This window comes from Salmo salar, chromosome 16 (assembly GCF_965601325.2).
Source record: "Salmo salar chromosome 16, fSalSal1, whole genome shotgun sequence".
NCBI classification, from domain to species: Eukaryota; Metazoa; Chordata; class Actinopteri; order Salmoniformes; family Salmonidae; genus Salmo; species Salmo salar.
Genome location: NC_138306.1, coordinates 11,597,321 through 11,741,499, shown reverse-complemented (window position 1 = coordinate 11,741,499; position 144,179 = coordinate 11,597,321). Strand labels below are relative to the sequence as shown.

Genomic DNA, 144,179 nt, shown 5'->3' with positions numbered 1-144,179 from the left:
ATGTGGTATCGTGTGTAGGCCAGTGACAAATCTCAATTTAATACATTTTCATTTCAGGCTGTAACACAACAAAATGTGGAAAAGTCTATAAATATGCATGTACACAAATTAAGGCACTAATATCAAGTGTAATGTTTGGATTCAGCCTTGTGTCAGGGGAACTGTTCTGTCCCCACTTCTGGTCTGAATCTCCAGAAGTGTTCTCTTTCAATTGGTACCATGGTCATGCATACGCTTTGAATATTTATTCTGTTTGAAACGTTTCTAATCTGCCCTATCCAAATAGGCCAATTTCCATATCAATGACGTTAACAAACACAGAACACATTCCTGCTAACCTGTTTGTCACTGATGCGGAACAGCCAAAAGACAATGCACTGGATCACCTTTACAATTAGCATCAGGACACAGCAGGCTGTATTCATGAGCAGCATGACATATTGAACCGAAACGTTCATAATCAAATCATCAAATGGAACACAGCAAACGTACACGATCCCAAATCCATTATTTCAATATCAAGGTGAAAGTTTTCCTCAGGTTGTGAGGTGAAAGTCTCAAATGCAATGGCGTTGTTCTTATTCAACACAATTAAAAGACAAGTCAGTGCTATTCAAAGCCTGAAGATCAACAAACCGGAGGCTAAGTTTACACACGTACCCAAACCAGGTAGGCTACAATAGGACAGTGGCTGCACATCTCCAAGGCAGGTGAATTGACTGAATTGACAACATCACCACTTTCTACAGGAGTACTGCCATGTGTCTGAGACAGTAGAGTAGCTACTCAAGATTATCATGGCGAGCAATACAGTGCTCAAAGCCGTGTATGTCTGCAAACTGGGCCATGGGGATCTCTCCAAAAACAGCAAGGCCTGTTGATCTGTCGCGAGGTTTGCCAAAATCAACAAACCACTACTTTGGGGAGTTTTGGACTAGATTGAAAGGATCAGAGTGCACCCCCTACTATTTTGAAAGCTTTTTGTCAATCATGATTCAAACTAGCTAACGTTAACTTTATATTAGCTCGCTTGTAGGTAGTAAACTGGTAACGTTTGATATGTATCATCCTTGGATAGCTAAGTACAGTAGGTATGGACCACAGGTATATTAACATTTTAGCTAGCAACCCAAGACTAAGGGGCTAGCTAGCTACCAGGCAGAGGATTAAAAGCACGGAGTAATATGACAACTCATTCACGTTGATAACGTTATCGGCAAATAGCAGTGGTTCAATCTTCTCAGTGTAACAGTTGGGTTATGGGGCAATTTGGAGTACAACACATTTGTCATCCCTGGATTGAGGTACTTTTCGCGAGCCATATCTCACGCCGGCTCATCGATGTCTTAATATACACAGGACTGACGTCTGGTATCGACCATCCTCCCTTGCAAGTTTCTGTAACAATTTCTTTGAGTTTCCATCTTCCGGTACTGGAATGTTGACATACTTCCGGTTTTGGACCCTCTGGATCAGAGAGCACTCTAGTTAACATGTTGTCACAGGGGCCTCATTCAGGGTCATGCATGATACCTAAATGTTCTCCCATTCCTGTGTGTGGCAACATCGTGCATGTGTTGATCCAGTGGGAAAAATTGCTGAGAGAGTATGTACAGTTGAAGTCAGAAGTTTACATACATAGATTGGAGTCATTACAACTCGTTTTTCAACTACTCCACAAATTTCATGTTAACAAACTATAGTTTTGGCAGGTCGGTTAGAACTTCTACTTTGTGCATGACACAAGTAATTTTTCCAACAATTGTTTACAAATTATTTCACTTATAATTCACTGTATCACAATTCGTGGGTCAGAAGTTTACGTACACTAAGTTGACTGTGCCTTTTAAACAGCTTGGAAAATTCCAGAAAATTATGTCATGGCTTTAGAAGCTTCTGATAGGCTAATTGACATCATTTGAGTCAATTGGAGGTGTACCTGTGGATGTATTTCAAGGCCTACCTTCCAACTCTCTGCCACTTTCCTTGACATCATGGAAAAATCCAAATAAATCAGCCAAGAACTCCACAGGTCTGGTTCATCCTTGGAAGCAATATCCAAATGCCTGAAGGTACCACGTTCATCTGTACAAATAATAGTATGCAAGTATAAACACCATGGGACCACACAGCCGTCATACCACTCAGGAAAGAGACGCGTTCTGTCTCCTAGAGATGAATGTACTTGGGTGCGAAAAGTGCAAATCAATCCCAGAACAACAGCAAAGGACCTTGTGAAGATGCTGGAGGAAACAGGTACAAATTATCTACACTGCTCAAAAAAATAAAGGGAACACTAAAATAACACATCCTAGATCTGAATGAATGAAATAATCTTATTAAATACTTTTTTCTTTACATAGTTGAATGTGCTGACAACAAAATCACACAAAAATAATCAATGGAAATCCAATTTATCAACCCATGGAGGTCTGGATTTGGAGTCACAGTCAAATTTAAAGTGGAAAACCACACTACAGGCTGATCCAACTTTGATGTAATGTCCTTAAAACAAGTCAAAATGAGGCTCAGTAGTGTGTGTGGCCTCCACGTGCCTGTATGACCTCCCTACAATGCCTGGGCATGCTCCTGATGAGGTGGCGGATGGTCTCCTGAGGGATCTCCTCCCAGACCTGGACTAAAGCATCCGCCAACTCCTGGACAGTCTGTGGTGCAACGTGGCATTGGTGGATGGAGCGAGACATGATGTCCCAGATGTGCTCAATTGGATTCAGGTCTGGGGAACGGGCGGGCCAGTCCATAGCATCAATGCCTTCCTCTTGCAGGAACTGCTGACACACTCCAGCCACATGAGGTCTAGCACTGTCTTGCATTAGGAGGAACCCAGGGCCAACCGCACCAGCATAAGGGGTCTGAGGATCTCATCTCGGTACCTAATGGCAGTCAGGCTACCTCTGGCGAGCATATGGAAGGCTGTGCGGCCCCCCAAAGAAATGCCACCCCACACCATGACTGACCCACCGCCAAACTGGTCATGCTGGAGGATGTTGCAGGCAGCAGAACGTTCTCCACAGCGTCTCCAGACTCTGTCACGTCTGTCACATGTGCTCAGTGTGAACCTGCTTTCATCTGTGAAGAGCACAGGGCGCCAGTGGCGAATTTGCCAATCTTGGTGTTCTCTGGCAAATGCCAAACGTCCTGCACGGTGTTGGGCTGTAAGCACAACCCCCACCTGTGGACGTCGGGCCCTCATACCACCCTCATGGAGTCTGTTTCTGACCGTTTGAGCAGACACATGCACATTTGTGGCCTGCTGGAGGTCATTTTGCAGGGCTCTGGCAGTGCTCCTCCTGCTCCTCCTTGCACAAAGGCGGAGGTAGTGGTCCTGCTGCTGGGTTGTTGCCCTCCTACGGCCTCCTCCACGTCTCCTGATGTACTGGCCTGTCTCCTGGTAGCGCCTCCATGCTCTGGACACTACGCTGACAGACACAGCAAACCTTCTTGCCACAGCTCGCATTGATGTGCCATCCTGGATGAGCTGCACTACCTGAGCCACTTGTGTGGGTTGTAGACTCCGTCTCATGCTACCACTAGTGAAAGCACCGCCAGCATTCAAAAGTGACCAAAACATCAGCCAGGAAGCATAGGAACTGAGAAGTGGTCTGTGGTCACCACCTGCAGAACCACTCCTTTATTGGGGGTGTCTTGCTAATTGCCTATAATTTCCACCTGTTGTCTATTCCATTTGCACAACAGCATGTGAAATTTATTGTCAATCAGTGTTCCTTCCTAAGTGGACAGTTTGATTTCACAGAAGTGTGATTGACTTGGAGTTATATTGTGTTGTTTAAGTGTTCCCTTTATTTTTTTGAGCAGTGTATATCCACAGTAAAACATGTCCTATATCGACATAACCTGAAAGGCCTCTCAGCAAGGAAGAAGCCACTGCTCCAAAACCGCCATAAAAAAGCCAGACTATGGTTTGCAACTGCACATGGGACAAAGATCGTACTTTTTGGAGAAATGTCCTCTGGTCTGATGACACAAAAATAAAACTATTTGGCCATGATGACCATCGGTATGTTTGGAGGAAAATAAAATAAAATTTGTGAGCAGAACTGAAAAAGCGTGTGCGAGCAAGGAGGCCTACAAACCTGACTCAGTTACACCAGCTCTGTCAGGAGGAATGGGCCAAAATTCCCCCAACTTATTGTGGCAAGCTTGTGGAAGGCTACCTGAAACGTTTGACCCAAGTTAAAACCTCTTCAGCGTCTCGTCCCGTCAGCGGGATCAAAATCCAGGGAAAACTCCTAGCGACATTAGCATAACGAAATTTAATATATATATTTTTTTCAAATATAGGACTGTCTCATATCGTTTTATAGATACACCTCTCCTGAATCGACCGACGTCGTCCGATTTCAAAAAGGTTTTACAGGAAAGGCAAATCATTAGATTATGTTAGAGGAGTCCATCGTAAAAAGCAGCAACATAGCCATTTTCCGACCAACCACATGCATCACAAATAACCAAAAAACAGCTAAATGCAGCACTAACCTTTTACAAACTTCATCAGATGACACACCTAGGACATCATGTTACACAATGCATGCATTCTTTTGTTCAATAAAGTTCATATTTATATATGAAAACAGCATTTTACATCGGCGTCTGACGTTGACTAACTATTTTCCCGTCAAATGCAATCCGGGGAAACAGAGCTACAATTTACTGAATTACTATTCGAAAACATGTTTAAAATGTAATATTGTCATTCTAAGATTTATAGATGAATATCTCTTGAAAGCACCCGTCATACCAGATTTAAAAATAACTTTACTGGGTAATCACACTTAGCGATAAAAGGGGATGCGATACTCAGAAAATGAGCTAGTAAATACAGCTCGGCGCCATCTTGGAACAATCGCATATCACATCTAATGTTGTATAATATTGTCAATAATCCCTTACCTTTAGTTGTCTTCATCAGAAAGCACTTCCAGGAATCCCAGGTCCACAACAGATGTATTTTCGGTCGAAAAAGTCCATCCTTTATGTTCCATTAGCTTGCTGTTGTTAGCGCGTCTGAAGGCTGTATCCAAATGCTCCGTCGTGCGAGCCACAGCCGTTCCGAAATAAAACATTTTTTTCCCATTTAGGTTCGTTCAAACATGTCAAACGTTGTATAACATAAATCTTCAGGGCCTGTTTCAACAAGAGAGCCAATAAGATTCGAGGGGGATGATTTCATTGTGTTTCAAAACGTTTCCAAAGGTGGGGGTAGACAGGGCCGCCGGCGTAATGGTGATGGCCCTCCCCCTGTGACCAATTTCCAACGCGTCTCATTCACTGAGTTTCGACAGTAGAAGGCTCAAAACACTTTGTAAAGACTGGCGACATCTTGTGGAAGCAATAGGAAGTGCTCAATGAACGATATCTCACGGTGTGAATAATAGGCAACGACGTGAAGTTGAGTCCACAATTCAGAATTCCACTTCCTGGTTCAATCGGTCTCGGGGTTTTGACTGCCATATGAGTTCTGTTATACTCACAGACACCATTCAAACAGTTTTAGAAACTTTAGGGTGTTTTCTATCCACAGGTATTAATTATATGCATATCCTAGCTTCTGAGTCTGATTAGTAGGCCGTTGAAAATGGGCACGAATTATTTCCAAAATGCGCTGTGGCGCCCCCTATCGTAGGGTAACGTCAAGAGGTTAAACAATTTAAAGGCAATGCTACCAAATACTAATTGAGTGTATGTAAACTTCTGACCCTCTGAATGTGATGAAAGAAATAAAAGCTGAAATAAATCACTCTCTACTATTATTCTGACATTTCACATTCTTAAACTAAAGTGGTGATCTTAATTGACCTAAGACAGGGCATTTTTACTAGTATTAAATGTCAGGAATTGTGAAAAACGGAGTTTAAATGTATTTGGCTAAGGTGTTTGTAAACTTCCGACTTCAAATGTATAACCACACCTACCCCCACCTTTTGTATATGTTTTTGAAACCACTCACAGATACACAGAGAACAGGCTTATTAATTGCTTTTCTTTTAATTGAACAAAAACCTGATGAAATGCACTGAACAAAAATATAAACGCAACATGTAAAGTGTTGGTCCCATGTTTCATGAGCTGAAATAAAAGATCCCAGAAATGTTCGACACACAAAAATCTTATTTCTGTTAGTGAGCATCTCACCTTTGCCAAGATAAGCCTCCAATGTCCTTTTAGACAATTTGGCATTATGTCCAACCCACCACGTATGTGTATGGGCTCATGTGGGTAAGCGGTTTGCTGATGTCAACATTATGAACAAAGTGCTCCATGGTGGTGGTGTGGTTATGGTACGGGCAGGTATAAGCTACGGACAACAAACACAATTGCATTTTATCGATGACAATTTGAATGCACCAAAATGCCGGTACCAAATCCTGAGGCCCATTTTTTTAAGGTGTCTATGACCAACAAATGCATATCTGTATTCTCAGTCATTGAAATCCATAGATTAGGGCCTAATGAATTTATTTCAATTGACTGATTTCCTCATATGAACTGTAACTCAGTAAAATCAATGAAATTGTTGCATGTTGCGTTAATATTTTTGTTCATTATAACTTTGACTTTGATATAGCTACTTCACACCTAAGCATACTGCCAAAGTATCATATAATTCTTGATAATATACTGTACATTCTTTGCAAACTAAAATCTTAAAATAGAAAATAGGCATACAATACCAGGCATTAGAAGGTTATGAAAATGTATCATTATTCTAAAGAATCATACAACTGCAAGAGCTACAGTATCAAAAATAAATTTCAATCGAATGTATTTCACCAATAAATATTAAATTAACACAGCATTTGGTATTTGGCCTTTTTCAGCCTCTTCATTGACATCAATGTTCTTTCCACACCAAATACCTAATTTTCATGCATTTACAGACAATTAGTTATATTTCAGCTGTGCCTTAAGGGCAACAAATAAAAAATCTTTGGTATGAGAAGTATTTCCATCTTTATTCCTAAGCTATATTTTAGTTTGACTTGAAAATCCTGAACTGTTAGATAAGCAAACAAACAGGCATACCCACTGGGCACACTGGTCGAGCCAGTTGTTTCCACTTCATTTCAATGGAATTACATTGAACCAACGTGGAATAGATGTTGAATTGACATCTGTGCCCAGTGGGTACATTCTCTACAGTCTAACCACCTCCACAGGTGTATGCATTACCAGCAACTGGGTTAATTGCACCAGTTAAACCACCACAGCTTTGCCGTCAATATTGTGGTCAGTGTGTAATAGAACCGCCAAATGCATAGATAGCACAATTCAACTCCTGTTCTGAGTAATGATGATGATTAATAGAAAACGAATGAAGGCCACAGAATGGAAGAACAATATCACTGGAGTATCACAGTATCCCATCCATAAGTATCCTGTTCTGGTTGATTGGACTCTGCTGCCCCACCACCGCCACTGAGCTGAGATATGTCTCTATCGATGATCTCATTCACTGCAAAAGACAGACATACGGGGGGTTTAGTTTCGAGGCTCTTGTCGTTTCTTACTTTATAGTTGTTGAATCAACGTTGTTTCAACCAGTGTGTGTGCACAGTTTGTTGTAATGCTAAATGTATAATTGACTTATTTTGACGTGAACCGATGTGGAACGGACGTTGAATACCATGCATTGTTGATACACATTGCTTTCTTTTAGTTTTAACAGTCTCCCTCTGCAGATGTCACACATTATGAAAAACGGTCTAAAGGTTAGAGATGGCTGAATGGTGAGAACACATTTTGGAGCTTTATCAAAGGGTGGGATCCATGTCGAAGGCTGAGGTTCCAGTCTGTATTTGTGATGTCTATTTATACTCCCTACAGTGCAACAAAAACACATGGATCAAATGGTCACATATACACCGTACTCATAGCTTTTCCATGAAAAGGTGGTGTGTATGCAACCCGAGCTGTGTATGAGGGTAGATGATAGACAACACATGTAAACAAACAGGCTAGCACTGAGGGAACGGAAATAACCTGTCCCTGTTTTTTTCAACTCATAGACTAACAGGAACTCCGACAGCTTGACTGCACCTGCTCCCTTCCTCCAAGAACACTTAAGACATTGTAAGGGCCTAAAATTAGTAATTAAGAAAAACAAAATCATTGAAACTAAAATATCACACAACTGTACATCAATGAAATCACTTTAATTTGAAATTACAAATTGATTAAATCCTTTCAATTAAATAATTATCTAATCTCACCTAACGAGGCATAAACTCGCAGTTTCATAATTTAAGTATCAGAGTTGCAGAAACCCTGTAGGGTGAAAGTCAAGTTCAAAGAGGACCCTTCCACCCAGCTCAGGCCAGGGGTCCTATTTCCAAGCCGTATGTAGTGAGGGGGTTGTGGGGGTCTTATGAAAGCCTGTCTGTCATTACTGCCCTGTGACAGCTGTGCCACAGACGGTAACTGAAGCAGATTAGTGTGAAAGGTATCTTTAGCCTCCTCTATGTGACTATAGTTTGTAGACTATACTAACATACAGTTAAAAGTGTCATCTCCTTAGCTAGCAATCCGGGCCTCTGCCTATAATTAACCTACATCATAATGCACGCAAACACACATACACATACAGTATGTGCACAAGCGCACACACACACGTATGCATGCACGCACACACAAATGCACACACATGGGCTGGCAGCCATGCAGCCCTGTAGAGGAGCAAACAAAGACCTAGTGGGCATATGGTGACAAGAATACTGGGCCACAGTGACTGTGTTGTCGGGACAAACACAGTCCGGCCAGCGCGAGGTGATTAATTAAAAAATCAGGTCGGCATAGTGAGATCCTGAGAGCTTTATGGTTCATCGCCTAGCCCCTAAAGGCCTGTAATTACAGCCAGCCCTACTTTAAGCTGGGTAAATCCATATGAATTCAATCACTTTTTGACAGCACCTCTTTTGATTTGAATGAAACCTTCCATACATATTTGCCCATTGTAGAAGTGCTCAGAAAGTGACTTTTTGGAGATAAAGGTTCTCAAAGTTGACCTATTTTGTATACCACACCATACCACGAGGCATCCATGTCTACATCACTGGAAGAGATAAATGGTTCAGATTGATAGCTTACAAACAGAGTTGTCAAACTATTGAAGAAATGTTTTTGTGGTAATTTTTTTGACCTTAAACGTCAATTATCTAAAAACGCGTACTCAGATGTATTAATAATTCACACGTTGTAGTTTAGACCCTATTTTACATAATCTGAGGTTGTTCTGTTATGCCCGCCATCTGTGGAGACACAACATACTCTTGAATACAGGGTGGGTGTAGTGTTTTGGCTGATCAATGTACTAAAATGGTACCACAAAGCTGGTTGGAGGTCCACACATTAGAGAATGTTGACTTGAATGGGAATATCTGTTGTTTTAAATTATACTGTCAATCCTTCATAAGAAACCTACTAAAATCCTAGAAATATAAATAATAGAAAACACATGACCATTTAAGTTGACATTCGACAATGGGTGGACCGGCGGCCATCTTTGTGGTAGTAATTAGAAGTTAAAATGTTAATTCAATTACAATTTCAATGGTGTACCAGCTAAATTGCTGTGGTCTGAATGGATAGGTCCATTCTAAGAATTAGATTTCTATGATTGAAATGACATCAAACCTGTATTCAAGAGCAAGTGTCTCAACCGATGGCTGGCACAACAAAAACCTTAGGTGATGTAAAGTAGGGTCTAAGCTACAATATGAAACAAATGTGGGTTTTACTCGTTTTTAGATAATTGACAGTTGCCCTTTACATTCATACCCGTACACGGGTTGAAAATGGCAGATTGGGGCACTGATAAGCACCTAAATTAGACAGTGGCTGTACAGTAACATGCTATAAATGATGTCAGAGCTGTATGAACTTGAGCACAGCACATGACTAGAAGTTACCGCCATCTCTCCCGCTAATTGGACAACTTTAGCAAACTGTTGACAGAGTGAGGGAAATGCTGTAAACTAAGAGGACTCGATGTATTTTGAAAGATGTGACGTTGAGGATTATAATAAATACTGATTTGATGTCATACAAGCAAGCCAAACACCTGTGAGTCCCAATGTGCACTTCACATTTCCATATCATAAGACTCATGTCCTATACAGTGACAACGTTTATGATCACTATGTTTGATGTAGTTACAAGGTGACATGGCTTCATACCATGGGGTTGTTCTGAACAGAATGGGCTTATGTTTGTCTATTGTGACGAACATTTGCAGCAGAACACGCACCTGAATGCACGCATGACTCCTTTCTATGTGCACCAAAATTACCATCTGTTTCTCTGAATTGCCCTGTGAAAGCCTAACACTGTAAGATCATTATTTTATAACTTAGCTAGTCATGTTGGGAATAGAACAAGTGTTGAAGTGAAGCTCACCTGACCCAAATTGCGATTTATAATGGCCGTTTTTTGGATTGCGTAAACAACAACAGTAATTATGTGATTGCTGGGTTGTGTTCCAAACAAAACAAATACAAGTGTGCTCTAGTTCCTCAACCGCACAGCTAGAAAAAAAAGCTATCTTTGAGTCATAAAAGTGCATTGAAATGACTTAGGAACTGTGCACACTTTGGAGAGGGGTGTGGCCACTTGGAGACAGGTAAAATCAACAGTGTAATGTTTTGGATTCACTTGGATTCGATTTTGGTGAACACACGATGTCTGGCCGACCTCGCGGTTGTCCATGACAAACCAAAGTATAGATCAATTATCTCCCATAATAATCATTTTGTAGTCGCGAGCTGTCAGAGCTGTATGGCTCATCCGTGGTCGACATATGCCGCTCGTTTTGGTCAATACTGGGCAAGATTGAAATACACCGTCAATCTAGATCCACCAAGTTGTGACTATGTTGGAGAGACACTCTTATTCCAATCCAATTAGATTTGTGTAGTTGATGCTTACTGATTCGTTGCACTTCCGAACAGGAGAGATTTACAGCTCGTCTTTAAGGAAGAACCCCCATTACGCCGCTTCCTGGAGTCCATTTAGCCCAAGAGACAGCCACAAATTAGAAGGACTGGACAGTGGAGTCCTCCATTGTGCTGGACGTCAAGATGGTCTTTGTAAAGTTCTGGACGGGAAGAGTTCCAGATCATGACGTCGAACTGTTTCTAAATGGGTATTGCACTATTTTACAACCTGCAGTGAAACTGGTGGATAAGTTCGGGATATGGTGTGGAGTACGCAAGTACAAAGTGCACAAAACCACTAGTGGGCAGTCGACAACAATCCCTAACTCAATATCGCTTGACCCGTACAACGGGAAGATCTCCTACCCCGGAAAAAACCCTCGGTGTTACATCTGCCAGGGGCTGGACAACCATGTCAAGGATTGCCCAGAGGTGAAGTGTTGGAGATGTGGAGATCTTGGATACAAATCCAGGGACTGTGAGTCTCCAAGCAAGTGCACCTTGTGTGGAAAAGAGGGCCACAACTTCCCCAGAACATTATTCCTCCTCCACCAAACTTTACAGTTGGCACTATGCATTTGGGCAGGTAGCATTCTCCTGACATCCGCCAAACCCAGATTCATCCGTCGGACTGCCAATGGTGAAGAGTGATTCGGCACTCCAGAGAACGTGTTTCCACTGATCCACAGTCCAATGGGGGAGAGCTTTATACCACTTCAGCCGACGCTTGGCATTGCGCATGGTGATCTTAGGCTTGTATGTGGCTGCTTGACAATGGAAACCCATTTCATTAAGCTCCTAACGAACAGTTCTTGTGCTGACCTTGCTTCCAGAGGAAGTTTGGAACTCGGTAGAGAGGGTGGCACTACGCACTTCAGCGGTCCTGTTCTGTTAGCTTATGTGGCCTACCACTTCACGGCTGAGCCGTTGTTGCTCCTAGACATTTCCACTTCACAATAACAGGACTTACAGTTGACCGGGGCAGCTCTAGCAGGGCAGAAATTTGATGAGCTGTCTTGTCAGAAAGGTGGCAACCTATGACGGGGCCATGTTGAATGTCCCTGAGCTCTTCAAAAAAATTGTCAAATGATGCAGATGCTAAACTACAGGAATGTTTTGCTAGCACAGACTGGAATATGTTCCAGGATTCTTCTGATGGCATTGAGGAGTACACCGTATCAGTCACTGGCTTTCTCAATAAGTGCATCAAGGATGTTGTCCCCACAGTGACTGTACGTACATACACCGACCAGAAGCCATGGATTACAGGCAACATTCGCACCAAGCTAAAGGGCAGAGCTGCCGCTTTCAAGGAGCGGAACTCTAACCCAGAAGCTTATAAGAAATCCCGCTATGCCCTCTGACGAACCACCAAACAGCCAAAGCGTCAATACAGGACTCAGATTGAATCGTACTACACCGGCTCCGACGCTCGTCGGATGTGGCAGGGCTTGCAAACTATTACAGACTACAAAGGGAAGCACAACCGAGAGCTGCCCAGTTACATGAGCCTACAAGACTAGCTAAATAACTTCTATGCACGCTTTGAGGTAAGTAACACTGAAACAAGCAAGAGAGCATCAGTTGGTCCGGATAACTGTGTACGCAGCCACTGTCTACACAGCCGCTGTGAGTAAGACCTTTAAACAGATCAACATTCACAAGGCCGCTGGGCCAGACGGATTACCAGGACGTGTACTCCGAGCATGCGCTGACCAACTGGCAAGTGTCTTCAATTACATTTTCAACCTCTCCCAGTCTGAGTCTGTAATACCAACATGTTTCAAGCAGACCACCATAGTGCATGTGCCCAAGAACACTAAGGTAACCTGCCTAAATGACTACCGACCCTTAGCACTGACATCTGTAGCCATGAAATGCTTTGAAAGGCTGGTCATGGCTCACATCAACACCATTATCCCAGAAACCCTAGACCCACTCCAATTTGCATACCGCACCAACAGATCCACAGATGATGCACTCTCTATTGCACTCCACACTGCCCTTTCCAACCTGGACAAAAGGAACACCTATGTGAGAATGTTATTCATTGACTACAGCTCAGCGTTCAACACCATAGTGCCCTCAAAGCTCATCACTAAGCTAAGGTCCCTGAGACTAAACACCTCCCTCTGCAACTGGATCCTAGACTTCCTGACGGGCCGCCCCCAGGTGGTAAGGGTCAGTAACAACACATCCACCACGCTGATCCTCAACACGGGGGCCCCTCAGGTGGGCCAGATCATTGGTAGGCCTGATCACCGACAACAATGAGACTGCATGGCAACCGGTCCTCGAGCACCAAGTCTAGGTCCAAGAGGCTTCTAAACTGCTTCTACCCTCAAGCCATAAGACTCCTGAACAGCTAATCAAATGGCTACCCAGACTATTTACACCCCCACAACAAGCTGCTGCTACTCTGTGTTAACTATGCATAGCCACTTTATTAACTCTACCTGCATGTACATAATTACATCAATTACCTCGACACCGGTGCCACAGCATTGACACATTGACTCTGTACCGGTACCCCCTGTATATAGCCCCACTTTTTGTTATTTACTGCTGCTCTTTAATTATTTGTTTTTCTTATCTCTTAATGTTTTTTGGTATTTTCTTAAAACCGCATTGTTGGTTAAGGGCTTGTAAGTAAGCATTTCACTGTAAGGGCTACACCTGTTGTATTCGGCGCATGTGACAAATACAATTTGATTTGATTTAGTACGGGCCATTCTACTGCCAGTGTTTGTCTATGGAAATTGCATGGCTGTGTGCTTTGTTTTATACACCTGTCAGCAACGGGTGTGGCTGAAATAGCCGAATCCACTAATTTGAAAGGGGTGTCCACATACTTCTGGCCATGTAGTGTATCATATGAGCCTCTTACCATCATCTAGTGTGATCTCCTGGAGCCCCATGGAGCCAAGAGGCAGCTTCTCCTCTGGTTCCTGCTTGATGTTCACCCTCCCTCTGTCGTTTGAGAAGAGGGAATGGGGTGCCGGGGGACACTCCTGGGGGTCGATACCAGAGGCCAGCCCTTGAGCGCTGCTGGGGGACAGGTGCCTCAGGGGACCCCCAGAGGAGGCTGATGCTAACGGGGAGGTGGAGCAGGTTGCTGCTACTCCAGGGGTGGGGGAATACGAAGCAGGCAAGTTTTTGTCAGAATGGTAGCTCAGATTATACTCAGCCTGTAGAGCCGCTAGGTCAGAGTCTGAGTGGGAACAGTGGTATTTTAGAGACTGCAGCTGGGTTGCATTCTGGGTGTGGGTTCTGGCAGACTGGAGAGTGGCGATAGAGAGATCAGGTCCAATGAGGCTCTGGTACATCACACTTTCCCTATGAGGGCTGGAGACAGCTGGCCTGGGCTGGGCAGACTGAGGTCGAATGACCTGGAGTGCAGCAGGACCAGGTCTCATTGGAGAGCTGGCCTGGCCACTATAAGGCACATTATGTTGTGTGGCCTGGTAGACAGGCTTTGTCCGAGGGGGTGGCATTGAATCAGGTGTATGCATAGGGCTTATCCGCTGGTATCCCATACTGGGACTGTAGCTGTGGAGGTGAGGGGAGTGCTGAAGAGGCGAGGAGCCTGAGGGAGTGTATGCTGGCTGGGAGGGCGGACCACAAGGCACAGGGTGACCACCAGAGGAACCATACAAGGGCCTGTCCTGAGAGAAGGCTCCGTCAGAAGAATTCTGCTTGCTGCTGGTTGGATATAGGCCAGGGAGATTGTTGCAAGTAGACAGATAGGTTGAGTCGGTGAGCTCCTGCTTCACCCGAGGAGCCACAACTGCATGGTCACTGGCAGTGGGATAATGGTGTGGAGAAGCACCAGCCAAGTATGTGAAGTTTTGCCTTTGGCTTCTTCTCCTCTTCCCATTGCACACGTAGAACTGCACCTGGACTGCAGAGCTCACAGTGGTGTTGTGGTAGGTAGGAATCTCAACCACGATTCTGGACTGCAAAGAGAATGTTTCCAAATTATTTATCATCTATTCAAGGGATCCAGGGTTTGGGAGGTCGATTTCATGTAGGCTAAGTTTAATAATGTAATTTAGGTTTCTACTTACTCTTTTACTCTTGTCTCTAATAACTTTTCCGTCAACTTCCCACTGTGTGCGTCCATCTGGAGAGATAAAACATCACAATTAACACACTGTTGTGTTGTGTTAATGGAAAAATATTTTCCTTTTCTGGCATCGTTTTTATACCCTTTTCACACTACTGAGCCAAGTCACGTAAAGCTGCACTGTGCTGGCCTGGTTATGCACCACCATAGTTGTTGGCCCAACTCGGTGGACTCGTGGTTACAGTATCTGCCCTGAGATCATAGGAGCCTCGCACAAGGCAAGGCTACTTTACTATAGTTGCTGGAACGGTGCTGGAAAGAACATATCCAAGTGAGTACGGTTCGGGAAAAGGATAAACCAGGCTTCTCCCCTAGCCTTTCTATGAACTCTATAATGTCAAGGCAGCGTCAGCGTCTCTTACCAGGGCCTTTCTCCAGGAAGATGACCTTTGACTCGGGGGATATGTTGGAGCCAGTAATTACCATCTCCTCCCCCCCACTGACCAAGCAGCTGATGGGACTGCAGCTCTGCATCTGGGGAAGGTCTGTGGCCGAGCGCTGGGCTGCAAGCCAATTACATTTAACTATTACATATACTGAACAGTGAATGACATAGACATATCTGATATTGTCAGAAAACTTAAATTCTTGTTAATCTAACTGCACTGTCCAATTTGCAGTAGCTATTACAGTGAAATAATACCATGCTATTGTTTGAGGAGAGTGCACAGTTATGAACTTGAAAATGTATTAATAAACTAATTAGGCACATTTGGGCAGTTTTGATACAAAATTCTGAACAGAAATGCAATGGTTCATTGGATCAGTCTAAATCTTTGCACATACACTGCTGCCTTCTAGTGGCCAAAATCGAAATTGTGCCTGGGCTGGAATAATACATTATGGGCTTTCTCTTGTATTTCAAAAAACACGTTTTTTGCTTTGTATTATCTTTTACCAGATCGAATGTGTTATGTCCTCCTACATTAATTTCACATTTCCACAAACCTTAAATTGTTTCCTTTCAAATGGTATCAATAATATGCATATCCTTGCTTCAGGTCCTGAGTTACAGGCAGTTAGATTTGGGTATGTAATTTTAGGTGAAAATTGCAAAAAAGGGTCTGATCCTTAAGAGGAGCTCTGGCCACAAGTTATAGCCTTTAACTAATTATTATACCAATAACTTAATATAGATTATATAAATAAAGGTTATTTCTGGTGAAGTCCCATAATCGGGAAAAACTCAGGACTCTATTAATTATGTATGTGGATCTTTGAACGCATGTACAGTACCAGTCAAAAGTTTGGGAACACCTACTCATTCATTTACATTTTAGTCATTTAGCAGACGCTCTTATCCAGAGCGACTTACAGTAGTGAATGCATACATTTCATACATTTTTTTTTCTGTGCTGGCCCCCCGTGGGAATCGAAACCACAACCCTGGCATTGCAAACACCATGCTCTACCAACTGAGCTACAGGGAAGGCATTCAAGAGTTTTTCTTTATTTTTACTATTTTCTACATTGTAGAATAATAGAATAGAATAATAGAATAATAGAATAGTGAAGATAGTGAAGACATCAAAACTATGAAATGACACATATGGAATCATGTAGTAACAAAAAAGGTGTTAAACAAATCAAAGTATATTTTATATTTGAGATTCTTCAAAGTAGCCACCCTTTGCCTTGATGACAGCTTTGCACACTCTTGGCATTCTCTCAACCAGCTTCATGAGGTAGTCAAATGGAATGCATTTCAATTAACAGGTGTGCCTTGTTAAAAGTTAATTTGTGGATTTTCTTTCCTTCTTAATGCCTTTGAGCCAATCAGTTGTGTTGTGACAAGGTAGGGGTGGTATACAGAAGATAGCCCAATTTGGTAAAAGACCAAGTCCATATTATGGCAAGAACAGCTCAAATAAGCAAAGCGAAATGACAGTCCATCATTACTTTAAGACATGAAGGTCAGTCAATCCAGACAATTTCAAGAACTTTGAAAGTTTTTTCAAGTGCAGTCCCAAATAAAATATATTTTGATTTGTTTAACACTTTTTTGGTTACTACATGATTCCACATGTGTTATTTCATAGTTTTGATGACTTCACTATTATTCTACAATGTAGAAAATAGTCAAAATAAAGAAAAACCCTTGAATGAGTAGGTGTGTCCAAACTTTGGACTGGTACTATTATTACAGTATGTAGGCCGGCCTACTGAATAAAGGTACTCACAGCACTCCACAGGAATAGAGGCAGCTTGCAGACACAGGACCTTGCCGCTGGGCTGAGGGATATACACACGGAATGCCACTCGCACACGCGTGTTCTTCCTCCCGATGTCAGTCTCCCCCTTCCTGAGCTCAATGTCAGAGTTCCTCAGCTTCAGGATGCCTGCACAGTCAATACTGTAGAGGGAGAAATACAAGCATGAGACAACATTATATAAAGGCCAATATAAACATTTCCATTTTAATATTTACAGTAAGCTAATAATAATAATACTTTTGGGGGGGGCTCATATTTTTCCTATTACACACAAGTGTGTAATGGAAATGTGTTTTTTTTGCCTATCCCAACTCCCCCTGAGACACCAGCAGGATGTGGGGTCATGGCCAGGGTGCCATTGTACAGCCCCCCTGGAGCAATTAAGGTTAATTGCCTTGCTCACATTTCCGTGACAAAATAGTTATGCTCTGTCTATTTCTATTTGTTCTAGGTGTAGAAATATGCTTATTCATAGACCAAAATCCATTCCCATTTTTAACACGCTATCATCTGTTCTAAATCGTTCAAAAATGATGAGAACTCACAGTGGTAGCCATTTTACATTTTAGATCATAATACCAATAAATCACAAGCACAAATGTTCTATTTTTAGCCTTGTGATGCTTAGAAAACATAAATATGACATGGTTATGACCAGTACCTGGTGGACATATTGTTTTCGGGGAGGAGAGAGATTTCCAGAACCTTTGTACTGCTTATTACGCTTTCCTGGCAAGCAGTAGCCACCGTCTTTCCCGTTACTCTGTGCACCTGGTAGAAGACATGTGGTCTCAAGTACCGATCGTCTGCCGTTCCAATGAAAATCTGCAGGTTGACTGGCTTCTCGTTGTATCCAATGAGCTGTAAATGACACCAATCCGTAGAAATCATATATATGCATTCTACCGCATTTGATTTACAAATATATGAATACACCATGTTTCACTTCTTCTTATGAGCACTCTTGTTCTCTGCACTGTACATTTGAATAACTGTGTTTGGGTCTGTTTAGAAACAGTATGCCAAACCAATGCCAAAGCTCTGTACAGACAGCAATACACCCAGACAATGTCTAAAATGTGACCTGCACTATGCAATTTACATCCTGGATTGCTTGCAATGAAATTACCCAATTGAAACCATTTGAGGTCACCAAAAATAAGTCGTGCCCCTGAAGAGCCAGCATGAGGTTGAGGAATGTCCAACACGCCTACGTGATGTAATGTACGGGGAAACACTGCTTGTGGCATTACAGAGGACGAGAGTGTGAAGCTGTGTGGCTTTAACACTAGAGTAATGAAGCCACCCCAAAATAAACTAGCTGGTATATATTACATGAGAGCCAGGCCTTAATAAAGCTTTGCTTATCTCAGCCTGCATCTGTTCCAGCCTGGCTGCACCTTGATCCATAGATGGTAGTTCAGTCCCACTGCAGTCCTACTGGCAAATAGTGCTCTGCTAGACGGTACCCACTGGCAAATAGAGCTCTGCTAGACGGTACCCACTGGCAAATAGAGCTCTGCTAGACGGTACCCACTGGCAAATAGAGCTCTGCTAGACGGTACCCACTGGCAAATAGTGCTCTGCTAGACGGTACCCACTGGCAAATAGAGCTCTGCTAGACGGTACCCACTGGCAAATAGAGCTCTGCTAGACGGTACCCACTGGCAAATAGAGCTCTGCTAGACGGTACCCACTGGCAAATAGTGCTCTGCTCAATGTTAGGTGATACTCTGAGCCCTGATCCAGGGATTGTATTCCAGCCCCACTGGCAAGTAGTGCTCTGCTAAACGTTAGGTGATACGCTCTGGTGATATACAGTGTGATGCCCAGTGTGATACCCCAAGCACAGACTACTTAAAATGGTAAGAGATCAAAGGGTGTAGTTGTTGGTGTATGTGCAGCACTTTGGAGTAACTAGAGTACGAGCTGTGATCCATCCATGGGTTTAAATGCATACGCCTTGTATCCCTCCTCTCTCATGTAGCGAGTCACAGCACAGCCTAGTTGTTTACTAGAGTTATGGCTTCCAAGGCAATGCTTGATGTGGACTTGAATATACAGAACACAAAGCTCACATGTACACACACACACACACACGCTTGCACGCTCCTGTACTAAATGAAGAGCTGATGGGCTACAATAACAGGCTGTCTGTCTGAGGGTTACCATGTATCTGTCGTTTACAGAGAAGGAGAGCAAGAGAGCGAGAAACTACAGTATGAGATTTGGGCCGCCAGTGCTCTTGTGGTTGGTTGGGTTTGAATTAGCTACGTCACCCCCCATATTTACTGAGCCTAATATATGAACAAGTGTCACCAACCCCTGATAACATTGTTAAATAAATGTCTGATTCAAGTAATAACAAGGAGGGAGTAATTGCACAAAACGCCTACTCAAGACAGTTCATTGTAACAAGAACACTTTGATATCTCAGGATGTCACACGTTGATTGACACCTCGAGGTTGCAATTGCAAACAGCAGTTTATCAAAACACAACTTCTTATGTGAACCAGGCATAAAATTTAGCGCAATCATATTGATCTTCTTGGTCAGAGCCGACAATGACCCTCTATACATACAGTTAAAGTTGGAAGTTTACATACACTTAGGTTGGAGTCATTAAAACTCGTTTTTCAACCACTCCACAAATTTCTTGTTAACAAACTATAGTTGTGGCAAGTCGGTTAGGACATTACTTTGTGCATGACTCAAGTAATTTTTCCAACAATTGTTTACAGACAGCTTATTTCACTTATAATTCACTGTATCACAATTCCAGTGGGTCAGAAGTTTACATACACTAAGTTGACTGTGCCTTTAAACAGCTCGGAAAATTCCAGAAAATTATGTCATGGCTTTAGAAGCTTCTGATAGGCTAATTGTGTCAAGTGTGTGTGTACTGGTGGCGAAGTCAGGTGCATGAGAGCAGAGAGTTGTGAACAAGCGCACACTTTATTCAGGCTGGAGTGAACAAACAGACGGACGCAAACTGCGTCAAAACCTCCAGCAAAAAGGCAAAAGTGGAAAGCGCGAAAAACACTCACCAAAGCTAATGTACCAAATAAACATACAACGTGCACAAACACGGCACATGGAAACATAGCCTGGCGCGTCACAATAACCACATAACAACAAACAATTTCACACAAAAACATGGAGGGGAACAGAGGAATAAATACATGCAGTGTGATATGGGAATGAAAACCAGGTGTGCAGGGAACAAGACAAAACCAATGGAACAATGAAAAATGGAGTGGCGATGGCTAGAAAGCAGGTGACGTCGACCGCCGCCCGAACAAGGAGAGGAGCCGACTTCTGCGGATGTCATGACAAATTGACATCATTTGAGTCAATTGGAGGTGTACCTGTGGATGTATTTCAATGTCTACCTTAAAACGTAGTGCCTCTTCGCTTGACATCATGGACAAATCTAAAGAAATCAGCCAAGACCTCAGAAAAAAAATTGTAGACCTCTATAAGTCTGGTTCATCCTTGGGAGCAATTTCCAAAAGCCTGTGGATACCACGTTCATCTGTACAAGCAATAGCACGCAAGTATAAACACCATGGGACCACGCAGCCGTCCTACCACTCAGGAAGGAGACGCGTTCTGTCTCCTAGAGATGAACGTACTTTGGTGCGAAAAGTGCAAATTAATCCCAGAACAACAGCAAAGGACCTTGTGAAGATGCTGGAGGAAACAGGTACAAAAGTATCTATATCCACAGTAAAACGAGTCCTATATCGACATAACCTGAAAGGCCGCTCAGCAAGGAAGAAGCCACTGCTCCAAAACCGCCATAAAAAAGCCAGACTACAGTTTGCAACTGCACATGGGGACAAAGATCATACTTTTTGGAGAAATGTCCTCTGGTCTGATGAAATAAAAATATAACTTTTTGGCCATAATGACCATCGTTATGTTTGGAGGAAAAAGGGGGAAGCTTGCAAGCCGAAGAACACCATCCCAACCATGAAGCACGGGTGTGGCAACATCATGTTGTGGGGGTGCTTTGCTACAGGAGGGACTAGTGCACTTCACAAAGTAGATGGCACCATGAGGGAGGAAAATTATGTGGATATATTGAAGCAACACCTCAAGGCATCAGTCAGGAAGCTGAAGCTTGGTCGCAAATGGGTCTTCCAAATGGACAATGACCCCAAGCATACTTCCAAAGTTGTGGCAAAATGGCTTAAGGACAACAAAGTCAAGGTATTGGAGTGGCCATCACAAAGTCCTGACCTCAATCCCATAGAACATTTGTGGGCAGAACTGAAAAAGTGTGTGTGAGCAAGGAGGCCTAGAAACCTGACTCAGTTACACCAGTTCTGTCAGAAGGAATGGGCCAAAATTCACCCAACTTATTGTGGGAAGCTTGTGGAAGGCTACCCAAAACGTTTCACCCAAGTTAAACAATTTAAATGCAATGCTACCAAATACTAATTGAGTGCATGTAAACTTCTGACCCACTGGGAATGCGATGAAAGAAATAAAAGCTGAAATAAATCACTCTCTCAACTATTATTCTGACATTTCACATTCTTAAAATAAAGTGGTGATCCTAACTGACCTAAAACAGGGAATTTTTACTAGGATTAAATGTCAGGAATTGTGAAAACTGAGTTTAAATGTACTTGGCTAAGGTGTATGTAAACTTCGGACTTCAACTGTACATTTGTCATGCAGACCTGGATTCAAATAGTATGTGTTTAAATACTTTAGCTGAGCTAGATTGAGCTTTACACGTGCAAATACTATTTGGACCCAGGTCTGGTGTCATGAGGTTGGGGAAGACTTTCTCTTAACCTTGACTACAGGGTGTCCTCCTGAGGCAGCCTTGACGGCCCCCCGACTCCCCTCTGTCTCGTAGTGGGCCCTGTGGTGGCCCCGTGGCTGCACATCCACCTTCAACTCGCACTGGCCAAACTGGCTGGGCAGGGGCCAGTCCAGTGGGGGTAGGGATGAGGTCCTGGGTGGGAAGGCACAGGGTCATATTAATTAGACAGCAAATGAAAGAAAACAGACTGAAACAGGTAGGGATTACCCGAACTTGCCCAATAAGAAATGCTAATTTTCCATTGCAAGAATGTTTGCTACAGTGTGCGTTAACGACTACAACCCAGACATTATTGCTCATAAACATACAGTCATTCAGATTTGGTGTTAAAAAATTATAGGGGTCGGTATCTTGTTCTTCACCTCTAGTTATGATCTCCTGACCCTTGGCCTTGCTAGGGTTGCTATGGTAGTACAATGTCTGCACCATGCTGAGTGATTGCAGAAATGAGAGTGTTCAACTGGTGGTTAGCATGATGAAGCACACGTGAGAATTGATGCTTATGTAATTATGAATAACAAACCTGAAAAGGGGTGTGTTGCCAGGTTTGGGTTTGTTCCAGGAGAAGTGTGAGGGAACCGAGAGAAAAAGTTCTTCAAAAAGGCCATCCTGTTTTAGAGTAGACCCAGACTCATCTGCAGGTGAGTCCAGGTGAGGCAACACGACTCCTTGGTCTTCGGGCACCAGCCCTGAGTCTCCTTGTCCATGCAGTAGACCCATGTGAGCCTGCTGAGAGGTCCTCCTGGTTTTGGAGGGAATGTCTACCTCAGAGAGGTTGTACAGGAGGGCCCCCATGGCACCAGGGCTTCCAACCACCCAGGTGTCCTCTGTTACGCTGCCCCTGGGAGAGTGGCTGGGGGTGGGGCAGGGGGACTGATGAGGGGATGGGGAGGGGGAAGGTCCCTGTCCGTAGACGTCTGCGCTGGAGTGTCGTCTCTTCCCACAAGGTGATGTGGGCCTTGAGCCGGACCTGGAGGTGGGGCGCGGGTTAAGCCAGTTCTCGTCTGTGACGCTGTTGCGCGGAGAGTGACAGGGGGACTGACGGGGCGACTGGCGAGGGGACTGGTGAGGCGAGAGGGAGTGGGTGTTCATGAAGTACTGCTGCTGCCACAGCTCTACCCCGAATCCCCCCGCGGCCTGGCCTTGTGGGGAGCAGCCAGGGGAGGCCAGGGGAGAGGCCAGCGGGGAACCCATGGTGAATCGGGCGGCCGCCTCGTTCAGCTCAGCCTCCACGTCGTCGTAAACGTGAGAGAAGGACTCGCAGGAGGACACATCGGACAGCCAGCTCCTGGAGGACAGGCTGCTGCAAGGGCTGGGGTTCAGGGACGATGAGTCCCTGTAACAGGGGTCCAGGGGTAGGTAGAGGTGATCCCTGGACCAGGACCGTTCACGACCGCACTCCCCCCCGCCGTCTGCCCCGCTGATGGGCACGGCATCCTGGCTGGTTCCCAGCTCTTGGTGACTGTGACTGATAGATGTGATCTGGATGCTTGGGCAGTCGAACGCCTTGGGGAGGTGTCCCATGGGACAGTATCTGGAACTGTGAACTTCATAGCTGGAGCTGGGGTGGTAGTTACTATAGGTTTGGAGAGGAGCTTGTTGAGAAGCAGCCTGATGGTGCTGCTGGCTCTGTTGTAAGTCTTGGGCCTGGGCAATAGGCTGATTGACCATAGACTGGGTGGTACAGTATGGCGTGCTGTCACCAGGGTCTGGACCTGGGTATAAAAAAAGTACACTTAGAAAAAGGTGTTCCAAAAGGCTCCTGCGGCTGTCCCCATAGGAGAACCCTTTTTGGTTCCAGGTACAACTATTTTGGGTTCCACGTAGGACCCTCTGGAAAGGGAACCTGGTTCTACCTGGAACCAAATGTGGTGCGTCAAAGGGTTCTCCTATGGGGCCTGCCGAAGAACCCTTATTGGTTCTAGATAGGAGTGTAGGCAAATTGAGGGGGAGGTTCATTTGTAATGCAAAGTGTCTAGTCTTTAGGGCATACAGCAGCAGATAAAAATGGTGCCATTGCTCCCTGCATTACTCCAGAGAGGAGATAACAGACAAACAAATGATAATTCTCTGATCAACTACTCACTATAGCCTACTCTCTCTTTTGATCGACCCTTTAACACCGACAGCCTAGACTAGTCATCCCTAACCCACTGGGAATGTTGTCATAAATGCCATTTCAGAGTCTCTCCAGAAACTGTGGGGAAGATCAGACATAGAGATTGACCTGTTTGGCAGGGGCTCCTGTGGCTTGGCGATGGATAGATTAACAACAGCAGCACTCACCAGTCTAAATCACACAACTAACTAACTGTATGTTCTCACAGGTGTCAACTGAGCAACAGCAACAAAAGCGGCGGCCTTCTAGAGCTGGTCGGCAATATGGACAAAATTCCATATCATGAGAAATTGCCTGCATTTATTCCATAACAATAAATAGAATGATACATTTCTAACATTCATGTGCACCATGTTTTTCTAAATCATCCTACTACTACTCGTTTCATGATTGTAGCCATCAAATGGTCCAAATTACCCATATTAGCAAACTTATTTAATCTCAAACTTCACATTTCTCTAGTATAGGCTACCTATCTTCATGAACAATATCAGGAAAATGCTTGCGATAAGTGGTCGTGTCGATACTTTTAAACTCCACAGCCTACTGTCTACACTAGTTCACACAAGGACAAACATAACCACACACTGTCATGCTCTGGCCTGGTCTGCACACAAAATGCAAAGATGGTGAGATGTCCAAAGGGCTATGTGCCACGATATGGAGCACATAAAAGAACGGCCCTTCGCCTTGACTTATTTGCAAAATGAATGTAATGAATGTAAACGTTATCTGATGCAACACCAACTCGACGGCCCCTCGGGCTGGATGGTAGATTGTGTCAGCGCCTGACTGAGATGTGGGTGCTATTTACAGGAGTTGGAAATAAGGAAGGAAACAGACAAGAGAAATGGCTGATGGAGAACAGGTTGCTATCATGTTTTATTCTCTTCTATTACAATAGATATTAAAGATATAAAAAGTTAATTCTTATTCAACTTAATCTGTAGGCTACTCTAGGCTTATTCGGCCTCTCAATTGATAGCCTAGGTTATGAAGAGGGCTACAGATTGGTCAATGAATGCAGCCTACAGTCGTGGTTCGGCTCTATGACCAGATACCGCAATCTAGCCAAGGCGAAACAAACCCCAATGTCACTGACATTTGACCCTTTCCCCAGGCCTTTGTCCTGTAATGTCTGTGCAAGACATTGACAAAATGGGCAGTTGTCAATACAATAGTGATTACTCTACAAATTACACAGTGATACTGTATATTGAGACACTTAGATTTGGCATATATCGAAATTTAAACTGGACCAGGATCTGATTAGATATAATCAAATGCAACTGTGTAATAAACTCCATGTCATTCAAGATGTCTGGTGTGTTATTATCAGTGGCGATGCGTCATTCAGGGCTGTTTAGTTAATAAAAATAAATAAAAAAGATAATAATAATAATTATATATATTTTTATTCTGTTTTGCATGTTATTTTGGCATTAATACGTGTCACATATCATAAATATATAATTGAGTTAATAAAGCCGCATACAAACATGGTCTCTTTTTTGTTTTCTTGAGAAAGGCAGTTCCAAACTGCAGGTGTTTTAGCCTAGCTCAGTGCTTTCTGTGGTGGTTTGACATTGCTTCCTTTGACACATTGGTGTGGCTGGCTTCCGGGTTAAGCAAGCAGTGTGTCGCGAAGCAGTGCGGCTTCACTCTCGACCTTCGCCGAGTCCGTAGGGGAATTGCAGCGTTGAGACAAGATCGTAACTACCAATTGGATATCACGAAAAAAGGGGTTAACGCCATGGGCCAGAAAAGTTTGAATACATTGGCCATGCTGTCAATCCAGCATGACTTCTGCCACATTCAAAACTCGGAATTGGTCATCCAACTCTGAATTCCAAGTCGGGATTTTGGGCCTCTTTCTATAGCCCACAAGAAGGACCGCCGCGCCACCTTCCTGTTCAAGTCAGCACAGCACAACAAGGTGAGTCCAAAAACGTTTTGTTTGCTGCTGCATAAATTATGTAACATTCCAGGGAGATATGAAAACTGTAGCTAAAAAAGTAATACTAAGTGTATGTTGTGTAGTAAGCTGTTAGTAGCCCATGTGCCTCACCCTAATAATTTGTTCCCTTTTCACCTTATAACTGACTGTTCTGACTTGGTGGTGCACATTTAGCCTATAGCCTGTTTTAGAGAAATGTCATCATCGAATATTGTCATCATCGAATATTGTAAGAGCTTCCATTGTCTGCTTATATGCCCCCTTTATTTATCCTATGGTTGTGACTTGGTCTGAATTCTGTCACTGTACATTTCAAATGTGCTGAACAAACAGTTATATTGACTACGCCCGTGTAGTCAATCGATATTACGGATTGCCTCTTATCCGCTCATCGTCCCCTTATGCCATAGTTTGTTGATCTCAACTGTCAGTAGAAACCACATTTGTTTAAGCAAGTCATCCATATCAGCTATATTTTTTAAAAGGCAGTAAAAGAGGCTGAATGAACTGTTTCGCTGCCAGACAAGGCTCTGCTGATAGCCAAGTGTAGCAGTGGTAAGGTGTTGGGACAGCTTTATGAAGGCCCTAACCGTTTGGGGGCACTGTTTGTCACCGTTATAATGCAATGAATGTATTGTTTAGTGTTGTGGCATGCATTGCTGGCATGCATGTCAAAAAAAATTTGGGGGGGTTTGCCCCACCAAGATTGACATGCTAAAAGATTGACATGCTAAAATCGTACAGTACAATACTAAAAAAGAACTTAATCCTAACATTTAAAGATATAAAACGTACATTCTTATTGAACTTAATCTGTAGGCTACTCTAGGCTTATTTGGCTACTCAATTGATAGCCTAGGTTACGTAGACGGCTACAATAGCCGACACATGCTTCAAGATGGCCACCATGGTTTGTGTTCCCAAGAAAGCTAAAGTAACTGAACAAAATGACTATCGCCCCATTGCACTCACTTCTGTTATCATGAAGTGCTTTGAGAGACTAGTCAAGGAGCATATCACCTCCACCCTACCTGATACCCTAGACTCACTCCAATTTGCTTACCGCCCCAATAGGTCTACTGACGATGCAATCGCCATCACACTGCACACTACCCTATCCCATCTGGACAAGAGGTATACATATGTAAGAATGCTGTTCATTGACTACAGCTCAGCATTTAATACCATAGCACCCTCCAAACTCGTCATTAACCTGTTAGGGCTAGGGGGCAGTATTTACATGGCCGGATAAAAAAACGTACCCGATTTAATCTGGTTATTACTACTGCCCAGAAACTAGAATATGCATATAATTATTGGCTTTGGATAGAAAAACCCTAAAGTTTCTAAAACTGTTTGAATGGTGTCTGTGAGTATAACAGAACTCATATGGCAGGCAAAAACCTGAGAAGATTATGTACAGGAAGTGCCCTCTCTGACAATTCCTTGAGCTTCTTGGCTCTGTTTATTGAAAACTGAGGATCTTTTCTGTAACGTGACACTTCCTACGGCTCCCATAGGCTCTCAGAACCCGGGAAAAAGCTGAATGATGTAATTCCAGCCCCTGACTGAAAAACATTATCGCCTTTGGTAAGTGGCCGATCAGAGGACCATCAGACTGAGGCTCGTGCACGAGGGGATCCCATGTTTTTATTTTCTCTCTCTTTGAACGTAAACACGCTTTCCCAGTGGGAATATTATCGCTTTTTTACGAGAAAAATGGCATAAAAATTTATTTTAAACAGCGGTTGACATGCTTCGAAGTACGGTAATGGAATATCTAGAAATGTTTTGTCACGAAATGCGTCGTGCGCGTCACCCTTCTTTACACTTCGGATAGTGTCTTGAACGCACGAACAAAACAGAGGATATTTGAACATAACTATGGATTATTTTGAACCAAACCAACATTTGTTATTGAAGTAGAAGTCCTGGGAGTGCATTCTGACGAAGAACAGCAAAGGTAATAACATTTTTCTTATAGTAAATCTGACTTTGGTGAGGGCTAAACTTGGTGGGTGTCTAAATAGCTAGCCCTGTGATGCCGGGCTATCTACTCAGAATATTGCAAAATGTGCTTTCACCGAAAAGCTATTTTAAAATCGGACATAGCGAGTGCATAGAGGAGTTCTGTATCTATAATTCTTAAAATAATTGCTATGTTTTTTGTGAACGTTTATCGTGAGTAATTTAGTAAATTCACCGGAAGTTTGCGGGGGGTATGCTAGTTCTGAACGTCACATGCTAATGTAAAAAAGCTGGTTTTTGATATAAATATGAACTTGATTGAACAAAACATGCATGTATTGTATGACATAATGTCCTAAGATTGTCATCTGATGAAGATCATCAAAGGTTAGTGCTGCATTTAGCTGTGGTTTGGGTTTATGTGACATTATATGCTAGCTTGAAAAATGGGTGTCTGATTATTTCTGGCTGGGTACTCTGCTGACATAATCTAATGTTTTGCTTTCGTTGTAAAGCCTTTTTGAAATCAGACAGTGTGGTTAGATTAACGAGTCTTGTCTTTAAAATGGTGTAAAATAGTAATATGTTTGAGAAATTGAAGTAATAGCATTTCTAAGGTATTTGAATAACGCGCCACGGGATTCCACTGGCTGTTATGTAGATGGGACGAAATCGTCCCACTGGCCCTAGAGAAGTTAAGCTCAAGACCCTGGGTCTTGACCCCGCCCTGTGCAATTGGGTCCTGGACTTTCTGACGGGCCGTCCCCGGGTGGTGAAGGTAGGAAACAACATCTCCACCCCGCTGATCCTCAACACTGGGGCCCCACAAGGGTGCGTTCTCAGCCCTCTCCTGTACTCCCTGTTCACCCATGACTGCGTGACCATGCACGCCTCCAACTCAATCATCAATCACCAACAACGACGAGACAGCCTACAGGGAGGAGGTGAGGGCCCTCGGAGTGTGGTGTCAGGAAAATAACCTCACACTCAACGTCAACAAAACAAAGGAGATGATCGTGGACTTCAGGAAACAGCAGAGGGAGCACCTCCCGATCCACATCTATGGGACAGTAGTGGAGAATGTGGAAAGTTTTAAGTTCCTCGGCGTACACATCACGGACAAACTGAAATGGTCCACCCACACAGACAGCGTGGTGAAGAAGACGCAATAGCGCCTCTTCAACCTCAGGAGGCAGAAGAAATTTGGCTTGTCACCTAAAACACTCAAACTTTTACAGATGCACAATCGAGAGCATCCTGTCGGGCTGTATCACCGCCTGGTACGGCAACTGCACCGCCCTCAACCGCAAGGCTCTCCAGAGGGTGGTGCGGTCTGCACAACACATCAACGGGGGCAAACTACCTGCCCTCCAGGACACCTACAGAACCCGATGCCACAGGAAGGCCAAAAAAAACATCAAGGACAACAACCACCCGAGCCACTGCCTGTTCACCCCGCTATCATCCAGAAGGCGAGGTCAGTACAGGTGCATCAAAGCTGGGACTGAGAGACTGAAAAACAGCTTCTATCTCAAGGCCATCAGACTGTTAAACAGCCATCACTAACATAGAGAGGCTGCTGTCAACATACAGACTCAAATCTCTGGCCACTTTAATAAATTGACTTAATAAAGGTATCACTAGTCACCTTAAATAACGCCACTTTAATAATGTCTACATATCCTACATTACTCATCTCATATGTATATACTGCTCTATACCATCTACTGCATCTTGCCTATGCCTATCATTTGTCACTTTAAATTACGCTACTTTAATAATGTTTACATATCCTACATTACTCATCTCATATGTATATACTGCTCTATACCATCTACTGCATCTTGCCTAAGCCGCATGGCCATCGCTCATCCATATATTTATATGTACATATTCTTATTCATCCCTTACATTTGTGTGTATAAGGTAGTTGTTGAGAATTTGTTAGATTACTTGTTCGATGAATTTGTTAGATTACTAGATATTACTGCATTGTCGGAACTAGAAGCACAAACATTTCGCTACACTCGCATAAACATCTGCTAACCATGTGTATGTGACCAATAAAATATGATTTGATATTGGTCAATGAATGCAGCCTACAGTCGTGGTTCGGCTCTATGACCAGAACCCGCAATCTAGCCAAGGCGAAACAAACAGAACATTTGCACCAAATGGATAACTTTGTAACATTCTATTAAGGCTTTGTGGTATACGGATACATTGTAAAAAAATATATAATAATTAAAAAACTCACCTGTGGGGCCTAGCTGTTGTTGCACGTCCTCTCCGAAAATAAGTCTGAAGTCCAGTTCCTCATTGCCGCTACAATTTACAGTAGTCATTCGGTCTTACGAGTCGGTTCTTTACAGTTCTTTATTCCAGGGTTGTTTCAAAACTGGATTCAAAAGGTTAACGATACAACAGGAGGAAATTATTTTAGTTTACACTATAAACAGCGACAAGAAGCCTATCCGAAGTTGGGAATAACTAAAGCGAATCCTAAATGCGTGTTCCCTCCAGGCGACATTTATTACGATGATATTATATTCTCTTGATACTTCACCAGTTCAGTTCTCGCACTAAAAAAGACGCATAGACAATAGTTCGACCGTAGTTACTCTTGATGACCGATGAAGTAGGCTAGTAGTCTACTCTAAACTTCCACATTACAAACAAAGCATAACAGACAGCTCCGTTCATGACGTCAGCAAAATACTACAGCCGGCATCACCCCGCGTACAGTAGCTGGTGAGAGAGTACTGTAGGCCTACAAGCTACTAGACGATTTTAGACTATCAAATCACCTGGCAAGACAATGAATGTATTTCTGAGAGACTGCACTCAATCAATGATGCGAATGCTTATCTCCTTAGAAGCAAACAGTTTCAAAACAAAGAAACCATCCGTGATCAGACACACACACACCACTCATACTACAATCAAAACGTAAACCTTTATAGTTGAACAGTGATAGAGCAACAACTACTTTATAAGGATGAAAACTGCAAAAAAAAAGTACGTTTTCAACAATTGTGTAAGGCCCCATAGAAGACAATGGTACAATAAATACTGTCTGAAAATACTAAGTAGCTTTATACAGCTCCTGTACTGCCCTCCTCTGGCACCTTTTATAACACAGTACATACACTCCTGTCAATAGCAATAAAACAAAACCAATAATTACCTTGCTTCTGGTCAATATGATGTGGTGCTGAAAGTTGATAAGTGGTTTTCTATCGTGACTTTACAGCAGAAAACATTCAGTATGGCAAGCATAAGGAGAATGTGTGATTTCAAGTAGACTGCCATACTTGTCTTGTTACGTATTTGACCAGTTTTTTCATAAACAAATCAAATTAACAGTTTTGGTTATCAAATCAAAAAAAAAATATATATAAATATATATATATATAATAATAAAAAAAAAAAAATATATATATATATATATATATATATAGTTTTTTTTTTTAAAGAATAGGGCCGTTTCTTAATCCCCGTAGAGCATGCCTTCTTCACACAAACATGCTTGTTGTCTATGAACAAAATAATCCAGGAGAGAAAATGAATAGCATGGAACGCCTCATGCTGATTGATGTTTGACTATTGGGGCGGGAGCTGATAGAATATCTCAGTTACTCACTGTACGCTGCTCTTGTAGGCTCATGTCTCAAACTCACAACAATATGGCCGCTACTGTATCAATCACTCCCCCTGGCAAGAGCTGACCCCTGCTGCAAATCCGCCACCATTTAATATAAAAGGAGCATACTGTCTTATTGCGGTCGTAAAGCATTAGTCATTTTACACAGTGCAGTATCACTCTGTGCTTGTCTGGTGCTGTACACCATTTGGAATAGCTGGTGCCCTGTTGTCTTCCGCAGCTGTTGCTCCTTTGGATTTTTAGACAGGGGTCTTTTCCTGGCTCCATACTCTACAGTGGTGTCCTCGTCATCTGGCTTCTCATTCCTCTTCTCCTCCCTCTTTCTCTTGCCCACCAACCCAGAGTACTCTTCACCCGTCCACCCCTCTGGCAGTCCCAGAACACGTAGACATACTATAGCAGCAGCCTGTTCTGCACATTTCTTTCACTTCTCCCTGCATGTATATAAAAGAGAAAGTGTTGTGTTAAGTCATTTAGCATTATTATGAGTTAATAACACATCTGTTAAGTATTATTATAGCATTGTTACGTAATATGCATTATTATAACAGTGTTATCAAGCATTACATTCACAGGGTTTAACTTGGGTCACTCCCTGGGTGACTAACACATTCACTACAGTGCCTTCAGAAAGTATGCATACCCTTTGACTTATTCCACATTTTGTTGTTACAGCCTGAATTCAAAATGGATTCAATATGTTTCTCACCCACCTACAACGGCAATACCCCATAATAACAAAGTGAAAGCATGTTTTTAGAAATGTGTGCAAATTGATTGAAAATGGAATCTCATTTACATAAGTATTCAAACCCCTGATACTCTGTAGAAGCACTTTGGCGGTGATTACAGCTTTGAGTCGTCTTGGGTATGTTTCTATCAGCTTTGCACATCTGGATATGGGGATTTTTTCCCTCATTCTTCCTTGCAGATTTTCCCAAGCACTGTTAAATTTGATGGGGAGCGGCGTTGAACAGCATTCTTCCAGTCTTTCCACAGATTTTCAATGAGATTGAAGTCTGGGCTTTGTGTGGGCCATTCAAGGACTTTCACATTATTGTTCTGAAGCCATTCTAGCACTGCTTTGGCTGTATGCTTGGGGTTATTGTCCTGTTGGAACGTAAATCTTTGCCCCAAGCCTAAGGTCATTTGTACTTAGAAGCAGGTTTTCATTGAGGATTTGCCTGTATATGGCTCCATTCATTGTTCCCCCTGTCCTTACCTGTCTCCCAGTCCCTGCCGCTAAAAAGCATCCCCATAGCATGATGCGGCCAACACCACGCTGCCACCACCATGCTGACATTCCAAATATATTTTCAATACATTTTCTAAAAACATGTTTTCACTTTGTCATTATAGGGTATTGTGTGTAGATGGGTAAAAATATACATATATTTAATACATTTTCAATTCAGGCTGTAACACAACAAAATGTGGAATAAGTCAAGGGGTATGAATACTTTCTGAAGGCAGTGTATAAACTCACCGCAGAGTGGTGTGTACTTTTTCTTCGTCACTGTAACTATGGATTGGAACGCCTGGTCTTGAGAGCGCTTTACTTGAAAACATCATACACAATACATTTGTTAGAAACCAAACGCACATATCAACACTACACATAAATGGTTTTGACAGCTTGTATGTTGTAAGACCATGGCTAATATAAAGTGGTCAACTTACCATCTCATATCGTGGTTGCTCCAGTTTCTTCTTGCGGCTCCACTCTACCAGGAACATCTTAGGGCTAAACTCCCCAGGGTACTCCCTCCTAACACACAAACATCACACTACTGTCATAATATGTACAGTCATAATAATATGTACAATCATAATGTACAATATGTAATATTTACAGTCAAAAGTCATAAAGTACCAGTCAAAAGTTTGTACACAACTACTCATTCCAGGGTTTTTATTTATTTGTACTATTTTCTACAATGTAGAATAATAGTGAAGACATCAGAACTATGAAATAACACATATGGAATCATGTAGTAACCAAAAAAGAGTTTAACGATTCAAAATATATTTTATATTTGGGCATTCCAGGTGACTACCTCATGAAGCTGGTTGAGAGAATGCCAAGAGTGTGCAAAGCTGTCATCAAGGCAAAGGGTGGCTACTTTGAAGAATCTAAAATATATTTTGATTACTACATGATTCCATATGTGTTATTTCATAGTTTTGATGTCTTCACTATAATGCTACAATGTAGAAAATAGTAAAAATAAAGAAAAACCCTTGAATGAGTAGGTGTGTCCAAAATTTGACTGGTACTGTATATATTACTTACAGGAAATAACTGCCTACATAGATACTAACTGGTGACTTAACTAGGGACTTACTATAGCAGGGGTGGGCAATTATTTAGGCTCGAGGGCCACATGGGGATTTCAAAATTCAGCGGAGGGCTGCACAGATTTTTGTGTGGACTGATTTGTTAGTCAAAAGATTTTTGTGGGCCAGAAAAAGGGCAGTTATTTGAAAATATAGGACCATTATAATTTCTATACACTTTCTATTACGTTTTAGACGTTCAAGAGTGGCCTGCAAAAAACTCAACCAGGAAGTACCAGTGACACGCTCAATACAGAAGTGGTCAGATGAAGCGGATGCTAATCTACAGGAATGTTTTGCTAGCACAGACTGGAATATGTTCCGGGATTCATCCGATAACATTACCAAATCAGTCAACGGCTTCATTAATAAATGCATCGACGACGGCGTCCCCACAGTGATCGTATATACATATCCCAAACAGAAGCCATGGATTACAGGCAACATCCGCACTAGAGCTACCCGACCCGAGCCTGACGAGCCCCGACATTTTAAATCAGGTTAGGGCTGGGTAGGGTCCTGTTTTCTTCATCATAACTAGGGTACGGGCAGGGCTCAGGTATCACTAAACTGATCATTAACACTTTAAAGCTGAGCCATTTGCTCATGCTCTGCAGTGCAGTCATATCTAACACCATTACATTGTGTCAGAAGTGCTTCAACCTTGTCGAATATAAAACAGGAGAGATTATTTCACAGAAAATAAATGTGAATTGAGTTTTGTCGGAGTTTAGAGTGATAAAGTAGCTAACAGCTGACTGCTCTCTCATATCTCTCATTGAGCAGAAAACCCAAAGCGTAGCCGTTGCTATGGCTACACAGACTCAGAACCGCCATGAGCAGAGTGCATGCAGGGTGCAAGTGACAGACACTGAGGAGCAACTAATGGATTTACTAATGGAGGACGTTCTCTGATTTTGGGTTTCGGGCGGCCGGCCAGGCAGAGCAATTGGGTAGGGTACGGCCTGAACATCGCAGGCATGGGTAAAGTTTGGGCTTAAAATTCATGCCCGTGCAGGGCTCTAATCTGCACTGAGCTAAAGGCTAGAGCTGCTGCTTTCAAGGAGCGGGACACTAATCCAGACACTTATAAGAAATCCCTCTATGACCTCCGATGAGCCATCAAACAGGCAGTGTCAATACAGGACTAAGAACGAATCCTACTACGCCGGCTCTGGCGCGAGTGGGATGTGTCAGGGCTTGCAAACTATCACAGATTATAAAGGGAAATCCAGCCGCGACCTGCCCAGTGACGCTAACCTACCAGACGAGCTAGAGCTAAATGCCTGCTATGCTCACTTCGAGGCAAGCAACACTGAACCATGCATGAGAGCACCATCTGTTCTGGAAGACTGATCTCACTCTCTGTAGCTGAGACCTTTAAACAGGTTAATCTTCAAAAGGCAGCGGGGCCAGACAGATTACCAGGACACGTACTCAGAGCATGCGCTGACAAGCTGGCAAGTGTCTTCACTGACATTTTCAACCTCTCCCTGACCCAGTCTGTAATACCTACATGTTTCAACCAGACCCCCACGGCTGTCGAAAGGAGTGGACCAAAGTGCCATGTGTGTGTAGTTCCACATTTTATTTCATCTGTGAAACTTTGCAATACATAAATAAACTGAATCGACAAAACAACAAACCGTGACGCAGAGGAGAAACAAACACTACTCAAAAATAATCACCCACAAAACCCAGGAACAAAACCCCTACTTAAATATGATCTCCAATTAGAGACAACGAGGACCAGCTGCCTCCAATTGGAGATCATCCCAAACAAGCCAACATAGAAATACAAAAACTAGAACCAAAGAACATAGAAAACAGAAAAACACAAAACACACCCTGTCACGCCCTGACCAACTCTACCATAGAAAATAACATTTTACTATGGTCAGGACATGACAGTACCCCCCCCCCCCCCTCCCCAAAGGTGCAGACTCCGAATGCTACTAATAAACAAAAACAAAAAAGGGAGGGTAGGGTGGGTAACTACTGTTTATGGCGGCTCTAGTGCACTCCACATAACCATATTCTCCAGCAGAGGAAGCGGCTCCGGTTCAGGGCTCCACCCCCGCTCCACCCGCTGATCCCTCTGCTTTAGTACCACCGGACCGTGGATCGTCGTCGAAGGAACCGGACTGTAGATCATCGCAGGAGGTTCTGGGCTGCAGGCCGCCGCTGGAGGTCCCGGGCTGCAGGCCGCCGCTGGAGGGTCCGGGCTGCAGGCCGCCGCTGGAGGTTCCGGGCTTGTCATGTTGTCATGCTCTTGCTGCCTCCACCTGTTCCCCTGGGAGGTGCTCTTCTCCTGCCCCTAAATACTCCAAAGCCCTGGATATACTCCTCCTTATCTCCTCAAATGTCCACAGGTCCATATCACGCTGCTTGGTCCCTTGGTGGTGGGTGATTTTGTCACGGCTGTCGAAAGGAGTGGACCAAAGTGCAGCGTGTGTGTAGTTCCACATTTTATTTAATCTGTGAAACTTTGCAATACATAAATAAACTGAATCGACAAAAACAACAAACCGTGACACAGAGGAGAAACAAACACTACTCAAAAATAATCACCCACAAAACCCAGGAACAAAACCCCTACTTAAATATGATCTCCAATTAGAGACGAGGACCAGCTGCCTCCAATTGGAGATCATCCCAAACAAGCCAACATAGAAATACAAAAACTAGAACCAAAGAACATAGAAATAGAAAAACACAAAACACCCCCTGTCACGCCCTGACCCAACTCTACCATAGAAAATAACATCTTACTATGGTCAGGACGTGACACATAGTCCCTGTGCCCAAGAATGCCAAGGTAACCTGTCTAAATGACTATCGCCCTGAGGCACTCACATCTGTAGCCATGCAATGCTTTGAAAGGCTGGTCATGGCTCACATCAACACAATCATCCCAGACACCCTGAACCCACTCCAATTCACATACCGCCCAAACAGATCCACAGATTATGCAACTCAATTGCACTCCACAATGCCCTCTCCCACCTGGACAAGAGGGACACCTATGTGATAATGCTGTTCATTGACTACAGCTCAGCATTAAACACCATAGTGCCCTCAGGACCCTGGGACTAAACACTTCCCTAAGCAACTGGATCCTGGACTTCCTGATGGGCCGCCCCCAGGTGGTGAGGGTAGACAACAACACATCCGCCACACTGACTCTCAACATGGGAGCCTCTCAGGGGTGCGTGCTTAGTCCCCTCTTTTACTCCGTGTTCACCCACAACTGCGTGGCCACGCACGACTCCAACACCATCATTAAGTTTGTGGTAGGCCTGACGACGATGAGACAGCTTATAGGGAGGAGGTACAGTGGCTTGCGAAAGTATTCACCCCCTTGGCATTTTCCCTATTTTGTTGCCTTACAACCTGGAATTAAAATAGATTTTTGGGGGGCTTTGTATCATTTTGTCACGCGATTCTTCATCATCCGATGATATAGCGAAATCATCGTCTGAAAAGGTGGACCAATATGCAGCAGAGTTGGTGTTCATTTTCTTAATTTATTAACGAACGTTGAACACGGAAAAACAAGAAAACAATAAGCACGACAAATGACAGTTTTGCAGGCTATACATACGCAGTGCAAAAACAATCTCCCACAAATACAAGACAAACACACCCAACTAATATAGGACTTCCAATCAAAGGCAACACCAAACAGCTGCCTTCAATTGGAAGTCCACCCCAATTAACTCAACATAGAAACACACTCACTAGACTACACATAGAAATACATAAACATAGACCATAACTCAAAACCCGGAAATAATAAATCAAACACCCTTTTCCCAAAACACCACCCTGAACCACATAAAACAAATACCCTCTGCCACGTCCTGACCAAACTACAATACCAATTAACCCTTATACTGGCCAGGACGTGACACATTTGACTTACACAACATGCCTAGCACTTTGAAGATGCTAAATATTTTTTCTTGAGAAACAAACAAGAAATAAGACAAAAAACTGAAAACTTGAGCGTGCATAACTATTCACCCCCTTAAAGTCAATACTTTGTAGAGCCACCTTTTGCAGCAATTACAGCAGCAAGTCTCTTGGGGTATGTCTCTATAAGTTTGGCACATCTAGTCACTGGAATTTTCGCCCATTATTCAAGGCAAAACTGCTTCAGCTCCTTCAAGTTGGATGGGTTCCGCTGGTGTACAGCAATCTTTAAGTCATACAACAGATTCTCAATTGGATTGAGGTATGGGCTTTGACTAGGCCATTTCAAGACATGTAAATGTTTCCCCTTAAACCACTCAAGTGTTGCTTTAGCACAATTAGGGACATTGTCCTGCTGGAAGGTGAACCTCCGTCCCGTTTTCAAATCTCTGGAAGACGGAAACAAGTTTCCCTCAAGAATTTCCCTGTATTTAGTGCCATCAATCATTCCTTTAATTCTGACCAGTTTCCCTGTCCCTGCTGATGAAAAACATCCCCACAGCATGGATTTGCGACAGACATAGCGTTTTCCTTGATGGCCAAAAAACTCTATTTTAGTTTCATCTGACCAGAGTACCTTCGTCCATATGTTTGGGGAGTCTCCCACATGCCTTTTGGCGAACACCAAAAGTGTTTGCTTATTTTTTTTTTTAAGCAATGTCTTTTTTCTGGCCACTCGTCCGTAAAGCCCAGCTCTGTGGAGTGTACAGCTTAAAGTGGTCCTATGGACAGATACTCCAATCTCCGCTGTGGAGTTTTGCGGCTCCTTCAGGGTTATCTTTGGTCTCTTTGTATCATTGTATCATTTCAAATCCAAATCGATTACAGAGCCAAAATAACAACAAAAGTGTCACTTGGCAAATACTTTTGGAGCTCACTGTAATTGAAGTTAAAGCTTCATTATTATTTTTAAATCAAAGAATAGTTTGACAACCCTGTTTGTAAGCTTTCAAATGACATCAAACTCAACCGTTTATATTCTTATTGTAAGGTATGCAAAATGGGTCAACTTTGAGCACCTCCATCTCCTGAATATTTTCCAAAAAGTCCAAAAAGTTACTTTCTGACCACTTCTACCATGGGAAAAGATGTATGAAATGCGTTGTTAAAATCAAAAGCAGTGCAGTCAGAAAGTAATTGAAATCATATAGAACCTAAACAAATGTTTACAAACTGGTCTGAATGTCCCCCAAGTGACAACTGGCATCCCCAAAAAGAATGATGAGGAAAAGCAGTTGTACTGTAAATAGGACAAACCTTTCAAATTTCACACACATTGTGGTGACATCACTGTCTAGGACAGGGTGGTCCAGGTGATTTAAGGTTGGTTTGGATGGCTTCCTTTCTGGCTTGTAGTTCTGCCTGGGAGTTCTTGTGGTATTCCTGAAGCCCATAGCCCTCACTGGAAAACATAGGTGTAGATTTAAATACCCAAACATCAAACTTGAGTACCATACCAATACTACAATGTTTGAGTACCTTTTACCAAAAAAAGTTCACAAATCGAATAATATATTAAATAGAACTACATTTAATAGGAAATTAACTGGAATACTGGAATTCACAGTTCAAGTTCTCTCTGACATCATGATTCAAAAGACGTGTACCAGATCTCTTTGTTTGTTTGGGCAGACTTTAGTTGCTTCCCCAGTGGACACTGCACCTAATCCCTCAGCATCTGACACAGGCAGTACAGGCATGGTTGTCTTAGCGGATGGCCTACAAATACAAAAACCACAAACATTTCTTAATATACTTCTAAGATGACAATTTATAATTTGCTTGGTAAAGTTGGTATATAGCAAGTCACCTCTGATTTACACCCTCTATATTTTGTGATTGAGTAATTATCAGATCAAAAGACAAACCTTGAATTACCTATGCAATATTCCTATGTCATAGTGTCACGGGTGTGCGTACTGGTAGCGAAGTCAGGTGCAGGAGAGCAGAGAGTTGTGAACAGGCGCACACTTTATTGAGGCAGGAGCAAACAGCAGACGGACGCAACTGCGTCAAAACCTCCAGCAACAATGGCAAAAGTGCAAAGTGCGAAAACAGTCACAAAAGCTATAGTTTAGCAAATAAACATTCTTCATGAAATAAACACGGATCATGGAAAACCAGCCTGGCGCGTCACATAAAACACCTAACACAAAACAATTCCACACGAAGACATGGGGGGGACAGAGGAATATATAGCAGTGTAATTAGGGAACGTAAAACAGGTGTGCAGGGAACAAGACAAAACAAATGGAACAATGAAAAATGGAGCGGCGATGGCTAGAAGGCCGGTGACGTCGAATGCCGAACGCCGCCCGAACAAGGAGAGGAGCCGACTTCGGTGGAAGTCGTGACAGTACCCCCACCCTTGACGTGCGGCTCCAGCAGCGTGCCGACACTGACCTCGGGGACGACCCGGAGGGCGAGGCGCAGGTCGATCCTTCCGGAGACGGTGGAACTCCTGCAGAATTTCAATGTCCAACACGTCCGCCGCTGGAACCCAGCGAGGTACTGAAGGCCCCTCGCCCGATGCGTCGATTCCAGGATGGAACGGACGGAGTACGCCGGGGCCCCCTCGATGTCCAGAGGGGGCGGAGGAACCTCCTGTACCTTAGACTCCTGGAGCGGACCAACCACCACCGGCCTGAGGAGAGACACATGAAACAAGGTGTTAATACGGAAATCGGGGGGGGGGGGGGGGCTGTAACCTGTAACACACCTCGTTCACTCTCCTCAGGACTTTAAATGGCCCCACAAACCGCGGACCCAGCTTCCGGCAGGGCAGGCGGAGGGGCCACACCGGGGCCTAACTGCGGTGACGGTCTGCGCTGGTCTTTTGGTGCAGTGCGGCCCGCTGGAGGTGACCATGGGCAGCTTCCCATGTCTCCTCCGCACGCCTGAACCATTCGTCCACCGCAGGAGCCTCAGTCTGACTCTGATGCCACGGCGCCAGAACCGGCTGGTACCCCAATACGCACTGAAAGGGGGAGAGGTTAGTGGAGGAGTGGCGTAGCGAGTTCTGCACCATCTCGGCCCAGGACACGAACGCCGCCCACACCCCCGGCCTGTCCTTGCAATAAGACCGCAGAAACCTGCCCACATCCTGGTTCACTCTCTCCACCTGCTCATTACTCTCGGGGTGAAAACCCGAGGTGAGGCTGATCGAGATCCCCAGACGTTCCACGAATGCCCTCCAGACTCTTGAAGTGAACTGGGGACCCCGATCAGACACTATATACTCAGGCACCCCGTAGTGCCGGAAGACGTGTGTAAACAGGGCCTCCGCAGTTTGTAGGGCCGTAGGGAGACCGGGCAGAGGGAGGAGACGACATGACTTAGAGAAATGATCCACAATGACCAGAATCATGGTGTTTCCCTGTGAGGGAGGAAGATCCGTCAGAAAAATCCACCGACAGGTGTGACCAAGGTCGTTGTGGAACGGGTAAGGGATGTAACTTACCTCAGGGCAGGTGTTTCGGAGCCTTACACTGGGCGCACACCGAGCAGGAGGAAACAAACCCTCACGTCCTTTGCCAAGGTAGGCCACCAGTACTTCCCACTCATACAGCGCACCGTCCGACTGATCCCCGGATGACCAGAGGACGGTGACGTGTGGGCCCAATAGATCAACTGGTCACGGACAGCAGACGGAACATACAGACGGCCGACAGGACACTGGAGGAGAGCGGGCTCTGTACGTAACGCCTGCTCAATGTCCGCGTCTAGCTCCCACACAACCAGCGCTACCAGGCAGGAGGCCGGGAGTATGGGAGTCTGATCCATGGGCCGCTCCTCTGTGTCATACAGCCAGGACAGTGCGTCTGCCTTCACATTCTGGGAACCTGGTCTGTATAAAGGGTGAAAACAAAACAGGTGAAAAACATGGCCCACCTTGCCTGGCAAGGGTTCAGTTTCCTCGCTGCCCAGATGTACTCCAGATTGCGGTGGTCAGTCCAGATGAGAAAAGGGTGTTTAGCCCCCTCAAGCCAATGTCTCCACGCCTTCAAAGCCTTGACGACAGCCAACAGCTCCCGGTCCCCCACGTCATAGTTTCGCTCCGCCGGGCTGAGCTTCCTCGAGAAGAAGGCACAGGGGCGGAGCTTCGGTGGCGTACCCGAGCGCTGAGAGAGCACTGCTCCTATCCCAGCCTCGGACACGTCCACCTCCACCATGAGTGCCAAAGAGGGATCCAGATGGGCCAGCACGGGAGCCGAGGTAAACAGAGCCCTCAGGTGACCAAAAGCCCTGTCCACCTCAGCCGACCACTGCAAACGTACCGGTCCCCCCTTCAGCAGTGAGGTAATGGGAGCCGCTACCTGACCAAAACCCCGGATAAACCTCCGGTAGTAATTGGCAAACCCTAGAAACTGCTGCACCTCCTTTACCATGGTGGGAGTCGGCCAATTACGCACGGCTGAAATGCGGTCATTCTCCATCTCCACCCCTGAGGTGGAAATGCGGTACCCTAGGAAGGAGACGGACTGTTGGAAGAACAGGCATTTCTCAGCCTTGACGTACAGGTCATGCTCCAACAGTCGACCAAGCACCCTGCGCACCAGGGACACATCCTCGGCGAGTGTAGCGGAGTATATCAGAATGCCATCAATATACACCACTACACCCTGCCCGTGCAGGTCCCTGAAAAATCTTGTCTACAAAGGCTTGGAAGACTGATGGAGCATTCATCAACCCGTACGGCATGACGAGGTACTCATAATGCCCTGTGGTAGTACTGAACGCCGTCTTCCACTCGTCTCCCTCCCGGATACGCACCAGGTTGTAAGCGCTCCTGAGATCTAGTTTGGTGAAGAAGCGCGCCCTGTGCATTGACTCAATCGCCGTGGCTATAAGAGGTAATGGGTAACTGTACCTCACAGTGATCTGGTTAGGCCTCGATAGCCAATACACGGGCGCAGACCTCCCTCCTTCACAAAAAAAGAAACTCGAGGAGGCAGGTGAAATGGAGGACCGAATGTACCCCTGATGCAGGGATTCGGAGACATATGTTTCCATAGCCGCCATCTCCGCCTGTGACAGGGGATACACGTGACTCCTGGGAAGTGCGGCGTCTACCAGGAGATTTATCGCACAATCCCCCCGTCGATGGGGTGGTAATTGAGTCGCCTTCTTTTTGGAGAAGGCCAGAGCCAAAATCGGCATATTCCTGGGGAATACGCACGGTGGAGACCTGGTCTGGACTTTCCACCGTAGTAGCACCAACGGAAACCCCTAAACACCTACCCGAGCACTCTCACGACCACCCTGTGAGAGCCCTCTGTTGCCATGAAACAGTGGGGTCATGACAAGCTAACCAGGGTAGGCCTAGCACTACGGGAAACGCAGGAGAGTCAATGAGGAAGAGACTAATTCTCTCCTTGTGACCCCCCTGCGTCACCATGCCCAGAGGAGCGGTGGCCTCCCTAATCAACCCTGACCCTAATGGTCAACTGTCTAAGGTGTGAACTGGGAAAGACATAGCCACTGGAACAATGGGGATCCCTAAACTATGGGCGAATGATCTGTCTATAAAATTCCCAGCCGCGCCTGAATCGACGAGCGCCTTATGCTGGGAATGCGGGGAAAACTCAGGAAAAGTAACATACAAAAACATGTGCGCAACAGAGGGCTCTGGGTGAGAATGGTGCCGGCTCACTTGGGGTTATGTGAGAGTGCCCTGCCTGCTGCCTCGACCCCCAGAGGAACCAACCGGCAGTGTGACCTCTGCGGCCACAGATGGTACACGAGACGGAACCTCCTCCGGTGGTGCTGGGGGATGGAACCGACAGACCCCGCTCCGCGGGTAGCCAGCAGGTTATCCAGCCGAATGAACAGGTCCACCAGCTGGTCGAAGGTGAGGGTGGTGTCCCTGCAGGCCAACTCCCGACGGACGTCCTCGCGCAAACTGCAGCGATAGTGGTCGATCAGGGCACTTTCGTTCCATCCCACGCCGGCGGCCAGGGTCCGAAGTCCATCGCGAACTCCTGGGCGCTCCTCGTCCCCTGCCTCAGATGGAAGAGACGTTCACCTGTCGCTCTACCCTCGGGCGGGTGGTCGAAGACCGCCCGGAAGCGGCGGGTGAAATCCTCGAAATGGTCCAGCGCCGCATCTCCTTCTCCCCACACGGCGTTGGCCCACTCCAGGGCTTTCCCCGAGAGGCACGAGACAAGGGTGGACACCTTCTCATGGCCCGAAGGAGCCGGGTGGATGGTTGCCAGGAACAGATCCAGCTGTAACAGGAAACCCTGGCAGCGTGCAGCAGTCCCGTCGTACTCCCGGGGAAGGGCGAGATGAATCCCACTGGGAGTGGGTGCAGGGGGGGGGGGGCGAGTAGTGGAGACCCTGGTTGTGCTGGTGGAGGCACTGGAGGAACTCCCTGTCTCTCCCAGCGGTCCATGGTTTGGACGACGCGGTCCATGGCGGCGCCGAGATGGTGGAGCATCGCCGCATGCTCCCGGACGCGCTCCTCGACCCCTATACCAGGGGCACCAGCTCTTGCTGACTCCATCTTGTGGGTGTGAAATTCTATCAAGCGGTGGGTGTAGCTGGTGCATGGAAGCCAGGCGCAGGAGAGCAGAGAAGAGTGGACAAAACACTTTACTGAGGCAATCATTTGAACATAACGCAACCGCGTCACAAAAACAAATACCCAAAGAACAAGTGAAGCACCACAATGTACAAATAACCAAGTACAAAGTACCGGCTGCCACAAAGCACGGGTGTAAAACAAAACCTGGTGCAAACCAGCCGGAAGCGTGCCAACCTGACAATAAACAATTTCACACACAGACATGGGGGGAACAGAGGGTTATATACATGACAAGTAATGAGGGAATGTAAACCAGGTGTGTGGGAAAACAAGACAAAACAAATGGAAAATGAAAGGTGGATCGGCGATGGCTAGAAGACCGGTGAAGTCGACCACCGAACGCCGCCCGAACAAGGAGAGGAACCGACTTCGGCAGAAGTCGAAAAAGTTACATACTGGACAGACGGCTAGCCAGATATTTTCAAAACATTGGATTACCAACTTGAGCGGTGACGTCTCAATTTGCATCACATTTTCACATGGACGTATATTCAATACAGCCTTGTGTAGGTCTACAATCTTGTCCCTGACATCCTTGGAGAGCTCTTTGGTCTTGGCCATGGTGGAGAGTTTGGAATCTGATTGATTGATTGCTTCTGTGGACAGGTGTCTTTTATACAGGTAACAAACAGATTAGGAGCACTCCCTTTAAGAATGTGCTCCTAATCTCAGCTCGTTACCTGTATAAAAGACACCTGGGAGACAGAAATCTTTCTGATTGAGAGGGGGTCAAATACTTATTTCCCTCATTAAAATGCAAATCAATTTATAACATTTTTGACATGCGTTTTTCGGGATTTTTTTGTTGATATTCTATCTCAGTGTTCAAATAAACCTACCATTAAAATTATAGACTGATAATTTCTTTGTCAGTGGGCAAACATACAAAATCAGCAGGGGATCAAATACTTTTTTCCCTCACTGTAGCTACATTTTCAGATATTACACATTTCTAATTTTGACAGAAAGTGGTTTCATTTCAAGTGTAGCTTGCTAACATGAGCTGGCTGGGCCGCTAGTTAACGTTATGTGTATGATCTTATTCTTCGTATCTCAGACACATTTGCTTGACTAGTTATAGCCATAGAACCTGGTTGGTTAGCTACCTGCAGATTCATGCAGGGTAGTAACGTCATGAGTTGTGATTATGGTCCATTGTTTAGCTAGCTAGCTACATGTCTTAACAAAAGTCTCCACTAATTTTGACAAAGTATTTTATTTTCAAGTTAGTGTACAGCTAATGTTAGCTAGCTGGCTTGCTAACTAACATTACGTCATGCATTGGAATTCATTGTTCACCTAGCTAGCTACATTTATTAACAAAAGACTATTGTCTTAGTGTGCCAGAGCGCAAGATTATCTGATACAGTCTTGATTGCTCAACACATATTGAATATGTCCGGTGTCAGTAAACGTTGGCAACAAAGTATAATTCAATTGTTGCCAGCAGCACAGTTGCAGTCACCAATGCTCTGGATAACATGAAAACTGCCTAACCAGCTCTGCTAGGGGGAGTAAAAGTCAGTGGGGTGTTCTCACATTATGTGTCTGCAAGTAAACTCAGCAAAAAAAGAAACGGCCCTTTTTTAGGACACTGTCTTTCAAAGATAATTCGTAAAAATCCAAATAACTTCACAGATCTTCATTGTAAAGGGTTTAAACATTGTTTCCCATGCTTGTTCAATGAACCATAAAAAATTTATGAACATGCACTTGTGGAACGGTCGTTAAGACACTAACAGCTTACAGACGGTAGAAATTAAGGTCACAGTTATGAAAACTTAGGACACTGAAGAGGCCTTTCTACTGACTCTGAAAAACACCAAAAGAAAGATGCCCAGGGTCCCTGCTCATCTGCGTGAACGTGCCTTAGGCATGCTGCAAGGAGGCATGAGGACTGCAGATGTGGCCAGGGCTATACATTGCAATGTCCGTACTGTGAGACGCCTAAGACAGCGCTGCAGGGAGACAGGATGGACAGCTGATTGTCCTCGCAGTGGCAGACCACGTTGAACAACACCTGCACAGGATCGGTACATCTGAACATCACACCTGCGGGACAGGTACAGGATGGCAACAACAACTGCCCGAGTTACACCAGGAACGCACAATCCCTCCATCAGTGCTCAGACTGTCCGCAATAGGCTGAGAGAGGCTGGACTGAGGGCTTGTAGGCCTGTTGTAAGGCAGGTCCTCACCAGACATGGGCACAAACCCACCATCGCTGGACCAGACAGGACGGTGTGTCACAGCATCAAACTGAGCTTGTTGTCATTGCAGGCAATCTCAACGCTGTGCGTTACAGGGAAGACATCCTCCTCCCTCATGTGGTACCCTTCCTGCAGGCTCATCCTGACGTGACCCTCCAGCATGACAATGCCACCAGCCATACTGCTCATTCTGTGCGTGATTTCCTGCAAGACAGGAATGTCAGTGTTCTACCTTGGCCAGCAAAGAGGATCTCAATCCCATTGAGCAGGTCTGGGACCTGTTGGATCGGAGGGTGAGGGCTAGGACCATTCCCCCCAGAAATGTCCGGGAACTTGCAGGTGCCTTGGTGGAAGAGTGGAGGAGATGCACTGCAGTACTTAATGCAGCTTGTGGCCACACCAGATACTGACTTTTACTTTTTACCCCCCCCCCCCCCCTTTGTTCAGGGACACATTATTCAATTTATGTTAGTCACATGTCTGTGGAAGTTGTTCCGTTTATGTCTTAGTTGTTGAATCTTGTTATGTTCATAGAAATATTTACACATGTTAAGTTTGCTGAAACACAGTTGACAGTAAGAGGACATTTCTTTTTTTTGCTGAGTTTAGCTAGCCAATGTTAACCAGTTAGCTTGGGTGCTTGACTGTCGTTGTGAGGTCAGAGCTTTCGGAACAACCCTACTTATTGGCCAGAGCGTCCAGTGTGCACTTAGAATGCGAAACGCTATGAATTTACGAGCGGACAATCTGACAGCACAGTTGCAGTCACCAATGCTTTGGATAACATAACAGCCTAACCAGCTCTGCTAGGGCGAGTAATGTTCAGTGAGCTGTTCTCTGTCTCTTAGATGTCTGGAAGTAGATGGCAAGTTAGTACAGAACACATGGATCAAACCCTTAAAGAGATGGGTGGGGCTAAGGCTTAAGAGGGTGTGAACAATGCTGAATGGGTGTACATTTACATTTTAGTCATTTAGCAGACGCTCTTATCCAGAGCGACTTACAGTAGTTAATGCACACATTTCATTAAAAAAATGTTTCTTCTCCATACTGATCCCCCCGTGGGAATCGAACCCACAACCCTGGCGTTGCAAACACCATGCTCTACCAACTGAGCCACAAGGGACCCTCGTAAAACATATTAAACATGTCTGTAAAACCACAACACTTAATCAGCATGGCTACCACAGCATTCTGCAGCAATACACCATCCCATCTGGTTTGCGCTTAGTGGGACTATCGTTTGTTTTAACAGGACAATGACCCAACACACCTCCAGGCTGTTTAAGGGCTATTTGACCAAGAAGGACAGTGATGAGTGCTGCATCAGATGACCTGGCCTCCACAATCAACCGACCTCAACACAATTGAGATGGTTTGGGATGAGTTGGATAGCAGAGTGAAGGAAACTCAGCCAACAAGTGCTCAGCATATGTGGGAACTACTTCAAGACTGTTGGAAAAGCATTCCTCATGAAACTTGTTGAGAGAATGCCAAGAGTGTGCAAAGCTGTCATCAAGGCAAAGGGTAGCTACTTTGAAGAATCTCAAATATATTTTGATTTGTTTAACACTTTTTTCTTACTACATGATTCCATGTGTGTTATTTCATAGTTTATGTCTTCACTATTATTCTACAATGTAAAAAAAATTGTAAAAATAAAGAAAACCCAAGAATGAGTAGGCGTGTCCAAACTGTTGACTGGTGCTGTATAGCTGGCAAACAGTAGTGAATTTCATACAACTAACTTGATCACCTCACTTAAGTTGCTCTTTGTGCTTCTTTGTAAACAAGCGCACGTGACTGGCTCAAACAGCTGTTTTGGGAAACTAGTAAGCGTCATAATAAGAAATAATCTAACAGGCAAAATGATGAACATAATGTGCTTTATCTATTACCTAGTGCACAAGTTGACTGCAGGTATCTATAAAAATAAAATAAAAATAATAAAAAGGACTAATATTACATTTTATAACCAACACTAAAATTGTATTGGAAACTCACACCGATGGTATTTCAAAATACCCGGGATACAGTATACCGCCCAACCAAGAGTTTCTCTCTACATTTCCTTCATAACGCTAAGTTTGACAATTATTTGCTAGGAGATAGCTAAGCTAGTCGACATGTTTCAGGTAGCTAAGCTACCTAGCTTGAAGATGTGCTAACAGTGCATGATGTTGGGTCCTAAGAATATGAAATATATACTGCTCAAAAAAAATAAAGGGAACACTTAAACAACACAATGTAACTCCAAGTCAATCACACTTCTGTGAAATCATACTGTCCACTTAGGAAGCAACACTGACTGACAATAAATTTCACATGCTGTTGTGCAAATGGAATAGACAACAGGTGGAAATTATAGGCAATTAGCAAGACACCCCCAATAAAGGAGTGGTTCTGCAGGTGGTAACCACAGACCACTTCTCAGTTCCTATGCTTCCTGGCTGATGTTTTGGTCACTTTTGAATGCTGGCGGTGCTTTCACTCTAGTGGTAGCATGAGACGGAGTCTACAACCCACACAAGTGGCTCAGGTAGTGCAGCTCATCCAGGATGGCACATCAATGCGAGCTGTGGCAAGAAGGTTTGCGGTGTCTGTCAGCGTAGTGTCCAGAGCATGGAGGCGCTACCAGGAGACAGGCCAGTACATCAGGAGACATGGAGGAGGCTGTAGGAGGGCAACAACCCAGCAGCAGGACCGCTACCTCCGCCTTTGTGCAAGGAGGAGCACTGCCAGAGCCCTGCAAAATGACCTCCAGCAGGCCACAAATGTGCATGTGTCTGCTCAAAAGGTCAGAAACAGACTCCATGAGGGTGGTATGAGGGCCCGACGTCCACAGGTGGGGGTTGTGCTTACAGCCCAACACCGTGCAGGACGTTTGACATTTGCCAGAGAACACCAAGATTGGCAAATTCGCCACTGGTGCCCTGTGCTCTTCACAGATGAAAGCAGGTTCACACTGAGCACATGTGACAGACGTGACAGTCTGGAGACGCCGTGGAGAATGTTCTGCTGCCTGCAACATCCTCCAGCATGACCGGTTTGGCAGTGGGTCAGTCATGGTGTGGGGTGGCATTTCTTTGGGGGGCCGCACAGCCCTCCATGTGCTCGCCAGAGGTAGCCTGACTGCCATTAGGTACCGAGATGAGATCCTTAGATTCCTTGTGAGACCATATGCTGGTGCGGTTGGCTCTGGGTTCCTCCTAATGTAAGACAATGCTAGACCTCATGTGGCTGGAGTGTGTCAGCAGTTCCTGCAAGAGGAAGGCATTGATGCTATGGACTGGCCCGCCCGTTCCACAGACCTGAATCCAATTGAGCACATCTGGGACATCATGTCTCGCTCCATCCACCAATGCCACGTTGCACCACAGACTGTCCAGGAGTTGGCGGATGCTTTAGTCCAGGTCTGGGAGGAGATCCCTCAGGAGACCATCCGCCACCTCATCAGGAGCATGCCCAGGCGTTGTAGGGAGGTCATACAGGCACGTGGAGGCCACACACACTACTGAGCCTAATTTTGACTTGTTTTAAGGACATTATATCAAAGTTGGATCAGCCTGTAGTGTGGTTTTCCACTTTAATTTTGAGTGTGACTCCAAATCCAAATCAAATCAAATGTATTTATATAGCCCTTCTTACATCAGCTGATAACTCAACGTGCTGTACAGAAACCCAGCCTAAAACCCCAAACAGCAAGCAATGCAGGTGTAGAAGCACGGTGGCTAGGAAAAACTCCCTAGAAAGGCCAAAACCTAGGAAGAAACCTAGAGAGGAACCAGGCTATGAGGGGTGGCCAGTCCTCTTCTGGCTGTGCCGGGTGGAGATTATAACAGCACATGGCCTAGATGTTCAAATGTTCATAAATGAACAGCATGGTCAAATAATAATAATCATAGTAGTTGTCGAGGGTGCAACAAGTCAGTAACACAAGAGTAAGTGTCAGTTGGCTTTTTCATAGCCGATCTTTGAGAGTATCTCTACCGCTCCTGCTCTCTAGAGAGTTGAAAACAGCAGGTCTGGGACAGGTAGCACGTCCGGTGAATAGGTCAGGGTTCCAGCAGGTCTGGGACAGCAGGTCTGGGACAGGTAGCACGTCCGGTGAACAAGTCAGGGTTCCATAGCTGCAGGCAGAACAGTTGGAACTGGAGCAGCAGCACGGCCAGGTGAACTGGGGACAGCAAGGAGTCATCAAGCCAGGTAGTCCTGAGGCATGGTCCTGGGGCTCAGGTCCTCCGAGAGAGAGAGAGAGAGAAAGAAAGAAAGAGAGAAAGAGAGAATTAGAGAGAGCATATTTAAATTCACACAGGACACCGGAAAAGACAAGAGAAATACTCCAGATGTGACAGACTGACCCTAGCCCCCCGACACATAAACTACTGCAGCTTAAATACTGGAGGCTGAGACAGGAGGGGTCAGGAGACACTGTGGCCCCATCCGATGAAACCCCCGGACAGGGCCAAACAGGTAGGATATAACCCCACCCACTTTGCCAAAGCACAGCCTCCACACCACTGGAGGGATATCTCCAACCACCAACATACCGTCAAGGGACAAGGCCGAGTATAGCCCACAAAGATCTCCACCACGGCACAGCCCAAGGGGGGGGGGGGCGGGGGCGCCAAACCCAGACAGGAATACCACGTCAGTGACTCAACCCACTGAAGTGACGCACCCCTCCCAGGGACGGCATGGAAGAACACCAGCAAGCCAGTGACTCAGCCCAGACAGGAAGACCACGTCAGTGACTCAACCCACTCAAGTGATGCACCCCTCCCAGGGACGGCATGGAAGAACACCAGCAAGCCAGTGACTCAGCCCCCGTAATAGGGGTAGAGGCAGAGAATCCCAGTGGAGAGAGGGGAACCGGCCAGGCAGAGACAGCAAGGGCGGTTCGTTGCTCCAGCCTTTCCGTTCACCTTCACACCCCTGGGCCAGACTACACTTAATCATAGGACCTACTGAAGAGATATGTCTTCAGTAAAGACTTAAAGTTTGAGACTGAGTCTGCATCTCTCACATGGGTAGGCAGACTATTCCATAAAAATGGAGCTCTATAGGAGAAAGCCCTGCCTCCAGCTGTTTGCTTAGAAATTCTAGGAACAATTAGGAGGCCCGCGTCTTGTGACCGTAGCGTACGTGTAGGTATGTACGGCAGGACCAAATCGGAAAGATAGGTAGGAGCAAGCCCATGTAATGCTTTGTAGGTTAGCAGTGAAACCTTGAAATCAGTCCTTGCCTTAACAGGAAGCCAGTGTAGGGAGGCTAGCACTGGAGTAATATGATCAAATTTTTTGGTTCTAGTCAGGATTCTAGCAGCCGTATTTAACACTAACTGAAGTTTATTTAGTGCTTTATCCGGGTAGCCGGAAAGTAGAGCATTGCAGTAGTCCAACCTAGAAGTAACAAAGGCATGGATTAATTTTTATGCGTCATTTTTGGACAGAAAGTTTCTGATTTTTGCAATGTTCCGTAGATGGAAAAAAGCTGTCCTTGAAACAGTCTTGATATGTTCTTCAAAAGAGAGATCAGGGTCTAGAGTAACGCCGAGGTCCTTCACAGTTTTATTTGAGACGACTGTACAACCATCCAGATTAATTGTCAGATTAAACATAAGATCTCTTTGTTTCTTGGGACCTAGAACAAGCATCTCAGTTTTGTCCGAGTTTAAGAGTAGAAAGTTTGCAGCCATCCACTTCCTTATGTCTGAGAAACAGGCTTCTAGCGAGGGCAATTTTGGGGCTTCACCATGTTTCATTGAAATGTACAGCTGTGTGTCATCCGCATAGCAGTGAAATTTAACATTATGTTTTCGAATGACATCCCCAAGAGGTAAAATATATAGTGAAAACAATAGTGGTCCTAAAACGGAACCTTGAGGAACACCGAAATTTACAGTTGATTTGTCAGAGGACAAACCATTCACAGAGACAAACTGATATCTTTCCGACAGATAAGATCTAAACCAGGCCAGAACTTGTCCGTGTAGACCAATTTGGGTTTCCAATCTCTCCAAAAGAATGTGGTGATCGATGGTATCAAAAGCAGCACTAAGATCTAGGAGCACGAGGACAGACGCAGAGCTTCGGTCTGACGTCATTAAAAGGTCATTTACCACCTTCACAAGTGCAGTCTCAGTGTTATGATGGGGTCTAAAACCAGACTGAAGCGTTTCGTATACATTGTTTGTCTTCAGGAAGGCAGTGAGTTGCTGCGCAACAGCTTTTTCTAAAATATTTGAGAGGAATGGAAGAATCCAGACCTCCATGGGTTGATAAATTGGATTTCCATTGATTATTTTTGTGTGATTTTGTTGTCAGCACATTCAACTATGTAAAGATAAAAGTATTTAATAAGATTATTTCATTCATTCAGATCTAGGATGTGTTATTTTAGTGTTCCCTTTATTTTTTTGCGCAGTGTACTTATTCATGTCACTGAGGGTGAGAGGGTAATGTATAACGTTACATTATATCAGTTATCCTATTGAAATATTGAGTGCAACGAAGCGTTCACATGTGGCAGGCATTGATAAGGTGTAGACAAAGAAGGGCTTTCAATAGTTGTACCAAAACACTGAAAGGTGGTGAGTTCTCAAAAGAGAGTTTACAAGTTGATCAACTTTCAAAGCAGAATTACTTTCCCATTGTTTCCTCAAATGCGGTGTATGATATACAATTTTGTAGCTCTGAGTCTCTACTTTTATCCAGTGTAAAAAAACAGAACTTAAAATGTTGCTACATAAGACCGAATCCAGGTTGTGAGTCACAAATGCACAATGAACAAGTGTAATGAACGCATGTAAAATGCCCATAACAAGCGTTCTAATCATCTGTAAATGCACATTGAACAGGTGTAATGAACGCGTGTAAAATCGCCTGTAAACACACACTGGACAAGTGAAAAAATCACGTGTACAATAAATGACATTTGACACTAGAAAAAAGCAAGTGAAAAATGATAATTACAAGTGTAAGACGAGTAAGACGATTTGAAACTCTTGGCCTTCCATAGTGGTGTAGCAGTTTGCTTGCGTTCAACTAGAGAAACGTGTAAATCAAATCAAATCATTGTCACATGCGGTATAGACCTTACCGTGAAATGCTTACTTACAAGCCCTTAACCAACCGTGCAGTTCAAGAATAGTTAACCTGTTTAGGATAGGGGGCAGTATTTTCACAGCCGGATAAAAAACGTACCCGATTTAATCTGGTTATTACTCCTGCCCAGAAACTAGAATATGCATTTAATTGGATAGAAAACACCCTAAAGTTTCTAAAACTGTTTGAATGGTGTCTGTGAGTATAACAGAACTCATATGGCAGGCCAAAACCTGAGAAGATTCTATATGGGAAGTGCCCTGTCTGACCATTTCTTGGCCTTCTGTAGCCTCTTTATCAAAAATACAGGATCTCTGCTGTAACGTGACATTTTCTAAGACTCCCATAGGCTCTTAGAAGGCGCCAGAACATGGAATGATAACTCTGCAGTCCCTGGGCGAAAAACAGTAGGGGTTTTGGAAAGTGGTCGTTCTGAGAACAATGACACGGGAGCGCGCGTGCATGTGACGACTCCATTTTCTACTTTCAGTGTTTGAACGGATACAACGTCTCCCGGTTGGAATATTATCGCTATTTTACGAGAAAAATCGCATAAAAAATTGATTTTAAACAGTGTTTGACATGCCTCGAAGTACGGTAATGGAATATTTTGAAATTTTTTGTCGGATAGTGTCTTGAACGCAAGAACAAATCGCAGCTATTTGGATATAACTATGGATTATTTGGAACCAAAACGACATTGGGTGTTGAAGTAGAAGTCCTGGGAGTGCATTCTGACGAAGAACAGCAAAGGTAATCCAATTTTTCTTATAGTAAATCTGAGTTTGGTGAGTACCAAACATGGTGGGTGTCAAAATAGATAGCCCGGCCATCATGGCTATCTACTCAGAATATTGCAAAATGTGCTTTCACCGAAAAGCTATTTTAAAATCGGACACCGCGATTGCATAAAAGAGTTCTGTATCTATAATTCTTAAAATAATTGTTATGTTTTTTGTGAACGTTTATCGTGAGTAATTTAGTAAATTCACCGGAAGTTTTCAGTAGGTATGCTAGTTCTGAACAAAACATGCTAATGTAAAAAGCTGGTTTTTGATATAAATATGAACTTGATTGAACAAAACATGCATGTATTGTATAACATAATGTCCTAGGAGTGTCATCTGATGAAGATCATCAAAGGTTAGTGCTGCATTTAGCTGTGGTTTTGGTTTTTGTGACATTATATGCTAGCTTGAAAAATGGGTGTGTGATTATTTCTGGCTGGGTACTCTCCTGACATAATCTAATGTTTTGCTTTCGTTGTAAAGCCTTTTGGAAATCGGACAATGTGGTTAGATAAAGTAGAGTCTTGTCTTTAAAATGGTGTAAAATAGTCATATGTTTGAAAAATTGACGTTTTTGCATTTTTTAGGTATTTGTAATTCGCACCAAGCTATAGCATTGGATATTGGTGAGGCGTTCCTAAGCAAATATTTACCAAATAAACTAAAGTAAAAATAAATAAATAAAATAACAATAACATACAGGAGGTACCGGTGCCGAGTTAGTGTGCGTGGGTGAAAGTTAGTTGAGGTAATTTCTTCATGTAGGTAGTAGGGGTGAAGTGACTACGCATCGATAATAAACAGCGAGTGGCATATATTGCTCGTAAAATAATTGGAGGACACACATCTGGCACATATTAAGTTTTTAATCCACAATTAAAGTAACTCACTGTCATTTACAGAAAGTACATTGTAGTGGTCTTCATTAGAAGCTTCCAAAGTCGCGTGTTGACTCGCTATTTCCTTGGGTCATCAAACCTAGCCGACTCAGTATCGAAATATACTGCATAGAACAGGTATACACACTATAAGAGTAATGTGTTGTAAATATAATAATTCCATTGAATAAGTCCCTGGTGTGTTGTGTGCTGCATACCTCACTGTATATTGTGTATAAACCTAAAAATAAAAAAAAAACACAAGATAAGTAAGGGATAATCAACGATGGGCTATGCATTCTACTAGCGGGGTACAACTGACCTTCCAAGGAATTCTATTATTTTTCCATAGACCCCTGAGTTGATTACCCCTTTATACCACATTTCTACCACAAATGTGTTAATTTGCCGGTAGAAATGTGTTAGCAAGTAGCTAGCAAGTTTACTAGATAGCTACAGTAGTTGCCGTGGTAACCAAACCATCTGTCCTAGTTTGACATAATTTACATTTTACATTTTAGTCATTTAGCAGACGCTCTTATCCAGAGCGACTTACAGTAGTGAATGCATACATTTTTCCCCCCCCGTACTGGTCCCCCGTGGGAATTGAACCCACAACCCTGGCGTTGCAAACACCATGCTCTACCAACTGAGCCATACGGGCCAACTGAGCCACATAGATGTCTATGTTTTATAGGTTTGGACAGCACAGTAGAGAACAGTACTGCGCTAAAAACTCTACTGATCTCTACTGTGATGTCCAAACCTGTGAAACAGATGTCTGATTGGTTCAGATTTGGTCTGGATTAGAGGTCGCCCGATTATGATTTTTCAACGCCAGTACCGATTATTGGAGGACCAAAAAAAGCCGATACCGATTAAGTCGGTCGAATTTTTTTTGTTTATTTGTAATAATGACAATTACAACAATACTGAATGAACACTTATTTTAACTTAATATAATACATCAATAAAATCAATTAAGCCTCAAAATAATGAAACATGTTCAATTTGGTTTAAATAATGCAAAAACAAAGTGTTGGAGAAGAAAGTAAAAGTGCAATATGTGCCATGTAAGAAAGCTAACGTTTAAGTGCCTTGCTCAGAACATGGGAACATATGAAAGCTGGTGGTTCCTTTTAACATGAGTCTTCAATATTCCCAGGTAAGAAGTTTTAGGTTGTAGTTATAGAAATTATAGGACTATTTCTCTCTATACAATTTGTATTTCATATACCTTTGACTATTGGATGTTCTTATAGGCACTTTAGTATTGCCAGTGTAACAGTATAGCTTCCGTCCCTCTCCTCGCTCCTACCTGGGCTCGAACCAGGAACACATCGACAACAGCCACCCTCGAAGCAGCGTTACCCATGCAGAGCAAGGGGAACAACCACTCCCAAGTCTCATAGCGAGTGACGTTTGAAACGCTATTAGCGCGCACCCGCTAACTAGCTAGCCATTTCACATCGGTTACACCAGCCTAATCTTGGGAGTTGATAGGCTTGAAGTCATAAACAGCGCAATGCATTGTGAAAGATGCTGGCAAAACGCACAAAAGTGCTGTTTGAATGAATGCTTGCGAGCCTGCTGGTGCCTACCACCGCCCACTGCTCTATCAAATCATAGACTTAATTATAATAAACACAGAAATACGGGCCTTAGGTCCTTAATATGGTCGAATCCGGAAACTATCATCTTCGAAAACAAAACGTTTTTATCTTTCAGTGAAATACGGAACCGGTCTGGATTTTATCTAACGGGTGGCATCCCTAAGTCTAAATATTCCTGTTACATTGCACAACCTTCAATGGTATGTCATAATTACGTAAAATTCTGGCGATTTAGTTCGCAACGAGCCAGGCAATGAACACAAGAGCAGTGACACAATTTCATGTTAGCAGGCAATAGTAACTAAATATGCAGGTTTAAAAATATACTTGTGTATAGATTTTAAAGAAAGGCATTGATGTTTATGGTTAGGTACATTGGTGCAACGACAGTGCTTTTTCACAAATGCGCTTGTTAAATCATCACCCATTTGTTTAAGTAGGCTGTGATTCGATGAGAACTTAACAGGCACCGCATCGATTATATGCAATGCAGGACACGTTAGATAAACTAGTAATATCATCAACCATGTGTAGTTAACTAGTGATTATGTTAAGATTGATATCTTATAAAAAACTAAGTTTAATGCTAGCTAGCAACTTACCTTGGCTTCTTGCTGCAGTCGCGATTGTTATGAAAACTTGAAATCGGCCCTAGTCGACCTCTAGTCTGGATCAACCAAATGGTGTGTGTTTGGGGACGGAGCTCATTACAATAGCCAATGTGTAGAATAACACCCAAATACATATTTCTACCTTTGTGTACCTATTCAACCATGAAGAGAATGAAATCCATAATTATGCATTTCTGTATACTACAGATCAGGGGCCCATGATGTAATTCCTATACTGTAATTCAATTACCAGATGTAAACCTATTTCTTCAATAACCAATATGCATGTTTTCAAACTCAAGGTGTCATGTCATAGCTGACACCCCAGTCTTTCTGCAGACGTCTTTGAATCTAAATTCTGAACAGATTTTTAACAGGGTTTTGTAAAACGTGGTCGCATAAAAAAAAACTGGACGTTATACCGTAACTGTTACCAAACAGTGCTTTTGCAGTGTTTTTTGAAATGCTCATGTAAATTGTTCGAAGCAGTCATTGTGCATAGAGTTGTATGGTTTGTTAAACTTTGAACTCAATGGTTTTTGTTTAAAGTGAAAAATCTGAGTCAAAGCATAATCCAGTTACCATGTAATTTCCCAGTAGGCCTACAGGCATGTGTTAAGGGCACCTTGTATCAATGCAAGTAGACTAAACCACAGGCAAAACAGAAACATGCAAACACTGGGCGTGAGTTCTACACAAATCAGTGTTTGTTTACTGTGTCCTTCCACTCTGAAGCAACTGTGTAAGCTTATTTGTCAAACAGTCAGGAAGTGAAGCATTTTATAATACAACATGTGGAGAGTTGGTCCCATGTTTAATGAGCTGAAATAAGAGCCCAGAAATGTTTCAAGGGCACAAAAAGCTAATTTCTCAACTTTGTTTACATCCGTTAGTAAGCATTTCTTCTTTGCCAAGGTAATCCATCCAACAGGTGTGGCATATCAAGAAACTGATTAAACAGCATGATCACTACAAAGGTGCACCTTGTGCTGGGGACAATAAAAGGCCACTAAAATTTGCAGTTGTCACAACACAATGCCACAGATGACTCAAGTTGCGGGAGCTTGCCATTGGCATGCTGACTGCAGGAATGTCCACCAGAACTATTTCCCGAGAATTTTAATATGAATTTCTACCATAAGCCGCTCCGTTGTTTTAGGAAATTTGGCAGTAAGTCCGACCTTTCTCACAACAGCAGGCCACATATAACCCCACACCAGCACAGGACCTCCACATCCGGCTTCTTTAACCTGTTGGGGATAGGGGGCAGTATTTGCACGGCCGGATAAAAAAACGTACCAGATTTAATCTGGTTACTACTCCTGCCCAGTAACTAGAATATGCATATAATTAGTAGATTTGGATAGAAAACACTAAAGTTTCTAAAACTGTTTGAATGGTGTCTGAGTATAACAGAACTCATATGGCAGTCAAAACCCTGAGACAAATCCTAACAGGAAATGGAAATCTGATGTGTGGAATCACTTCAAACCTTTGCCATTGAAACACACAAGGACTTATTAATCATTTAGCACTTCCTAAGGCTTCCACTAGATGTCGAAAGTCTTTACAAAGTGGTTTGAGTCTTCTATGGTAGAAACTGACCCAAAGAGAGGCTTGGGAAGTTGGTCACAGGGGGAGGGCCATTTACTACTATGACGCGGGCGCCCATGGCTACCCTCCCCATTCGAAACGTTTAGTAAGACAATGCAATCGTCCGCCTTGAATATTATTGAAGCTCTGGTTGAAAAAGGCCCTAAAGATTTATGTTATACAACGTTTGACATGTTTGAACGAACGTAAATATATATTTTTTGCACATTCCTGACGACAAGTCCCGCACGCTTCAGTACATTATGAGTAGCCTTCGGAACGCGCTAACAAGAAGGAACTATTGGGACATAAATTATTAACTTTTTCGAACAAAACTACATTTGTTGTGGACCTGGGATTCCTGGAAGTGCCTTCTGATGAAGATAATCAAAGGTAAGGGAATATTTACAATAGTATTTTTGATTTTAGATGGTTCCAAGATGGCGCTAACATGTATCGCCTAGCCTATTTTTCTGAGCATACCACGTCGTTTATTGCAAAGTGTGATTTCCCAGTAAAGTTATTTTTAAATCTGGCAATGCGGTTGCATTCACGAGATGTTAATCTATAATTCTTTGAATGACAATATTACATTTTAACAATGTTTTCAAATAGTAATTCTGTAAATTGTAGCGCTGCTTCACCGGAAGCATTTGAGGGAAAATATTTTCTGAACGTCACGCGCCGATGTAAAATGCTGTTTTTATATATAAATATGAACTTTATCGAACAAGAAATGCATGTATTGTGTAACATGATGTCCTAGGAGTGTCACCTGATGAAGATTGTCAAAGGTTAGTGCTGCATTTAGCTGTGTTTTGGGTATTTGTGATGCATCTAGTTGCTTTGAAAATGGCAGTGTGATTTTTTTGGCAGGGTACTCTCCTGACATAATCTAATGTTTTGCTTTTGCTGTAAAGCCTTTCTGAAATCGGACAACGTGGTTCGATTCAGGAGAGGTGCATCAATGAAATAATAATAATAATAATGAATGAAATTCAACAATTCCAATACTGTTTTCAATTTGTATTTTGCTTTCAAAAGCAGCACAAACATAGCAGTGGCGATTTTAGCATGTAAAGCTTACTACACAACATACACTTCACGTTAGTATTACTTTCTTAGCTACTGTATACATATCTCCCTGGTATATTACATAAATTATGCAGCAGCATATAAGACATTTTTGTACTCACCTTGTTGTGCTGTGCTCATTTGAACAGGAAGGTGACGCGGCGGTCCTTCGTGGGCAAACTTTGTCATCAAACTTTGTCATCAGTCTGGCATTCTCTGGATTTATGGTGCTTCCAAGACCTCGGAAAAAAACAGGGTCGAATCTTGATGACGTCAGTGATCAAATAAACTTGCGTTTGTCACATGCGCCGAACACAACAGGTGTAGGTAGACCTTACCGTGAAACGCTTACTTACAAGCCCTTAACCAACAATGCAATTTTAAGAAAATAGAGTTAAAACCTGTTGGGGCTCGGGGGCAGTATTGAGAAATTTTGAAAAAAATATGTGCCCATTTTTAACTGCCTCCTACACCAACTCAGAAGCTAGGATATGCATATTATTAACACATTCGGATAGAAAACACTCTGAATTTTCTAAAACAGTTTGAATGGTGTCTGTAAGTATAACAAAACTCATATTGCAGGCAAAAACCTGTGAAAAATAGATTTAAAAAAAATTGAATTTTGTGACTGTACTATTTAGTGTCATTGTTTTATAGATACCATAGTGAGAAAGGATTCATTTCGCAACTCCTACGGCTTCCACTAGATGTCAACGATCTTTATAAAGTTGTTTGAAGCGTCTATGATGAACAGAGACCGGATGACAAGGAAGAGAAGTTGACCTCCCTGGGATGTCGTCACTTCATTATTGGCTGCACCTGCGCAATCATGTGATGCGATACATTTTTCAAAGACGTTTTTCAAGACACAGGAGAGGTCGGGTTGAAACATTACTGATGTTTCACGTTAAAAATGGCTCTAAAGATTGATGCTAAACAACGTTTGACATGTTTGAACAATGTAAATAGATTATTTTTTTTACTTTTCGCCGTGACTCCCCCCCCGCGCTACTTTTTAGTAGCCTACCGAAGGCTAACAACTTGGAGTTATTGGGACATCAATTATGAACTTTGTTGAAAGAAACCACATTTGCAGTGGACCTGGGATGCGTGGAATTGCCAATGGATGAAGAGAATCAAAGGTAAGGGAATATTGACAATAGTAATTTTGATATTACATGGTTACAAGATGGTGCTAACCTGTATAGCCTAGCCTATTGTTCTTAGCACAGCACCCGGTTAATTGCAAATTGTGATTTCCCAGTAAAGTTATTTTGAAATCTGGCATTGCAGTAGCATTTACGAAATGTTAAACTATGAATATTTGAATGACAATAATATAATTTACCAATGTTATCGAATAGTAATTTTGTGATTTGTAACGTTGTTCACCGGAAGCATTTGAGAGAAAAAAAAAATCTGATTTTCACCGCTTCGGTAAAATGCTGTTTTTGGATATAAATATGAACTTGATGGAACAAAAAATGCATGTATTGTGTAACATAATGTCTTAGGAGTGTCATCTGAGGAAGATTGTCAAAGGTTGGTGCATAATTCTAGCTGGTTATCCGCTTATGGTGACGCCTGTCTTTGAATTGACAAAACATTACACACAGCTATTTTCAATGTACTCTCCTAACATAACCTAACTTTATGCTTTCGCCGTAAAGCCTCTTTGAAATCGGACAATGTGGTTGGATTTAGGAGATGTTTATCTTTCAAATGGTGAAAAATAGTTCATTGTTTGAGAAATTGAAATTATTAGATTCTTGCAGTTTTGAATTTCCCGCCATGGTCTCTTGACAATGAATCCCGATACCGGGATAAGATCCCCAACAGGGGAAATATTACTAAATAAAAAATATTTACTAAATAAACTAAAGTTTAAAAAAAAAAAAAAGTTCATGGGGGGGGGTACAGGTTAGTCGAAGTAATTTTTACATGTAGGTAGGGTTAAAGTGACTATGCATACATAATAAACATTGAGTAGCAGCAGCTGCCTTACTCAAGAAAGCAAAAAAGAGACCATGTTGGTATGCGGCATTTACACTGTTTGCAAACTGATATGTGACACATATTAATGCCAAAAATAACATACAAAATAGGCCCCCCCAAAAATATACAGTACCAGTCAAAAGTTTGGACACACCTACTCATTCCAGGGTTTTTCTTTATTTTTTACTATTTTCTAAGTTTTAGAATAATATAGTGAACACATCAAAAAAATAACACATATGGAATTATGTAACCAAAAAAGCGTTAAACAAATCAAAACAGATTCTATATTTGAGATTCTTCAAAGTAGCCACCCCTTGCCTTGATGACAGCTTTGCACACTCTTGGCATTCATTCACGTAAGAATGAACTATAGCCATTGAATTCTAGCGTGCAAATATACCGTGCTTTTTATGGAAATAATGCACTTTCTAGAATGCCCTTCAAGCCAATGAGAAACATGTATTCAACAATGCGATGGTTAAAATATTTCAAAGTGACGTAAATACTTTTTTATTTTTGTCTCTGGCTGGCAGTTAACGGTACATTATTGGCACATTTAAACAGTTGAATACTACATAGTGTGTGCAAAAGTATGGTAAATGAGAATGGCAATGAGAAAAAGCATTTCCGATAGGTATTTGATTTATTGTGGTATTATTGTTATTTTCTCATTTACAAAAAAGTGCACTAAAATACATTCCAGTTAACATTCCAAGTACTGAACCCATTGTAAACACCTGATGCTTTACAAATAATTTACAGTGTAAAATCTCTTCATACCAAGACTGCTCCAGAAATCTAAACTAAACTGCATATAAAGTAGTAATAAACCTTGCATAAGCAGTGTGCTTTACCTGACTGGGTCTTAATGGTTAGGGCAGCTGTTGGAGAGAGAGAGATAACTCAATGTTGTACTTACAAACTAAATAATGATACACTATATATACAAAAGTATGTGGACACCACTTCAAATGTGGATTTGGCTACTTCGGCTACACCTATTGCTGACAGGTGTATAAAAGCGAGCACACAGCCATGCAATCTCCATAGACAAACACTGGCAGTAGAATGGCCTTACTGAAGAGCTCAGTGACTTTCAACATGGCACTGTCATAGGATGCCACCTTTCCAACTAGTCAGTTCATCATATTTCTGCCCTGATAGAGCTGCCCTGGTCATCTTTAAGTACTATTATTGTGAAGTGGAAACGTCTCGGCGACCGCCAGGTGCTGAAGCGCGTAGTGCGTAAAAATGGTCTGTTCTCGGTTGCAACACTCACTACCGAGTTCCAAACTGCCACTGGAAGCAACCTCAGCACAAAAACTGTTCGTCTGGAGCTTCATGAAATGGGTTTCCATGGCCGAGTAGCCGCACACAAGCCTAAGATCACCATGCGCAATGCCAAGCGTCGGCTGGAGTGGTGTAAAGCTCACAGCCATTGGACTCAGGGGCAGTGGAAACGCGATATCTGGAGTGATGAATCACACTTCACCATCTGGCAGTCCAATGAACAAATCTGGGTTTTGCATATGCCAGGAGAACGCTATCTTCCCCAATGCATAGTGCCAACTGTAATGTTTGGTGGAGTAGGAATAATGGTCTGGGGCAGTTTTTCATGGTTCGGGCTAGTCCCTTAAATTCCAGTGAAGGCAAATCTTAACGCTACACCATACAATGACATTCTAGACAATTCTGTCCTTGCCACTTCTTGCGAACAGTTTGGGGAAGGCTCTTTCCTGTTTCAGTATGACAATGCCCCCTTGTGCACAAAGCGAGGCCCATACAGAAAGGATTTGTTGATATTGGTGTGGAAGAACTTGACTGGCCTGCACAGAGCCCTGACCTCAACCCCATTGAACACCTTTTGGATGAATTGGAACGCCGACTGCGAGCCCAACATCAGTGCCAACATCAGTGCCCGACTCCTCTAACGCTCTTGTGGATGAATGGAAGCAAGTCCCTGCAGCAAAGTTCCAACATCCAGTGGAATGTCACGAGTGCTAGGAGTGGTGGTAGGAGTTAGGCGCAGAGAGAGCAGAGGTAGGGAACAAAATGAGATTTATTTTCTCCAGTAACACGGTCCACGCCAACACAACAGGCGCGTGAAACAAAACGACCAACCCAATAACCAACGGGCTCACAGTCCGGAAAGAAAATAAATCCAATAGGATCGCCAGCACATCCAAATAGCAAACTGACTAATAAAATAATCCCGCACAAACCTGGGCGGGCTAAACAGGCTTAAATAACCAAAAATCAAGACACACAAAAGGAACAGGTGCAACCAATAAGACATACCAACAGAAAAGGAAAAAGGGATCAGCGGCGGCTAGTAGGTCGGCAACGACGACCGCCGAGCACCGCCTGAGCAGGCAGGGGAGCCGCCTTCGGTGGGATTTGTGACATGGAAAGCCTTCCCAGAAGAGTGGAGGCTGTTATAGTAACAAAAGGGGGACCAACTCCATATTAATGCCCATGATTTTGGAATGAGATATTCGACGAGCAGGTTTCCACATACTTTTGGTCATGTGGTGTATCTTAATCCTAAACCATTTGATCTGGTTATTGGCATAACATATTTTCCTTGAGTAATTTGTGGTATCTATCTACAGTTGAAGTCTGAAGTTTACATACACTTAGGTTGGAGTCATTAAAACTCGATTTTCAACCACTCCAAAAATGTCTTGTTAACAAACTGTAGTTTTGGCAAGTCGGATAGGACATCTACTTTGTGCACGACACAAGTAATTTTTCCAACAATTGTTTACAGACAGATTATTTCACTTATAATTCGCTGTATCACAATTCCAGTGGGTCAGAGTTTTACATACACTAAGTTGACTGTGCCTTTAAACAGCTTGGAAAATTCCAGAAAATGATGTCATGGCTTTAGAAGCTTCTGATAGGTTACTTCACATCATTTGAGTCAATCGTAGGTGTACCTGTGGATGTATTTCAAGGCCTACCTTCAAACTCAGTGCCTCTTTGCTTGACATCATGGGAAAATCTAAAGAAATCAGCCAAGACCTCAGAAAAAGTATTGTAGACCTCGACATGTCTGGTTCATCCTTGGGAGCAATTTCCAAACGACTGAAGGTGCTACATTCATCTGTACAAACAATAGTAAGCAAGTATAAACACCATGGGACCACGCAGCCGCTCAGGAAGGAGACGCGTTCTGTCTCCTAGAGATGAACGTACTTTGGTGCGAAAAGTGCAAATCAATCCCAGAACAACAGCAAAGGACCTTGTGAAGATGCTGGAGGAAACAGGTACAAAAGTATCTATATCCACAGTAAAACGAGACCTATATCGACATAACCTGAAAGGCCGCTCAGCAAGGAAGAAGCCACTGCTCCAAAACCACCATAAAAAAGCCAGACTATGGTTTGCAGCTGCACATGGGACAAAGATCTTACTTTTTGGAGAAATGTCCTCTGGTCTGATGAAACAAAAATAGAACTGTTTGGCCATAATGACCATCGTTATGTTTGGAGGGAAAAGGGGGAGGCTTGCAAGCCGAAGAACACCATCCCAACCATGAAGCACGGGGGGTGGCAGCATCATGTTGTGGGGGTGCTTTGCTGCAGGAGGGACTGGTGCACTTCACAAAATAGATGGCATCATGAGGAGGGGAAATTATGTGGATATATTGAAGCAACATCTCAAGACATCAGTCAGGAAGTTAAAGCTTGGTCGCAAATGGGTCTTCCAAATGGACAATGACCCCAAGCATACTTCCAAAGTTGTGGCAAAATGGCTTAAGGACAACAAAGTCAAGGTATTGGAGTGGCCATCACAAAGCCCTGACCTTAATCCTATAGAACATTTGTGGGCAGAACTGAAAAGGCGTGTGTGAGCAAGGAGGCCTACAAACCTGACACAGTTACACCAGCTCTGTCAGGAGGAATGGGACAAAATTCACCCAACTTATTGTGGGAAGCTAGTGGAAGGCAACCCAAAAATGTTGACTCAAGTTAAACTATTTAAAGGCAATGCTACCAAATACTAATTGAGTGTATGTAAACTTCTGACGCACTGGGAATGTGATGAAAGAAATAAAAGCTGAAATAAATCACTCTCTACTATTATTCTGACATTTCACATTCTTAAAATAATGTGGTGATCCTAACTGACCTAAAACAGGGAATTTTTACTATAATTAAATGTCAGGAATTGTGAATAACTGAGTTTAAATGTATTGGGCTAAGGTGTATGTAAACTTCGGACTTCAACTGTATCTATCTATCTATCTACAGTATATAACTATCTACAGGGGAAAGAAAAAGTATGTGACCCCTTTGGAATTACCTGGATTTCTGCATAAATTGGTCATAAAATGTGATCTGATCTTCATCTAAGTCACAACAATAGACAAACACAGTGTGCTTAAACTACTAACACACCAATTATTGTATTTTTATTTTCTATATTGAATACATCATTTAAACATTCACAGTGTAGGTTGGAAAAAGTATGTTAGCCCCTAGGCTAATGACTTCTCCAAAAGCTAATTGGAGTCAGGAGTCAGCTAACCTGGAGTCCAATCAATGAGACGAGATTGGAGAAAGTGGTTAGAGCTGCCCTGCTATTCACAAGAAGCATTTCCTGATGTGAACCATGTCTCGAACAAATGAGATCTCAGAAGACCTAAGATTATGAATTGTTGACTTAAAGCTGGAAAGGGTTACACAAGTATTTCTAAATGACTTGATGTTCATCAGTCCACGGTAAGACAAATTGTATATAAATGGAGAAAGTTCAGCACTGTTGCTACTCTCCCTAGGAGTGGCCGTCCTGCAAAGATGATGCAAGAGCACAGCGCAGAATACTCAATGAGGTTAAGAAGAATCCTAGAGTGACTCGTCATCTCTGCTGACGAGTCTACGATACGAAAACACTAAACAAGAATGGTGTTCATATGAGGACACCACGGAGAAGCCACTGCTGTCCAAAAAAAACATTGCTGCACGTCTGAAGTTTGCAAAAAAGCACCTGGTTGTTTCACAGCGCTACTGGCAAAATATTCTGTGGACAGATGAAACTAAAGTTGAGTTGTTTGGAAGGAACACACAACACTATGTGAGGAGAAAAAAAGGCACAGCACAACAACGTGAAAACCTCATCCCAACTGTAAAGTATGGTGGAGGGAGCATCATGGTTTGGGGCTGCTTTGCTGCCTCAGGACCTGGACAGCTTGCTATCATCGACGAAAAAATGAATTCCCAAGTTCATCAAGACATTTTGCAGGAAAATGTAAGGCTCGTCTGCCAATTGAAGCGCAACAGAAGTTGGGTGATGCAACAGGACAATGACCCAAAACACAGATGTAAATCAACAACAGAATGGCTTCAACAGAATGGCTTCAACAGAAGAAAATACGCCTTCTGGAGTGGCCCAGTCAGAGTCCTGACCTCAACCCGATTGAGATGCTGTGGCATGACCTCAAGAGTACGGTTCACACCATACATCCCAAGAATATTGCTGAACTGAAACAGTTTTGGTAAGAGGAATGGTCCAAAATTCCTCCTGACCGTTGTGCAGGTCTGATCCGCAACTACAGAAAATGTTTGGTTGAGGTTATTGCTGCCAAAGGAGGGTCAACCAGTTATTAAATCCAAGGGTTCACAAACTTTTTCCACCCTGCACTGTGAATGTTTACACAGTGTGTTCAATTAAGACATGATATAATTGTTTGTGTGTTATTAGTTTAAGCAGACTGTGTTTGTGTATTGTTGTGACTTAGATGAAGCTAAGATCAAATTTGATGACCAATTTATGCAGATCTACAGGTAATTCCAAAGGGTTCACATACTTTTTCTTGCCACTGTACCTATCCATTTAGTACAATACAGTATCTATCAAGGTATGTCAATTCAAATCTATTTAAAAAAGAAATACAACAAATCACAAGTTTTGTTTTACAGTAACAGTCAAGGGCCTGGCCATAATGTAGAACACATAGTTGTTAAAGAACTCTGTTTGGGGCCGAGAAATTCAATGGCAGTACAGTACTCCACTGGAAAAGCAAATGCCTTTTGAATGTTTTTGTCAGGTTCCCAGCACATGTAAGGATGTTTAGTTTTAAGTGTGGTAGAATTAAAACATAAAATAAGTTAACTTGATATTACAATCTTAGTTTAGAAACAAACATTAGAAAAGTGCAGCAAGCATTTTGTGAGGAGTTTTACTTCCACATATAAATTGGAGTTTGGGTAATTTAGTCAGCTGTGAACATTACAGTTGTGTGTATTTATAGTATGACATAGAATCAGTAGTGTAAAAGGCAATGGCAAGCATTAAACTAAGTAAAAACACAGTGACCCTCAACTATCAACTACAACCTATCTTGTTTGCTGCTGCTGGCTAAAGAGATTAATTTCCAAAGGAATCAAGTCAAAGGCTCTGAAGTCTATGTTCACAGATAGTTCTGAATATGTTCACAAATCCGAGGAACCCATTTCATGTGGCAAATTAACAACTGGCAAGAAGCAGAATATGGAAGACCACAGTGCTTTTTCTAATTCTCATAAGGAACACACAAAGCGTTAAGCGTTCCAAAATACATTAAGAGATAATATTAATTAATAAGGAACACATTTCTCCCTATAAGGCACAGTGATACACAGTAAATCTCAGGTCAAAACCAAAATACTGCCAATGTTGAAAAGTTACAGAAAAGGCGCAAATAGTTCCTTAGGGAATATGAAGTCTGTTTCAAAACGTGATACTGTTGGCATTAGCTTGTACTTGACAACTTAGTAGAAAAAGAGAAGAAAAACATTTGCAAGTGGCCCATGCATCAAAACGCAGGCAATTCCACTTAGCAGTAAAGAAATGGATATGAGTCTCAGGTGACCAAAGACCAGACAAGGGGCTCCACTAAAATGAACGGACCATGTCATCATACAGTGACAGAATATACAAAAAGAAAAATACTTCAGAAGGCAAAAAGAGTTTAAGACTTCCCAGAGAGAATGTTGGAAGATTTGTCAGGCCATTCTTCGATCGGACTGATCTCGATGGGGTCGAACTGGGGGAAGACCACGAAACACAGCCTCTGTGCCACGTAGGTCGCTGACTCTGTGAGAAAACAAGGCCCACATTTAGCATCACATCAAGGTATCTGACCAGACAACTAAAATAGGATTCCTTTTAAATGCCATATATCTGAGTCTACTGAAATAAAGAATGGTTTGATACTTGCCATATACAGTATACAGGGTTTAGGGAGGTTGGATACTATTAAACACGTGGTTGAATTTGAATTCAGAAATTCAGATACTTTGGGGAAAAGTAAGAGCCCGCGATTATTAAGACAAACATGTATTTGCAGGATTGAAGAGGACACCCACCGATGAAGTCACAGATACACTTTGGCTTGGATTTCCAGTACACCCCCAGGAAGTAAACTGGTACACCAGTGAGCATGATGACCAGCCCAACACCACACACCACTGGCTCAGAGTACAGACTGAAGCCCAGCAACAGGGCCCAGAACATCAGGTAGGTGACAGGGACAAGGAGGTTTACCTGATGAGCAGGGATGAGAACAGATTCATTTTTATAATGGAGAGAGTGTCACGTGCCGCTCCACCTTTCAATGAATCCCCTGGCGAGGAGGACAGAGGAAAGAGCTGCTTCTACTCTGAAGTTTTCAACAGTAGGTGAGAACAGGTTCACTGTATTGCTGTAGTTTGCTCTTATTTGTCAATTACTGTGGCAATCATTTATCTCTAATGCAAACTAGCACAAACTGACATCCTGCTACATAAAAACAGTTGTAAACTTTACAGAAATGTCAGAGAGGGGCCATGATTGAACCATGACCGGAGTAATAATACCTTAATTGGTCTGTAAAGTTTGGGCTTCTTCCATCGATAGTAGAGCAGGCCTGCGATGGTGACTCCATAGGAGAGGTAGTTGATGAAGGACACATAGTTGATCAGGTTGTGTGTCTCTCCTATACACAGGATTACAATGGTGGCAGTACACTGCAGGACAAAGAGAGATTTAGAAAGGGAGTGAGGGAGAGAGAGGGAGAGAAATAGACGGAGACAGGGGTAAGGAGGAGAGAGAAGAGAGGAGAGGACAACTGATAAATACCTGAGTGAGGTATAGAATACAGAGGAAGCCTACCGTAGACAGTGGTTAAGGGCTGTAACAGCGGCATTGAGTTGGCCACTGAGTGTGCACTAGAAATAAGTATTTGTTTCTTACACAGCAGAGGAGAGCTGGGATGGGGGTGCAGTTCTTAAAGTGGATCATGGCCAGCAAGCTGGGTAGATGTCCCTCTCTGGCCCCAGAGAAACACAATCTAGAAAGACACATAAAAACATATAGGACGTATAGACCCATGTACAATCATTGAACTAACTTCAAAAACATGCATGTACCTCCGTTTCCAGCATGTCTCAATCCAAAGGCAGCATCCTTGTGGATTGAGACACGGCCTAGAGGACATTTTTCCCCAGAGTTGACCTCCTCAACTCTATTCCACATCAGGTAACTTATGCAAGCAGTAGAATCAGATTTTTTTTTAAACTGATAAAAATACACCTTAAGGAACAGCGGGGACTGTGAAGCAACACAAACATAGGCACAGACACATGCATACACACACATGATAACATATACACTATACACACACACATATCTACAACATTTGTGTTGTAGATATGTGGTAGTGGAGTAGGAGCCTGAGGGCACACACTTAGTGTGTTGTGAAATCTGTTATAAATGTACTGTAATTCTTTTAATTGTATATCTGCCTTAATTTTTCTGGACCCCAGGAAGAGTAGCTGCTGCCTTGGCAGCAGCTAATGGGGATCCATAATAAATACAAATACCTTGAGGAGGTGAAGAGGTAGCCGTTGATGCCTCCGAACGTGGACAAGGCTACAGAGATGGGCATAATGACAGAGAACATCCCCAGGAGCTTCTCTCCAAATGTCTGCAGCAGAACAAGGTTTACATTTAGGACAAAAAACAAGCCTTGGATAGCTTGATGCAGAGAAAGTATTTTTCATAAATTAATGGCATCTTTATGTGAACATGCATTGTGTTGAACATTCATTAAAGGGCACTACATCAAATAATGACACCATTAAAGTACAGTACTCCAGGCAATATTTGTCTTGTTGCAAAGCAAAGCGAACAGCGTTACTCACGACGGCCACAGCGTTGGATGAGAGCAGCTCCTCGGGTGACATGGCGGAGAAGTAGGCGATGTTGGTGAGCGTGTACACAAAGGTCACCAATGGGATTGAGATGTAAATGGCACGAGGTAGGTTCCTGATGAGGTAATCCACATGGTACAAAAACTACTGATGAAGACATCCACAAGGTACACAAACTACTGATGAGTTCATCTACAAGGTACACAAACTACTGATGAGGTAATCCACATGGTACAAAAACTACTGATGAGTTTATCCACAAGGTACATAAACTGCTGATGAGGTAATCCACACGGTATAAAAACTACTGATAAAGACATCCACAAGGTACACAAACTACTGATGAGTTCATCCACAAGGTACATAAACTACTGAGGAGTTCATCCACAAGGTACATAAACTACTGATGAGGTAATCCACACGGTATAAAAACTACTCATAAAGACATCCACAAGGTACACAAACTACTGATGAGGTAATCCACATGGTACAAAAATGACTGATGAGGTCATCCACAAGGTACACAAAGTACTGATGAGGTAATCCACATACTATACAAACCATGCAATCAACACACAGTCTCATAAATCATGCATTGTTGGGGAAGTAAGAAGGCAGCTGACGTGCAATATACACTATATATACAAAAGTATGTGGACACCCCTTCAAATGATTGGATTTGGCTATTTCAGCCACACCCGTTTCTGCCCTGCTTAGAGCTGCCCCGGCCAAATGTAAGTGCTGTTAGGAGAAACAATGGCTCAGCCGCAAAGTCGTATGTCACACAAGCTCACAGAATGGGACTGCCGAGTGCTAAGGCGCGGAGGACGTAAAAATCGTCTTTCCTCTGTTGCAACACTCGCAACCGAGTTCCAAACTGCCTCTGGAAGCAACGTCAGCACAAGAACTGTTTGTTGAGAGCTTTATGAAATGGGTTTCCATGGCCGAGCAGCCTAAGGTCACCATGCGCAATGCCAAGCGTCGGCTGGAGTGGTGTAAAGCTCGCTGCCATTGGACTCTGGAGCAGTGGAAACGCGTTCTCTGGAGTGATGAATCATGCTTCATCATCTGGCAGTCCCACGGCTGAATCTGGGTTTGACGGATGCCAGGAGAATGCTACCTGTCCCGAAGCATAATGACAACTGTAAAGTTTGGTGGAGGAGGAATAATGGTCTGGGGCTGATTTTCATGGTTTGATTAGACCCTTTACTCCCAGTGAAGGGAAATCTAAACGCTACAGCATACAATAACATTCTAGATGATTCTGTGCTTCCAAGTTTGTGGCAACAGTTTGGGGAAGGCCCTTTCCTGTTTCAGCATAAAAATGCCCCTGTGCACAAAGCGAGGTTCATACAGAAATGGTTTGATCGGTGTGGAAGAACTTGAATGACCTGCAATTGACTGGGCTGAATGGAAGCAAGTCCCTACAACAATGTTCCAACATCTAGTGGAAAGCCTTCCCAGAAGAGTGGAGGCTGTTATAGCAGCAAAGAGGGTACCAACTCCATATTAATGCCCATGATTTTGTAATGAGTGGTCCGACGAGCAGGTGCCCACATACTTTTGGTCATGTAGTGTACTTTATATTGTGTATATAAAAAAATATAACTCTTTATATATATTTATTTTGCATTATATCACTTACATTTCTTATCAATATTTTAATTGATATACCACCCCAAGATCACAACATACAACTGTGCATCGCCCCACAATGCTTGCTTTCATGCCGGACTGGTTATACAGTACACAGCATTGGATGGATAATTGCGAATAGAATAGAATGCAAAGTAAAATAATGTTTGGTGAACCAGAAGCTCACCGTCGCGGTTCAACCACTTCCTCTGTGACATAGTTCAGGAAGTTCCATCCACTGAAGGCGAAAGAGGCCTGGAGGAAAGCCAGAGCGACTTGCCCAACTGAGGGCGTCCTGCTGAACTCAAAAGCCACCTGAGGCGTTAGTCCCTCGTAGTTACCTGAAGGGACACAAATTCACCATCAATGTCTTGAGGGGATGTTTTAGGGAAATAGCATGATAGCCTCTTTGATCAATAAAAACGGGTAAATATCACAGACGTGCAAGTTCCTATTGGTTTGTTGAAGGTCCTATTAAAACCTCTCTAGGCTAGGCGGGACGAATTCGTCCCACCTACGTAACAGCCACTTGCAGCCTGTGGCGCGATTTTCAAAACATTAAAAATCCTATTACTTCAATTTCTCAAACATATGACTATTTTACAGCTATTTAAAGACAAGACTCTCGTTAATCTAACCACACTGTCCGATTTAAAAATGGCTTTACAACGAAAGCAAAACATTAGATTATGTCAGCAGAGTACCAAGCCAGAAATAATCAGACACCCATTTTTCAAGCCAGCATATAATGTCACCAAAACCCAGAAGACAGCTAAATGCAGCACTCACCTTTGATGATCTTCATCAGATGACAACCCTAGGACATTATGTTATACAATACATGCATGTTTTGTTCAATCAAGTTCATATTTATATCAAAAACCAGCTTTTTACATTAGCATGTGACGTTCAGAACTAGCATACCCCAAGCAATTTTCCGGAGAATTCGCTAACATTTTACTAAATGACTCACGATAAACGTTCACAAAAAGCATAACAATTATTTTAAGAATTATAGATACAGACCTCCTCTATGCACTCAAAAGGTCCGATTTTAAAATAGCTTTTTGGTGAAAGCACATTTTGCAATATTCTAAGTACATAGCCCAGGCATCACGGGCTCGCTATTTAGACACCCGGCAAGTTTAGCACTCACCATAATCATATTTACTATTATAAAAGTTTGATTACCTTTTGTTGTCTTCGTCAGAATGCACTCCCAGGACGTCTACTTCAATAACAAATGTTGGTTTGGTCCAAAATAATCCATCGTTATATCCGAATAGCGGCGTTTTGTTCGTGCGTTCCAGACACTATCCGAAATGGTAAAGAAGTGTCGCGCGCATGGCGCAATTCGTGACAATAAAATTCTAAATATTCCATTACCGTACTTCGAAGCATGTCAACCGCTGTTTAAAATCAATTTTTACACCATTTTTCTCGTAGAAAAGCGATAATATTCCGACAGGGAATCTCCTTTTCGGCAAACAGAGGAAAAAATCACAAAGGCGGGGGCGGTCGGGTCATGCGCATAAGCCCAGAGTCCCTTGATCGGCCACTTGAGAAAGGCGATAATGTGTTTCAGCCTGGGGCTGGAATGACGACATTCTGTTTTTTCCCGGGCTCTGAGAGCCTATGGAAGACGTGGGAAGTGTCACGTTAGAGCAGAGATCCTTAGTAAAAGATAGAGATGGAAAAGAAGTTCAAGAAATGGTCAGACAGGCCACTTCCTGTAAAGGAATCTCTCAGGTTTTGACCTGCCATTTGAGTTCTGTTATACTCACAGACACCATTCAAACAGTTTTAGAAAATTTAGGGTGTTTTCTATCCATATGTAATAAGTATATGCATATTCTAGTTACTGGGTAGGAGTGGTAACCAGATTAAATCGGGTATGTTTTTTATCCAGCCGTGTCAATACTGCCCCCTAGCCCTAACAGGTTTAACCGTCGGCACCTGGATCATGTTCAGTAGGCATATAATGGTAGAAAGCAGTCCGAAACTGGGAGGTATTATCTGAACTTGCTAAATAAGAAACCCGCATTTTCAGTCGCAAAACGCTTTGCTACAGTGTGCGCTAATGAAAATCATTCTATAGAGAAGGTGAGTGTGTGTCTCACCCTTGCAGATCTGCACAAGGCCGACCACTATGATGAGACCCAGGGCTGCCAGCTTCCCCACCGTGAAAACATCCTGGATCCTGGTGGCCAGACACACACTAGAGCAGTTCACCCAGGTCAGGAACACTGCAAACACACATGCACACACAATACTTTAAGCGTTTCATTGAGAAAACAAAATACTATTTAAACCCTAAACCCAAGTTATATACAATGATTTGTCAGAAGTGATGTTTGCCCTCACATAGGGGACCTCTTGCCCAATCGGAATGTGGCATTAGGGATGCCAGCCAAGCCGTGAGGTGCACAGTACTGTGACATGTTCTCTGGGCACCTGGGCACATGGTGTTGATATTGTGGCAGTGGCCATGGCAGGCCGGAATGTGGTAAATGGTAAGGCTAAGGGGTGGGCACATTGTTTCACCTCATCCATCACTGTCATTGGCTCGCCTCTCTCTCTCATGGTGGCCTGGCTCTCACAGACAAAGGGGAGCTGTCAAGGCCACCAAAACAAACCGCTTCCAATGCAACAGAACAAAACCTAGAAAGGAAAGGTGGGCAGGTCCCTGAAGAGGCTGAGCGAAAGCTCACGTTTTCTCCAGATCACTGGCATAAAGAACCCAAAAAACAAGTGTGAATAATGTCCCCTAAAAGAAGGGATTACACGCAAAAAAAACCCTGTTGTTTCACCTCATGGGTCATAACGCTGTTGGCTTGTTGGCTTTTCTGATGCTCACTCATAGTACATTTTGCTCACTCATGGTACAATGGGGTTTTTGTGTGTTTTTATTTTCTCTACTTAAGAGGGTTCATTGGAGGTACTGTGCAGGTACTCTTAGGCTTGGTTCCAAGTAATTAGTAATACTAGCACGTCCACATGGTCAATAGAGTGAGGGATGCAACCCAGTGAAAAGCAACACACAAATCACAGGCGACAAAATTGGCTCTAACTTCAACAAATGGGACAGGCACTGTACTTGACATTGAAACTGAGGCCTAGGTTCAATCAGATCAAGCGTTAACCAGCAAAAGCAGACACCTGCTCGCATTAGAAGTTCAGAACGAGAAAGTGTAGGCTATATAGAAAGAATTATTGAACTAAATAATGAGGGTTTCTATCATCTTAATGGAGGTGTAGATTCCATCTCACATTCCAGTGTTCCAACTTGTACACAAGGCTGCATGGGATTTCTGTTAACCCGACTCCGTTTTAGGTATAATGCCAGGAGCCGCTTGTGGATTTGACAGCTCTAACGCAGTTCCACCTCCAACACTGCCAAAACAACTGCTATGCCGATGTCTGCTAAAGTGGATCTGATTGCATAGAGCCCTAAGTACAAGTTCCCTCAGGTTTACAAAACTGGCTGCAGTGATGTCATTCTGATGTCTTTATGGCATGACGTTCAGGTTGGTTGTAAAATGATGTTTTTTTTATATCTTTTAAGCAAACCAATAAATAAGTCTATAACCAGATAAAAATCAAATATTCTGGAAAAAGAACTGAAAAATAATTACGAAGCAGAAGGTTAGGTCATCCTGACATCCCATGGCATAATTTGACCACAGGAATAGTTTGTCCATTGGGATGATTTCCTACATCCTTCAGAAACTTTACACTTCATCAGTCTTTGTTTCCCTAACTTTACTGCCCACTCCTTCCTCCTGTCTCTCCCTTCCAATTTCTATTTGACACACCCATGCATTGTTTTTATATTCCTGTCTCCAACTCTGAAAGTTTTAAAAGGCTTCGAGGCAATGGTTATGCAAGAGATATTTCATTGTGTTGTACCAGATAAACTTGAGGTCGAAAGAAACGCACACCTGTTTAGGCGAGGTGCTGGCTAGCGGAGTGGAACACTTGAAAAAGAAAAGGAGAGGCACACGGTCTAGGAGCTCAGATGCAATCATTTAATAACCTAATAACCAACGTTTCGACAGACAAACTGTCTTCATCAGGGTATATTAACAAACACTGCGCGTCACTAGTTTATATATTGTCAAAGGACACACAGAGTTGTCTGTAATCATGGCCGGGTGTGCCTTGATATCATTGGTTAATTTACAGATATAAATAGAACATATAAAAAACAGAAATGGATAGCATACGATCATAGATACAATTTGGCTACATAGCCCTACAAACATTTACAATGAATAGTAAAATCACAATAATCACAAAAATGGTTTCAGATCAAAGTCTATGTTGAGACCGAAGGGAGCAAGGGTCTTTAAATTAAAGATCCAGGCAGCTTCTCGTTTTCACAATAAATTGTTGAGGTCACCCCCCTCTCCTAGGGAGGGTGACATGTTCGAAGCCGATATAACGTAGGTACGAAATCGAGTGGTTCGCTTCCAAAAAGTGGGCTGCAACTGGGTACGTCAAGTTTTTAGATTCGTACTTTTAATTCGTGCTTCATTTTACCCACATACTCTTAACCACAAGGACAAGTTAAAATACAAATAACTGCTTTAGTAGAGCATGTGATAACACCTTTGATTGGGATCTGTTTCCCTGTTTGGGGGTGTATGAAGGATTTACATTTGTAAGTGCCATTGCATTGAGCACAGCCATCACACTTGTAGTTTCCATCCGGTAGAGGCGCAAATAGACGTTGTGCAGGGTTATTTTGGGGTGGTAAATCAGAGTTTACCAATTGATCTCTGAGATTTCTGCCCCGCGAGTATACGACCAAGGGAGGGTCCAAGAACACATTACCGATACTGTCATTGGATCTTAGAATGTGCCAATGTTTGTGTAAATATTCCTTTAATTAATTTGTTCCGAGCACATTGAATAGCGGGTAGTAAAAACGCAAGAATGCTTCTTTTTGCGAGATCCCAATCAAAGAAAAGACAATGTATTCCATTAAACTTATTTCAGCCATTACCAGGGTGTGTTTGACAGGTCATTTGACAGGTCGTAACGCTAACGGGAAAAAATGACAGGCACAAGCAAGACTATGAAAGAGTCGCAGGAGTAAAATGAAAGCAATCAATCCAGCGAGATTAAAGTGACAAGTGGATTTTGGAACCCCTCAAACACAGAAAATATATGGCTGAAAAAGACAGATTCTCAGGTGGGGCACACAGTAGATCTATTTGGGGTTACCTTAATGTTAATTTAACACATTTCCTTTACATAAGTGAGTTCAGGCACAGGAACATGGTACTTACAGAGACAGACTGTTGACAGCAGGCGTGTGGCCATGTAGGGAGGGACACAGTCGGGGAATACAGGCTGAAGGACATAGTTAGAGAAGGTGAGGGCGATGACAGCCAGGGTAGTGGGGTACATGATGAGCACCGCACTCCACAGGAGGAGAAACCTGGGAAGGGAGAGAAACAGTCAAATATGCCACTGCTTTGATCCAACTTTGTGTTTTTTAATGAACAATTTGTTTATCGCATGAACTGAACAGTCAATGGAACATTCAACCAACCCTTCTGACCCCCAATACCAAGCAAATCCAACCTCGTACTGTTTCATAATAAGCTCACAAACTATACACATTGGATGAGAGGTACCTACCCAACAAGGCCTCCAAATATTTCTGTGACGTAGGAGTAGTCCCCCCCTGACTTGGGGATGGTGACCCCCAGCTCAGCATAGCAGAGGGAGCCCAGGGCAGCTATGCAGCCCCCTAGTACCCACACAATCAGTGCTAGACCCACTGAACCCGAGTGCTCTAGAACCCCCTTAGGAGAGATGAAGATTCCAGAACCAATTATGTTCCCTGTGGAGAGGGAGAAGGTATTACTAGAATACACACACACACAAAACAAGAAAAATTGAAATATTGCTAAAAACAATATGACTATTATAAAAATCTTCCTATTTGCAGGTAAATCTTTACAGAAACTGTATCATGTGTTAATCAGTTATGTTGAAAGGTTTTGGGAAACAATAAAGCAGAAGAACTTTAGCTGGACTGTTTAGATATATTGCAGTGTGGAAAGGGAGGGATGTGATTATCAGCTGCTCTGTACACTTCCCCCTGAGCGAGCTGGAGGGTGCTCGCCACAGCCCATTTTGAGCTAAGAAAAAACCCTGAAACGACATAGCGTTCTCTCTTCAAATATTCAAATATACGTGACAAAAATAAACCTTCTCTGATGATCATCGCAAGTTAACACATCATCCTTCAGAAATAGAACAATCATACTGTTGATGTGAGGGAACAGATCAAACAGTCACATAGTAGGAAGTGCTACCATCAAACCCAAGAGGCTTCAACATCAACCACACGCATTGTTGAAGTAATACAATGATCTGGGTTCCAATATGGCTGTACCATGTCCAAGGGTGTATCAGAAATGGCACCCTGTTGAAAAGTAGTGGCATTATGGAATAGGCTGCAATTTCAGATGCAGATCAAGTGTATCCTAACCAACACATTCAGGGTAGTAGCACAGCAGAAGGCAGCCAAGTGGCACAGACCTCAATTACATAACTGGACTTACGTAAATGATTTACTCATAACTGTCGAGCTCAGTCGTTGCCCTCGAGAATTCAATTAAAAACTCATCTATTACATTATTTCTAGACTCTACCGGCTTTCCCTTTGGTTTGTGACCTTGTCAGAAATGCTAAGACTGGGAGTAAAGCCTGGTCTCATAGAATAGACGTAACATAGTGAAAGTAAATACGTTTGGTATGGTTACATAAGACAGAAGGCTACTTAAGGGAAAAACTAAAGTAGGGTGGTTGGCTGGGTGTTAATGCGACCATCTAGCAACCCAAAGGTTGCGTGTTCGAATCTTATCACGGACAACTTTAGTATTTTAGCTAATTAACAACTTTGCAACTGATTACTACTCTTAGCTACTATGAAACTCTTAGCTAACCCTTCCGCTAACCTTAAGCCTAAACTTAACCCCTAGCTTAGTTAACACTAACCACCTAGCTAACGTTAGCATTATCCACCTAGCCAATGTTAGCCACAACAAATTGGAATTGGTAACATATAATATTTTTTGCAAATTCGTAACATATTATACAAATTCTAATTTGTAACATATCATACAAAATGGATAAGGGATGGATTAACATGTACAGAATGGGTACCTGGAGGAAAATGGGGGATGGTCATGCTTTTTAAATTTCAGTCAAGGGGAGGGTTTAGTATTTTTTTTCATCTAGTCCAGAGGAGGGTCATGTCATTTGTAATTGATGAAATTTCACTATTTCTCTGTGTTTTAGAATTCATGGCTTATTAGGCTACATATCGATGTGTGCCCGATGCCGACCCTCATCTCTGATTCTCAGCTGGGCGTGCATAAATAGCCTTCAAGTGCGCCTAAAGGCTATTTAGTGTGGTCTCAATCAAATGATCCATAGACTATAGACTAAAGGCTACGAAGTGCATGCTCGAAGAAGCACAGAGCAAAGTTATTTTTCTAAGATAGCTGCTGGGATTGTGTAAATAAAACTAGGCTGCATTACACACTGCAATGGATATGCCAACCCTGTGCCCCGGCCTGCTCTGCTCTTGCTTATCAAAACCTGTTTTGTGTGCTGCCTAACCAATGGCTGTGCTGTGTAGGCCTATAACGCCAATTCAGGAGGAGAGTCAAAGGCTTCTTCTGTTTCTTTTTTTAAAATTAGGCCTAGTCCAAATAATTCACAATATTGCGTGCGGACTAGCCTATAGCCTATGGTCAACTTTGATAGCTTGCTACTACTATAATAGATTTGATTAAAAACAGTACGTTTATTGCCCATGATGTGGGCAGAGGGTAGTGCGTACGGCCCAAGAACATCCCTGGGGCAAGCTTCCTGCCATCCAGGACCTCTATACCAGGCATTGTCAGAGGAAGGCCCTAAAAATGGTCTAAGACTCCAGCCACCCAAATCATAGACTGTTCCTCTATGCTTACCTCACGGTAAGTGATACCGGAGCGCCAAGTCTAGGTCCAAAAGGCTCATGAACAGCTTCTACCCCCAATCAATTAGACTGCTAAACAGTTATGGCTACCCGGACTATTTGCATTGCCCCCCTTTTACACGCCTCTACTACTAGCTAATTATTATCTATGTAGTGATTATTATCATAGTTATTATCATATTATTATCATAGTGAGTTTAACCCTACCTACATGTACATATTACCTCAATTACCTCGACTAACCTGTACCCCCGCACATTGACTCGGTTACCGATACCCCTTGTATATCGCCTTATTATTGTTATTGTACTGTGTTACTTGTTTAGTATTTATTATTATATATTTTTTTTTACTATAGTTTATTATAAAAACATTTTTTTTAGAAAATATCTTCGTACTTACTTTTTAAAAATTCTGCATTGTTGGTTAAGGACTTGCAAGTAAGCATTTTACCGTAAGGTACACCTGCTGTATTCTTCACATGTGACAAATAACATTTGATTTGATATTGACCTCACAATAAGTCAGATTCAAATAACTTACATTGTGGTGCTGAAACTTGAAGCAGCAGCCGCGGCACAATCAGTCGGAAATGGACAGCTCATGGTGCTGAAAGTAGGCAAATTCGAGTAGGCATAATTCATTTAAACCATCTTCATTTTAATTAGACTTTACTAACAACAAGAGGGCTTTGTGTTGGAACCATTTTCTTCCTTTTGAATAAATAAGAGATAGGCCTACCTGTTTGACAGACGAAATTAGGCTATAGGCTGCTATATCCATAGATTTGTCGGTCAATTCCTCCACCCACCATGCACTATTTAAATAGCCTACTTCCATGTCAGTAAAGGGCTGCTAAGTTAAAACCAAGGCTGCGTTTCAAACTCATAAAAGACACACCCTCGTCCACTTACCCTTCCTTGCCTTATGACCTTGGGGGAATGCCCGCGGCCATATTTGTCGTCGGTCCAAACGATTAGCCAAGCAAGGGAAGTTTGCAACATAAGCCCCTCATCCCGCGTTTTTCATGGAGTTTGCGAGTGTACAATTATGTTCACTTCGGGGCCTGAAACGCCCCATAATTAAATTCGCGACAATTGCACATCCGCTAAGAAACATCGGACAAAACTTAAAAGCTCAAGGTCAATATGGAGTCAACATACAAGTGTAAGTAAAAACAAATGTAAATAAATTAGAAATTGTGCTACTAATGCACAAACACCTCTCGTAAAAGTAATGATGTTTTTGTTTGGTTAGCTTTTGGAAATGGTAGAAATAAAACATTTTCCTTCTTCAGAAGTTCCAGCTAGGCAGGCTAACGTTAGTCAGCTAATTCATTTGCTAGCTATCACAGAGTAGGCATATATTAATAAATATATAGTTAATATAAGTAGACATGCAATCATAATTGACTGTAGCGCATATAAAACACCCACAAGCTACCAGTGGCTGAAAACACGATTTTCCGGGCAAGGGAGGTCCATTTAAAATGAATTCCTCCCTCGCCCCTTGCCCTGCAAGTGTAAACTCGTCAGACGTCATGATACGTCATCAGCAGCATCCATCTAATTTGAGGGCTGAGGGGAGAGGGTGTGTCTGTTAAGTGTTTGGAATGCAGCCCAAGACTCAAATGAAGGGAGTATGAGAGGGTATGCCATACGCTGCATTTAGACGAGGGATGCAAAAAACGTCATACTAGTCGGCATAGCGGGACAAGACAGCAAGAAAGATGGTTAATGCAAAAGCAAGCCAGCACGACGGTATGCGTTACCATTGGGATTTCAGTAAACAAACAGTTCAAATCAAAGTCTGGCAGAAAACAACGCTACGGAAGACGGCAAAGGTTGAAATATTTGGACTCTGGCGGCAAGTCCCATGTACGGTGGCGGCTGAAAGCATTCACGGCCAGCCTCAACGCGTTTACTATCGTTCCCTCATCAAAATCAATGACATGCGGTTTGCCGTCAACCGCCTACCTCGTGCCATCTAAACGCAGCAATAAGGTTACATTTTAATAAAGAAAATTGCAAAGATTTTGAAGAAAATAAAACAGATCCGATTATATAAAGTGATCTACAGTTCTACTTGATGCTTTATGCTAGACACAAGCTGTAAAATACCCGGGAAAGACGTGACTTGGAAGCATATGGGGATATCATTGTTTAGTTTGTTTGACATTCAGAGGCTGAGCTACAACCTTCTATAGCCAAGGAGACAAAAAATTTACTTTACTTGGGAAATACAGTGCATTCGGGAAAGTATTCAGACCCATTGAGTTTTTACACATTTTGTTTTACATTACAGCCTTTTTCTAAAATGGATTACATTCATGTATTTCCTCATCAATCTACACACAATACCCCATAATGACAAAGTGAAAACAGTTTTTTAGAATTTTTTGCAAATGTATTAAAAATTAAAACCAGAAAAACCTTATTTACATAAGTATTCAGACCCTTTGCTATGAGACTTGAAATTGAGCTCAGATGCATCCTGTTTCCATTGATCACCCTTTAAATGTTTCTACAACATGATTGGAGTCCACCTGTGGTAAATTCAATTGACTGGACATGATTTGGAAAGGTACACACTTGTCTATATAAGGTCCCACAGTTGAGATGGTTTTTGCTCTGACAAGACATGTCAGAGCAAAAACCAAGCCATGAGGTCGAAGGAATTGTCCGTAGAGCTCCGAGACAGGATTGTGTCGAGGCACAGATCTGGGGAAGAGTACCAAAAGAATTCTGCAGCATCGAAGCTCCCCAAGAACACAGTGTCGTCCATCATTCTTAAATTGAAGAAGTTTGGAACCACCAAGACTCTTCCTAGAGCTGGCTGCCCGGCCAAACTGAGCAAGAAGAAGGGAGGTGACAAGGGAGGTGATCAAGGCCCGCTTGGAGTTTGTCAAAAGGCATCTAAAGGTCTCAGACCATGAAAAACAAGATTCTCTGGTATGATGAAAATCGAGATTGAACTCTTTGGCCTGAATGCCAAGTGTCACGTCTGGAAGAAACCTGGCACCATCCCTACGGTGAAGAATGGTGGTGGCAGCATCATGCTGTTGGGATGTTTTTCAGCGGCAGGGACTGGGAGATTAGTCAGGATCGAGGGAAAGATGAACGGAGCAAAGTACAAAGAGATCCTTGATGAAAACCTGCCCAGGAACGCTCAGACTGGGGCTAAGGTTCACCTTCCAACAGGACAATGACCTTAAGCACACAGCCAAGACCACACAGGATTGGCTCAGCAGCCAGAGCCCGGACTTGAACCCGATCTAACATCTCTGGAGAGACCTGAAAATAGCTGTGCAGCAACGCTCCTCATCCAACCTGACAGACCTTGAGAGGATCTGCAGAGAAGAATGGGAGAAACTCCCCAAATACAGGTGTTCCAAGCTTGTAGCGTCATGGCCAATAAGACTTGAGGCTGTAATCGCTCCAAAAGGTGCTTCCACAAAGTACTGAGTAAAGGGTCTGAATACTTATGTAAACATGATATATCCAGTTTTTTTTTTAAATGAATTTGCAAAAAAAATAAAAGGTTTTTGCTTTGTCGTTATGGGGTATTGTGTGTAGATTGATGAGGGGAGAAAAACTATTTATTCAATTTTAGAATAAGGCTGTAACGTAACAAAATGTGGAAAAAGTCAAGGGGTCTGAATACTTTCAGAATGCAGAATTAAACCCAGACAGCTTTTAGGGAAACACTTGTGACCTTCTCTCATTGGGTTAAGCCACAGAAGAAGAGTAGCCAGCAGTTAAAGCTTACATTTTTCTGCATTGGTAGGGCTACTCTGTCTGGGGTGGAAAGGTCAGCCTAACTTTTGAAAGTACCATGCTCAGATTCCTAATGACGTCTCAGATGTAATTATTTGCAAACAGGGACAGCTTAGTTGCAAACAAGACGCACTGATTTGGCATTGGAGAAATATGATAAGATGAACAAATATCTGTCTGTCAATGTTTTGCCTGTAATTTTGGTAATTTGTGTGGTATTAAAAAATATTGTGCTAATATGTAAAATTACGTAGAATTGCATGACATTTTTATAAACAGCAATTTTTTTTCAGATCTGCAAATACGATGATAGATTCATGCAATGCTTTTACTATAAATGAGATCTCTCTACGCCTAATCTTGTCCACAATGGTCTGTGAATCAAAATTCTTCTGTTGCCATGTAATGCTTACAGAACAAAGAACAGTTTCTAAAAATCCATATCTAAGGCTCTGGTCTGTCCAAGAAATGTCGGTAAATGGTAAACATGTTCTCTGCTATCCACTTTGTTTTAATTATTATTTTTGGTATACGGGAGGGTCACTTTTTTTTTTTTTTTCAAAGGTTCAGCATTTAGGTAAAATATATTTGTTAAAGGGAGGGCCATCCATTTTTATTTCAGAGAGGTCCGATTTTCTCCATGTAACCCTTATTATAAATAATGTTCACTCCCTAATTGACATCCACAAATTAATACATGCCATACGAAACTTAACGTATCATACTAATTGAAGTGGGTCGGTTTTACATTTACTATGTTACGTCTACCCCTGAGTCCAGGTTGGGGAGTAAGATGTATAGCTTTGAAACAACAGGGTGGATGCTAGCATGGGCTTCCTGGTCTGGATTGCTCATCAGTTGGCAGTCTGTACTCGGTCTCTCTTCCACACACACAAGGAGGCAGGAGCCTGATTCAAAGGGATTTCTGACTTTTTGCTCGTGTTTGAGGTCTTAATTCAGGACTGATCTTGTTAAAAAAAAAAACGGCACTAATGTAACTAACTAAAAGCCACAAGAGTAGGTTGGGGAGTAAATGTAAATGAAAAGCATCGATGTCTGTATAAATGGCATGAAGAGCATAGGCCTATTCTTATACAACTTTCAGTTTAATAATCATTTAACAGTAACTCTGAAACTAAAGTCAGAACATATGTAATAAACACCCCAGGACTTTCATCAGCAGTCCGGGGGCCCTGAATATCAAAACCAACTAAAGTTACATGTATCAGTCATGATAAATATACCTCTTCCTAACTGTATAGTGGCATTTACCCTACTGTAGGTGTAACTTGGGCCTATATCTTCATTTGCACCCTTCAACAAGTGGATTCGATTTATTATAGCAGCCCCTGCCATTTCCTCTGCTTCGGCAGACAATTTTCTTCTGCTTGACAACCAATGTGCTACTAATTAATATATTTTGGCCACGTAAGCATTGAGGTAGACATTTAATGCACATCTATTTCTCATGTAGTCGCACTGGCATGACATCTGAAATAGGACCATCTTCTTATCATGACAGGTGAGAAGATGGGCCTATTTCTAACCACTACAAATATAGGATACTGACTTTAATGACACATAATCCATCATTGGAAAACGAATGTTCTATTCAGCAAAGGCAAATTGGCTGTAAATGGCAAACTTACATCAAAGTTATTTTATAAAATAAAGCAATGACCAAACACCCCCAAGTAATAGATTTTAAAATGCAATACACTTTTACCAACCTTACCTATGATTATTGTACAGGCGCTTAAAAGTCCTATTTCTTTTTTCAGAGTCACTCTATCGGGGATTTCGTCGCGCTTGTTGTTCCCATCTTTCAAGATCTTCAGTGCAGCTGATGGCTCTTGCCGTGAGCAGATACTTCTTTTCCGCTTTTCTCCATCCATGTCTGCGACCATATCAAAGGCTTTCTCGAATTCCTCTCTTGAACTCACACACCGTATTGATGCACACTGAATAGGGTGCGCATGCGCAACAATCTGTCGCTGTCCAGGGTAGAATGCTAACTACCCCACTCTCGTGCCATCAACTACTTGAGCGTCGCTGGACGTTTTTCACTAAATCTCACTCGGAGATCCCTTCGAACTTCGAAGTCCATCTTTTTACCAAATGTTCGGTTTCAATACCGACGATAATAGCTGAGGCTTGCGTGCATCAGAGTTTGGGGCACTGTGTCTGCGTAATCTCGATTGCTCAGTTTTCAGGCCCCCATTTCAGAGTACACAAATTCACTTAATCCTCTCAAATATTATTGATAGGGAATTTTAAGGTATTTAATCTTGTGAATTGCAACCAGACCGTCAAATAAAAATAAATACATGTTAAAGAAAATGATTAAACAGTGACCACAGTAAACACAAGCGCACACCATTATGGAATATACTAAATGATTGACCAGCTAATCAATATTTCAAAGGGAGTGAAAGAGCAAATGCAAGGTTTGATTGAACTATCTTCAGTCCCATCAAAGCAAAAATTAACAAGCATGCACGCAGTGGTATTGCAGGCCTATATCTACTACAGTATAGGAGAAAATTGATCTCAAACTGACTCCAAAGAAAAGTAGGTAAATCAATTTCAATAAAACTACTATTTTCAATTGTGGAACAAAGAAAGTGTAAATAGATTACAAAACATGTGGATGACAGGGATTTCCCAAGAACAAAACCAAAAAAAAGAAATTAAAATCATGTACCTGCTTTTAAATAATTTACTTGTGAACATATCATATTTTGGCAAATATGTTTCATGTCGGATACACCCATTCACACAACTCCGCCCCTCTGTTTCCTTTTGTATCTAAAATTAGGCCCAGTCATGTTATTGATGCAACTCTGAACAGCCTCATGATGAACTGTTCGGAAGAAGAAACTCAAAGAGAGGCGGACTTGTTCCTCTGCCCCACCAGCGCATGCTTCCCAAAGAGGGTCTCCTTCATGTTTCCCTTCGTCTCTGAAAGGACCCTGGTGGAATTTAGGAAGCCAAATTGAGCGGTCGTACCAGGTCTTTTCTCTGCCTCCCTCGCTAACACCACAGACTGCCCAATAAAGGGCCTGGATTCAGCTGATCCTGTTAGAAGGCCAATAAAACGGCCGGCTGCTTTGTGTGCAGGGAGTGAGGAAGGACGAACACTGCCAACAGTGTGCTGCGACGCTTAAAGGAGGAGGCCGAGCAGAAAACCAATACATCACAGGAGCCACTCTGGGTAACTGAGGAAATGTGGACAGAGGGAAGGAGTGAGATAAAGAAAGAGAGAGAAGTCTTCTTTAACCGACTGCTGTTTAACTGCCAGCAGGGTGTTATCTCATTATGAAGTGCAAAGGTTCACAGCATCACACTGGGTCAAAAGTTTAGATGACGCTGAACTGAAATAATACATAAACAAAAAAAGCAAACAGAGACTGTCCAGACCAAATGTAATAACACTAATAAAATCCCAAAATTAGTAAAGTTACATTTTTTTTAGGTCCAGTATAAAAAAATAAAAAAATGTAAGTTCCAGTTTTTAAGAATGGATATGAGCTGAGGTAGCAGTTAATTAATTCAGTCAATTCATGCTTTGGCCAGCATGCCAATGTTACTTCTTGTTGGATTGGGATGGAATGGAGTGTCACAGGGGTAAGTCACTGGCCAGGGAAAGCTCCATGCAGCCAGCCCAGGTCACATGGTCAGACTGGAATAAAAGGCAGTCCTGACTGTGGATTTGGAAAGAAGGCCTTCCACAGCCTTGCCAAGAAAGTACTCCTCCATTGAGACAAAATGCTTCAGTGCAAAGGGATTGGATTGAACTAAGCCAGGGGATCTGTGGTTTCTGTTTGAGCTCCAAGAAGCCCTGACATGGGTTGGAAAAAGGTTGTCATATAGTATTTCCGTTGGCACCTGCTATCAGTTCTAGTAAAACAGGCCTTGGTTAAGGTGGTATTGTTCCAATGGAAGTTTATGAATTGTTCTGGATGAGGAAAAGGCATCTTACTCCATCTAGTGGTCAGTCAGACACACACACACACACACACACACACACACACACACACACACACACACACACACACACACACACACACACACACACACACACACACCAAAATATATACAATATTATATATCAGTAGTTCAGCCATACACAACACTGGCTATCTGAACTAGATTATGCTGTAGGATGTGAAGGTCAGTGCAAAAATAAAGAAAACACCAACATACAGTCGTGGCCAAAAGTTTAGAATGTCACAAATATTAATTTCCACAAAGTTTGCTGCTTCAGTGTCTTTAGATATTTTTGTCAGATGTTACTGTGGAATACTGAAGTATAATTACAAGTATTTCATAAGTGTCAAAGGCTTTTATTGACAATTACATGAAGTTGATGCAAAGAGTCAATATTTGCAGTGTTGACCCTTCTTTTTCAAGACCTCTGCACTCCGCCCTGGCATGCTGTCAATTAACTTCTGGGCCACATCCTGACTGATGGCAGCCCATTCTTGCATAGTCAATGCTTGGAGTTTTTCAGAATTTGTGGGGTTTTGTTTGTCCACCCACCTCTTGAGGATTGACCACAAGTTCTCAATGGGATTAAGATCTGGGGAGTTTCCTGGCCATGGACCCAAAATATTGATGTTTTGTTCCCCGGGCCACTTAGTTATCACTCTTGCCTTATGGCAAGGTGCTCCATCATGCTGGAAAAGGCATTGTTAGTCACCAAACTGTTCCTGGATGGTTGGGAGAAGGTGCTCTCGGAGGATTTGTTGGTACCATTCTTTATTCATGGCTGTGTTCTTAGGCAAAGTTGTGAGTGAGCCCACTCCCTTGGCTGAGAAGCAACCCCACACATGAATGGTCTCAGGATGCTTTACTGTTGGCATGACACAGGACTGATGGTAGCGCTCACCTTGTCTTCTCCGGACAAGCTTTTTTCCAGATGCCCCAAACAATCAGAAAGGGGATTCATCAGAGAAAATGACTTTACCCCAGTCCTCAGCAGTCCAATCCCTGTACCTTTTGCAGAATATCAGTCTGTCCCTGATGTTTTTCCTGGAGAGAAGTGGCTTCTTTGCTGCCCTTCTTGACACCAGGCCATCCTCCAAAAGTCTTCGCCTCACTGTGCGTGAAGATGCACTCACACCTGCCTGCTGCCATTCCTGAGCAAGCTCTGTACTGGTGGTGCCCCGATCCCGCAGCTGAATCAACTTTAGGCGCTTGCTGGACTTTCTTGGTCGCCCTGAAGCCTTCTTCACAACAATTGAACCGCTCTCCTTGAAGTTCTTGATGATCCGATAAATGGTTGATTTAGGTGCAATCTTACTGGCAGCAATATCCTTGCCTGTGAAGCCCTTTTTTGTGCAAAGCAATGATGACGGCACGTGTTTCCTTGCAGGTAACCATGTTTGACAGAGGCAGAACAATGATTCCAAGCACCACCCTCCTTTTGAAGCTTCCAGTCTGTTATTCGAACTCAATCAGCACGACAGAGTGATCTCCAGCCTTGTCCTCATCAACACTCACACCTGTGTTAACGAGAGAATCACTGACATGATGTCAGCTGGTCCTTTTGTGGCAGGGCTGAAATGAAGTGGAAATGTTTTTGGGGGATTCAGTTAATTTGCATGGCAAAGAGGGACTTTGCAATTAATTGCAATTCACCTGATCACTCTTCATAACATTCTGGAGTATATGCAAATTGCCATCATACAAACTGAGGCAGCAGACTTTGTGAAAATTTATATTTGTGTCATTCTCAAAACTTTTGGCCACGACTGTAGTGTCTTATTAGGGCGTTAGACCACCACGAGCTGCCAGAACAGCTCCAATGCGCCTTGGCACAGTGTCTGGGACTCTATTGGAGGGATGTGACACCATTCTTCCATGAGAAATTCCATCATTTGGTGTTTTGATGGTAGTGGAAAACAGGCGTTGCTCCAGAATCTCCCATAAGTGTTCAATTGGGTTGAGATCTGGTGATTGACACACACACACACACACACACACACACACACACACACACACACACACACACACACACACACACACTCTATAAACCCCCCCATGCTCTATTGAGACCCCGCTTTAAAATCTCTTCTTCTAGCCATGGTAGCCAAAATAATGGGCAAGTGGGCATTTTTATGCATGACGGGATGTTAATTTCTTAATTAACTCAGGAACCACACCTGTGTGGAAGCACTTGCTTTTAATATGCTTTTTATCCCTCATTAACTCAAGTCTTTCCTTTATTTTGGCAGTTACCTGTAGCAGCATAATCAAGTCGTAGTGGTTTAATGGTGTAGTGCCAAACACCAAAAGAAGATTTATTTTTCTATACCGAACAAGGTTTCTTTTGTAGTTGTTACCAACCACATTGTCAGTTTCAGAGACATACAGAATGCAGCTGTTGTTAAATGGATGAAAGTCCACCACACCAAGTTCTTCCTCAAATATGTTTTTCTCACGTCCAGTTCCTGGAAACAAGACTGGGAGAGAACGGGTGTCACAGAAGTCTTGTTAGACTTCAGTGCAGCTTTTGACATTATCGATCAGTCTGCTGCTGGAAAAACTTGTGTTATGGCTTTACACCCCCTGCTATAATGTGGATAAAGAGTTACTTGTCTAACGGAACACAGAGGGTGTTATTTAATGGAAGCCTCTCAAATATAATCCAGTTAGAATCAGGAATTCCCCAAGGTAGCTGTAACAGTATGCGCTGAGAGTCAGGAAGCAAGTTCAGGAAGTGAGAATTTTAATAAATAAACGTAATGTAATACAAAACAAGAAAACACAAACAACACACAGACATGACGCTGGAACAGAAACAATGACGCCTGGGGAAGAAACCAAAGGGAGTGACAAAAAAGGGCAGGTAATCAAGGAGGTGATGGAGTCCAGGTGAGTGCCATTATACGCGTACCGCTGGTGACAGGTGTGCGCCATAACGAGCAGCCTGGTGACCTAGAGGCCAGAGAGGGAGCACATGTGACAGTAGCTGTTTAGGCCCCTTGCTTTTAAAATGTTTTACTAACGACATGCCACTGACTTTGAGTAAAGCCAGAGTGTCTATGTATGCGGATGACTCAACGCTATACACGTCAGCTACTACAGCGACTGAAATGACTGCAACACTCAACAAAGAGCTGCAGTTAGTTTCAGAGTGGGGGGCAAGGAATAAGTTATCCCTAAATATTTCTAAAACTAAAAGCATTGTATTAGGAACAAAACACTCACTAAAGCCTAAACCTCAACTAAATTTTGTAATAAATAATGTGGAAATTGAGCAAGTTGAGATGTCTAAACTGCTTGGAGTAACCCTCGATTGTAAACTATCATAGTCAAAACATATTGATGCAGTAGTAGCTAAGATGGGGAGAAGTCTGTCTATAATAAAGCGATGTTCTGCCTTCTTAACAACACTATCAACAAGGCAGGTCCTACAGACCCTAGTTTTGTCGCACCTTGACTACTGTTCAGTCGTGTGGTCAGATGCCCGCAAAAAAGGACTTAGGAAAATTGCAATTGGCTCAGAACAGGCCAGCACGGCTGACCCTTGGATGTACACAGAGAGCTAATATTAATAATATGCATGTCAATCTCTCCTGGCTGAAAGTGGTATTTATGAGAGGTATTGACATGTTGAATGCACCGAGCTGTCTGTCTAAACTACTGGCACACAGCTCGGACACCCATGCATACCCCACAAGACATGCCACAAGAGGTCTCTTCACAGTCCCCAGTCCAGAACAGACTATGGCAGGCCACAGTACTACATAGAGCCATGACTACATGGAACTCTATTCCACATCAAGTAACTGTCGCAAGCAGTAAAATTTGATAAAAAAAACAGATAACAAAACACCTTATGGAACAGCGGGGACTGTGAAGCAACACAAACATTGGCACAGACACATGCATACACACACACACACACACACACACAAACACGATAACATACGCACTATACATACACATGGATTTAGTACTGTAGATATGTGGTAGTGGTGGAGTCGGGGCCTGAGGGCACACAGTGTGTTGTGAAATCTGTGAATGTATAGTAATGTTTTTAAAATTGTATAAACTGCCTTAATTTTGCTGGACCCCAGGAAGAGTATCCATAATAAATACATGTTGTATTTATTATGGATCCTCTTCCCCTTGGAAGAGGATCCATAATAAATACAAATACAAATTCAACAACACCACGTTCAAAATGGAACAGACTGGGAGAGAACGGTTGTCACTAGTTACCCCAGTCACAAAGTCATGATTATAGCTAAACCATGCCCATTTCTACACTTCTGATTTTAAACCTAACCTTAATCACACTGCTAACCTTATGCCTAACCTTAAATTAAGTTGACTTTGTGGCTGTGCTATCTAGTGGAAACCAAAGAGAACTGTCTTGCTGCTGTTTCCATTATTCAACAAAACAATGTCACGACATTGCTTTTGTCGAATAAACCTGGGCCAATGGAAATCTGCCTACTGGCTGTCCGCCGGTAGTATCGATTGTTTGTTCTTACCGGTAGTATCGATTGTTTGTTCTTACCGGTAGTATCGATTGCTTGTTTGTTTGTCTAAACGTGTAAATGCTTGCTTACGAGCCCTTCCCAACGATGCAGAGTTTAAAAATAATAATACAAATAAAATAATAACACAAGTTGAGGAATAAAATAAAATACACAAGAATGGAGCTACAACTGAAGTGGGAAGTTTACATACACCTTAACCAAATACATCTAAACTCAGTTTTTCACAATTCCTGTGTCACGCCCTGACCGTGGACAGCCCTCGGGGTTCTCTATGGTGTTTTAGGTCAGGGCGTGACTAGGGGGATTTCTAGTTAGTTTATTTCTATGTTGGTGTATGTGTATGGTTCCAAATTAGAGGCAGCTGATTAATTGTTGCCTCTAATTGGGGATCATACTTAATGTGTTCCTTTTCCCACCTGCATTGTGGGATATTGTTTTGTATGTGTGCGCTACGTATTTCACATTGTTATATCGTTGTTGTTTTGAGAAGTTTCACTATTATTAAAATGTGGAACTCACGCTGCGCCTTGGTACAATTATTTATATGACGATCGTGACATTCTGACATTTAATCCTAGTAAAAATTCCCTGTTTTAGGTCAGTTAGAATCACCACTTTATTTTAAGAATGTGAAATGTCAGAATAATAGTAGAGAGAATGATTTATTTCAGCTTTTACTTCTTTCATTACATTCCCAGTGGGTCAGAAGTTTGCATACACTCAATTAGTATTTGGTAGCATTGCCTTTAAACTGTTTAACTTGGGTCAAATGTTTTGGGTAGCCTTCCACAAGCTTCCCACAATAAGTTGGGTGAATTTTGTCCCATTCCTCCTGACAGAGCTGGTGTAACAGTCAGGTTTGTAGGCCTCCTTGCTCGCACACACTTTTTCAGTTCTGCCCACAAACTTTCTATAGGATTGAGGTCAGGGCTTTGTGGTGGCCACTCCAATACCTTGACTTTGCTGTCCTTAAGTCATTTTGCCACAACTGTGAAGTATGCTTGGGGTCATTGTCCATTTGGAAGACCCATTTGCGACCAAGCTTTAACTTCCTGACTGATGTCTTGATATGTTGCTTCAATATATCCACATAATTTCCCTCCTCATGATGCCATTTATTTTGTGAAGTGCACCAGTCTCTCCTGCAGCAAAGCACCCCCACAACATGATGCTGCGGTTTGGATGGTGTTCTTCGGCTTGCAAGCCTCCCCCTTTTTCCTCCAAACATAACAATGGTCATTATGGCCAAACAGTTCTATTTTTGTTTCATCAGACTAGAAGACATTTCTCCAAAAAATACGATCTTTGTCCCCATGTGCAGTTGCAAACCATAGTCTGGCTTTTTTATGGCGGTTTTGGAGCAGTGGCTTCTTCCTTGCTGAGCGGCCTTTCAGGTTATGTCGATATAGGTCTCGTTTTACTGTGGATATAGATACTTTTGTACCTGTTTCCTCCAGCATCTTCACAAGGTCCTTTGCTGTTGGTCTGGGATTGATTTGCACTTTCGCACCAAAGTACGTTCATCTCTAGGAGACAGAACGCGTCTCCTTCCTGAGCGGTATGACGGCTGCGTGGATAATCCCTGTCGTTTCTCCTGATTGAATTTTTATGTTCACTAAATCTCTGTTCTCTCGGTTTCAAATAAATGATATCATTACGTGTACCACCACCCATGTTATTTACATTATTAAATGTCCATGTGGGCTCTGCTATGTTGGTAAGACCTCCCGCTCTCTCAAACAGAGAATTAGTGAACATAAAAGTTCAATCAGGAGAAACGACAAGGATTATCCAGTCGCAGTACATTTTAATCACCTAAAACATGACATTTCTACCTTTAGATTTTGTGGCATAGAGAAAGTTAAGATATCAGACAGGGGAGGTGATATTAACAATACTCTGAGCAAAAGAGAATGTTTTTGGATTTTCACCCTCCAGACATTATTTCCTAAAGGACTTAATGATGAAATGCCTATGTATGTTATGTTGTGAATTTGAAATATGTCCCTATTTAAGATTACTCTGATGTTTTTCGTATGATGTACCCAATGATTAATGAAAACTTGATATGTCCTCATTGTGGTTTTATGTACATATTCAATGCGTCTTATTTATACACTTTTGTAGTATTTGTGAAATGCATATTGTTATGTTTGATAGCACTTATTTATTTTTCCTTTGCCTTCAACCCCTTTCCATGCGTGGAACGGATGTGGGTGGGGCTAGGTCTACATAGAGGTGCTGTTTTCAGAAAATTCACAAAAGTTCTGACGAAGGCCGTTAGGCCGATACGTAAGCTTATTAAATATCAGTGATGCTATTAAGAGCAGTGTGCGGTTTCCTTTTTCCTTTAACCTGTTTCAACTGTTGCCATGCACCTGCAACAAGATTGCTCAGATGTGCGAGTGCCTTTTGAATTTTGCCCACATCACTAACAAATTATCATGGTCCAAACACACCAAGACAGTCATGAAGAGGGTACAACGCCTATTCCCCCTGAGGAGACTGAAAAGATTTGGCATGGTTCCTCAGATCCTCAAAAGGTTTTACAGCTGCATCATCGAGAGCATCCTGACTGGTTGCATCACCACTTGGGTTTGGGAACTGCTCGGCATCCGACCGCAAAGCGCTACAGAGGGTGGTGCGTAAGGCCCAGTACATCACTGGGGCCAAGCTTCGTGCCATCTAGAACCTCTATACCAGGCAATGTCAATAACACCGCTAAACAGAGTCAAATGGCTACCCTTACTATTTGCATTGACCCCCTTTTTTACCCTGCTGGTACTCGCTGTTTGTCAATGCATAGTCACTTTACCCCTACCTACATGTACATATTACCTCAACTAACCTGTACCCCCACACATTGACTTGGTACCGTTACCAAGTTATTTTATGCAAATGTATAGTTATATTTAATAAAGATTTGAAAGAGTTTGAAGTTGGGATAGCCTGAATGTTTTAAAGTTTGTCTTGTAGCTTAATTGGCCAAGGAACAGGTTCATTTTGAAAAGCTACATCTGTATTCCTATGGTTCTCATTTAAACCCATGTTAATTTATGCTAATTTAAAATAGTTATAGTTCATAAACTACACATAGTATCAAAAATCCAGTCTGGACATTTGGCAGTTTGTTTTGTGTTAATAGCTTAAATCGTTTCAGCTCTCGAGTGGCGAATATATATATATATATATATATATATATATATATATATATATATATATATATATAAGAAAAATGTATTTCACCTTTATTTAACCAGGTAGGCCAGTTGAGAACAAGTTCTCGTTTACATCTGCGACCTGGTCAAGATAAAGCAAAGCAGTGCGACAAAAACAACACAGAGTTACACATAAACAAACGTACAGTCAATAACACAGAATAATAATAATAGGACTATGTAAGAAATGTAGAGTTTTATTTTGCTTTTCAAGCACACCTAATAAAAAAGAAATAATTACCAAGTGGTATTTACAACATACGACTGGGAAAAATCCACTTGAACACCCCTCCAACAGGTAATTACTAGTGGAAAACTTGTCCATCATCCCTGAGCCACAACTTCCTTCACATGCTGGCCTCTGACGTCACCTACTATGGAAATGACCTTGATAACAGCATTGTCAGCAGTTAAATGCAATAAGAAAACGTTATTTATAAAAAGAAAGGAGGCTGCTAAGGGGAGAACGGCTCATAACAATGGCCAGAACAGAGAAAATGGAATGGCATCAAACACCTGGAAACCATGTGTTTGGTGTATTTGAATCCATTCCACCTAATCCGCTAGTCATTACCACGAGCCCGTCCTCCCCAATTAAGGTGCCACCAACCTCCTGTGAATATATTAATATGGTTTTTGAACTCTATCATTTGTTGCCAAGCATGATTGCTGTACTTTTAGTTTATGGTTGACACAGCTTGTTGGCCATTAGCCAATCTGTGTTTCACAATGAGATCAAAGCATGTGAATGCATCCAAATCCAATACGATTTCACAACTGGTAATTACCACCTTCCCACTTGGTTATAAATGCAGCATAATACTTCGGTAAACAGCCTTTAGGGAAGATAACTGCCACAAAAAAACGAACCATCAATGAGCTTGCTGCACCTTCAGCTGCAAACTGCTCTAATTTGTTGGTGAAGATAGGAAGACCCCACTACTGAAGAGACACGAAATTCCCCCATTGAACTTTGCCACACCCCACCTAAACAAAATGGGGACATGTTATGTGGACCAGTTAATTAAGCAAAATTAGAGCTATTTTTGCAATACAGATCAGCGCTATGTTTACCGTTGACCAAATTAAGCATTATCGCTTTAAAGGAGATGGTAGGAAAAAACATATTTTGGAAGGATAAAGACCTGAGGAGAACTAGACCCCAGTGCATTTTTTTGTGGCCTACATGTTTGTTGTTTTATCACACTTAAATATAGATCACGTTGTTCTGTAACAATAACTTCTGTATCTACCAAACAAATGCAACATTTCAATCCAGTACAATAGTCAGTGGTAGGGTGGAGGGAGAAACCACCTTTGACAATCTTATTCTGCAAATTGATGGTGATCCAAATAGATTTCTCAGGGCAGTCATATATTATTTTAGGACCCACATGTTGACTTGCGGTATACTGTTATTAGATTTCGTACACTGCACGGTGGTGTCATCCTTTCCTTTGACGTTTTCACGAGCGCTCAGCCTTCACCAACGTATCAGGATCTACGGGATTGGCTTGCCGCGCCTGATTGGTTGACTAAACCACATTAGTCAATATTTTCCTCGTCATCAAGTTAGAGAGACCGGTAGTGCTGACAGCCAGACAGGCATCAAATGGTAGACTTTCTTCTGTTTACGGTCAGGCTTTTGAAGAAGTGCAATTTGCGATGCGATTCCGGTGTGTTTAGCAGATAAAGAGGTACGTTACGGACATAGCTATATATTGTGTTTGTATGAATGTCCATCCAAGCCGAGGTTGCTGTTGTTGTGACAGAAAACGTTAGCTGCTCATCTTTTAGCTAGCTAAATTAACGTTAGCTAGCTAACTTGCTAGCCAATGTAAGAACACATATTTGGCATTGAAACCTCTACCAATGGTCAATGTCGAAATGGCAGAACATTGACTTGATTGCTACGACTTTGAGTGAAGTGTTCCTCTCGATCTGGGCAGCTGTTATCGAGTTCAATGCTGTTTTGCTTGATTCCACTTACAAAACAAGCATTTGTTTGACATTGATTGTCACGTACAGCTCATCACACGAAATTGTTACCACATTTCACAATTTTCGGCAATCTTGTTTAGCCATTACCTGGAAGTGTTCAACATGTGGAACTATAGTATCCCTGGGGCACCTGGCCTATTCGTTGTGACTAGAATGGATACAGCTTTTGTCATTTTTGACTTTTTGTAGCAGGTTAGAATTTAACATAGCAGGTTAGGAGAATTCGGTTATGGTTAGCTAATTTAACAAAAGCTGTATTCTTTCTAGGCATGACCAGCCTATCCACAGTGAGGTCTTGGGAAGACTAATAAGAACATAGGCCTAATGATCATTTGCACATGAGTGGGTGCAGAGCAACATGTGATTTTTGGGCTACTTGTACATCCAAAAATGGTTGAGACCGACATGGAAGTTCCCCCAAGAATGCAGAAAAAATTATATGTCGGGGCTGTCATGCTCTGTAGAATTAACTTGGCAATGGAAACTGACATACTGTTTACTCTATACTTGAATATCAAACCAATTGTTTTTTAAATAATACAGTGCTTGCAGGTACAATTCATACAGTGACCTTAATAAACCTTGAGAGTCTGATACTATTGGGAAGTTATGGACAATTGTGTTAGATGTATAGCTCCATATGCTACAGGGCCTATACAATAGACCAGTTTTTCATTTAGTAGTATTGGCCAAGGAGTCTGTAGCCTATGTGTCAAAGGTCACCAGTCAGTCTTGAGAATTCCTAGACCATGAGGTCAGTGGTGTAATCTCTGTTACCCAGAAGTAAAATTCTCTTATCTCATGAAAGTTTGTCACTTCCTGTTTTATTGCTGGGCGGAATGCAGTAGAGCTCGTCATGCTTGTAGTCCTAATAACCGGAAATGAGTTACCTCTGGTTCGTTCAGCCATTTCTATGGGGAAAGCAAGGCAGTTAACCCTCAACAACAACGGGCACAGATGGGCTCCCCGGGCACAGATGGCGTCGATTTAAAGCAGCCCCCCGCACCTCTCTGATTCAGAGGGGTTAGGTTAAATGCGGAAGACACATATAGGTTGAATGCATTCAGTTGTGCAACTGACTAGGTATCCCCCCCCCCCCCCCCCCAAATGTTTTGTTTTGATTTAATGAATTTTTACAATGCAGACAATTTTGACTTTGTGGCAGTGGAATCCAGTGGAAATTGGTTTATCATCTGCACCCGGGCTTGAAAATCATCAGTTCAAGCACTGCCTTCGTCCAATCCTGATTTGTCCAAAAATCTATGACAAAAACCCAAACCAGGAACTGTTGCTGCATGTAATTACACAATTCTATGTGTGCCTTGACAGATTTTTACCGTTTAATCTTTCCATGAGAATTGGCCCACGAGTCCTTATGACTCAAATGTAATTGCATTACAGTAGTTATTCCACGTCCCTTATTGCCAGATGTTGCCCAAACAGTGTTTAATCGCAAATATGCCAAGCTTGCTTATACAAAAGATACACTTAGTGTATGCTGTTTAGCAAAGTTGCACCCGGCTGTATTTTCAGAAGCACTTGCGATCCAGCCGGAAATGTTGAATTGTAGTGTCCAATGGAAATGTGAGCGCATGGTGAGAGGATGTGTCATTGTGAAAACAGCCTGGTTCAACTTTACTAAATTGTGTACAGTAAGTGTATATTTTGTGTTTGAAAGATTCTTTCTCGCTTATGAGAGGGTTTCCAAAACTGTATTGCTAGCGAGGATTAACCCTATCAGTCCCAGCAAAAATGGGCTTTTCATTTATCTGACTTTCATTTATCTACATGTCTAGCCCATATATTTAGCCTCACAATGAAGTGTTTTACCATTTCTTTTCAGGGCAACCAGGGCTACAAGTAGAACACAAAACAGTGGTATTTAAAAGCCTTTGATGAGCACAATTTAAGATGGTCATCCACAAAATTTGATTTGTGGGCACATAAAACGATATCCAGTTTTGCAATGTTATCCGTGGGATACCGAAGTAGTGATCAAAACTCTAAATTACATTATATCAATGTCAGTTATTTTATTATTCTGTTGGAAAAGCACATGACATAGCCCTACTCTGCAATGTCGTTGGGGAAACGACTTTCCATGGAAACAACAGGATGCATATTATAGATGGTGATGTTGGCTGTATTGAGGAATCAAAACGAGAGTCTGACTCTGTAAACATTACCATGGCTTTGGCAGAGGAAATGATGTTTTCTCCTATTTGTTTACAGTGCAATTGAATCGGTAAGTTTGAAACCTTGTGTTTGAATTGCGATAATTGTTTCTGCTCGTCCTGAAGCCTATCAGTATGTTCAGAGAGGAAGAGAGAGGCACAACTCGGTGGAAAATCTGTCTCCCACCAGCAAGTACTGTTCTTTTTTTTATTTTTATTGTTTCGCCCACCAAGCAAGGAGTTTTTGTATGGAGGTCAATGTGTCGAATTTGTTCAACCAAAACATGAATGGCTTATTTGCTAGTTGAGGTTTATTTGATCTAATAGAAGTTTCTTAATACTTAAGTTGTTACGAGTGTACTGATATATATAAGTAGGACACTTGACAGCCTCAAGATAACCTTTTGTCATCAATATTAGATTGTACAGCTGGGGTGTCAAACTCATTCCGTGGAGGGCCGAGTGCATGCTGGTTTTTGTTATTTCCAATTAAAACCTAGACAACCAAGGGGAGTTCCTAACTAATCGATGACCTTAATTGATCAATCAAGTACAAGAGAGGAGCGAAAACCTGCAGATACTCATCCCACTGTGGATTCAGTTTGACAGGTGATGGTCTATACAGTGTGACCAAACAGGATGAAAGGCCAGACTGACAATACTTTATTTCCCTTTATCTTGAAGAGAACGGACATTTGTATTTATGCTCACAAAGGCCAGATCCCATCACCAACCCACCCATCATGAAATGCCTGCCTTGGCTTTCCTGAAGTGGAAAATGGGCTGTAAGCCGTGCGGTTCACTCCCCACACGTGTGAAGGAAGGTTTCCCCCAAACAGGGCTGTTCAGACCCAGCTGACCGGTCACATGGTTAGATGGCACATTCTTCAGGGTTTCAGGCCAGCAGGCAGCATCCATCTGATACCAAGGAGGCAGCAGCACAGTGAGATGAGGGTGGAGTGGTGCTGCTGCCTTCACGCTAAGACAGTTACTGCTTCACTATGAAGCCCAGTCAGACTCCAAGGAGGCTGGTTTAGAAGAGCCCTATTCTCTGCTGCGAAGACCCCCCCCCCCCCCCCCCCCCCCCCCCCCATGGCATTATCATTCCTAGGATTCGTAAAGATGATGTTGATCTCAGCGTTTCAAGGCCTGTTTACGAGGCGCAATCAAGTGAGTAGCCTGATGAACTGATCTTAGATGAGACTTGAATGGATTTCATACTTTTTTTGTTCCCCATTTTGGGGATGATGCTCACATGTTTTTATGGTGTTTCAATGGATTGATTGGAATCTTACATCAGAAGAACATGTGACCTGGCTAAATCTCATATTTACAAGCATTGCGCTACACCTGCAAAAACATCTGCTAATTGGGTATATGACCAATAACATTTTATTTTAGATAAGTTTTGATTCAAAAGGAGATGAGGCTAACATCTAAACATTTACAGGATTGGAGAACATTTATAACTTGACACATCAAGCAGAGATGTAGAGCCCCCATACTCAACTGGCGGACCGGATCCGAACCCAGAATGGGGTCAATACGGGCTGCAGGTCCCGAATTTTGTAATTTTACTTTTCTTATTTACTCAGTCGGGCTTTGACCCCTGGTATCATATAAACACACATAAGCCATGGAAGAATGCATAGAATTGCAGGAAATTAGCTTTAAAACAGCAAAAAAAAATCCCTGCCTCATGCAAAAAAATAAATGGTGGAAATTAAAACTGCAACATTTTCTCTCCGCCAACAAGATGATTGCGAAGTGGGGATTTGTTACTACGCTGATAAATTACATTATCCATCTGGGACTTTGTCACCTAGGAAATTTGTGTGACCAGACCTTCTCAAATAATACTTGAGTACCCCCGATGCAGACAAGACAGTGCACACAAAATAGACCTAGCTTATTGCATACAATTTGTTGTTTATGCACAACCATGTCCAAGTGTCCTCTACAAAGCTACCATCTGCACTCTTAGCACTAATAGCTGGGACACAGCAGAGACCAACCAGACAAGACAATCTCCTCTCTCCTATTAGGCCTATTCAACCAGTAATGAGACTGACCTCAAAAGAAAAGTCACACCTCACCGTTATTTTTAAACATTTTATTTAATTAGGCAAATCTGTTAAGAACAAATTATTATTTACAATGACGGCCTATCGGGCAGAACAACAGATTTTTACCTTGTCAGCTTGGGGATTCGATCCAGCAAACCTTTCTGTTACTGGCCCAACGCTCTAACCACTAGGCTACCTGCCGCCCCAACAACCTGATAGTCAGATCATTCCTGTGTGTCTTTGTGGGCGACTGACTGCCTCATTGAAATTTGATGTCTGTGACAAGGTCTCCCAAGCAAGTCATACAAAGGAAGAATCTCACGCCCTGCCTTGGAGATCATGCAATTATGTGGTGAACCAACTTTTAGTAATTTAATTTCCGAGAACGTTAACAAGCTCAGCTGAGAGGCAGCTGGCTGGCGAGTGAGGGAGGTGAAAAGTGACCCTGGAGAGGGACAGACAATCTTCCTGTTGTTCCTGCTGTGGTTTTAAGATGCCTCAGGAAAGAGGAGAGCGAGCTTCCGGACCTAGCTGCTTCTGTCTCTGCTTCTTTGTCCTCTTCAAGTAAAGTAGGCCTAAGCCGTGACCAAACCAGAGCAGCCCATAGGGCAGGAGCCTATCTCCTGTTTCTGTAGCGTGAGGCAGCTTGATGGACATGTAGGCTATACCAATCAACATTTCTAAAGGCTTTCCCAAAATACCTTCCCAATTAACTGTTGACTGCAGAGTAGGTCTACCTGGCAGAATGAAATCATGATGATTTGTATCAAGCGCAGGGCATTTGTTTAGCAAACTATGCCATCACATGTAGCCTACATTGTACAGTACAAACAGGTCTCTTGCTAGGCGCGCAATTGAATTAAAGTTCAACTAAAGACCTCAACAGTGGTCTCCTGATGTGGTTTAAGAATTGTGGGACTGAGAGCAACAAGTGTGATTTTCAGTAGAAACCTGAGAACTCGGAAACCTGGAAAAACAAAACACAGGCCCTACTGTGTTAGACTGTTCAAAATCGCTAAATATAATACAGCCTTTTTGAGATTGCACAAAAGTTTTTTTTTGTTTTCTCCAAATAATCCATTTAAATATCATATTGTCGAGTTAAAATGTAATTGTTTGTGTATGGAGGGTTGATCATTATAGGAAAATGAATGGTAACATCCGCTTTCCCTGGCCTTTTATTATTTTGAATCCGCGCAAGTAGCTTTCAGTTGGCACTGGACCGGTGTGCCACCTGCAAATTTACCTGAGTGTCAAGCCTTGCAGGGGCATGCTAATTTAAAAGATGGCTAGTCATTATTAGTCTGGTTCTGTATGGATTGCAGGTACGTTGTGGGACACAGGTCAGGTCACTAAACATTTGTGCAACCAAATCATGTGCTGGTGCCATCAACACTAGTCCTCTTGGCAGACACTATTGATATTGAAACCCCTCTTAGCCAACCAGCAGTTTAGTCCTAACCTACCTCATGTCAACAACTCTAATATGTGACCGACCGGCTCGATTCAGTCTTATGTATCGAAATTTGAAATAGTTTTTTACATTGGATAAAAGTAGAGACTCAGAGCTAGAAAATTGTATATCATACACTACAGTTGAGGAACAATGGGAAAGTAATTCTGCTTTGGAAGTTGATAAACTTGTAACCTCAATTTTGAGAAAATGGCCCTTGAATCTTTTGGTAAACCTACTGGAGAGCCCTTTGTCTACACCCATCCATTCAGCATCGTTTACACCCTCTTAAGCCTTAGCACCACCCATCTCTTTAAGGATTCACGTGAGGCCATGTGCTAAACAACCAAAGACTTCAAGACTAAAGGCTGGCTTATACTACGTCTATCGACAGTTGTCGCAGTGACATCATGAACATTCTATTGTCGTCCAACATCAAACTTGTCGTTATGAAATAGTATAAACACAACTACAGACTGCATGACATCAGCAGCCTGGTGGTCCAAAACAGCATAAATGGTGTATTTTAACACCAATAAACCCACCCGTTTAAAAATGAATTTAGTATGTCAATCTAGTTAACCAGGCAACTAAAAGCAACGTTATCAACAATGTTATGATTCGTTTCTAGCTTGTTAGCTAGCTAGCTAATGTTAATTTAGCTGGCTAGCCAGTTCAAATAATGACCGTATCATATAGCTGACATCTTCACTTTAGCTCATTTGTCTTCATTATTACAGGAAAATGAACTCACAACAAGATCATTATTTACAAGTTAATGGCGAGCTAATTACAGAAAATAGCGGTTGTGAGTGTGACGAAATAAAAGCAGGGCATTCTTCCAGAGAATTTTAGAACTTGGACACTGCCTCGTTGGCCTAACGTGATATCCTAATTTGACTTTGGTCCAGGCCATGTTCATCACATTACCGTCTCTGGTAAACACAAACTATATCAAATAAAATCTAAATGTATTTGTCATATGCACATAATACAGAAGATGTAGTGAACATATTTACATTAGGCTATAACTAGCAATGCAAATGTCTCTGAGATATGAATAATATTACTACACAGATCGTACACGTAACGCTAGCTAGCCAGCCAGCCAGCCAACTAACGTTAGCTAGTACACTTTATCTTGAAATGAAAACTACTTTTTGGCAATTAGAAACGTATTATATCTGAAAGTGTAGCAAGCTAGACTATCTTACCTGTATACATGGATGGACGCTTCTCCCACTCTGTCACGGTTGCCGTGGTTTCCCTTTCCTTTCCCTTAGTTTGAAGACGTAATCCGGAGACAGGTGTTTTCTACAACAGCCTATGTGTTTTCTTTTCGACTATTTGCAATCAAACGGCAGAATCTTCTCCATCTCCTCAGCTATCCTACTTTAATTCCACTGATTTCAAAACTCGGTCCTCCAGAAAGTGGAGAGCCAGTTCTACTTCGTGATATTTTTCAAAAAAGCTGCGTTAGAAAGGATTACCAACACATACTGACCAGCTCATGTTATAGACAGAAGCCTGCTACATGGCAGACCAATCATCTCTCGGCATATCTCAGCCAGTCATGGCATGGCTAGCGGGAAGGTACCTGCCTTTTTCCGTGCCTAAACCAACTAGGCTTGTGTTTTAACAATTGTATTTGTATTTACAGATGACATACATGTTTGTTATTAAGGCACATGAAAGTTCACATGTTCCAGAACACTTTTCTGCACAAAAATTCATTTTGATAAAAATGAAAAATGTTTACATTCAAATAGATCTCCTGTGATGTAGTGATGCGTGACATACGCCCAGGGCTGAATCTCTGTTCCTTTTGGAGCAACATGAATGCATGTTTTGTCAGCTGAATTTCCTGCTATGGAATCCTTCCCTCCCACCACATATTTACTGTAAACTGTCCTCTCTTCCTCACAGGAGCCAGAGATCCAGTTCCTTATGGCTCTGTATGATGAGAACCTCCAGAACAACCCTTTTTATCTGGCGCTGGAGAAGCAGCGACCCGACCTGTGCAGCAGAGTGGCAGAGTTCCATGGCATCGTGAGTGACTGACAGCTATGGCTGTGGGGCTACATATAGTGGTCAGCTCAGCCTTTTACATTATGTATGTATTAGGGACGAGGCTCAGCAGAATAGTAGCATGTTCAGGCAAGCAGTGGTGATGTGGCAGGTGGGGTGGAGCCCCACCAATATCTAGGAAATGTGTATGCAATTCTGTTATTTCATGTCACAACAATATATCATATCAGCAAATAATAACATTTTATTTAAAAGGTTTGATTGATCTAATAAAGCATATGTGGTCGCTTTCCCATTGTTTTGGTACATTTTCGTTGAATAAGGCAGCTCCAAAATGCAGCCGTTTCAGCCTCACTCTGTGCTTTCTGTGGTGGAGGGGCAGACAGAAAATTAATTACAGAACGTAGATGTCATTGATTTTCTGTGGTTGCGTGTGATTGTCTCAGCGCGTGATTGTCTTAGCACCTGCTGGGTGAGCTAGCCAGCAAAAGTCCATCTTCGGTGCTTCATTGATTAATCGGCATGGCATGGCCGATTTATTTTATTTATTTTTTTAATTAGGGCTGACTTCAAGTTTTCATAACAATCGGCCTTTTTGGATGCCGATTATGGCCGATTACATTGCAATCCACAAGGGGACTGCGTGGCAGGCTGACCACCTGTTACCTGAATGCAGCATCAAAAGGATCTTGTGGCTGCAAGGAGCCAAGGTAAGTTACTAGCTAGCATCAAACTTATCTTATAAAAAAATAAAAAAACAATCAATCTTCACATAATCACTTGTTAACTACACATGGTTGATGATATTACTAGGTTAACTAGTTTGTCCTGCGTTGCATATAGTCAAAGCGGTGCCTGTTAATAATTTTTTTAATTAAAAAGTAATTGGCCACAGATAAGTCAAGGTCTTATGTCTTTGATTAAGGTCTTTGATTGGACTGTTAACTTCATAGCTGGCTTATTGTTTACTATTGTTCCAATTCCCAGAGTAAAATAACTCTACAGACACTATGAAAGTTTAACCAAGTTTATTCTTCCCAGAGGGTCAATACAGCTACATTCAGACAAAAACATTTTTACACAAGCACTGATATTTAACCCTTCCAACTAGGCTGAGTCTCCTCCTACACATCTGTACAAACATTGTATCTTTACTGCTAGGCAGGACACTAAGTGATACGGGCCATAAACTTTTATTTCTCCCATAACGTGACCTGATCTCGACCCCCCCCCCCCCCCCCCCCCCAATCACTAATCCAAGGCTCTCTCCCCTTATCAATGCCTGCCACATGTGAACGCTTCGTTGCACTCAATATTTCAATAGGATAACTGATATAATGTAACGTTATACATTACCCTCTCACCCTCAGTGACATGAATAAGTATATTTCATATTCTTAGAACCCAACATCATGCACTGTTAGCACATCTTCAAGCTAGGTAGCTTAGCTACCTGAAACATGTCGACTAGCTTAGCTATCTCCTAGCAAATAATTGTCAAACTTAGCGTTATGAAGGAAATGTAGAGAGAAACTCTTGGTTGGGCGGTATACTGTATCCCGGGTATTTCGAAATACCATCGGTATGAGTTTCCAATACAATTTTAGTGTTGGTTATAAAATTGAATATTAGTCTTTTTTTTTTTTTTTATAGATGCCTGCAGTCAACTTGTGCACTAGGTAATAGATAAAGCACATTATGTTCATAATTTTGCCTGTTAGATTATTTCTTATTATGACGCTTACTAGTTTCCCAAAACAGCTATTTGAGCCAGTCACGTGCGCTTGTTTACAAAGAAGCACAAAGAGCAACTTAAGTGAGGTGATCAAGTTAGTTGTATGAAATTCACTACTGTTTGCCAGCTATACAGCACCAGTCAACAGTTTGGACACGCCTACTCATTCTTGGGTTTTCTTTATTTTTACAATTTTTTTTACATTGTAGAATAATAGTGAAGACATAAACTATGAAATAACACACATGGAATCATGTAGTAAGAAAAAAGTGTTAAACAAATCAAAATATATTTGAGATTCTTCAAAGTAGCTACCCTTTGCCTTGATGACAGCTTTGCACACTCTTGGCATTCTCTCAACAAGTTTCATGAGGAATGCTTTTCCAACAGTCTTGAAGTAGTTCCCACATATGCTGAGCACTTGTTGGCTGAGTTTCCTTCACTCTGCTATCCAACTCATCCCAAACCATCTCAATTGTGTTGAGGTCGGTTGATTGTGGAGGCCAGGTCATCTGATGCAGCACTCCATCACTGTCCTTCTTGGTCAAATAGCCCTTACACAGCCTGGAGGTGTGTTGGGTCATTGTCCTGTTAAAACAAATGATAGTCCCACTAAGCGCAAACCAGATGGGATGGTGTATCGCTGCAGAATGCTGTGGTAGCCATGCTGGTTAAGTGTTGTGGTTTTACAGACGTGTTTAATATGTTTTACGGGGGTCCCGTGTGGCTCAGTTGGTAGAGCATGGTGTTTGCAACGCCCGGGTTGTGGGTTCGATTCCCACGGGGGACCAGTACGGGGGGGAAAAAAATTATAATTATGAAATGTATGCATTCACTACTGTAAGTCGCTCTGGATAAGAGCGTCTGCTAAATGACTAAAATGTAAATGTACACACTTTATTTGAATATTTATGAAATGCATATTGTTATATTTGGTAGCACTTATTTGTTTTCCCTCGACTCCAACCCCATTCGATGCGTTGGAACGGATGTGGGTGAGGCTAGGTCTACATAAGTGTGCTAATTTACAAAACTCACAAAAGCTCTGACGAAGGCCGTGAGGCCTTGTGATGGTGTAGGCTGTATTAAATGGATTTAAACTTTTTAAAATGTAAATGTTCCCAAGGTCAGTGGGTGCGTAGAAGCCAGGAGATGCTAAATGTGTTTGTTAATTAACGGTCAATTACCGTGAGACCGGCAGTTATTTGCTTGACAATCAACGGCTGACAATGTTAGGGCTGTGGCGGTCATATCTACTGCTCAGATTTTTTTAAAATCATGACTTAAAAAAACCATCCTTTGCAACATTAACCTGTTAAAAACAGTTCTGTAGCAAGGAGGGTTGTAGTAGGCTATATGCCCAATACATTATCACTGTAGATTGGCTGTGCTTGAATTGCCCTCCCAATGTTGTTCTTTTCAGACCATTTTGAGATATTTCAAAATGTTAGGTATGTGATCACACGTTTTAATAGATCATTTGTTGTATTACTTTTGAGGCACAGCTGAGTGAGCATAATAATTTGCTTTTTATTTTATTTTACTGGACTGATGGCCTGCATCTGATGTTCGGTTTGAGGGGCGGGAGAGAGCAGCGGTGAGGCTGTCTCGCCGTCCCTCCCTCCACTGAGAAATGAGGACAGTCTTCCAGCTGATTGTGAAGCTCAAGTTGCACTGCGTTATTTCTGTCTCATGCACCAATTATTGTTGTTAATCCGATGTACAGATAAAGTGAAATATTACTTGATATAAAGAGACAAACTGCATTTTATAGCTTATAGGTGTTTAACAAATATTATGGTTAAACTGAAATATACGAATTGATTAAAACGGTATTAAAAAGGAAATTATATCATAAATAGGACTGGTGTAGTTATGTCACACACATGCAGCTAACAAAAATATATGGGAATGTCTGCTTTACGCAAAATTGCAACCAACAAATTGCAGCATTACAGTAAAAATGAAAGAAGCAAGTGGACCGTGGGAGAAAGTAAGGAACTTGTATGTCAGCCCTGCATTAAAGACCACAATTGGTGAAAGAAAGTATACCAGTTTCATTTTAAGGACTGTGCTATATAGATTGCAAAATAGTTGGGAAGAGATTTTCGATGTACCGATTCCATGGCACAGTCCACTGATACGCAAAACAATACTGTGTTGAAAACTTTTCAATTACCATTATTATACAAAATTCTTGTTACCAATAGAATGTTATATATGGGGGATAGAACCATCCCAGCTCTGCAGATTTTTCTGCGATGAGAGGGATTCATTAGATAATTTGTTTTGGTACTGTCCATATAGCTTGTTTTTGGTCGCAGGTTCAGGAACGGCTGAAGAATTGCAACATTTACCTGGAGCTAACTCTGCAAATAGGATTTTAAAAAGTCATAGTCAATCAATCAATAATATAATACTCTTAGCAAAAAAAATTTAAACTTTAATTAACAATATGTAGAATCTGTGAGAATAGAAATGTTCAGAACTTTTTGTAAAACATCACAGCTCAGTTGAAAAATATATGGCAAATAGAAATCGCACCTGGTTGGTGTTCAGAGATAGATTGGAGGGGTTGAGTGGAGCTGAAGGATGGGACTAAAAACAAACAAAAGATAACTATTGTAAATTATAACCTGGGTGGTTCGAGCCCTGAATGCTGATTGGCTGACCGTATACCACAGGTATAACAAAAGTTATTTTTACTTCTCTAATTACGTTGGTAAACTGTTTATAATAGCAATAAGGCACCTCGGGGGTTTGTGATATATGGCCAATATACCACGGCTAAGGCCTATGTCCAGGCACTCCGCATTGCATCGTGCTTAAGAACAGCCCTTAGCTGTGGTGTATTGGCTGTGTGTGTGTATATGTGTGTATGGTATATTGCTTAAATATACTGTGTCCGTAAAATGTATATAGTATTGCCGTGACTTTAATTAATGTGATGACTGTTATTTAACGTATCAACTGTTTAATTGTTACCAGATTTAATGAATTGTGTAACAATTAACTCATTAGGAATATGGGGCACAATGGAAGAAGTTGTTTATAGTGTTACCAATGCCCAAATTCAACTCTAAAAGATATATAAACTCAGCAAAAAAGAAACGTCCTCTCACTGTCAGCTGCGTTTATTTTCAGCAAACTGAATGTGTAAATATTTGTATGAACATAACAAGATTCAACAATTGAGACACAAACTGAACAAGTTCCACAGACATGTGACTGACAGAAATGGAACACTGTGTCCCTGAACAAAGGGGGGGTCAAAATCAAAAGTAATAGTCAGTATCTGGTGTGGCCACCAGCTGCATTAAGTACTGCAGTGCATCTCCTCCTCATGGAATTTACCAGATTTACCAGTTCTTGCTGTGAGATGTTACCCCACTCTTCCACCAAGTCACCTGCAAGTTCCCGGACATTTCTGGAGGGGGATTGGCCCTAGCCCTCACTCTCCGACCCAACAGGTCCCAGACGTGCTCAGTGGGATTGAGATCTTCGCTGGCCATGGCAGAAGGCTGACATTCCTGTCTTGCAGGAAATCACGCACAGAACGAGCAGTATGGCTGGTGGCATTGTCATGCTGGAGGGTCATGTCAGGATGAGCCTGCAGGAAGGGTACCACATGAGGGAGGAGGATGTCTTCCCTGTAACACACAGCGTTGAGATTGCCTGCAATGACGGCAAGCTCAGTCCGATGATGCTGTGACACACCGCCCCAGACCATGACGGACCCTCCACCTCCAAATCGATACCGCTCCAGAGTACAGGCCTCGGTGTAACGCTCATTCCTTCGACGATAAACACGAATCCGACCATCACCCCTGGTGAGACAAAACCGCGACTCGTCAGTGAAGAGCACATTTTGCCAGTCCTGTCTGTCTTAATAACTGTGACCTTAATTGACTATCGTCTGTAAGTTGTTAGTGTCTTAACGTCCGTTCCACAGGTGCATGTTCATTAATTGTTTATGGTTCATTGAACAAGCATGGGAAATAGTGTTTAAACCCTTTACAATGAAGATCTGTGAAGTTATTTGGATTATCTTTGAAAGACAGGGTCCTGAAAAAGGAATGTTTTCTTTTTTTGCTGAGTTTATATGTGTGTGTATGTACACTACAGTTCAACATTTTGGGGTCACTTAATGTCCTTGTTTTTGAAAGAAAAGCTCAAATAAATTGTCCATTTAAAATGACATCAAATTGATCAAAAATACAGTTAATGTTGTAAATGACTATTCTAGCTGGAAATGGCTGATTTTTGTTTTTATGGGATGTCTACATAGGTGTACAGAGGCCCATTATCATCAACCATCACTCCTGTGTTCCAATGGCACGTTGTGTTAGCTAATCCATGTTTATCAGTTTAAAAGGCTAATTGATCATTAAAAAAAACCTTTTGCAATTATGTTAGCACAGCTAAGAACTGTTCTGATTTAAAGAAGCAATAAAACTTGTGTTTGGTGTTTAGAGTAGTTGAGTATCTGGAGCATCAGCATTTGTGGGTTTGATTACAGGCTCAAAATGGCCAGAAACAAAGAACTTTCTTCTGAAAGTCGTCAGTCTATTCCTGTTCTGAGAAATGAAGGCTATTCCATGTGAGAAATTTCCAAGAAACTGAAGATCTTGTACAACGCTGTGTACTACTTCCTTCACAGAACAGCGGAAACTGTCTCTAACCAGAATAGAAAGAGTGGGTGGCCACGTTGCACAACTGAGCAAGAGGACAAGTACATTAGTGTCTAGTTTGAGAAACAGATGCCTCACAAGTCCTCAACTGTTAGCTTCATTAAATAGCACCCGCAAAATACCAGTCTCAACAGTGAAGAGGCAACTCTGGGATGCTGGCCTTCTAAGCAAAGTTCCTCTGTCCAGTGTCTGTGTTCTTTTGCCCATCTTAATCTTCTTTTTATTGGTCATTCTGAGATGAGGCTTTTTCTTTGCAACTCTGCCTAGAAGGCCAGCATCCCGGAGTCGCCTCTTCACTGTTGACGTTGAGACTGGTGTTTTGCGGGTACTATTTAATGAAGCTGCTAGTTGAGGACTTGTGAGGTGTCTGTTTCTCAAACTAGACACTCTAATGTACTTGTCCTCTCTAGTGGACTGACAAGATACGATGGCTTGTTACACATATGGAAAAGGGGTTGCGGAAAATGGAGAGAGGGGAAAAGGGACATTTTATCGTACATTTGGAAACAACGCTCACAGTAACCATATACCTTACACACAAGTTGCCACCCGTTTGGGTAAGAAATGCAATGTATTTATGTGTAGATGGCTCTGTTCGTCTCTCTGTTGAAACCAATCAGTCCTTGTATGGGGAATGGCTCGATTGGTGGACAACCAGAGCCTTACACCCGAGGTCACAATGTCCTTCTTCATAGTTGTCTTGTGTTCAAATGGAACAGATCTTCAGATGCACCAATGGTTGTCTGAGATTGGATTTTTTTCCTTCCCACCTTGTGTCTTTAGTCAAGGTTCTAGGACCACTTTTACATGCCCAGCTGCAGACTGGCAATGCTAAGGTCTAGTCTTTATCTTCACCTTGTGTGGAGTTTCCAGTTTCTAACCATTTCAACGTGTGGACCACGCTCTCACATCTTTTAGCTCACTCTTCATGTTTGCTGGTCTGCATGTTAATTCTTAGCGAGTCCTTTTAAGCACTCTGGCCTTAAAGGCCGGTTCCATCACACTGACACGCTTTTCTGACCTCATTCGGTGTGTGGCTTAGTTTTCATGTCCTTTGCACATTAACTATGTTCTCGTTAGAAAACTGAAAACACATTCCTATCTTAACAAAAAAATGTAATTGTTCTTCATATTTCCTACACAATGTAAAGGATGTAAACTTGAAGTGCTTTCACACTGTATGTCAAGTTACAGTATTTGTTATACTGTTTTTAATGACATCACAAAATGAAAAACAATTTGACATGATTATTCTTTAGATCCCCACTGACCATTCCTATCTTACAAATATTGTTCCAATAATCACTATTTGACATTAGAGTTTTTGGGTTCTCAGCTGCATAAGATTTACGTGGGAGAGCGTAGGGTCTGGCTGGGGGTCTGGCTATCTGTCAGCCATTTGCCAAGCTCATCGGAGGCCTTGGAGTCATGACAGTATGGAAGCTGAAGCCTAACTGTTGTTGATTAGTTTACTCCAATTATGGGAGGGATGGTAGGGTTAGGGGAAAATAATAATGGAAGATATTTTTTTTAAATACATTTATATATATTTTTTGTTGTTGGAAAAAACACTGCCTTCCTGGCACTATGGCTGCTGAATCAAGTGCAACTACCGGCAACGGAACAGAACGAATAAAGATAATTGGAGTGCAAGGCTTTATCCTTGTTCTTTTTACAGAGTGGTTTGGTGATCGACTAGGAATGCCTTGGAGCTCAACCAATCGACGGGTTGGTGACCACTGGCCTAGGCCTATACGTTCTCTCCCAGACTCATGGATAGAACATTTTGAGCGTAGCACAAGGTAACCAGTCCATCCAGTATGCATAATAAGATGGTACAGACTCCAAGGTGATTGCTAGAATTTATTTAATTTTGGAGTATAGGCTAGACTAATTATGTACCAAAGACAATGTTTTTCGGCCATGCATAATATAAGGTAGGTTATGTATTGTATAACGGCTCAATCATTATTTGAATTCTGTTTTTTTGGGGGGGGCTTGGGCTCATAGACCTATGCATAAGCTCTAATATGCAAAGTAAAAACAGGCACAAACTTCCCAAATTTTCCCGATAGCCAGGTGCAAGGGGAGAGAGAATGACCAAGCTGCATCTTTTAGTCAAACATAAGTTAAAACTAATGTAATTTTACTAGTCTGTAATAACCTCATTTTACCAGTTGGCCAACAAGCATAGGCCTGTTAACTAGGCTACATCGACAAAATCCTGTGGTGACTTTGAGAGAACTTTGAGTTGATTTTAAATTGCAACAAATACAACATGAAACCGTTAGATGAATGTGTATATTTCTCCATTTACAGTGTTAGAATCATGTCAGATTTATTTTCTCTGGTATTAAATGCTTTAAAAGAGAAGCAAAGAGTTTGTGCTGTCATGGGTATTGGATTGCATGTGGGCACTGGGCAGTAGGCCATATCATAAAGAAATCAAGGCTACTTCCTGGGGCGAAGTAGCAATGTCACAGTGAGATCAGATGCTTTTTTATTGTGGAAACTTTACCAATGAAACCATTGATAAATCCATTCTTAGAGTCACGAGAAACATGTTTTTTTTTTAACCTTGATGATGATCATATTACTGTGCCCCCAGGTTTTGGTGCCGTGCCGTGGAAGTCTAACCCTTGGGGCGTACACAGCAGCCCAGTTTGAAACCTACGTTTTACAGCCCTCTGGAGAGGGATATCAGACTGTAGATGGGAAGGTAAGTTCCATCAGACCAGTACCATCTGGAAACGCCACAGTCTCTATCCAGGCTGTATCACATCCGGCCGTGATTGGGAGTACCATAGGGCGGCACACAATTGGCCCAGTGACGGCCTATAAGAATTTGTTCTTAACTGACTTGCCTAGTTAAATTTAAAAAAAGTATTAGCCATCTCTTGATTCTACAGTTAGTACACTAGTATACAATTTCTCAGTGTAACATTGTCCTCTCTTCCTCTATTTTAACATGGTAGAATTTGTGTTGAATCATTGGTGCACTACACCAAAACATCAGACTATTTCATATTCTCTGGCCTAACTGTATCTCTTTGGTTGATTCTACTCTGCTATAACGGAGGATATTGGGGGTCTGCTCCTCCTCTTCCTCTCTGATAGGAGCTGACCATCCAGGACAGCCAGGTCAGACTCGGCGCAGGGTTCCAGGCCCCAGCCAACGTGCCCATCCTGTTTGAGGAGACCTTTTACAATGAGAAGGAGCAGAGCTACAGCATCCTCTGTATCACCAGGCCCATCGACACAGACCAAAGCCCAGGTACTGCTCTCCTCCAGAAGCCATAAAAGTGTATTTAAGTGGGTGTGTGATTTTAGTTAATGTTGAACCAGATACAAATGCCTACAGCCACCATCTCACCTTCTCTCTCACTCTCACCTTTCTTGCCTCCCTCTCTCAGTGGAGGTGACCCCCAGCCCAGGCCTGTACTGTCTGAAGAATGTGGAGGATGTCAGGGAGTTTCTGGGCCGCCATGCGGAGAAACTGGACAAGTTCATAAGCAGCTTCTGCCATTCCTTTAAAGAGCAGGAAAGGAAAGGACTGCGACACCACATTGTAAGCACCATGCCTAATCCTGATGGACACCACTAGCTCACTGCTAGCTAGCTAGCAATTTCACAACCACCTATCTAAGGGTCGAGTAAAGCCATTTCCACGCATGATAACGTACACTGAGTGTACAAAACATAAGGAACACCTGCATTTTCCATGACGTAGACTGACCAGGTGACAGCTATGATCTCTTATTGATGTCACCTGTTAAATCCACTTCAATCAGTGTCTATGAAGGGGAGGAGAAGGATTCTAGAATGATTTTTAAGCCTTGAGACATGGATTGTGGATGCGTGCCATTCAGAGGGTGAATGGGCGAGACAAAAGATTGAAGTGCCTTTGAACGGGGTTTTGTAGTAGGTGTCAGGCGCACCAGTTTGTGTCAAGATACTGCAACGCTGCTGGGGTTTACACGCTTAACAGTTTCTCGTGTGTATCAAGAATGGTCCACCACACACACACACACACAAGACATCCAGCTAACTTGACACCACAACTATGGGAAGCATTTGAGTCAGTATGGGCCAGCACCCCTGTGGAACACTTTCGACACCTTGTAGAATCCATGCCCGACAAATTGAGGGCAAAAGGGGGTGCAACTCAATCTAAGGGAGGTGTTCCTAAAGTTTTGTACACTATGTATACTGGAATACATAGCTAGTGCACTCATTTATAATGTAATAGATACAATACTATTAATATGCATTGTACTGTATAAGAGAAAGTAACATCGTCAGAGCCAAAGTGATTGGAATCCTTGATAAAGCTGAGCATAAAATACTGTGTAAAATAAGTACAAGTACTGCGCTCAATTGTATGCTCCAAAAATCGGGAAATTATTTTATACTAATACAATTGCTCAGAGAAAGAGATTTTAGGGGTCAACATTATTGCCTCCCCTGTTTTCAATACCTCACCATGCGAAGATAATGGCACTAAGCCTTTTTTTATTATCTTGCTGAAGTTTCAGTCAAGTTTTTGTCTAAAACGTCCTCGCACTGGGTAAAGTTCATGATGCTGTTGACCTTAACAAGGGCCCCAGGATGCAAAACCCACCACTGGTGTGCTTGGCCAAAGAGCTCTATTTTCATGTCATCTGACCATGGCACTGGTTCCAATCCAAGTGCCAATACCGTTAAGCAAACTCCAGGTATTTACATTTGTTGGATGATATGAAAGTAGAGATCTTAGTCCACGCACACCAGTAGTGTTTTGCATCGGGAAAAAATATACGTATACAGAAAAGAACCCCATACCGACTATAAAGGTGGTGGATCTTTGATGTTATGGGGCTATTTCCCTTCCACTGGTCCTGTAGCCCATTGAACTTTATAGTAGAACTTTATCCAGTACCAGGACATTTTAGCCCAAAACATGGTTGCCTCTGCAAGGAGGCTGAAATTTGGCCACAAGTGGATCTTCCAGCAAGACAATGACCGCGAAAGCACAAATCAAAATCCACAAATAAATGGTTTGACCACAAAATCAACATTTTGCAATGGATAGCGCAGCCTCAGGACTTGAACCACATTGAAAATCTGTGGTTTGAATTGAAGAAGGCAGTCCATAAGTGCAGATGAAGGATATCAACAATCTGGAACAATTCTGTATAAAGGGTCTAAGATCACTCCCAATGTGTTCTCAAGTCAAATTGTATTAGTCACATGCGCCGAATACAACCGGTGTAGACCTTACAATGAAATGCTTACTTACGAGCCCCTAACCAACAGTGCAGTTTAAAAAAATACAAATAAGAATAAGAGAAAAGTAACAAGTAATTAAAGAGCAGCAGTAAAAAATAAAATAAGAATATATACGGTGGGTGCCGGTACAGAATCAATGTGCAGGGGCACCGGTTAGTTGAGGTAGTATGTACATGTAGGTAGAGTTAATTAAAGTGACTATGCATAGATGACAACCGAGAGTGGTAGTGGTGTGGAGAGGGGGCAATGTGAATAGTCTGGTTAGCCATTTGACTAGATGTTCAGGAGTCTTATGGCTTGGGGGTAGAAGCTGTTTAGAAGCCTCTTGGACCTAGACTTGGTGCTCCGGTACCGCTTGCCGTGTGGTAGCAGAGAGAATAGTCTGACTACGGTGGCTGGAGTCTTTGACAATTTTTAGGGCCTTCCTCTGACACCGCCTGGTATAGAGGTCTTGGATGGCAGGAAGCTTGGCCCCAGTGCTGTACTGGGCCGTTCGCGCTACCCTCTAGTGCCTTGCGGTCGGAGGCTGAGCAGTTGCCATAACAGGCAGTGATGCAACCAGTCAGGATGCTATCGATGGTGCAGCTGTAGAACCTTTTGAGGATCTGAGGGCCTATGCCAAATATTTTCAGTCTTCTGAGGGGGAATAGGTTTTGTCGTGCCTGCTTCACGACTGTCATGGTGTGCTTGGACCATGTTAGTTTGTTGGTGATGTGGACACCAAGGAACGTGACGCTCTCAACCTGCTCCACTGCAGCCCTGTCGATGAGAATGGGGGCGTGCTCGGTCCTCTTTTTCCTGTAGTCCACAATCATCTCCTTTGTCTTGATCACGTTGAGGGAGAGGTTGTTGTCCTGGCACCACATGGCCAGGTCTCTGACTTCCCTATAGGCTGTCTCGTTGTTGTCTGTGATCAGGCCTACCACTGTTGTGTCATCGGCAAATTTAATGGTGCTTTTAGAGTCGTGCCTGGCCGTGCAGTCATTAGTGAACAGGGAGTACAGGAGGGGACTGAGCACGCACCCCTGAGGGGCCCCTGTGTTGAGGATCAGCATGGCGGGTGTGTTGTTACCTACCCTTACCACCTGGGGGCGGCCCGTCAGGAAGTCCATGATCCAGTTGCAGAGGGAGGTGTTTAGTCGCAGGGTCCTTAGCTTATTGATGAGCTTTGAGGGCACTATGGTGTTGAACGCTGAGCTGTAGTCAATGAATAGCATTCTCACATAAGCGTTCCTTTTGTCCAGGTGGGAAAAGGCAGTGTGGAGTGCAATAGAGACTGCATCATCTGTGAATCTGTTGGGGCAGCATACAAATTGGAGTGGGTCTAGGGTTTCTGGGATGATGGTGTTGATGTGAGCCATGACCAGCCTTTCAAAGCACTTTATGGCTACAGATGTGAGTGCTACGGGTCGGTAGTCATTTAGGCCGGTTACCTTAGTGTTCTTGGGCACAGGCACTATGGTGGTCTGCTTAAAACATGTTGGTATTACAGACTCGGACAGGGAGAGGTTGCAAATGTCAGTGAAGGCATTAAACATTTTAGAAAAAGGCTCAGTGGCGTTAACTTCGCAAGGTAAAATATTGAAAACACGGGTGCCAATCATTTAGACCCCTTTTTTTTTTTACATTATTTTTTTTTTTTTATAACTTCTTAAAACAAATTGTTTCTCTGACCAATTGTGTTAGTATAATTAAATGTAAAAAAAAAAAAAAAAAATGGGAGCATACAATATAGCTCAGTATTTGTAAATTACATTTTTTCTGTGTTTTTTTTTTTTTTGCTCAGCTTTATCAATGGTGCCAATAATTTTGGACCGGACTATGCGATATATAATATTTATTCTGCTGTTACCACTGCTCTAACCTGTGTCCTCTCCCCTCAGGACTCAGTGAATGCCCTTTATACTAAATGTCTTCAGTGCCTGTTGAGAGACTCAAGCCTGGTAAGTACTGTAGGAACATGACTGTTAGATTGTAGGGTTGCCAACTATTTTTCAAGCAAAGTAGCTGTTGGTTGCTCCATTTGTCACTAAAAGTCACTAGATGAGGTCATGAAGTAATAGGGATGTCATAATGTTATTTTGCACATAAAAAAATAACATACTTAAGCTGTCTCTCATGCAATACAAAATTATCCAAAGCAAAAACAAATAATGTTTTGAAGGAGAACAAAAAGGAATCAATTAATTTGTATTTTAAATGTTTTAACTGTATGGTAGTTAACTTATTTAGATTTTTTTTTTTTTTGCATTTTTAAGAAAAAGTCTTATTTATGCTGGAGAGCTCTGATATCATTTAACAATAAGGAACAATTGAATAAATTCATTTCTATCGCTGCAGCAGCAGAGAGGGAGTGGAGAGAGATGGGGAGGGAGCGAAGAGAGGTGGGGGAAGGGGCACACGTGCAGCTGGTAGAGAGGGAGCAGTGCTCAGAGCAGCACAGCTAGGCTCAGCCAAGTGGGCACACACTCACACAAATAGGGAAGTCACTAAATCAACCAAAAGTTGCTGGGGTAGCCTTGAATAGTAGCTAAACGTGTTGCTATACTCTTTTACCAATATAAGTAGCTGGAGGGGTCTGAAAACTCGCTAAATCTAGTGACAAAGTCGCTAAGTCGACAACACTGCCTGATTATCTACATATCTTCAGTTCAGTAGGTCACACTGTAGCAATGTTTCTTATTGGACAAGTTCAGGCTAGTTTTCCATTTCTACGTGCCTACTGGACCACGACCCAGTTGTCTTTCCTGAGATTTGAACCAGATTGGTTATACCTCCTGTCTTTCAGAAAGTGCTGGCCAAACAGGAGCTCCAGATGACTCTCCTTAAACAAGCGGTGGAAGTAAGAGAGTTTTGTCTATTGTGTTGTATTGAACATTTGAAAACTGCTCTACGGAGTTGTGATGCTATAATGCTTAATGTGTTTTTATGAAATGTTGTCAGTATACATATTTTCTATTTTATCTTTCAGATGTATATACATCATGGTATCCATGATTTAATCTTCAACTTTGTGGGAACTCTTGAAGCCAGCCAGGTCTGTACAGAATTTGATATTACTGTCAGTCTTTTATATCCTCAGAATCACCATGCGGTAAAGGTTAATATCCATGTTTATTATCACTGTTCCAACAGGATTCTGCCTTCAACAAAACCACCAGGGGTCTGCAGGACCTGCAGCAGAAAGACTTGGGGGTCAAATCTGAATTTAGGTTGGTTGCTTTTATGTTTACAGTCCAAAGTAACGATATACAGACATCGCATTATACATGCTGGACGAGAAACTTTGCAAGTCTGCATACAACACAAACAAAAAGGGCACACCACCATATTGCTCATATACCACTTCTAATACAAACAGATCTTCATCATATCAGAACCTGTTCCGTTGTGTCTATAGGCTATAGGAGTATGTTTACCTGTGTCATCCAGTATCAATATCACCTAGCCATTCAATAATATAACCTGTAGTGTGTCCCTGAATCCTATTATAGTATCAATACCCAGTTGTATTTCCCTATTACCAAATACAGTATAAATATACCCCGGGCCAAGAGGGAGCTGAGCCAGTTGAACCACTGCACCTCTCCTCTACACAAGCTGCTCTGCCTCAGAAAGGTGGGACTCACCATCATGCAGTCCCCCAGCAGCTCAGGTATACCATCTGTCTGTCTCTTGTCTCTCTGTCTGCATTTCATGTCACATCGGTAGAGGTTTACACAGTGTTGTTGTGCACAATTGACACTGGAACGTAAATGCCTTAAAATGGATTCTGGACCATTTGTTATGGTACCATAGATGCGGTAAAGAGATCAATGGAACTCAACCATGGAGCGGCAGGTAGCCTAGTGGTTAGAGCGTTGGGCCAGTAACCGAAAGGTTGCTGGATCGAATCCCCGAGCTGACAAGGTATAAATCTGTCTTTCTGCCCCTAAACAAGGCAGTTAACCCACTGTTCCCCGGTAGGCCGTCATTGTAAATAAGAATTTGTTCTTAACTGACTTGGTTAAAAAAAACTGTGGAAATGCCATGGAAACGTGTGGGGGAAAGATCCTGAATCTCCTCATTGCCCCTCAGCATACATTTAGGCTATTGTTTATATGTGTATTTCACACTGTGTTGAGGTAAAAATCTGAGTATAATATGAATGTCAACCCCAATACAATTTCATGTTATTGTCACCAATCAACTGCATTGATACAGTTAAAAACGACTGACTACCGCCACCGATTTCTCCACGCTAGCTATGCAACCAGCTTATAGGAACGGGAGTTAGTATTTAGGAGTCACTTTTTCGAAACCTGAAAACCAACTACTTCTAAATGTTATGCATCGAAACAGCCAATTATATCCAAATCGGACTGTAGTAACCAGATTGTGGGCCTGTTACAATACATAAATCATTACTGATTGCCACCTTGTTAGATCAGATTTGTTGATTGTGTGCCAATCCGCCGTCCCTTTTCTACCCCCCCATGGTCTGTGTTCCACCTCTTTACCACATCTATGCAAATCTGTAAGGTCATGCTTCGGCCTCTGAGTAAAATATCATTTTTGCTTTCATCCAGAAAGTTACAGGTATAAAATGTTACATGTGTAGAAGTGCTGATTTACCAATATTTTATGATGACATTAAGTTACTATTAGTAGCTTACAAGGCTGGTCATTGTAACCGCCCAGGTCAGGGTGTATAGGAAAGTTGACTGAACACTGCACAGTCCCACATAATGTCCTCCATTCCTCAATTTCTGTTCACTCCCTGCCTGGTAATATAATTAACTCTGTACATACGCATAACAATATCCTGTCTCTTAGGGCCTAATGTGTTTGTCCAGTTTGTTTTCGAAATCAAACCTTGTTGGCCACATAACAACCCTTACCCTGTCTCTGTGGTGTGGTGTGATCCACTCGTAATTTCTGTTGGCCAAACAGCCAATTTACCAATTTAAAGCCTAAACGACAAGGAAAGAGGAAGATTGTCTTGTCTCAGAGGTTAGACAGACTGTGTGGGCATTTCACAGGTAAAGCAACTCTGTAAAGCAACACTCATATGTTTGTAGGATGAAGCTGTTTTTATGTATTCATTTTAAAGAGCCTTATCTCTCTAGTCTATTGTGTGCCCCTGCCATAAACCTCAGTCACGTTAACAGGTTACAGTTACCGAAGGAACCACCGTAATTGAGTTCTTCCTTTCATTTCCCTTTTTTCCTTTGCATGCAGTGAGCATAGAGGCTGTATGTGCAGACGATCTTCTCTCTGTCATTCTGTACTTACTGGTGAAGACGGAGATCCCCAATTGGTGAGGAAGATGTTCAGCATAAAACCTTCAACCTACTAATACCACTGACCATGGAATGACTTGATTTACTTCAAGTAAACTAGTTGAATGAATTAATGAATTACTAAAGTGACCTAGTAATTAAACCGAGTCATTAATTGATTCATTAACTAGTAATTAACGGATTAAAAGCCAGTGTTAAGTGTTTAACTAACAAGCATGCTCTTCCAGGATGGCCAACCTGAGCTACATCAAGAACTTCAATTTTTGTAACTCCACCAAGGACGAGCTGAGCTACTGGCTGACGTCGTTCGAGGCCGCCGTGGAGTTCATCAGCCAGGGCAACCTCAACCTGAGCCAGGAACGAAAGGTGACAGTACGTTACAGTACAGTAGTACTCGCACAGTACAGAACTCACACAGTCATCAGCTAGGTCAACTTCCTGAGCCAGAGACAAATGGTGAGCACAGCAAAGTACAGTAGCACTCACACAGGGTGGCTCCTTTCTTACGTTACACTACACTGAGTGTATAAAACTTTAATATTGATTTGCACCCTCCTTTTTTGCCCTCAAAACAGCCTTAATTGGTCGGGGCATAGACTCTACTAGGTGTCAAGCGTTCCACTACGATGACTCCAATGCTTCCCACAGTTGTGTCAAGTTGGCTGGATGTCGTTTGAGTGGTGAACCGTTCTTGATACACACAGGAAACTGTTGAGTGTGAAAAACCCAGCAGCGTTGCAGTTCTTGACACAAACTGGTGCGCCTGTTCAAAGGCACTTAAATCTTTTGTCTTGCCAATCCACCCTTTGAATGGCACCCATACAAAATCCACGTCTCGATTGTCTCAAGGCTTAAAAATTCTTCTTTAACCTCACTAGGTTATGTGGGACGCTAGCGTCCCACCCGCGGGACACTCGCCAACAGCCAGTGAAATAGCAGGGCTCCAAATTCAAAACAACAAAAATCTCATAATTCTAATTTCTCAAACATATAACTATTATACACCATTTTAAAAATAAACTTCTGATTAATTTAACCAGTGTCCAATTTTAAAAAGGCTTTACAGCGAAAGCGTAGCATTAGATTGTTAGGACAGCGCCTAAACAAGGAAAAACCACACAGCCATTTTCCAAGCAAGGAGAGGTGTCACAAAAACCAGAAATACAGCTAAAATTAAGCACTAACCTTTGATCTTCATCAGATGGCACTCATAGGACTTCATGTTACACAATACATGTATGTTTTGCTCGATAAAGTTCATATTTATATCCAAAAACCCCATTTTACATTGGCGTGTAACGTTCAGAAATGTTTTGCCTCCAAAAACTTCCAGTAAATGAGCACATCAATTTACAGAAATACTCATCATAAACGTTGATTTAAAAAAAAACTGTTATTTAAAGAAAAACTTCTTAATGCAACCGCTGTGTCAGATTTCAAAAAAGTTTTATGGCGAAAGCACACTTTGCAATAATCTGAGTACAGAGCTCAGCCATCAAAGCAAACTATACAGTTACCCGCCAAGTTCTGGAGTCAACAAAACTCAGAAATAGTATTATAAATCTTCACTTACCTTTGCTGATCTTTGTCGGAATGCACTCCCAGGACTCCTACTTCCACAAGAAATTTTCGTTTTGTTCGATAAACTCCATATTTATGTCCAAATACCTCCGTTTTGTTTGCGCGTTCAGATCACTATTCCAAAGGCATAATGCGCGAGCGCAAAACCCTAGACGAAAAGTAAAAAAGTTCCATTACCGTTCGTAGAAACATGTCAAATGATGTTTACAGTCAATCATTAGGGTCTTTTATCATAAATCTTCGATAATATTCCAACTGGACAATAGCATATTCATTACAGAGGAAAAAGAAGGAACGGCGTGCCTGCGTCACCGCGCAGTAAACGACTCATTGGCCTCAGGCAGTCCACTTGTTGAGTCAGCTCTTATTCTCTCCCCAGTAACAGTAGAAGCATGAAACAAGGTTCTAAAGACTTGACATCTAGTGGAAGCCTTAGGAAGTGCAAAATGAACCCTAAGTCACTGTATACTGTATAGGCAATCACTTGAAAAACTACAAACCTCAGATTTCCACACTTCCTGGTTAGATTTTTCTCAGATTTTTGCCTGCCATATGAGTTCTGTTATACACAGACATCATTCAAACTGTTTTAGAAACTTCAGTGTTTTCTATCCAAATCTACTAATAATATGCATATCCTACCTTCTGGGCCCGAGTAGCAGGCAGTTTAATTTGGGCACGCTTTTCATCCAAAATTCCGAATGCTGCCCCCTACCATAGTAAAGTTAACCTGTCTGCTCCCCTTAATATACACTGATTTTGAAGTGGAATTAACAAGTGACATCAATAAGGGATCATAGCTTTCACCTGAATTCACCTGGTCAGTCTGTCATGGAAAGAGCAGGTGTTCTTAATGTTTTTGTTCACTCGGTGTACCTGGGCCCTGGCTAGCTTGACTTGGCTCAATGTTGTGAAAATGGCTTTATACACCACCAGCACATACAACGTTGTTATAGCTGATATCCTATCCAAGCACTGTTGACTTAGATACACCACTTTATCACTGCAATACCTGTCATAACAGGCCACAATAGTGAGCGAACTTGACTGAAATGAGTGAGGGGAAAAAAGTCCCTGTGTGCAGAGTAAGTGACTGTGTCTGTGGTTTGCAGGGCTCAGGGGAACTGAACGACAAGGTGCGTTTCACACAGAAAATAAACCTGCTCTGTCAGAACGATGCTACCCCCATCAACTGTCTGTTTGAGGTGAGAACATGACCAAGTTTTAGGGGGGAGGAAAGCTTTACTCTGTGTTGGGGAGTAGTGAACTACATGTAGTAAATGAGTAATTTATCTACATTTTGCAGTAGCTTGTTGGTAGTTGAACTCAATTCTAATCTTGGTAGTGGTTTCTGTAGTTAATAACATTTTTGCCATGTAGTGACGTAGCTAACTACACACTGCTTTTTTTGCAAAAATATAAGAAAATATGAGGGCATCGGACCTGCCTAATTCTCACTTCAAACAGTTGTCCTGTTCAGTAGGCTAAATTACACATTCTGTTAACACCTGACCCCAGAGTGACCTGTTCTTGCAATTTGTAGTCTGTGACATTTTTCAAAGTGGCTTTAGTTTCTTAAGGGTAGCTCTAGTGTAGCGGTAACTTCTAGTGTGGAGTTATTGGTAGCTTGGTAAACTATGATTTCAGAGTAGCTTCCCCAGCACTGACTGGGCATCATGGTCTATTGGCTAGATGGATACCTTACTTCATTAAACAATTTAATTTGTTCACATGAAAACATTGTTTAACCAACTTTCTTTGGGTTTTTTCAAATCAATTGTTTTCCATTTTTTTTCTTTTTAACGTTGTGTGTGTGTGTGTGTCCTGTAGTACATAGCCAACGGTAACGAAGCGGAGGTCAAGCGTGTGTTGAGTGAAAACGAAAGCGATGAGGATGGGGTGAAAATGTGTCACCCCCTTTGCTCCTGTGATCACTGTGAGCTCCGGGTCTCTGGGTGAGCACACGCACGCAATACCACACACAGGTTTGTTATGATGGGGCGGCAGGTAGCCTAGCGATTAGAGCGTTGGGACAGTAACCGAAAGGTTGCTTGTTCGAATACCTGAGGTGGAAAAATCTGCTGTTCTGCCCTTGAGCAAGGCAGATAACCCCCCCACAACAACTACTCCCTGGGCGCCGATAACATGGACTTCGATTAAGGCAGCCCCCCCCCCCCGCACCTCTCTGATTCAGAGGAATGCTGAAAACATTTTTCAGTTGAATGCATTCAGTAGTGCAACTGACTAGATATCCCCTTTCTCCCACCCATCAGGTAAGTCTCAGACACTTCACTTGTCTGTTTCTCTCTCTCACTCCAAGTGGAATCATATTCTCTTTCTGTGTTGTTGTCATTAAATGCAGTGGATAGAAACAGAACACGTGATTTATTCTTCTACTTTTGTAATTCCCCTTGAAGTTTCATTTCCCTTTTTCTCTAATACTGTCTGCTTCGCGCAGAAGACTGAATGACCCGTCCATTGTAACGCCCTTCTCTCGAGACGATCGAGGATACACGCCACTTCATGTCGCTGCTGTCTGTGGTAGGTGATGCTAATAAGTGCCTGAGGGTGGCCTATTGATCCACACATCTTCCTTGGGACCACACATAGACCCTAAAGGCAGGGGGAATCGAATCCCCGATCCGCCACTTTCTGTACTTTTCATCCCGTTCTCATTTCCCACTGTCTAAATAAAGTAAAAAGCCTGTCTTTGCCGTGGTAGGTCAGTCCCTGTTGATTGACCTGTTGGTGTCTAAGGGAGCTCTGGTGAACGCCACAGACTACCACGCCCTCTCACCCCTGCACCTCTCCTGTCAGAAGGGCTACCAGGGAGTCACGGTGAGACAGGACGCTAGCAGGACAGTTATATCCTGGTTCCAGATCTTTTTGTGCTGCCTTACCTACTCCTAAACAGATCTGGAACCAGGCTAAGATGAGCTACACTATATCACAGAAACTGTATACAAAAAGGATACTTCTGTTACACAAACTGTTCAATCTCTCTGACATATATTCTTCTTTCACTCTCTCCCATCAAGCTGCTGCTCTTGCACTATAAGGCGAACACAGATGCCCAGGACAACAATGGAAACACTCCTCTGCACCTGGCCTGTATGTATGGACATGAAGATGTAAGTCAGTCTGGGGAGCCACTCTCCAGTTGAAATCTCTTTTAAAAGGCACAATCTGTAATTTCAACAGCTTTTGACTGTGCCAATGTGTTTGGTAATCTGAGGGATAGAGCTGAGGAAGTGCAACCAGTCACAGTACATGGGACAGAAGTGAAAGTATCTATATCACACGAGGCTGCTGAGGGGTGGATGGCTCATAATAATGGCTGGGATGGAGCATATAGAGTGGTATCAAACGCATTGACACCATGTGTTTGCATTTGATGCTATTCCATTTATTCCATTCCAGCCATTACTATGAGCCCGTCCTTACCCAATTAAGGTGCCACCAACTTCCTGTGATCTGTATTGATAGTGCTGTAAATAAGTACAGGTATATGGAGGATGATGACAGACTCTACTGACGGTGTCGCGCTCTATGGTAGTTCAGAGGAGATTGCTTTTAGTCTGACGGTGTTATCCCATCCGTGTCTCAGTGTGTTAAGGCTCTGGTGTACTACGACCTGCCCACGTGCCGTCTGAACATCCAGAACGACAAGGGGGACACCCCACTGCACATCGCGGCCCGCTGGGGCTACGAGGGCATCATCGAGGTTCTATTGGAGAACGGAGCCAGCACCGCCATCTACAACAAGGCCAAGGACTCTCCACTACAGTGTGCTTTGAATTCTAAGGTGAGGAGTGAGGACTCCTGATTTGCTAAACCACTTAATATATGCTATTTAGCACATGCTTTTATCCAAAGCGACTTAGTCAGTCACATACAAATATTTGACCAGATGGGCCCTTTTTTAAAGAAAAAGCTTGTCATGCTCAAATGTGCAAATAAAGTATGTGTTTGTTACAGCAAGCATGTACAGTGCATTCGGAAAGTATTCAAACCCCTTGACTTTTTCCACATTTTGTTACGTTACAGCCTTATTCTAAAATGGATGATATTACTTTTTTCCCCTCATCAATCTGCACACATTACCCCATAATGACAAAGCAAAAACACAGGGGCCTCCATGATTCTTAAATGGTGTTTGGAGGTATTATTTGGAACCACCCAGAGTCTTCCTGGAGCTGGCTGCCCGGCCAAACTGAACAGTCGGGGGAGAAGGGCCTTGGTCAGGGAGGTGACCAAGAACTCGATGGTCACTCTGACAGAGCTCCAGAGTTCCTCTGTGGAGATGGGATACATTTCCAGGAGGAAAACCATCTCTGCAGCACTCCACAGTGGCCAGACGGAAGCACATGACAGCCCGCTTGTAGTTTGCCAAAAGGCACCTAAAGGAATCTGACCCTGATAAACAAGATTCTCTGGTCTGATGAAACCAAGATATAACTCTTTGGTCTGAATGCCAAGTGTCACGTCTGGAGGAAACCTGGCACCATCCCTACGGTGAAGCATGTTTTTCAGCGGCAGGGACTGGGAGACTAGTCAGGATCAAGGGAAAGATGAACGGAGCAAAGTACAGAGAGATCCTTGATGAAAACCTGCTCCAGAGCGCTCAGGACCTTAGACTGGGGTGGAGGTTCACCTTCCAACAGGACAACGACCCTAAGCACACAGCCAAGACAACGCAGGAGTGGCTTCGGGACAAGTCTCTGAATGTCCAGCCAGAGCCAGGACTTCAACATGATCTAACATCTCAATAGCTGTGCAGCGACGCTCCCAACCTGACAGAGCTTGAGAGGATCTGCAGAGAAGAATGGGAGAAACTTCCCAAATACAGGTGTGCCAAGCTTGTAGCATCATACCCAAGAAGACTTTAATCGTCATACCCAAGAGGCTGTAATCGCTGCCAAATGTGCTTCAACAAAGTACTGAGTAAAGGGTCTGACTAATTATGCAAGTGTCATATTTCCAGTTTTATTTATTTTTAAACAAATAAAACATTTACTACATAAAAAAAATGTTTTTGCTTTGTCATTATGGGCTATTGTGTGTAGATGGATGGGGAGGAAAAACAATTTAATCAATTTTAGAATAAGGCTGTAACGTAACAAAATGTGGAAAAAGTCAAGGGGTCTGAATACTTTCCCAATGCACTGCATGTGCTCATACGTAATAGTGTGTGTGTGTGTGTCTGTCTTGCAGATTTTGACGCTGTTGGAGTTGACACACAACAGTTCTCACAGAAGAGATAGCAATGATGTAAGTCAAATGTCATCACATAGAAGAGTTGACTCAGAATAGTGGGACTACAGCATTTCATTAGATAAACTAATGGCTCTGACCAGCCAACCTGTTAAAATACCATTAACCAGAATCCTGTAGGTTTATTGTCCTAAATATTCCAAAGAAATCTAATTTACTTGCTCTGCTAGTAGCAGCCTGGGCCCAGTTTCCCAAAAGCATCTTAAGGCTAAGTTCATTGTTAGAACCTTCGTAGGAGCATCGTTAAATCGCCGAGCTGTTTCCCAAAACCGTCGTTGAAGTTTCACTTGAAAACGCTAGTTGTTTACCGACTACCTCAGACCACTCGAAGAAAAGCTAAGTGGGTCGTTAGAAAATCTCTGCTAAACTTAGAATCAAGATGTTTCGGTCTCTCAGTAACCGCCGATAACTTCAGAACGAACTCAAAAGTCGCCAATGTCTTTGCAATTGCCACAAACAAGCGAATGATTAAAAGATGCTTCAAATAAAAACTGAGATCACTGCATTAAAATAATATAGTATATGCTACATAGGCCTATGTATTTGAATGATATTCAACTCAATTTCATGTTCAATCAATTACGTTTTATTTATCTTATTGTAGGGTACTGTCTTAAATTGCCTCAATATATTTAATGATGTGAAACAACGAGCGCGATGATGTGCCAATTCTGTGTTTTAGTGCATTATTAGGGGGTAAGCATTAGAATAAGCCGCCTCAACATTTGCAGCCAAATAATATCTATTTAGGAGCTGATCCGTCGTCAGAATTGTGGAATCATTTGAATGAGATTTGAATGGCGAAAGCGCTGCTCTCAGATCAGCTATCAGTATCGACACATGCTCCAACTAAGCACTTAGTTAACATTCTGTCTACGTGGTGTTTTGGGAAATGCATGTGACATCTTCGGACGTTATAGTAACGATGCATCGTTAAAACACTGGTAAGCTTAAGTTCTATCGGGAAACCGGATCATGATCTGTGTGTGGTATGGTCAGCTGATTGACGGGGCTCTCTCTCCCCCCCTGCTGTTCCTGCCAGTCCCCTAACCGCTCTCCCGAGGCCTCTGACTGCAGCAGCCGCCGTTCCTCTGTCTCCAGCACCACCTCCCAGAGCTCTGAGGCCAGGCCCGACTGCGACAGGGTCCTCCACAAAGAGGTGAGCAGAGCACTCAGGACCCCTGCTTTAGGCAGGGTTGACCCTGAAAATGTCTGAGAGGAGTACCATCCTCTTAATTCAATTCTTGAGCGTTAGTGCAAAATGTAGATTTCTGCCTAAAAAGACATCCAAAAGTAATTATTTTCATGAGATGGCCATAAACAATAACTGGTAATGCTGCATAGTTTTAGAAAGGTCTGGGACTCACCCTTCCGGTAAGTGGTTATAAATTGCTGAGGTGTACTCACTTTTGATGACACAAGCCGAAGAACATAGTAGAAATATGAGAAATCATACGATTGTTTTTTTTCTTCCTATTCAACAAAAGTGGGGCAATAGGGCTTAAAATGACTGAAGTGCGTTCTAAATATAGTAACAATCAAATTATAAACGACTTACTATAATATTTCAGCTTTATAACTGTCAAATAAATATGATCATACTTTGTGACAGTACAATATTGGCGCCATTTTTCATAGAACCGACAACTTTTCTGCCAAACGTCTTCTGAGCGACTCGGACACCATTCAAATGTGTGCAGACTTGTTACAACTTCTGCTTTAAGCACAAAGAGATTTTGTGCATCTGTGACCTAGAGAAAGTAGTTTCAGTTCTGCGAAATTATTTTGTGGTTTTTCCATCCGCTAGACTCTCCCGTTTTCATATGTGCTATTCCATGCGCAGCTACGAGGGTCACAGGAACTGGGAAATCGTTCCTTTGTCTGGATAGGCCAGAAAATGTCATGTGTCGCTCCCTATGCGAATATGTCTGTGAACCTCACAGCTGCGCTTGCAAATAGCACATTTTGAATGAAGACAACCAGCACTTTTAGGGAGTGTAAAGCAATTGATGTTGCGCCATTCACAGAGCACACTGTACACAGAAATATCAGTCAGAACTAGTCCAGAACTGCTTAAAGTCCCCTAAATAGGGGACTTAACATTTTAGGGAACAGGAATAGGGAGGGAAGGTAGGTGAAATTTAGATGCAGTATTTTTCTATTTATTGAGGGATGCTAATATTTAGAGCTTTCACACAAAGTTTTTGTAGGATTGACTATCTGTAATTTGTGATCCATGTTGGCAGTTTCTAAAGGCCCTGTGTCTGCTGTTCTAATAGGCTGCCTCTCTCTGTTTGACTGACAGGTGGAGAAGTTGCTGCGTGCGGCAGCCGATGGAGACATAGAGATGGTGCGGTACCTGTTGGAGTGGTTGGACGAGGAGCCAGAGGAGGAAGCAGGGCTGCCCTCTTGGACTAAGTTGTGCCACCCACTGTGCCAGTGTCCACACTGTGGGCCATCACAGAAGGTCAGACAACAACCCTCTCATGTCTCAGCACTACTGCAGGCTCCATACCCTGACAAACATACTTACCGAACCTCTTTCTGATGTACAATGAGCAAACAAACAGCAATCTTCACACAGGGTCTTACTGGTAGTACTAAAGCTATGGTGAATGGAGATTTTGTTGAGTTTTGTAATGTTCCTGCAGAGCTGTCCAGCTAACTTGATGTTTGTGCCTTTGTCTGTTTTGTTGTGTGTGTGTGTGTGTGTGTGTGTGTGTTTGCCTCCAGAAGTTTGTGTGCCTGCAGGCCAGTGGTCTGGGCGTGAACAGCAGTAGTGTGGATGGCTTCACTCCCCTCCACGTTGCGGCGCTCCATGGTCACACGGCGCTGGTGTCCCTGCTCAGCCGCAACGGGGCCAACGTCAACGCACGCAACAGTCAGAGTGCCACGCCACTGCACCTGGCCAGCCAGAACAGCCACATACAGGTGGGCACACAGTACTATACTTTAGCTGCGGTTGATTGAGCTACCCCGGCTCACCCAGAAACCACGGGATAGTCCCAACCTCCCCTTCCATCTAGGACTCCAGGCAGACTCGGGCCAAAAGCTTGAAGTGTTTGAAAGAACACACAGATCTGCTGCAGATTGTCTGAGGCAAAGATGGAAAAAGATTCAATCTCTCATTGGTTTTTATGTTCAGGTAGTGACATCACTGCTGGAGTGCAACGCCAAGCTGAATAAGAAGGATCGCTATGGCAACACCCCTCTGATTCACACCTGCCTCAGAGGTCACGTGGACACAGCAACCATCCTGCTGCAGGTGAACAGAACACTGACACTGCTGCCCCCTAGTGGGTCAAACAGGCCAACACCATCACACTGGGGAAATAAACGGCTAAGTGTGGGTCTTTATAGCTGTCAGGGACCAAAAAGTGGAAAAAATGATAGCAGGGCAATCGCCTGACAGAGACCGTGTTGGTCTAAACGTTGTAAACCATACCACCTAAGCTTCATTAAAAAGGCCACCTATTGTGAGCAGCAAAACAGTGTGCGATCAGACGTTTCTATATTGTCTTCCTCCAGAGCAACGCCTCAGTGAACCTGTCCAACAACCAGGGCAACACGGCCCTGCACGAGGCTGTGAAAGGGGGTCACCTGGCCCTGGTGGAGCTGTTACTGCAGGCTGGAGCCTTGGTCCACATGAGGAACAAGAGACAGAGGACAGCACTGGACTGTGCTGTGGAGACTAGGGGAAAAGTGAGAATCTAACAGCCACTGAAGGGTTTGATCAGGGTCAAGGTGACCCCTTGTTAAACAGAGTTGTAAACAGAGTTGCACAAGATGTACAGTATGTGCGACTTTATTTTTCTTAGATTTGCTAACTTTCTGTTAGTCAGCACCTCACCAACTGTTTTGTGTATGGGTCTACATGTAATTATTTTCAGTAGCAGGTCTAAACCAACAACCGTAGAGCTGGGGGAAATAATGAATTCATTATGAAATGGCTTTTTGTTGTTCCACTTTCAGAACACTGAAATCCTGAGGACTCTTCAGAAGGCATCTGGACTCTCCCACAATGCTGAACCAATCAAACTGCTCTCTGTGCCCAAGGGGGCTCTGGGTAAGAGAGTCAGTATTGACACCAGCCACTGTTTTTTCCTTGTCCACCTACCTGCTAGAGTGTGATGGTACAGAGATATGTTGCAAGTAACACACAATGAAAAGTCTTCTCACCAACTTTGTCACCTAATAATTCTCTTGGTCTTTTTGGGGACCAATCTACTACTGCCATATTTTGGATTATTGGGGTTTGTTTTCCAACACCCAATAATTCAAACTATGTTCCACTATCCATACTGTCATACCATGGCATGCCCATGGGTATGCTGGTGTGGATATGGAACAGTTTTTCTTACTTCTTTCTCTCAATCCCAGCACACTCATTTGTCCAGCGGCTAAAGCATCAGCAGGATAATGCCAGTGGAAGACGTCAGAAGCTGGCCCAGTCAATAAACCGGTCAGTACCATGGAAAAGATTGTGTGCCCCCTTGTGGAAAATGGATGCTGTCCTTCATAGTGAAGTTGATATCAATATCAATTTGACTACACTTTGCAAAAAGATCAATTGAGACAATGTGCGGTTTGTTTGTTTAGTTAGATGTTAAACGTTTCCTAGATAGAAAATGTGTTCCTATGTACACAAAGCCGATCCAGAACAACTTTTGTCATAGTTTACTCATAAGTTTCAATAAACTTACATTTTAAGGAACTGCTATGTTTCAGTGCAATTCCTCTGAGCTTGTGGATGTTGTTTGATGGTTTTTTTCCCCAGTGTTCAACAAATGAAGAAAGGTCTTCCCAGGGACACCAGTGTGCCTTCCATCAACTCCCCCACTCCTGAGAGGAGGAAACTGAGGCGGGGGGAGACCCTGGAGAGCAGTGGGCCATTCAGCATCTGCTCCAGCCCAGAGGGAAGCCCCAAGCCTGGTGACCAAAGGGACAGAGAGAGGGCCCTGAGCCGCAGTCACACCGTGGACACAGTGCACCCCCAGTCTCCTCAGTGGGGCCGGGACCGGAGACACACAGGAGAGGCCGAGGTAAAGGAGGACACACACCTAGCTAAAGACCTTTCACACGCAGACACTCCAGGTGAACCCTTGCATACGTACGCACCTGACATACACACACCCGACGCGTCAAATACACGCACACCTGACATCCCATCAAATACACAACAAACACCCAGCAGCGACCCGTCACACACTCGCGAGGATCCATCACACACACCTAGCCAAGTCAATGGAGACAAAGACCGAAACGGAGAGGGAGAAAATGTCCACACCTCACCAGACACCGAAGTAAAGTCTAAGAGGAACTGTCCTGAGACTGAGAGCCCACCCAAAGACATGGAGGACCTGGTAGAAGAACTGGTAGAAGAAATAGAGGTACTCTGAGGCGCAGAGGCAGACCCCAGTCAGGTAAGAACTTGGGGTTAACCAGAGAAGAGTGGGGCCTACTTTTAGTTAGTTGACCTGACTGTTATTGAAAGCACTTTTTCTCCTTGCCTTCATGAAAAAGGGATGCAAAACATGTTAATTCAACTTCATGCGAATGTAATTCTGTTTTAGCTTATTTTAGTTTTGTTGCTCACCCTTGATAAAAGAGATGGTTGATAGAACATTCTGACAGTGCATAGTGACATAGCATATCAGTATGTTTTTGTTTTGTCTACTTGACGAAAATGCTAATCTGAACGTCTATGCTCATGTTACCTCTGGCCGTTTTTTATTCGAACATGTAAAATCAGGGCTCTTTTTATTTTTAGCAATTTAGTTTAATTTGATTACACTCCTACGGTTTGGATGTCATTTAAAACATTTTTTTTTTTTACTGAGTTAGTTATTCCCTTTAGAAAACCTTAAATTGACATTTCTAACCTTAAATTGACATTTCTAACCTATCTGTAACACGAAATGTACCTCCTTGGTGTGTGGCATTTGAATGACTATGCATAGTGAGGCCACACTTGTATCCCAGTGAATGTCAAACACTTAGAATAGGTATCTTGGTTGCTTTGTAGGTAGAGAGAGAACCATAAGTGTATACGCACAAATCTATATACAGTAGCTCAATCCAGTGACTCCACAAATGGATAGTACTGTAGTTAAATACTGCTTTTGAGAATATAATAACACAATTGCCATATTTAATTTGTTTATCCATCACTTTTTAGTGTATTCTGATATTTATCCTGTAGAAAACAATATAATGCAACAACAAAAAAAGTGTTTATTTAGCATTCAACTGATAATTGTATTTCACCTCCATGGCAGTTGATCCTAATCCTGCAAAGCAAGGCCATATAGGACCCAACCAATTCTATGGGGAGTTTGCACTTTACAAGTACCATTTTTTTTTTGAAAAATGTTTTTATCAGCAACACTCTGAAATCTCAGTAGTTTTGAACTGACATTTATTGAACGCATCATTATCCAGCACATACAGTACATTGAACACAGATGACTAGCATCAGTGTACAGATGTATTTTTATCTCAAAGTTACTGTTTTGGTTTATACGGTAGTAGTTGTCCACTCCAATCTCAATGTTGATTATTTTCGTACTGAAGTATTTTATTACATTTTTTTAATGTTAGATGCAGTGAACGTGCCTTATTTAATTTGTCAAAATAACCTGTAATAAACCCATGATCGAGTCATTTGTTTTGACTATTGTGTTATTTGCAAGAGTTGGCTTATTGTTGGTATTTGTTCAAATATTGTGCTTTATGATAGGCTAGGTAAGTTGGTTAATGTTATGATTTTTCTACTGTTAAAATATTGTTTTAAAGATGCACTCCAGCTATTTCTGAGCTTTTCTTGTTGAAAAACAAATCCCATGCATAAATACAGTGTAGGAACATACACTTAAGGATTAGACAATATGGAGACCATTCAAGGAGTTGGTCTGATGGTGCCCTCTGTCATTGGCCTCCCCCTTTGCTTGAGGAGCAATACAGAACAAAAGAGGAAAGTGAAAACTCAGAATCCTACTCATTACTCCACGTACTTAATTACCTCAATTTTGGGGGGTGGGGCATTTGCGCAAATGTCACCATTCAGATTTTTTTTGTGCGGGCGCCCCATGCCGCCCCCTGGCCATGTTGCCTACACCTAAATCTGCCACTGGTTTGCTAGCAGGAGTTGTGACGGAGAGAGCTTTCAATTTTGTGCAGATATGGGATATACATTTGAAAATAAATTATAAATATAGTTTATTTATTATCTTATCATGATGGAACGGTCCCAAATCCTATACCCTAGACACCCACCTGAGCGACCCATACACTAAGGAGTAGTCCTTATGTGTTTTATAGGCCTACTGCAATTAGCCTATACCCAGCCAAGACAGAAGGATAAATACGGTCAGAGACCCACTAAAGCAGCGTTGCCCCCTCAAGATTCTGAGCCTGCTTGGCAGGGTTGGTCTTACAAAGCCAAAGCCCCCGGATGAGTGAGCATAATATACAAGGAGTTTCTCAGAGCTGCTAATGAGAACCTTGATGACCTTGTACCTACCCGGTGGGAATTCCAGTGGGGTGCCCCCACCCAGGTAGTGGCAGTGCTGGCAACACTAGGTGCAGTAACACATGGGGAGGGGTTCACACTTGGACATTCAGAGAGGGGTAAAATGATTGTGCCCCTGGTGGCACAAAATAATCAAAGGTCTGACTGCACAGAGATGCTTGGGAAAATGGTCACAAAGGGGGACCAGTGCGTGTTTGTTTCAGGGGAAGGGGGTGTATCTGAGCTCCATCAGCTAGGACTTGACATTGCATGCCTCTCAAACAGCTACAACTGACTCATTTGCACATCAAGTCCTTTGAATTGGGCTCAGGGATGGAACGACCATTGAATATCTCCGCCTGTGTTTGTTTTTGGGGGAATGGTGGGGAGTGTGTGTGTGTGTACAGTTGAAGTCGGAAGTTTGCATACACCTTAGCCAAATACATTTAAACTCAGTTTTTCATCAAACAATACCACATAATGAAAAAGCAAAAACAGTTTTTTATAATTTTATTGCCCATTTATTTTTAAAAAATCATTAAACTGATATCACATTTACATAAGTATTCAGACCCTTTACTTTGCTGAAGCACCTTTGGCAGCGATTACAGCCTCGAGTCTTCTTGTGTAACAGTTTAGCTTCCGTCCCTCTCCTCGCCCCTACCTGGGCTCAAACCAGGGACCCTCTGCACACATCATCAACAGCCACCCACAAAGCATCGTTACCCATCGCTCCACAAAAGCCGCGGCCCTTGCAGAGCAAGGGGAACAACTACTTCAAAGTCTCAGAGCAAGTGACGTCACCGATTGAAACGCTATTAGCGCGCACCACTGCTAACTAGCTAGCCATTTCACATCGGTTACACTTGGCACATACAGCACACCTGTATTTGGGGAGTTTCTCCCATTCTTCTCTTCAGATCCTTTCAAGCTCTGCCAGGTTGAATGGGGAGTGTCACTGCACAGCTATTTTCAGGTCTCTCCAGAAGATGTTCAATCGGGTTCAAGTCCAGGCTCTGGCTGGACCACTCAAGGACATTCAGACACTTTTTTTTTTTTTTTTTTTTTTTTTTTTTTGTCGTTTAGCAGACGCTCTTATCCAGAGCGACTTACAGTAGTGAATGCATATATTTCATTTTCATACATCTTTTTTTTTTTTTTTTTTTTTTCTTCTTCGTACTTGGCCCCCCGTGGGAATCGAACCCACAACCCTGGCGTTGCAAACACCATGCTCTACCAACTGAGCTACGGGGAAGGCACTTGTCCCGAAGCCACTCCTGCGTTATCTTGGGTGTGTGCTTAGGGTCGTTGTCCTGTTGGAAGGTGAACCTTCACCCTAGTCTGAGGTCCTGAGCACTCTGGAGCAGGTTTTCATCAATGATCTCTCTGTACTTTGCTCTGTTCATCTTTCCCTCAATCATGACTAGTCTCCCAGTCCCTGCCGCTGAAAAACATCCCAACAAAATGATGCTGCCACCACCATGCTTCACCGTAGGGATGGTGCCAGGTTTCCTCCAGACATGAAGCTTGGCATTCAGGCCAAAGAGTAAAATCTTGGTTTCGTCAGACCAGAAAATCTTGTTTCTCTCTGATAGTCCTTTAGGTGCCTTTTGGCAAACTCCAAGCGGGCTGTCATGTGCCTTTTACTCAGGAGTGGCTTCCGTCTGGCCACTCTACCATAAAGGTCTGATTGGTGGAGTGCTGCAGTGATGGCTGTCCTTCTGGAAGGTTCTCCCATCTCCACAGAGGAACTCTGGAGCTCTGCCAGAGTGACCATTGGGTTCTTGGTCACCTCCCTGACCAAGGCCCTTCTCCCCCGATTGCTCAGTTTGGCCGGGCGGCCAGCTCTAGGAAGAGTGTTGGTGGTTCCACATTTCTTCCATTTAAGAATGATGCACTGTGCTCTTGGGGACCTTCAATGCTGCAGAAATGTTTGTACCCTTCCCCAGATCTGTGCCTCGACACAATACTGTCTCGGAGCGCTACGGACAATTCCTTTGACCTCATGGCTTGGTTTTTATTCAGACATGCACTGTCAGCTGTGGGACCTTTATATAGACAGTTGTGTGCCTTTCCAAATTGTGTGCAATCAATTGAATTTACCACAGGTGGACTCCAATGAAGTTGTAGAAACATCAAGGATGATCAATGGGAACAGGATGCACCTGAGCTCAATTTCTTGTCTCATAGCAAATGGTCTGAATACTTATGTAAATAAGGTATTTCAGTTTCTAAAACCCTGCTTTTGCTTTGTCATTATGGTGTGTTGTGTGTAGATTGAGGAAAATGTTTCATTTAATCAATTTTAGAATAAGGCTGCAACGTAACAAAATGTGGAAAAAGTCTAGGGGCCTGAATACTGATACTGATTCAAAGCCTCACAATGGCCAATACAAAGCATCAGCAGCATGTATATACAGACATGATTGGTCATATCTCATGTCTAACAATGGGATTCGCTGTCCTCAGAGAGGAAGAGGCAGGGATGAAGCAAGATCACGTGGGACCATTCTAGCCAATGAGAAGGCAGTTATCGTGTGCACAACAGGCACAACTCCTAAATAAAATAGTTTTCCTCAAAGTTGTCGGTATGCCTCGTGTGTACTTATATTTGTACTTTCGTAACAACCGAAACATCACAAAACGTATATTCGATCAAATAGTAAATAAGCCATTAAATTGTTTGTTGACCAAATTCGACACTCTCATCGACCTCCTTACAAAAATCTTCACTTGGTGGGTGAACATTTTTTTTTTAGGCCGAGTCACCAGTCTGGCTTCACCTTCTACTCTAGTTCAGCTCAGTCACAAAGAGGAAGAACTTTGCAGCAGGTGGGTGGTAAACATTCAAATAAGACCCAGCCCTGAAATGAAACGTAGTCTGAAAAGTATTTGCACGTCATCTATAAAAGGGAAACAGCATTGACACAGATTTCCATGAATGTCCCACTTCGGATTTCCCATGTATAGCCCATCATACTTTGACTAAAACTATGACTTTGACTTAAATCAATATACACCATCATGGATAAGCTCAGGGCATCGTCTTTCAGTTGAACAAAAGTGAATTTCCGCTGTTGTGGTAATTTTAAGTACGCTCGTTCTACTCATTTTAATGTAATGGTATCCACCACTAGATGGCGGTGTTTACCCTACAATTTGTGTTGCCTTCCGCCACGGGCGATCCAATAGCGGGGCCCTAGGTGCTACCAGAGGAGTTAGTAGCAACCAGAGACAACAGCCGAGCCTCTGTCTAAGAATGTTGCTTTCTGCTGTGGCACCAGGGAGTCCATATTGCGCTGACAGTTCATGTATGACACTGTCAACTTGGCACGAGTGTGGAGTGCCATGGTGTTCATGGCATCCAGGCAGACCCTGGGCGTTCTCTTTGCGTGGTCCTGACTGAAACAGGTGAAGCGTACTCCGTGGCCGTCTGCTTAGGGGATGTAAGGGAGGTAGGAGGTTCAGTACTTCAAGGCAGGTGCCATTACAAGCTTCAGCCTCCCGGCTCGCAGCAGGGGACAGTTAAGAGTGCAAGGTGTCTTCCACAGACTCATGGTCAGTCAATGTCAGTCCTTGTATTCTCTGTCCATGAGTGTGGTTACAATTTACCAGACCCATCTTTTAGCTTTATACCAAACCGAGTGACGGGAAGGGCTTGATCAACACAAACTCAGAGCTGTGTCAAAGATATTAGAGTTTGACTAGTTTATTGCTTTGCCTTTTCGTCTCTGCTTTAAGGTAATTCCCAAACGTGAGGGTGGAAAAACAGAGTTACAGTGAAACAGATGTACCTGACAGAATGCCAACAGCCAAACCCATGGAAGGCATGTCCTGCTGTGTGACATTCAACAGTGAGGGTCACCGGAGGTATGACTCTAAGCGAACAGCACCACCTGGAAACGACACACACTATCACGAGCTCAGTATGGCAACACTGGAGGAAAGTGTATAAAATATTGTGAAAACTTATCTAGGATTTTCTACCTGGTCTCATGCTACATCAGCCAAGCCTTTGTTGAAAAAACGTCAAGCGTTGACATTTGTTTGACCTTTTTTTTTTTTTAGGAGAACATAAACAAATGAAAAACATTTTGGGGCAGCGATATTGCATGCTACAAAATGCTTCTCGTCTGCAGTTACTTCGCCTAGCCCACATTCGGTAGGGAATGTAGGCAGTGGTTTTTGATTGGGTGTCTCTGTGGTTGCTGTGTATTTGTACTCGCACAAGAGGGCCCTCCAGGCAAAGTTATGGTTACATGAATCTATTCTACACGTCTGCCTCAGTCTGTTGTGTCTACCCTCCTAGAAAGCTAGGGGGCGTGCAGGCTTTTGTTCCAACCTTAACTCTAACACACCTGATTCAGCTAATCGAGGTCCTGAGGTAAAAGGGATGGAATTTGTTTTGCAGGAGGGTAGCCCCCCTGCTCTGAACACCACATGAAGTTATATGTAAAATGAGGATGACACATGAAGTCATTATGTGTAAAGCACTTTAAAACATTGGGAAAAGTGCTATTGAAATGCAAGACTTGCAAATGGCTTGTTTCTATTATTTTCATATGAAAGGTACTGCATGGGATGATGTGGGGGAGAGACAGCTTGTTTTTGAGGCAGAACATTACCTCTGCCCTCAGAGACTGGGCCGTTCACCCTGGCGTTCTACCTCTGAAAGACCAACTCTGAGAACAGATGTTTCTATAGAGGTCCTAGAGGGAGAGGAGCGGGGAGAAGGTGAGGAGGTGGAGAGAAGATGGTGAAGGTACTGCATGGCAGGGGGGTTAGGAGACATCAGATCCTAACATCTGTCATTCTTAGGGGTTATCCCATGCAGAGTGGACCCCACACTGGTTGAGAGACATGTCCCAACAGTGTCGGATGTCTGGTGGTGTTTAGCTTCGATGCACAACACAGTTGGGAAAGAGAGACATATGGGCCCTAAAGTCAATCAAACGATTACTTAAACTAAAATGTTAACATTTGCAGTTATCTATTGAATGCAACTTTGGCCAATTTACACAGAGGACCGCTCTTAAATAAGTTCTGAGGGTATATCTCTGGTGTGATTGAGTTACTACACAGATGGACTCTTTTTAGATTTTATGAAACGGATCATTTTCTTTAAAGAAGTGGTCATGGGCCAATCGTTTGAATGCGTTATATGGACCAATTTAGCAATATTAACATGTCATAGCCACTAGCCAGGCGTAATAATACTCATCCATCAATTACGACTTGATTATTTGAGGATTTATAAGCCTTTGTTTTTTGCTGTTATTTATCATATTTAAACTCCTTTTTTAGACATTGTGGTAGACTGGACTTGGCCCCATGGGCTGCCATTTGTGTATCTGGGACCTTGAAGTAATTCTATAAAACTAAATGGGTAGATATTCTGCACTATTCAAAAACGAAATTGTCATATTTTGCCATCGTGATAAAATGATCCATATACTATCAATTTGAGTTTAACGTTTAAAAGGATACCATGTATTCTTATGGCCTTTGTGTAGCCTGAGTTTTTACTGAAACCAACACCAGAGATGTGCATACAAATACAAAGATTAAGTAGCTTACTGAAAATGTAAATTGTCCAAATGTTTATTTTTATATAATCTATTAAAGGTTTGCATAAGATCATGGTGTGTCTTTGAGCTGACTATAGGCCTAGAACATCTCGATAAATCTTTAAACATCCATAGACAAACGTGTTTATGATGTCATTTATTCACACTTTCTCTGTTAGTTATCAGCTTCGAAAAGGACTTGTATGCCAAGTGGCTTTTGAGCAAAATATAGCCTATGCAGAAAGCAACGAAAAAATCACTAACATAGAAAACATGTTATTGCTTTATCTACTTTAGAGATTACATAGCCTTTTAAGTCATTGTGAATTTAGTAGGCCTACACAGAGTTTAGTACACAGTGGCGCGTTTTTCCTCACCTTTCTCTGCATGTTTTGTTACTGTTTGGCTCTTGCAATTCCATGATTAAGAGAAATCCCCTCCTTCAGGAAAAATTCGAATTTACACACTTAATTCCTTGAAGATGGCCTCGGAAAATGTAAGCTTCTTAAGTGTTGATATTTTAAAAACCCAGATATATGCTTGGTTACTGTGGAATATTTTGTGGTTTGATCAAATGTAATTTCCTCTCT

General features: G+C 42.6%; 3 protein-coding genes and 1 non-coding gene across 9 annotated transcripts; 1 reads left to right on the top strand and 3 right to left on the bottom strand.

Moving 5' to 3' along the window:
* Positions 1-6,003: 6,003 nt before the first annotated feature.
* On the bottom strand, positions 6,004-31,024 carry LOC106573250 (nuclear factor of activated T-cells, cytoplasmic 3). The gene is made up of 9 exons (XM_014148149.3): positions 30,452-31,024; positions 22,674-23,865; positions 22,120-22,282; positions 17,971-18,170; positions 17,277-17,449; positions 15,459-15,599; positions 15,038-15,093; positions 13,858-14,926; positions 6,004-7,495 (listed from the first exon to the last, which is right to left on the bottom strand). Exons 1-9 carry the CDS (start codon positions 30,537-30,539, stop codon positions 7,383-7,385), a joined length of 3,195 nt encoding a protein of 1,064 aa, XP_014003624.1. The 5' UTR covers positions 30,540-31,024; the 3' UTR covers positions 6,004-7,382.
* Positions 31,025-48,019: 16,995 nt separating this feature from the next.
* On the bottom strand, positions 48,020-48,092 carry trnaa-ugc (transfer RNA alanine (anticodon UGC)). Its single transcript has one exon. It is a non-coding gene; the product is annotated as a tRNA-Ala (tRNA).
* A 21,129-nt stretch (positions 48,093-69,221) lies between these two features.
* Positions 69,222-87,329, bottom strand: LOC106573251 (asc-type amino acid transporter 1). 2 transcript variants are annotated; one of them, XM_014148152.3, is made up of 11 exons: positions 86,961-87,329; positions 79,094-79,298; positions 78,739-78,890; positions 75,565-75,690; positions 73,632-73,785; positions 71,801-71,924; positions 71,480-71,583; positions 70,851-70,947; positions 70,475-70,624; positions 69,986-70,163; positions 69,222-69,713 (listed from the first exon to the last, which is right to left on the bottom strand). In XM_014148152.3, the coding sequence occupies exons 1-11, from the start codon at positions 87,130-87,132 to the stop codon at positions 69,589-69,591; spliced, it is 1,587 nt and encodes a 528-aa protein (XP_014003627.3). In that variant the 5' UTR covers positions 87,133-87,329; the 3' UTR covers positions 69,222-69,588. The 2 variants fall into 2 exon arrangements, with proteins under 2 accessions (XP_014003627.3, XP_082818635.1); XM_082962509.1 differs by lacking the exon at positions 86,961-87,329 and having other exon boundaries at positions 79,094-79,222.
* Positions 87,330-98,508: 11,179 nt separating this feature from the next.
* On the top strand, positions 98,509-137,175 carry LOC106573252 (ankyrin repeat domain-containing protein 27). 5 transcript variants are annotated; one of them, XM_045696910.2, is made up of 28 exons: positions 98,529-98,656; positions 106,580-106,702; positions 107,243-107,391; positions 115,716-115,826; positions 116,225-116,381; positions 116,521-116,675; positions 120,259-120,318; positions 121,164-121,217; positions 121,347-121,412; positions 121,511-121,587; positions 121,909-122,030; positions 123,596-123,674; positions 123,885-124,023; positions 126,351-126,443; positions 127,069-127,193; positions 127,697-127,779; positions 127,961-128,076; positions 128,277-128,369; positions 128,846-129,043; positions 130,453-130,509; positions 131,555-131,671; positions 132,818-132,979; positions 133,246-133,443; positions 133,658-133,777; positions 134,041-134,214; positions 134,485-134,578; positions 134,893-134,974; positions 135,290-137,175. In XM_045696910.2, exons 3-28 carry the CDS (start codon positions 107,281-107,283, stop codon positions 135,909-135,911), a joined length of 3,465 nt encoding a protein of 1,154 aa, XP_045552866.1. In that variant the 5' UTR covers positions 98,529-98,656; positions 106,580-106,702; positions 107,243-107,280; the 3' UTR covers positions 135,912-137,175. The 5 variants fall into 5 exon arrangements, with proteins under 5 accessions (XP_014003630.1, XP_014003628.1, XP_045552866.1 ...); XM_045696909.2 differs by having other exon boundaries at positions 123,885-124,029; positions 133,249-133,443; XM_045696907.2 differs by having other exon boundaries at positions 123,885-124,029.
* The last annotated feature ends 7,004 nt before the right edge of the window (positions 137,176-144,179 follow it).

Excerpts from the sequence above, each read along its gene's own strand:
- LOC106573252 (XM_045696907.2), top strand. The coding sequence starts at position 107,281 with ATGCCGATTATGGCCGATTACATTGCAATCCACAAGGGGACTGCGTGG. Across the intron at positions 121,413-121,510 it reads GAACTCTTGAAGCCAGCCAG|GATTCTGCCTTCAACAAAAC; the intron begins GTCTGTACAGAA and ends CTGTTCCAACAG. Across the intron at positions 121,588-121,908 it reads GGGGTCAAATCTGAATTTAG|TATAAATATACCCCGGGCCA; the intron begins GTTGGTTGCTTT and ends TACCAAATACAG.
- LOC106573251 (XM_014148152.3), bottom strand. The coding sequence starts at position 87,132 with ATGGTCGCAGACATGGATGGAGAAAAGCGGAAAAGAAGTATCTGCTCA. Across the intron at positions 71,925-73,631 it reads GAAGTGGTTGAACCGCGACG|GAACCTACCTCGTGCCATTT; the intron begins GTGAGCTTCTGG and ends TTACCTCATCAG. Across the intron at positions 70,164-70,474 it reads AACTTTACAGACCAATTAAG|GTAAACCTCCTTGTCCCTGT; the intron begins GTATTATTACTC and ends CCTGCTCATCAG.
- LOC106573250 (XM_014148149.3), bottom strand. The coding sequence starts at position 30,539 with ATGACTACTGTAAATTGTAGCGGCAATGAGGAACTGGACTTCAGACTT. Across the intron at positions 18,171-22,119 it reads GAGGACACCCTGTAGTCAAG|CTCATTGGATACAACGAGAA; the intron begins GTTAAGAGAAAG and ends TGTCATTTACAG. Across the intron at positions 7,496-13,857 it reads GGAGATCACACTAGATGATG|TGAATGAGATCATCGATAGA; the intron begins GTAAGAGGCTCA and ends TGTCTTTTGCAG.